General features: G+C 38.7%; 2 protein-coding genes and 5 non-coding genes across 9 annotated transcripts; 1 reads left to right on the top strand and 6 right to left on the bottom strand.

The window, feature by feature from the left end:
- Positions 1-4,700: 4,700 nt before the first annotated feature.
- LOC111563872 (ATP-dependent 6-phosphofructokinase, platelet type-like) lies at positions 4,701-54,158 on the top strand. 3 transcript variants are annotated; one of them, XM_055014541.1, is made up of 23 exons: positions 4,701-4,920; positions 13,018-13,091; positions 15,122-15,199; positions 17,067-17,256; positions 17,340-17,505; positions 17,762-17,806; positions 18,074-18,182; positions 22,831-22,926; positions 25,163-25,255; positions 25,339-25,464; positions 27,120-27,184; positions 27,459-27,528; positions 29,828-29,974; positions 33,426-33,496; positions 33,680-33,767; positions 38,419-38,571; positions 42,367-42,519; positions 45,418-45,582; positions 47,865-47,926; positions 50,888-50,999; positions 51,327-51,426; positions 52,287-52,392; positions 53,126-54,158. In XM_055014541.1, the coding sequence occupies exons 1-23, from the start codon at positions 4,818-4,820 to the stop codon at positions 53,280-53,282; spliced, it is 2,529 nt and encodes an 842-aa protein (XP_054870516.1). In that variant the 5' UTR covers positions 4,701-4,817; the 3' UTR covers positions 53,283-54,158. The 3 variants fall into 3 exon arrangements, with proteins under 3 accessions (XP_054870516.1, XP_054870517.1, XP_054870518.1); XM_055014542.1 differs by lacking the exon at positions 22,831-22,926 and adding an exon at positions 23,871-23,966 and having other exon boundaries at positions 4,702-4,920; XM_055014543.1 differs by lacking the exons at positions 22,831-22,926; positions 42,367-42,519 and adding an exon at positions 23,871-23,966 and having other exon boundaries at positions 4,703-4,920.
- On the bottom strand, positions 18,656-18,747 carry trnar-ucu (transfer RNA arginine (anticodon UCU)). The gene is given in 2 exon segments: positions 18,656-18,691; positions 18,711-18,747. It is a non-coding gene; the product is annotated as a tRNA-Arg (tRNA).
- Positions 19,315-19,406, bottom strand: trnar-ucu (transfer RNA arginine (anticodon UCU)). The gene is given in 2 exon segments: positions 19,315-19,350; positions 19,370-19,406. It is a non-coding gene; the product is annotated as a tRNA-Arg (tRNA).
- On the bottom strand, positions 19,928-20,019 carry trnar-ucu (transfer RNA arginine (anticodon UCU)). The gene is given in 2 exon segments: positions 19,928-19,963; positions 19,983-20,019. It is a non-coding gene; the product is annotated as a tRNA-Arg (tRNA).
- Positions 20,566-20,657, bottom strand: trnar-ucu (transfer RNA arginine (anticodon UCU)). Its single transcript is given in 2 exon segments — positions 20,566-20,601; positions 20,621-20,657. It is a non-coding gene; the product is annotated as a tRNA-Arg (tRNA).
- Positions 22,558-22,649, bottom strand: trnar-ucu (transfer RNA arginine (anticodon UCU)). Its single transcript is given in 2 exon segments — positions 22,558-22,593; positions 22,613-22,649. It is a non-coding gene; the product is annotated as a tRNA-Arg (tRNA).
- A 488-nt stretch (positions 54,159-54,646) lies between the features above and the next one.
- pitrm1 (pitrilysin metallopeptidase 1) lies at positions 54,647-74,191 on the bottom strand. The gene is made up of 27 exons (XM_023263165.3): positions 74,001-74,191; positions 72,315-72,420; positions 71,489-71,595; positions 71,238-71,389; positions 70,386-70,500; positions 70,027-70,123; positions 69,334-69,494; positions 68,422-68,548; positions 68,132-68,220; positions 67,774-67,902; positions 67,531-67,644; positions 66,280-66,376; positions 65,670-65,804; positions 65,167-65,305; positions 62,856-62,972; positions 62,644-62,773; positions 61,418-61,538; positions 61,029-61,105; positions 60,755-60,920; positions 59,294-59,394; positions 58,968-59,088; positions 58,837-58,887; positions 58,430-58,542; positions 58,001-58,126; positions 56,544-56,689; positions 55,186-55,288; positions 54,647-54,997 (listed from the first exon to the last, which is right to left on the bottom strand). Exons 1-27 carry the CDS (start codon positions 74,045-74,047, stop codon positions 54,904-54,906), a joined length of 3,081 nt encoding a protein of 1,026 aa, XP_023118933.2. The 5' UTR covers positions 74,048-74,191; the 3' UTR covers positions 54,647-54,903.
- Positions 74,192-121,896: the final 47,705 nt, after the last annotated feature.

The following is a 121,896-nucleotide window of genomic DNA, read 5'->3' as shown; positions in this document are numbered from 1 at the left end:
ACTTGGAGACCTCATCTCCTCAAACACCATCCTTGAACACTCGCACCCTCCACAAAGGTTGTGTTCTCAGTCCACTCTAATACTCACTATTCACACATGATTGCACTGCCACTCATAACTCAAACTACATATACCAGTTTGCAGATGACACAGCCGTGGTGGGGTTGATAACCAACAGGGAGAAGATCCAGGTCCTCACATCCTGGTGTCAGAACAATGGCTTGCTCATCAACACCAATAAGACAAAGGAGCTCGTCATTGACTTGAGAAAACACATGAAAGTCTGGTGATCACTGGAGAAGAGGTGGAACAGGTGGGGAGTTTCAGGTGCCTAGGTGTTCATCTCTCAGGGGATCGGACCAAAAGTCGTAAAAACAGCTTCTTCCCCAGGGATATATAGGCACTTGACACTCTGCATTGTTTTGCACTGTTTTATATGCTTCTATCTATCTATCTATCTATCTATCTATCTATCTATCTATCTATCTATCTATCTATCTATCTATCTATCTATCTATCTATCTATCTATCTATCTATCTATCTATCTATCTATCTATCTATCTATCTATCTATCTATCTATCTATCTAGCCACATCAAATATATCAGGGCAACATTTATAAAAACTAGAAAAGCGCTCAGAGAGCGCAGTACTCCACCAAGGCTGCTCAGTTGACGTATCATTTCCGATGGACGAAATTTCAATAAAAAATAACCTCGTGCTGAGAACAGGCATGTGTTATGCATGTGCATGTTATGTATGAATACGGAATTGCATGTAAATGACTCTTATAAAGGTCTGTTGATCAGTTCATCACTTTCGGCAAGCCTTTGTTTGCTAGTGGTAAGACAGCCGTTCCCTCCATGCTTTTATTTTGAAGGCATATTTTTAATGTTATGGGCTTTTATTTTGTCACCATTCCAGCGGCACAGGAAGTGTTTATCTAAGACATGATTTCTTGACATGACGAAGACGCTGCCGAAAAGTCAGAAAATTCACATAAAGATGAAAGAAAACGGTCCCATGCTGTTGCTGTCTAATAAAGGATGTGTCTAAACTTAGAAGCAGCTGCAATGGAGATAAGATCTGACGGTGCTTCCTGAAGAAAGGAGTGAAGGACAGAAAGGTGAATTTGTCTTCAAAATAAAGCTGATGGCTGAATGAAAATAAAGGCTTTGTGAAACATCAGGAATTTCACCATTGTCTGGCTGGGATTTGCTGCATGTGTGATGTAAATATGTAGCAGGCAGCAGGAATTGATGGGACTCAGAAACAGCCCACAGTTTAATCATTTGTCCCTTGTATGATTTCCAACTGATAAATCATGGTCATTTTGTAGTAGGATCGCAATCATGTGATCGTCAGCAGGTAACTGACACAGTGTTCATGTCATGGCTACAGCGACGCCGTGCCGGCAGCTATATCTAGCAATGGGAAATCCTCAACATAAGCCGCATCACTGCCAAAATATAATCACTTGGTCCTTGTGTCATTTCTGACCTTCCCTGAAAATTTCATCCAAATCTGTTAGTCTATTTTTGAGTAATGTTTCACCCAGACAGACAGACAGATTTACAAACAAACGTACACCAATCATCACGTAACTCCACCGTTCCTTGGCGGAGTAATCAAACATAAAACATAAAAACTTTGGTTTGTTTAAAAAAAAATTCTTGCAAGGTTAACTTGGATGTTTTAATGTTGTTATATCTTAAATCAGTCAAATTACTGCTGTTCCAAGTATTAAAGCATAAACTACAGGCCATATATAAAAGATGGACGTAGCTTCCAGGTTTGAAAAATGAAGCCAGGAAGTGCTGGTACTTTACATCCCTGAGTCCAGAAAAACATATGGTCATGAAGGTCTGCAAGAGTAGAGCTGAAAGTCTTCATCCTGGTTTGGCCAAAGGAGGTGACTGAATCTGGGCCCAAATATAGTCTCAGGAAACGGAACCGACTGTGAGCTTCAGCAGCATGAGGGGGAAACAGTGTTTCTTTGTGTTAGTTACTGTCTGTGTTGTTTTCTCATTAGTGCTTGTAACAGTCTGATCAAATGCTTTCCACGTATCTCCTTTAGTTGTGTTCATTATTTCAGTAAAGTAAGTGGCCATTATTTTACTACGAATCGGTACCTAACGACCTGTAAAAGAGTTGTATGTATGGAACCACACAGAACAGCCCTTAAAGCAGCCTTAAGACATTATTAAACCTGCATTCTTGAAGAAACTTTGCATATAAATCACCAGAACAGATGCTTTTCATTAGTTTTTTCCAATATCTTGCTGGTTTTTCATCCTTTTCTTTGATATTTTTGATGTCTCTCATGTAAAATAAGTTATTTGTCTCTGTGACGCTTCATGACACACCCTGTTGAGTTTAGTTCCTTATTCCGAAGCCCTGAAATCCCTGAAATTTGAAGAAGTAAAAAAAGAAAAGTCACAAGACCACACAGGCCACACCTTTTTGCTGAGTTTCTTGTGTATCCAGCAGAAACTTGAAACCATCCGATGCCCTCTGCGTGGCCTTTCCAATCTAATCACCCAGCAGCACCACTGTCGTATGAAAACTGCTCCAGATAAAGCTTTTTGTCGTGAATCTAATATTAGGAAACACAGCAGCTGTTTGAGTTGTCGTTTGGCACTGCACCAGATACAGAGGCGGAGATTAAAAAAAAAAAAAAAAAACATGCTCAAGGTCATGGACTTCATCAAAGGTCATTGTTTTCCGTCTCACTGGGAATTAAAGTATAACTGCAGTATTCTTAAGCTTATATATAAATATCTAAACCTCCTAATCTGACAGAAAATACACAAAAAACAGCACCGATTGTTTAAGTTCCTATAAAATAAGCAGATATCTGACATTTTTGTGTTTCTGCTCACTTCTTTGGCAACACAAGTTCACAGTTTTATTGAAAAATCTGCTGAATGCTAATCTAATCTCATGCTCTTGCATTAAGTCAACTCTCCGTGCTGTTGCAACGATCACTTTCTGCTGTTTATATTGCAGACAAACTTCTGAATTGTTGCTCAGTGACTTATTTCTTGACAGAAACACCAGAGGCTCGGCTGTGATTGGCTGGAATCTTCCACTGTACGTGATCTGTGCGCTCATTGGCGGGTTCGGCTGTCAATCAGAGGGACGCCTCCGTCATTGGCTCTCCAGCTCTGCTTCGGTTTCCAGACTCAGGTCGTGACAACCAAAGATGGGTGTAAAACACGAAGACATCTCACTCCAGAGTCCATTTCCAGAGCGCAAAGTGGGAGGTGGATGTAAAACGCGTCAAATATGGCCCAATATTACTGATATTTTCATCATTAAATCAGCTTTTTATAATCAGAATTACAATAATATGTTTGTTAAAATTTACAGCTGGTATTCAAATGACACACTGGTGACAATTTATTCCAGTAAAATGTATTTATTCATTTATTTTTATGGTTTTATGGGGGAAAAGGAAATACAGTTTGCTGTATTTAGTGGTTTTCCTTGTTTGTTTTCCTTTTTCTTTTTGTACACATAAAACCATTAAAAAGGAAATGCAGTTGACTGTATTTATTTTTTAATGTTTTTTCATATATATATATATATATATATATATATATATATATATATATATATATATATATATATATATATATATATATATATATATATATATAAAAGGAAAATACAAAATACAGTTTGTAGAATTTTCCTTATTAAATCTGTTTTTCCCTGTGATTTACTGGTGACCTGTCCAGGTGTCTCCTGCCTTCACCTTAGTCAGCTGGGACAGATTCCAGCCCCCACCACCCTGATGAGGATTCAGAGGTGTATAAATAATGGATGGATGGATGGATGGATGGAAATATGTTTTTATATATGAAACTAAAAAAAAAGCAAATACAGTTTGCTGTATTTACTTTTTGTATGTTTTTTATGAAAAAACATAAAGAAATGAAAATACATTCTGCTGTATTTTCATTTAATTTTTTTCATTAAACCATAAAAAAAAGAAATGTAGTTTGCTGTATTTTGCCTTACAAATAACTAGCTTTTATTGGAGTAAAATACGACTATTCTCCTCTAAATTTATTATCAGCAAGTCAATTAATAACACATTTAAACCTTTTGATTCCTCTAACACACTGATTTTCTAACAAAATGACTGAAATCAGCATCTCATCTTAACAATATTCAACAGACAAAATGGGACACCAAAATTTTTTAAAATTGATTTTCATGATTTTGATATATAACTGCGTCTCATTACTGAATAAAACAGAACCAAGCTGTGGATGTTTGTGTTTAGATTTCTAAAGTTTATCAGAACGTTCTTATTTCAGGTGTGATTCTGGCATCAAATTCCCTTTTTGATGCCACTTTTACAGCATTTAAACAATGTGAGTTTTTATTTTTTTCATCAAATTACTTTTCAGCAACATGTACGTTTCAGTTTTGGGATGTTTTTCATGTGTTCATTGAAATCAGACTCACTGTACAGGTTTGTAATTTGATTTTTCAGTGATATTTCAGCCTCCCTGCGTTGGGATGCTGCATGTTTTGTAACATGTACATGCAGAAGTGTGCGCTCCATCTGTATGTGGTGCAGTGAGTCCTCTGTCAGCTGCAGGATCTCTGCTGGAGGAGGTGTGTTCGTGCTGGAGGTGTGTTCGTGCTGGAGGTGTGTTCGTGCAGCAGGAGGGCGGAGACTCTGCGGTCCTCCTCCTGAGTCTCAGCCTCAAACATCCTCACAGTCTCCGGCTGGATCCACTGCGCCTTTCGCTTCTGTCTTTCTTTAATCTGTCATCTCGGCAGACGGCAGGTGGACAGACATGGCCGGAGCACCGAAGCGGCAGGACACCCGCAAATTCTTCGAGAATCTGTCCGGAGCTGGGAAATGCATCGCGGTGCTGACCAGCGGAGGAGATGCCCAAGGTAAGGCGGGGCGCTTCCATTATCGGACAGAGGTTTTCTGCACATTTAAAACCTCAACATGCTGCAAAAAACAACTGAAAAATCAACTTCAACTGTCGAACCTCCTCTCTAACATCTCTCAGCTTCACCCAGACTGCAGTAATTGTATTCATTTTTCCAATGGTACAGATGCTCCAATGCAAGTTCACATCATATTGTTGGCTTTCTGTTGCTTTGACAGTTTTGCCGTTTAGAAAACATCATTTCTCACATTTGGTGAAGATTTTTCCATCATTAGCTGCAGAAATTAAACAGTAACAGAACAGATATAGATGCGTCCGATAATGGACGCATGGCAGCAAGCTGGTGTGAAGCTCCTGTTGAGCTCCATCAAGTTCAAACTGATTTATTCCCATCACATTTACATAAATAAATCTCTTTTCCGTGTAGTTTTTTCATGGCAGCTCATTCCTGGTATTTATTTCTGGATGCTGCAGTGTTCTGGGGTGAAGTTATAGAGACACCTGTTCAGCTGCTCCTCTTAAAATCTGCACCAACATCAACAGGTGCTCCTTTACGTAACACTTATTTACTCTTTTCACGCATTTTTTCATCACCTGGCACCTTGAGGTGTGGCGCAGGTTCAGTGCGCGTCCCTGTGCGCATCCCCGGGCCATGTGATCTAATCATTAACCCTCATTGATCAGTGAGGACTGGAGGCTGGAGGCCTCAGGACTGGATCTAAATGCACCGAGAACTGTTTGTTCCCATCATGTAGATGTGTTTTATTTTCTCCTCGTTTTATAATAAAAATCCCAAATATTCTCATCAGATCTGTGAACATCTGTACGGGTTAAAGTTTCCTCCAAAGAGTCTGATCTGATTTATCTGCAGCTTTAATCAATTCGCTACTTTGCTCAGAGGAGAAATAAATAAATAAAGCCTCATACATGCCAGTGGATGCGTAAACACGTGTCCTGCATCACGGAGGATGAGTCGTGAGAGGACCAGCGTCAAGTCACCGCCTTAAAACAACCCACTTCCGTTTTCTCCCGTCGCAATAAAAGCGCGTTTGCGCCAGTTTGCTTTGCGGTGCTTTTATTTTGAATGAGATGTGTAACGACTTCCTGTGTAATCTCTCGGACGCTTTATGTCGCCTACGTGAGGAGCGGCGAGTAAGCAGGGATGTGTGATGTGTTAAAGGGAAGGAAAAGGGGAATTAATGTGGATTTACTCTCATTTTATTCTTTAAATGAGTTGATATGTTATAAATAAATACTCACCAAGTGTCTCCAGTGAGAATAAAATGTGAATTTGGTGTTTTTATCACTAAAACCATCCCTTTAGTGTGCACATTAAACCTCATTGGTAGTGTGTATTTGCAGCAACCCTCCCTGGTTTATCAGCATTGTGACATTTACTGCTGTTACATAAGCTGCTGAGTCTATAGGCTGATATGAGGGATGCACCAGAGCCTGAGCTTTGTGGTAACACCGTGTTCCAGCATAGCTTCCAGCAGCTGACGGTTATTTATAACTGCACCTTGAAACGTGCAAATGATTCACAGAGTCATGAGGTGAGAGGACTTTTCTGATGTGGAATCAAACTGAACGAGCAGAAAATGAAGACATTTCTGCGTTTGAAGCCACTGACTGTCTGGAGGAGATCTCAGCTGTAAATGTGTAAAATATGCAGCAGATGAGATGAAACTGAACCATATTGGGAAAGAAATGTAATATTTTCTGCCATTTTTTGTTGCGATATGCAATAATGGAGTAACTCTCTCTATTTGGAAAGATTTGCCTTGAAAATTAACCCTTAGATGCACGACTGATTGGACTCTACACTTTTCCATAAGTGGATCCAAAGTGAGAATCAATGTGTTTTTATAGCATTTTTTGTCGTTTTGGTTGAGAATAATAATTTGTATTATTGTTTGTATTATATTTTTGCCGACACAAGAATGATTTCATGTTTGAAATATGTTTGTTTTTCACTTTATAACAGATATTGAACATTTTGATAATTCATAAAGGAGAATATTACACAGAACAGCAATAGAAGAATGCCAACATCCATTTTGCTGACATTTTTCTGCTCTTTTGCAAGTTTGTGCATCACCTCTTGTATGATATAATCAGTGATAAAGAGCTTGGGGTTGTAACACTAATATCACAATGTCTTTAAAAGTATAAAAGGTAACTTAAAAAATTAAATGCATTGATATCAAAAACATGTTTTTGAGCAAAGCCTGGAATATGAAATGATAAAAACTTTTCATAACAAAGATATTGTCAGAAAACGTTCTCGCCGCCTCATTTTTGACTCATTTATGCATCTAAGGGTTAAAAAAGGTACATAAAAAAACTTTTAAAAATGACCTTTCTAATACAATGTAACGCTAACAAAGGAACCTGAACTAGATTTTTGCTTTGTATTACATTTAAATGTGACTCATCATATAGAGCTGTGATTTAAATTGTCAAACTCTTAAACTGTGTAGCATATTTTTGGTCGACTTCTTCGTTTCTGTAGCCGAAATGTTTCCACGCAACTGACTTTTCTTTATTTTTGCAACCAAATCTTCCTTTTCAGGATTTCTTTCTTGTTCTTTGCTCGTTTCGTTGTGTACCTTAGAAGGCTGCAAACTCAGTTTCTTGTGAATAAAGTTTAAAAACCACTCAGTTTATCCAGGAACCCTTTAATAACCTTATGTTCTACCAAACTTCTCTAATATTTTAGTTACTAAAATTATAATGGTGCAGATTTTCAGAGTAAATGTTGTGCACATCAGTGTCGATGCAGAAATGATCTCTCTCTCTATATATATATTTATCCATCTATCTATCTATATATTTATATAGATAGATAGATAGATAGATAGATAGATAGATAGATAGATAGATAGATAGATAGATAGATAGATAGATAGATAGATAGATAGATAGATAGATGTAACTGTAACAGACAATAATTTTCCCTTTTACTTTATGAAACCTGCCAATTACAACATATAAAACTTTCTTCGTGCTTAAGTATTCATTTATAATATTTATAGACATGAAACAAACTGAACAAGCTTAAGAAAACCATTTATACACACATCCTGCCTTGCACTAATTCTGATTACTAATGCAGATTATGTTGAATATTCAGACGTTATAATAAAACATCAACAATAAATACAAAGTCAGTTGAATGAAACTCAGCAAAGATGCAGAATATGTTCAATTTGTCGCCATCATCAGGATTTAAATTAAAATATCGGAACAAAACGGGAACATTTACAGTCAGACGTCTCCTGTCAGGCTTAAATTTTATTGTTTTGCATCCAAATGTTGCATCAAAGTAAAAGTAGGATGCATTATACATGAGAGAAAGTAGTTTTCTTATTTTGTAGAGTGAATATGCACATTTAAAAAACCATCAAATGTCTGTAAACACACAATATTGTGCATCAGTAAATGATTTTCCTGTTGTAATTAAAAGCCTGCTGCACTGTTAAAATAATGTATTTTTGAATCCTTATCGATCATTAATAAATGTTCCTGATATCTTAAAGTTTCTTGCGTGTAAAAATCACTTTTATTTGATTTTCTCAACTAGTCCAGTTTGACTTTTTGTGAGAAACTTCACTTTTACAACCTTCTTTTCTGAGACAAACTTTACAGGATTTTCTGCACCAGATGAAAAATGATTCCTGAGTTTATCTGCACACACTGAACCCATCGTGTTCATTCGCTGCGGGAGGCTGGAGGGAAAAACTCCTGATTTGTGACGAAACCTCGGAGCTCATCTGGATAAAAACACGAATAAACACATGAGGCAGCTGTAGGATGATAAATAAGATGTGTATGTTTGGTTTAACTCCATCATCTCACATCTTCTTCTCCATTTATCACATTTATTTTATGTAAAAATCCAATTAAATCCATTTTCAGGTGTTTGGGCAGATCCCCTCCAACCAATCAGCACTGCTCTGGTCTCCTAGCAACACTAACTCGTCCCGTTAGCATTCGGCTAACTGCCGAAAGCCACATCCAGGCGTCGTAGCTGTGAGGGAAACGCCGACCTCGATACATCTGTCCAGAGTTTAATGTCACAGCAGCTGCCTCGAGGTCGGCTGGAGAAACTATAAATATCACCAGAAACATTCACATAGAAAAATATCAGTTAAAATGAGGTTGAATCCTGAAAATGTCAGGTGTTATTAAGGTTAAATCTCCACTCGCAGAACTGAAACTATGAACCGCTTCATTAATTGGTTGACTCAATGAAAACTAATACTCAACTTTTTTACATATTTTTGTTTATTTTAGCTTCTTATTGAGCAGGTTTCTAGTTTTCGGACTACTTGGTTCTCATGAAACCCCTTTAGAACCCTCAGAGAACACCAATGTTGCCTGCCTGATCTCTTACACATTGAGGTTTTTAGATTATATAACATATTTTTATACATGAATCCAAAAAAAGGGAGATTTTTGACTTTTTGATGCACCTTGAACGACTCATCTGTGATGTCGGAAAATGTTAAAATAAATTAAATGTTCACAAGATTCTTCCAAATGATTCTGTTCTATGTATCTTATTTTGAAAATCTGCCAAAAGTTAAATGTTCTCGCAAGGTTCTTTAAAAATAGGAAATTCTTGTTTTTGACCAACAATCATCTGACAAACATTCGGCTGAACTGCAGGCAGTGTTTGCATAAAGTAGTGAGGAGGCAACACATAAACATGTAAATAACATGTAGAGCCACTGTGTTTTTTTGAAAATGGTGAAAAACATTACTGGAAAAATGTAGCACATGTTGATTCCATAAAAGTTTTGTTAAAAAATAAGCAAAACAATCGAATATTTTCTTATAATTTATGGCAAAATACCTCTGTTTCATACAGATTTCTAGCTTTCTTACCACTTAGTTCTCATGAAACCCCTTTAGAACCCTCAGCAAACACCATTACTGCTTACTTGCCTAAGATTACATAATATAGTTTTACACATGAATATACAAAAAAAGTGCAATTTCTGGCTTTTCAACTATTCATCTGTGATGTCAGACAACTTAAACTACATTGAAGCGTAAAAATCACAATATATTTCATCAAAATAATTGTATTCTGCATCTTATTTAAAAATTTGCCAAAAGTAAAATATTCACTTGAAATTCTTCAAAAATAAGTTGTAGAGCTTCCATTTTTTTTGGAAAATTTTGAAAAAAAAAAAGTACTGGAAAGTTGAAAAATGTTGCACATGTTGATTAGATTTCACTTCTTTTTAATTTTTTGGTAAAATAAGCAGAACAATTGATTCTTTTCTTACACTTTAGCTGCTTAGTTTTCACGAAACCATTTCAAAACCCTCAGAGAACCATTACAGCTGACTAGCCTGAGATTATATAATCTGTATTATTTTAAATGTGGGATTTTTGACTTTTTCATGCACCTTGAGCTGCCATTTTTTTTTAAAAAATGGTGAAAAAGTAATACTGGAATGTAGAAAAATGTTGCACATGTTTCCATTTCATTTCTTTTTGAATTTTCTTGTAAAATAAGCAAAACAATTCAATCTTTTCTTATAATTAAAGACAAAATACCTCTATTTCATAGTCCAGTTTTTTGACTGCTTAGTTTTCACAGAACCTTTTCAGAACCTTCAGAAAACACCGTTTCTGCTGCCTTGCCTCAGATTATATATTTCCACACGTGAACAGTTGCTGCTGATGTATGAAGCCTCGTGCTGCTGTTTAAAGAAGGTAAACAGCAGGAATACGTTGCTGAAATCACACAATGATCTAGAAGGAACGTGCACGTATTTGATTGATTGCGGTGGATCACCAGAACATGTCGCCACGGTTCAGTTCAGGTTCAAAAAAGCCAGATAACACTTCGTTTCTTGTCTTTTTTCGTTGTTTCTGTGGCCCATCTGCTCTGCCACGCTCAGTGAAATGAGCTCCTGAATGTCGCAATCCAAGAAGTAGCCACATCCACATTCAGCCAGTGAATAGGACGTGTCGTTAGCAGCTTCTGGCGTGGGAGGAAAGTTCTGGCCACAGACTGGATCTGGCTGTGACGAGCAGCTTGACCCTGCTGAGCTCCGAGCTTCAGAAAGATGCAACAAACCACCGTCCTTCATAATCAGGGACATAATTCATAGTGAGCTGCTCTTTCTAACTCTCTGGGGGCTTTTATACACGCTAAAGGTTGATTCAAAGACAAAACTATAATAATTTGAGGTTTTGTGATTCAAAAATTTCATGTATCATCTGATTCCGGCTCCTTTCAGCTTAATTTAATGAAAACTGAACCTGTAACCGTCGTTTTTGTTCAGTTCATTGAAAAAAAAGTCAAGAAACCTCGTATTTTTTTGCTGGTTTGCCTTCTAAATCCAAAGTTTCCAAATAGATCAGTAAGGTTTATCACAATTGGTGGGTTTTAAAGGCATTTTATTTAGAAAAAAACTGCTAAATCATTTATCACAGCTGGAAACTGTAAAAACAGAAAGAACTATTTGTACTTTCCGACGCTGCTTGAACTACTCATCTGTGATGTAGGAAACCAAACGGAAGCATAAAAATCACAACATATTTCATCAAAATTGTCTCATTCTACATATCTTGCTTAAAGATTTGCCAAAAAATAAAATGTTCACACCAGATTCTTTAAAAACTGAAAAGTTCTGCGACTGTTCGGCTGAACTGCAGGCCGTGTTTAAATAACAAGTTTAACATGTAAAGTATCTGGAGTGTGTAGAGTCAGTGGCATTTGTGGCTCAGTTTGCAAATGTTGATTCCAAATTTTTTCTGTTTTTGTAAAATAAAGAAATTCATCTTTATTTTTTTGCTTTTTTAGGATTTATGGATTAAAACTCTGTCATACTACACAAACGACAGGAGCAAAAACAGGCCCACAAACTGCTGTTTAAAGTCAGGTTTAATCTTTAAACAGAAGCAGAACATCACCGAGACGTCCCCGCTTTCTTTTAATTAAAATCATAAAGCTGTCGAGTCGCTGTGATCTCAGTCTCGGTCTGAGATTTATTGTTTTCCTGTTTCTAATTTTGCTCCGGCCGACACTTGTGTGTTTTGGCAGCAGATCCTCAGGGATTCTCCGTCTGCTGTGACCTTGTTGTCTCCTGCTCTCTCTGTTTTTAGTGGTTAGAATATCTCTCTTTACAGGTAATTCAAGTGTGATATCACTTATTTCCTCGGTATAATTGCCAGCATCATTTTTTCCTGTTGTGTTCTAGTCTTGTTTTATTTTGTTTCAGTAATGTATCGTACATACATCTTGTTGCTTTTCTACCTTTTAAGCTTTGCAGTTCTTATGTTGCCATTTTGTTTATTTCTGAGCAATATGGGGTGCTGAAATTTCCTTTGGGATTAATAAAGTCTTAGCTTAGCTTAGCTTATGTTATCTTAGCTTTAGCTTATCTTAGCTTATTTTAACGTATCTTATCTAATGTTAGCTTAGCTGAGCTTATCTTATGTTATCTTTGCTTATTTTATCTTATGTAAACTTATCTTGGCTTAGTGTAGCTTTAGCTTATATTATATTAGCTTAGCTTATCTTATGCTATCTTAGCTTAGCTTAACTTAGCTGATCTTATGTTATCTTGGTTTAGCTTAGCTTTAGCTTATCTTAGCTTATATAATTTTATGTTATCTTAGCTTATCTTATGTTATCGTAGTTTATCTTATTCTAGCTTAGTTTAGCTTATCCTGTGTTAGCTTATTTTAGCTTAGCTTAGTTTATCATATCTTATGTTATCTTATCCTAGCTTATCTTATGCTGTCTTACCTTAGTTTAGCTTAGCTTATCTTATTTTATTCTGTATCAAATAATGTTAGAATAAGAGGAAATTGAACAAACATCTGGATCACAGTTTTGCTCAACACGTCACTTGGTTTCGTGTCTGAACAGAAACAGTTTCTGCATTATTTGACACCAGAATTCTTCCTCAAAACCGTCTTGAAGGTCACAAACCTTCCTGTGTGTCCTCAGAAGAAATCAGCCTTCGCAGGTCATTTTTGGGAAAACAAACATAGATTCCCTCGGTTCATTTCCCCAACCTGTTAAATCTGAAACAGCAGCAACTGATCCTTTCATCTTTGTTTCCAGGTATGAATGCAGCCGTCCGGGCCGTCGTCCGGATGGGAATCTACGTCGGAGCGAAGGTCTACTTCATCCATGAGGTGAGACGAGGCTTCAGGAGAGTAAATTAATACTGACGAATCATGTTTGCTGATATTAACCTGCTGTCTGTAACTGATTGACCTTAAAAAATCAGGCAGATTAATTTCATTTTAAAGTCTTGAAATGTGAAATCCAAAAAAATATTCCACATTATTTGAAATGAAAGTAGCATTTGCTCATTTGATTATTGCTCCACTCAATAGAGTAGTTATGTTTTCTTAGTGGGCTGAATTTATAAGATTTTATTCTACCTCATCCATTCCTCTGACATATAGAATATCTACAGGGTTATATAGATAGAAACTGGGTGTAAATCCACCATTTACACACTATATTTTGCATTAACAAGAAAGCAGGAAAAATAAGCAGCAAGAGGGTCTGAAAACAAAACACCATGTCCAAAGTGGTCCAAAGAAGAACCAGAGAACAACACCAGGATGTTTTTCTGGTCTGATCCCAGAGAAGAGCTTCAAACCTTGACGCTGATGACAACAGAAAGGTGTCAAAACACAGGAAGTGCTGAGTTTGATGCTGACGGAGCTGAAAGAAGCGGCTACAGTGGACAAGTTAGTGTCAGAACTAGACTGTGGATCAGTGGAAGAAACAAGCCTGGTCTGAGGAACCATGTTTGATTCACAATCAGCTGGAAGCTTGATGGAAAGAACATGAATAATAAGAAGAAATGTGATGCTGTTGGACAGTTGCTGCTGGGAAATCTGCATTTATGTGGATTTTACTTTGACATGTACCTGAACATAGCTGCAGAGCATTTCATGCTACACAACAAACATTGTCCAAGAATGTTTTGGTTCAAGGTGTCGACTCCAAATTCTCCAGATCTTCAGGACAACCTCCACTTTATTATCCAGGCGGATTTAGCGTTGTGTATCTGAAAGGTTTCTCTCCTGTAGCTCAAACTGTCCGCAAGATCTACCGTTTATTGTCATTTTTTCATTGTAAAGCACATTATAGTGCATTTTCACAACCAAATATCTCCCCTAAACTGCAGTGAAGGACCCATTTTAACCCTTTTATTCAGGAGAGAAAATTGACCTGCTTATAGGCTCTGGCTGTATTTTTAGATTGTAAACAACAAAATAAAAGTTAAATATTGGAATTCACACAAGCATTGCATGTATAATCAATTTGTTTGATAGTTTGTATAGTCATGTGACACACAGATGACAATACCATAAATGAAATAATTCCTATTTCAGAAGAAAAACATCTTGTATTTTAGCCTTTTGTTAATTTGATCAGGCCCGAATTAAATCCATCAAGTATTGGGTCTTTCTTCCTTTGGCAATTTCTGGAGAACAAATAAATCGCTAGGAGAATCTGAGCATGTACAGATATGAAAATCCACTATTTTTTCATGCAACTCACACCAGGTTTCTTCGGCTTTTCCATCGTGCATCACACATGACTCTGCTTGCTTCTTAAATGCAACAAATGGACAGAAACTAAACGTTAAACTGCAGCACAAATTAAATATCTGAGACGTGAAGCAACAAAAAATCCCTCCTTCGTCTGGGAGTCGATCGATATTCCGAGGATGTATGATCAGTTTTGAATGTCGCGGTAGCAGACAGACGTGATGTGGTCTCTTGTGGATGTAATCAGATTACCAGGTGCAGACTTTCATCAACCATCTGCCCCGAATAACCAGCTGAGTAATGGCAGCAGATGCTTTTATTTTGGCGGGGGCCTCACAGTGCAGCATTAAAGTCATAACTTGTGGCAAAAACTCTTATTCAGCTTTGGTTATGAGGCTATTAAACATATTCAGGGCTGCGTTTGTTTGTCAGTTAACCGTTTTATTAATCAAAATGTAAATTAACTGACCACCATCTTGATGATTATGTGAATATTTTAGTCATTTCCAAGGAAAATGCCAAACTTGTGTGGATTTCAGCTTCTTTAATGTGATGATTTGATGCTTTCTTCTTGCTATGAGTCGTTCTAAACTGACTTTAGGTGGACGTATGATAAGAAATCCTGAGGATATTTGCTTTGTGTCCTCTCTCAGGGCTACCAGGGGATGGTGGACGGTGGAGACAACATCAAGGAGGCGACGTGGGAAAGCGTCTCCAGCATGCTGCAAGTGGTGAGCAGAGCTTCCTGCTGCTGTTTCAGATGCTGAAATAAATCCAGTTTGCACTAATGAAGCTGATGTAGTGAGCGCTGCTGATATTCTAGCAGCACGAAATGCTTTGTAAAAGAGGACCTCAGCAGTGTTTATGCCAACGCAGTGAAATGTCTGCCGTGTTGATGGTCACTGAAAGCGACACAAAGCTTTCAGCTTCGAGCCAAGTGAGTCTGTGAGTGAATTAAACCTTTTCACTGTTATTGTAATCAGACTTTCATCTAAAGTGGATCGTGTCCAGAGCGGCAGAGAAAAAACAATCTGGTGGATTAAATAACCAGCAGTGGAAGCTAGATGATCTAAATGTATGACAAGGGTTTAAATGATTTTCAGTTCAATTCAGGTTTATTACTCCACATTTGTTGAAGTCACAAAACACTCACCAGTTTTCGTGAAGGAGTCGCTCTCATGTGTCGTCGCTCTCTGTCCAATCAGTGGCCTGCACTCTGTAGATGTCACATTATCGGCTCGGCTCAGCTCGCTTGGACCCCCAGCCGAGTAGGTCCTAAAATAATACCTGGTACCAGGTGCTACGTCCTAATGGAAAACCTCACAAACCGAGCTGAGTCGAGCCCAGTAGGTGCAAGTAGAAAAGCGCCATATGACAACAAATGAACACTACATCAGCTGCCTGATGACGATCACATGATTGAGATCCTACTACAAATCCACCACTGCGGACTTATCGGGACTTATCCACTGGAAATGATACAAGGAACAACTGATTAAATTGTAGGGGTGTTTCCGAGTCCCATCAATTCCCGCCACCCACTAGATATTTAGGTCACATGATTCGGTATCCTTACATAACGTACACATGCATAACACATGCCTGTGTTCAGGGCAAGGTCATTTTGTTCATGGGTACATCTAGATTAAATGGCCACATTCTATGTTGTGGTGATTTCCGATCATCAATAACTAATAAAGAAATTATGCATTTCTACAAAAAAATGCTACATTTATGACAATGCCATATGGAGGAATGAACAGCCTTAGCAGGGTGCTGCGACAACAGCGGGAAGGAACAAAAAAAAACATTTGGCCAGGAGGAGAAAAAAAGCCTTTGACAGAACCAGGCTCTGGGAAGCCTGAGCTTCCCACTCTCACCCCAACTGGTCGACTGGTTGGGGTGAGAGTGGGAATGATGGGGGAGGGGTAGCAGGATAGCAGATGGAGAACAAACAAACAATACAAAGAGAACAATGAACATTTTGGAGGTCGGTGAGGCCTGAAACTGCAGATCTGAGATGTGTAGCTCCAGATCCAGAGAACAAACACAGGACTTCAGGGGAAACAGAAAGTTAGCGATGTGAAATGGTGGTTTATAACTCAAGTGATCTTGAGCAGCTCTAACTATAAGCTTTATAAAGAGTAAAGTTTTAAGACCAATCTTAAAAGTAGAGAGTAGAGAATCAGCTCCCTAAATTGGAAGCTGATTCCACAACAGAGGAGCTGTTAATTGAAAGTTGTGCCTCCCATTCTGCTTCTGGAAAGTCAGGGAATCACTAGTAAACCTGCAGTCTGAGAGTAAATGGCTCTGTTAGGATGATATCATACAATAAAGTCTTTAAGATATAGTGGAGTTTGGTCATTAAGGGTTTTATATGTTAGAAGCAGGATTTTAAAGTCTATCCTGGATTTTACAAGGAGCCAATTAAGACAAACTAATATGATCTCTGTTAATGGTTCCTGTCAATCAGCTGGAGGTCTTTCAGGGAGTTATTGGAACATTCTGATAATAAGAAGTTATAAATCCATTCACTAGTTTTTCATCGTCACCCTGAGACAGGATATTTCCGATTTTGATGATTCCTGTTTCCCTCAGGGAGGTACAGTCATCGGCAGCGCTCGCTGTAAAGAGTTTCGGACCCATGAAGGCCGCCTGAAGGCTGCTCACAACCTGGTGCAGCGCAGCATCACCAACCTGTGTGTGATCGGTGGAGACGGCAGCCTGACCGGAGCCAACCTGTTCAGGGAGGAGTGGAGCGGCCTGTTGACGGAGCTGCAGCAGCAAGGTGACTGCTTCCTGCACGACTGTCCAGTAACTCCACGTACCGTAGAACTCCTGACTTCACAGTAATAAAATGCGTTCCTTCAGGTTTGATCGACGAGGAAGCCGCCCAGAAGAACTCTGCGCTCCACATCGTCGGGATGGTCGGCTCCATCGACAACGACTTCTGCGGCACCGACATGACCATCGGCACCGACTCGGCTCTGCATCGGATCATTGAGGTGGTGGACGCCATCATGACAACTGCTCAGAGGTGAACCAATCCTGAGAGAACTCTGTTTTTGAACCTCACATGAAAGTAAAAAGACAATAACTTATTCTGGGTTGGTAACTAGTAGAGAAAAAGAACAGCACATCACTTGACATTAGGGCTGGACCCGAATATCCGAATATTCGGTCGTTACGGTGGTATCCGAATATTTATTTTGAGACCTCCATCCCCGCCCGCAGAACAACCTGCTGAGAGCTTTTTCTTGTGTTTGACATTCTTTGTTTTGTGTTTTTTCCAGCCACCAGAGGACGTTTGTGCTGGAGGTCATGGGCAGACACTGCGGGTACGCACTGTTCTTTATGTAAAAACACAATAGCACCACACACTGCAGGACACATACTGTATATCATATATGCTACTGCATGCAATACATACTACACACAAGATGTGTATTCATTTGAGGTATCTGAACGTATATTTTCTGCTTTGAATACATCAATTCTCTGTAAAGATGCAAAATGTAAAAATATTTTCCCATGCATGTGTCCAGGATTAAATGTCAGAAAACATTAAAGAGCCAAGCAGTTAAATTACGAGTGTGTTTGTGCAGATATCTGGCCCTGGTGAGTGCCCTGGCATGTGGAGCCGACTGGGTTTTCATCCCAGAAATGCCTCCTGAAGATGGCTGGGAGGACAGCATGTGTCAGAAACTGTCTGAGGTAACACAAACAAACACACACTTTGCTTTTTAACTTGCTCTGAATCATTGCATTAATGTAAAATCCCAATAGACAAGTTACCACAGCTGCCCTTTTAATAGTTTCTGTTACAAATATGGTGAATAATATAGTATTTTCTGCTCGTAACATAAAAAAACTGAAATGAGTTGTTAATAAATATTAATACACAGAAAGTAGAACATCAACTCAAACACAAAACTGCTGAAATCGAAGTGAACAGCAGCAGCTAATAGTAGGTTTGTAATGCGGAGTTGTTTCCCTAAACGTTCATGATCACATCAGAGAAAACATAGATCAAATTTCTGAGAGGAAACTGAACTGAGCACCAGCTACTAAAAGAGAACAGCAAGAATTTTGTCATAAAGCTGAACTGTGGTAGTGCTTGAATCCATGAGAGGTTTACATTATGAGAATACATGAGCAGGAGGATTAATTTCCACTTATGACAAGTGCGACTCTGGTGGGACTCGAACCCACAACCTTTGAATCACCTCTCAAGTGCTTGATTAGAAGTCCAGTGCGCTATCCATTGCGCCACAGAGCCATTTTTGTAGTTTCCCACTGCTCCTGAAAGAGCTAGCCTCGTCATTTAGCTTGTTTGGGTCAACATTTCAGATGTGCAGTGACCCCTTCATTGTCTCTCTACACACCTTCCATTAGCAGCCATAAGCTAGTCTTCTTCTTTAACTTGCATAACTCCCCCCGCCCCCCCCTTCTGGCAGAGACAGTAATTAATTAAACAAATGCTGTTGAGTTGTATTTGTGATGTCTGCCTTGTTGTTGATTGCTTTCTTTTTATAGACTGAAATTCTTCTTTTAACACCGTGTTTCTTTGTTATCAGAAGCTTTTCTAGGTTTTTACACTGTGGGCTTCAACGTACTCGTAGTTGCTGAAGGTTTCTCCGTCCTCGTTGTTACAGCTACTATTGAAACTAGACTTTAAACTCCAGTATACTGTGAAATATAGACAGATTTACCAGAACCTGTTAGGCTTAATCAGCAATGTGTGACCTAGCTTAAATGGCCTTATAATTATATAAACTTCCCCAACTCCTGTTTTAAGATTCAGTCCAACAGAATCATCTTCAACAGTGATTGTCTTGTAAAACTACGACTCTGGTGGGACTCGAACCCACAACCTTTGAATCACATCTCAGGTGCTTGACTAGAAGTCCAACGCGCTATCCGTTGCGCCACAGAGCCCTTTGCTGTAGGATGCAACTTGTTTAAATGAACAATTCAAATCTCCAATGTGACCCCTTCATTGTTTACCTACACACCTTCCATTAACAACAACAACAACAAAAACACTCACATGACGTGTAATTAACTTGTAATTAACTTTTGGCTCACTATTCTGGCAGTGACAGTAATTACACAAATGCTGTTGAGTCGTATTTATGACGTCTGCCTTGCGGTTAATTGCTTTCGTTTTTTTAGACTGAAATCCTTTTAAAACTGTGTTTCTTTATTAAGTGGAGCATCAGAAACTTTTCCTGGTTTTTACAATGCAGGGTTAGACTGCAGGTTGCCCTGTCTTCATTGCTACTGGTGTCATTTTAGAAACCAAATTGAAACTCCAGTATACTGTGAACTGCATAGAAATGTGCCAGAGCCTTTTAGGATGTGTGAACTTCTTTGGCTTAAATGTCCTTCTTTATGTGTAAATGCTCGAAACTCAGTCCCACAGAATTGTCTTCAGCAGTGATTGTCTTGTAAAACTACGACTCTGGTGGGACTCGAACCCACAACCTTTGAATCACATCTCAGGTGTTTGACTAGAAGTCCAACGCGCTATCCGTTGCGCCACAGAGCCGTTTTCTGTGGTTTCCTACTGGTCCTGAAAGAATTAGCCACGTGATTAGCTTGTTTGGATGAACAATTCAAACCTACAATGTGACCCCTTCATTGTTTCCCTGCACACCTTCCATTAGCAGCCATTAACAATCAAACCACTCAGATGACCTTGGCTATAATAGTTGTTTCATAATTAACTTTTGTCTCCCCCTTCTGGAAGTGACAGTAATCACACAAACACTATTGGCCTTGTAGTTGATCATTTTCTTTTTTTTGTCTAAAATTCTTCCATTTAATGCCGAGTTTCTGTTTTATCTGGAGCATCAGAAGCTTTTCTAGGTTTGTACACAATAGGCTTCAGTGTACTAGTAATTGCTGCAGGTCACTCTATCTTCAAAGAAACTAGACTTTAAACTTCAGTATACTGTGAACTACAGTGGGATTTACCAGGATGCCTGATGGGCCTAATCAGCATTGCATGAACTTGTTTGATGATGACTTGAATGTGCTCTTGCATATGTAAATGTAATCCTGCTACCCAAGCTTTGCCCAGCTTGGAAAACTGCGACTCTGGTGGGACTCGAACCCACAACCTTTGAATCACTTCTCAAGTGCTTGACTAGAAGTCCAATGCGCTATCCGTTGCGCCACAGAGCCTGCTGACAGCTTGCTCTCTCATTAAAAAAAAAACAAAAAATCAGTAGTTGTTCATCTTAACTTTTGTTAGTGCTGGTTTATGATCAGGATTCATTCATTGGGGAATCAGGAAAAATCCCAATGATCCCACTAGAATTCAGTATTAATCCTGTAAGTGCTTGTTTGTAATAAAGAATTCTGCAAAATCAGAGTTTTTACTAGGTTTTACCTGTAAAACAACAACACTGTTGGGATTTAACCCCCCAGCATTTAAATTACAAATCAAGTGTTCAAATAAAAGGCTTTTCCACAATAGAACCGATGGCTTTTACTCACAAATCCTGACTTTAGCACCTTCAATAAAACTTCTACGGAACAACTTGTAAATGCTACATCAGTACTCAGCTTTTCTTGCAAATATGATCTGATTATAAACCCCTAACTTCCAGAAACGTTAACAACCACTTCAAGGAAACAATAATCAAGTTGCTACGACTTTCAAATGAATATAAATTCACAAAACACCATTTACCACAGCTTTCCTTTTAGTAGTTTCTATTGCAAATGTGGTGAATAACTTAGTATTTTCTGCTTGGTACATAAAAATAATAGAAGCAACGTTGCTACTAGAATTTTTTAAAAATAAATAATAATGTTATGTCTCAGTTGTTACACTAGAAGTCAACTGTACTGCACAACTGTCAGCATGAACCTCAGTAGAAGCTACTACTGATCCAAAATGAAGCAGGAAAATGTAGTAAACAGCAGGAGCTAATGGTGTAGGTCAGGAATGTCAAACTCATCTTAGATCAGGGGCCACATTCAGCCCAATTTGATGTGAAATGGGTCGGATCAGTAAAATCACAGCAGAACCTAAAAACAGCCACAACTCCCCATTTTACCTTTGTTTTAGTGCAAAAAGCATAACATTTAAGGAATTATCTTTTTACAAAACACGATGAACAACCTGAAATGTCTTAAGAAAAACAAATTTCAACAACATTATACGTCAGTTTTTCTTTTACACATTAGAACCTACACATCACAGTTTATCTACAAAAAGGCACAAAAGTTTTAGTCACAGGTATCTGGAACTGAATGATATAGTATTTTACTTTATGATCAAAACAACAAAAGTCAGACAAAAAACAACAAGAACAAGACAAGATATTACAAAAATGAGACACAAGATGACAAAAATTAGATACAAAATGACAAATATGAGGAACAAAATGACCAAAAAATGAGACATGAACCAAAACAAAAAAGAGACAAAAAATTGATAAAAAGTAATAAAGCAACAAAAAAAAATATAGACAAAAACAGGACAAAAAATTACACAAACGAGACAAAAAAATGACAAAAAAGGAAAGAATAAGACAAAAAATAGCCAAACAACACAAGTGACACCAAAAAAACACAAAACGAAAAAAACAACGCACAAAACAACCAATAAAGCGAAACACAAAATGCCAAAAATAAGACAAGAAACACAAGCAAGACAAAAAGGAAACACAAACAACAGAAAGTCTGACATAAAAAGACAAAAAGCAACAAAAACAAGACAAAATGAGTTACAAAATGACAAAAGAACAATGAGCAATATAGCATTTGTCTTTATGATCAAAACAACTTGTCTAGAAATTATTTTACATTTCTCATTTTAAAATTTACAACCTGCAGTGTCCTCTGTAAATTTTATACTTTACAAAGTCGTGCTGCGGGCTGGATTGGACCCTCTGGAGGGCCGGTTTTGGCCCGCGGGCCTCATGTTTGACACCCCTGGTGTAGGTGGAGGAAACAAAGGACAAAAGTAGGAATTTTCTTATAAAACACAACTTTAGTTGTGCTTAAAGCCACAGGAGACTCATTATGAAGATTCATGTGTATGAGGATTGATTTATGTCTTCATGAAAAGCTGCGACTCTGGTGGGACTCGAACCCACAACCTTTGAATCACCTCTCAAGTGCTTGACTAGAAGTCCAATGCGCTATCCATTGCGCCACAGAGCCACCTGCTGCTGGCTGTTCACACTGCCTCAACACATTCCTCATGTTGTTTTTACACTCTGACTCCCATCACTAATCATTTGGACATTTCTACCTTCAGATACTAACATGAAACATCTGCAGTACGCTGTGTGATTGTTCTCCAGTAGATTTAACGTGCTTCAGTGTGTTTGCTGTTGTCCAGAGTCGGTCTCGGGGTTCCAGGTTGAACATTATCATAGTTGCTGAAGGAGCCATTGACAGACAAGGACAGCCCATTACATCTGATTTTGTGAAGGATGTGAGTAGAGCTCAGCTTCAGGCTGAACCAGAGGAGAAGCAGAAGCTGGACCAGCTGCTGGATGCGTCCGAGTCGCAGCGGAGTCGAAACACTTTCCACATTCTCAGAGAAGTTTCATATTTCTGCAGAAATAACCTCAAGTTTGGCACCACTGCTGCCATTTTCAACCATCGTATTGGTAGAAATGCACTGCAGCTGAATTTGAGAAAGCTACACAACAAAAACATCACATAACTCTTTTGACTATCCAGATGCATTCTGGGAATTGTAGGAAATCGGCAACTAATTGAAATCACAAGTACTGTCAGCGTGGATTATTACTTTAACATTATCCTGAGAAGTTTGTTGCATCAAGCAAGAGATCCTGTTTGATTCTGGACTGATTCTGACCGCAGTGGACAGAAATTTAAACATTTAGTGCCTCATATTGATAAGTCAGAACTGAAAGCTGTAAATATGAAACCTCCTGATCCACACTTTAAACTAGCGATAATGCTCCAATTTGCACCAATAAACCTCAAAAAGGAAGAATTTGTTTCACCCAGTGTGATTTACAGCCTCCCAGTTGGTGGCAGTAACGAATATTTTAGCAATATTCTGGGAAAAAAGCGAAGATGAAGATTTGTAATGTTTGAAACAGGAAATACCTTTAACAGATTTATGAGCAACTGGTGAGAAACACTCAACAGTTTATTTAAAATCAAACACAGGATTCACACAGTTTCATTCGTTTTAGGGGGTTTTATTGTTGTGCATCATGCTACAGATTCTTTATATGAAACTTCTCCTAGAATGTGTTGAGTGTCTGCTTCCAAACACCAAACAGTCCTGTTGTTCTGAGATGTTCTGAGATGTTCCTCCATCACTGGATCCAGCTTTTGTCAATGCAAAACTGTTTACTCTGTCATGTTTTCAAATGTGTGTGCTTCTCTATGTCCCTCTAGAACCGCGCCGATAAGAAAAGGCTGAACATTATTATTGTAGCCGAGGGCGCCATAGATTCCCACAACAAGGCAATAACTCCTGATTATATCAAGGATGTAAGTAAAGGAGGAGAAACCTGCTGGAAGCGTCCAGTTCTCCTCCAAATCCATTCATTTTTTATCCATATTTCTTTAATTCCTGCTGTTTTTCCATTCATTCTTCCACCGTTTTGGATTCTTGTATCCGTTTTTCACTCCACATTTTTTTGCACCCTTGTTTTCAGTTTTGCATGTTTTCCACCGTTTGGCACATGACAGAAACCGTTTTGCATGATTTCTCCTTCTGTGTTTATTGTATGTTTGGCATTTCCTTTTATTTTTGTGTTTTCTTCAGATAGTTTCAGAGTGTTTGTTAGATATTTTTAAGTGCAATCCTTTAAATCTTTTTTTTTTTAAATCAGAGGATTATTCCATCTCAAATGTTCTACTCGACCATCTCTGATTTACTTGATACTTTTTTATCATAAAGTAGGGATATTTAAAATATAATCTGTGACATTTTTATTTTGAAAAAATACCCGTTGACCCACTTTCAGCACATTTTTTCTGCACATTGAAATTGCAGGCTAATTTTTTGTGACAGCATCTCAGGAACTATTAAAAATAAAAAGCAGAAATTTGCGATTTACTCATAATCTTTATGAAACTTCTTGAAATATTTAATATTATTTCTTATTTTGCCATTGGTTTAGAATGTGGACCAATCTGATTATGGGTGAGTTTAGAAATCAAGAAGAAATAACAGAAATAAGAAATAACATTAAATATTTCAAACAGCCTCTGATTACAGGTGAATTCCAAATACATTTTATTTACACTGGATGTGTAATAAATCTAGAATATATCACATTTTCCATTCCTTTTTCCATAATATTCTCATAGACAAATGAGGCTTTTATTTTTATTACTTCCTGAGATTTTGTTATTCAACCACCTCAGATTTCTATGTCTATAAAAATAGGGTGAAATTTGTTCGACAGGCAAACAAATATCTCAGAAAGTGTTTGATTTATGAAGCTTAAATTTCACAAATATCTGCATAAATGTCTGTAATATATGCGCTAAAAATTTCAGTCAAATCAGAGATGGTTGAGCAGGAATTGTTGTAAAAAATGCAACAATGTGAGATAGAATATGATAATATAGTTAAATATGTTTACATGTGATAGTTACTAGGTCTGTAAGTCATTGTTGTGTAGATTTTCTTTCTGTTCCTGCTGTTAATAAACGCTCTCTCCCTCTACGACCTGAAGCTGGTGGTGCGCTGCCTCGGCTTCGACACCAGGGTCACCATCCTCGGCCACGTGCAGAGAGGCGGGACGCCCTCGGCCTTCGACAGGATCCTGGTAGGTCAAAACCAATCCTAGCGTTTAAATTTCCACCTGAGACTCTGCAGTAATGAGCCCTGAATGACCTGTGACCTCTGCAGGCCAGTCGGATGGGCGTGGAGGCGGTGCTAGCGCTGCTGGAGGCGTCGGCCAACACCCCGGCCTGCGTCGTGTCGCTGGTCGGCAACCAGGCCGTCCGGCTGCCGCTGATGGAGTGTGTTCAGATGGTGAGTGTCGCATCGGTTATTATTTAAAATATGTGGTTTTAAAGCACACTAACTCTACCTCAATCCTCAGCATTTTCCAAAGTAAGTACCTCTGGTAAATGAGACAGATAAATGAAAAATGTCATCAAGTCTTAGAGTGAAAACCAAAAGAAAACATCTCCATATATTGTAATGTTGTTTTTTTGACAATAATAGGTATTAAAAGCTTCCAAATTGGCCACTTTGCATTGAAGGCCATTTGAAACTAATGTCAGAAACAGATAAAAGATGCATCCCAATACCCCCAAAACTATCATATGATATAGTATCCCAGATAAAGATTTAGTACATCCCAATATACAGGCTGTGTTTCAAATCACTTTTAACTCTAAGAAAATGCTCCAGTTGCCGTTACAAACTATGTTTCATATGCATACAACTGGGACATAATACATCGGCTTAATATTGGTGTGAAATGAGATTTGGTCCCTTAAGCTTTTTATACTCGACACTACGTAACCGTGCAGAGGATTGTGGGTCAGAAAAGCCAGAAGAACATGCTCCCTTGTAAACTGGAAAATCCCACCAGATGTAATAGAAAAATAGGATATTTTTAGCGTACTGAATGCAATACTGCATTGTTACACACTAAAGCTTTTCCTCCGATACTACACAGTGTGACAGGAAACGGTCACACCGATATTTGGCAATTTACCATTTATCGGTATTGATAAATTGTTGACCAATTATTGATAAATTCAATACTTCCGGTGTGATGCGGCCTCCTCTTTCTGTCTGTCGTCACTCTGTGGTCTCAGAAACATCTCTCAAGCAGCTAAAAAACTGAACACAAACCAGGAAATTAGCTTCTCTTACAGTGGCTCATCCTACGCTAACAGCTAGCGGCTAAGTTAGAAGGCAGCTAAAGATTAACCTGAAACAAAATATGGTTAACAATAATTAATAAAGTTTTAAGATCTGGACCTTAGTAGACAATAAGAATGGTAGAACAGTGAAATATTAATAAAATAGAGAAGAACAACAGGAGAAAAACTGATCAAACAGAGGAAATAATTTAATCACTATTTCTATTTTACATATTTGGTTATATTAACCCTTATTAATGCAGAGTCTACTTATTAATGACAGGTTCTTTGCCATCACATGCAGTTAAAACATTACATTTAATGTATTTTAGTTCCAAATTTTGGTTATCGGCCTTTCTTAAATAGCAATTATCGGCATCAGTATCGGCCCTGGAAAGCTGCTATCAGTCGATCCACAGCAGGATGACACCTTTAGTGTGTCAAATGCAGTTTTCCAGAAATACCATGATGTAAAACTACATACATCCTGTCACAGTGTCCCAGTCGAGCAACAAGTTTCAGCCCCAGAGAGCACAAGGAGGTGATTTTACTCTGCAGACTACAACGAATTAATGAGCAACATGGTCAGAAGCTAAAGGTTCAATAACATGAAGAAGTATTATGTCCCACTTAAATGCATGCCACGTTAAACAGTACTTTATGTGGCATGCTGTGATTGGGATCATTGGACCCAGTTTACCAAAACTTTACCCACAACAGAAATACACAAACAGAAATTAATTAAAAAATGGAACAAATGGTAAAAAACTGACGTTTGTTAAAGAAGCTGTTTTGTTGTTTTGTCGTCAGACCCAAGAAGTCCAGAAGGCCATGGACGAGAAGAAGTTTGAGGAGGCGGTCAGACTGCGTGGCAGGTATTTGTGAAAATCCACTACTTTAATGCGATTAAGCAGCTCTGGGATCTGTATATAAGTTTAAAATGAATGCATTAAATGGTGCAGGCAGGACTGGGTTATTTCTGTCTCCCACTGATGGGACTTTTTCCTTTGGTTGTTTGGCTCCGTTTCCACTTTAACTGTGTTTGCATTGATTTTTTTCGTTGGACTCTAAATGCTTTCTTCTGCAGCAGACCAGACATGGGTTCACTGAGGATTTCCTGCACTAATGAATTCTGCTTTTCATGTGCAGGAGCTTTGAAAACAACCTGAGCACCTACAGACTGCTGTCCTACCGCAAAGCCGACTCTGAGCTTCCAAATGTAAGTGTCAAGACAAAAAACAAAAACCATTTAAAGAAAAAAAAAACCACAAAAATAAACTCAAACCAGTGACGTGATCATCATCTTAATTCTTCTAATGTGTCTTTCCACCAGCTGCTCTGAGATTTGTACGTTAGCCTAAGGTACTTCCTGGTCAGCTGGTGCATTGTGGGTGCTGCGGTCTTTTTGTGACACTAACAGTCTGTTTTTCTGGTTGTTTTTTTTGTTCTGTTTCTGTGTGTCCTGAGGGAGAGGAGGAGGCTGGGGATGGAGAGCAGCTTAATGTATGTGATGAGTAATGAGGCGGCTGTAGTTCCCATGACGACCCTTTTAGAAATTAGACATTTTCTTCTTCTCCCTTCAGCTTCTAAATCCCTCCATGCTGAGATAAATACAAAAATATGCATAGATTTTAGTTTCCTGCTTTAAATCACGTCAAATTATTTCATTTTCTAGGAAGATTTTATTGGTTTTAAGAGACTAAACTTGTTTATTTAGATGCTCAGTGCCACAAAATGACAACACCAGTGCCCATCACCCGCCGCTCTGTCTGTCTTTGCTTTAATTCTTCATGGCTCTGCTCAGAAGTAGAAGTGTAGACCTGCAAAGAGGTGTGTTAGTGCATTAATGTCGGCGTCACATGAAGTAGCTTCTTTACACTTTAACATCCAGACCTGCGGCTGAAAGTGTCTTTGCTCGATCAGAACTCAAACTGGACAGACTTCATGCTCTAGTAGCCAAAAAGTTGAAGCTTTCACGTAGGGAGGTTTTAAGTTGCATTCGCTCTTATTTCATATTTATTGTGAATGTGCCACATGTTGCAGATGTTGGAAAAACTGCAGATTCCCTCTGTGGGAACCACTAAAGAATTAGATGTTGATCCCTTTTTTAAAAATCCATAGGAACTGGATGAAACTGGCACATTTTTAATGACTATAAAGCTCGTTTTTATCTCTATAGCGAAATATTTTGTGAAATGTGAACAAGTTTTCCTGCAATAGTGTGTGCTCAGAAAGATTTGGAAGAATTTGATTCAAGAGGTGAACAAAATTTAACCTCATATAGGACGTTGAAAGTCAACTTTTCTTTTAAGTTTGCACGATTAAATAAATATTAGTCATGACTATGATTTTGGCTTCTCACAATTAAAAGAACTTGACCAACTGAAACATTTACATTTAAAATGCTTCCTGCATAAAGAACAGCCCGTGTAGATTGAATTGTGGTTAAATCTGACATTTGAACGCTTTATTTTACTCTTCTCAGAGGAATTTTTGATCTCACGTCTGAGTTGCTGTTCTGCAGTAACTGAGTGGAGACTAGAAGCTTCTCTGTGCACAGCCGACTAGCTAGCATTTACTGTAGTGTGGAAATGAGGTGTTCAGGGAACATCTGTAAATTGTAGCTTGTATCAAGAAGTAGATGTTCAGCAAGCTATGGTATCCTCCCACAATTAAATCAACTTTGATCAAACTGCAATATTGATTTCTAAAATTAAAATGTCTTATTTTACTCTTTTTAAAGAAGTATTTGGTCTCAAACTTTAGTGTCTGAATTGCTGCTCTGCAATTAACTGATGGGAGACTGGAAGCTTCTGTGTGCACATTGGCTAGCTTGCAGATGAGGCGTGTAGGGAACATCTGTAAATCGTTCATAATCACTGGAGAGTTGGATGGCTGTCCTGTTTGAGCTTCTTGTTTGTAAGCAGAGACGAACTTCAACGCTCGATCCATCACTGGTGGACAGCACGTTTCTGACTCTGCTAGTAAAATCCCTGATGTTGGTTGTAAGCGTCTTGCATTCAAAGACGCAAATGCATTATTCGCCTTATGTCTTTCTCCGGAGTTGGAGGTTAAAACCTGTTCACCAGTTGTGCATCGACTGAATGATTCTGCTGATAAAAAAATCCAGAAAATAACTGAAAAATATTCACTTGCCGGTTGATATTTTGGGCGGCTGTGGTTTAGAAATCAGCTGCTGCTTCTCCTCCAGCAGCATGTGGCTTCTTTGCATGTCCGGCTGTCCTGCTGTGAGGCGGCGTCTGGCCTGTGGCAGTAAATGAGGCCTGGATGGTGTTTTGAGGCAGTGACAGCCTCGTGTCTTCACTGTCTCTAATAGTTACTGATGCACCATCTTCCTCAAAAGCATCACACACTGCTGCGTTTGTCCTCATGAAGATGTTATAAAATGTGAGAAAGCTCGGGGCTGTTGGAACACTTGGCTGGGCTGTATATGTCTTAGGTTTTTCTGTATATTTAGACTGTTTCTAAGCGTCTCTGCTGCCCTCCGTCATCCACAGAGCTCCTTTAACGTGGCCGTGCTGAACGTCGGCGCCCCGGCGGCAGGGATGAACGCTGCCGTTCGCTCTGCCGTCAGAGTGGGAATCACAGAGGGCCACAAAATGTTTGCTGTCAACGACGGCTTCGAGGGATTCTACAAGGGACAGGTGAGCCGAGTACAAATCTGTTCAAGTTTTAAACATTCAGTTGCAGATCTGAGTGGATTCTTTTGTAGTTTTTTTGTTCAGGTGCCTCTGAGAAAATTAGAATACTGTGGAAAAGAAAGGGGGAAGAAAACATGTAGGGACTGGATGAAACTGTTTTTGTGCAGTTTATTATCATTCTAATAAAATGAGTCATTTTGTGGAATGTAACTGAGAGTTTCAGCCTAAACTCAAGCTGTGGTTTAGTTGAAGGATTATTTAAACAAAGAAGAAGTAAACATATATGAGGCATTCAAAGGACAGGTGAGCTAAATACAAATTCTCTAAAATTTTTTCAACATTTTTGCAATTTTGAACATTTAGTCAGAGATGTTATTGACTGGATCATGTATTTTAGAGCAGTTTAAACATATGCATCTCAAAAAATGGGAATATTGTGGGGAACAAAGGGAAAACCTAATAGATTCTGAACTTAATGCATTTAAAGTGAAAAGTTTTAAGCATATTTATCTTTTAAGTTTGATAATACGCCTACATCTCAAAAAATACCACCAGAAACACGCGAATTTTGAGTTTAAGTAAATTCAAACAGTATAAATACTCTCAGTCTATATATATGCGTTTATATATATATATTTATATATATATATATATATATATATATATATATATATATATATATATATATATATATATATATATATTTTTATATATATATATATATATATATATATATATATATATATATATATATATAAATATATATATATATATATATATATATATATATATATATATATATATATTTATATATTTATATATATATATATATATATATATATACAGTATATTATATAAGTATAAGTATATTATAGTAAAAAGAATGGAAAATGTGACATATTCTAGACTTAATACACATACAGTGAAGTGTTTTGGTCTTTTAAGTTTGAGAATTACGTTCTATAGCTAAAAAAAATCTAAAAAAAACCCCCCATAACAACAGCTTAATTTTAAGTTTGATTAAATTTAAACGGTACAGACACTCTCGGTTTACTATATATACCCTGAAATTGGAAACATGCCGTGTGCTGCGTCTTTGTCATGTCCTCTAAAAGCTGTTTTGGCACCATGTAGCTATTTCTTATAGGGATTCTTTCCAACCTGTTGCATTTATTCATTTATCAAGGGAAAAAACACTCATAAATATGAGAGCTTGTTAATTTTCTGCAGGTAAATTCAAATATTTTGCTAAATTTGCAACGAAAACCCAATATAATGATATTTGTACAATTCAATTCAATTCAAAAAACTTTATTTGTCCCCAAGGGGCAATAAAAAAGGGCATACAAGCAGCTTAAAAAGGACAAGCAAGACACACAATTACACACAAAAAGACAAACAACATTGAAAAGAGCATTGTAATTTTAAAGTGCTTTTTTATTCCTCAGGTATGGGACAATAAAGTGCTCTTAAATACTATGTTAAAAGAATGTGTGTGTTAAAATAAATAAAAAGTCTACTCTTAAATACTATATTATGGTACTATCCTGATTTTGTTTCTGTTCAAATTTTGTCAGAATTTAGGTGCAAAAGAGGGTCATTCAGCTGAAATAAACATAATCATACATAATACGATGCATCTCTGTAATAGTAAAGTATCCAACTGCATTTTAGCTTCACAATCTTTACATTTTTTACACTTTTTAACACTTTTTTCTAGTGTTTTTAAAGACGGTTGTTGCTCAGACTCTTAAATCTCATGTCGATTTGATTTCTTCACCCTTTCTGTCATGAATGGTGTTTATTGGACGTCAGTGTTCAGGATGTGGATGCAGTTATTAGCTAAACCTCTGAGCTGAATAGTAAACACAGACTGGAAGCATTCCTCAGCGGTCACAGCGACTCCACCGATAAGACTAAGTGTGTCCAGATAAACGCTGCTGCTTACTGTAAGCCAATTACTCCACTCCCACAGCTGCTACTACATCCAGTATATCCATATATTCCCCTCCTGGTCGTACATCTCCTGATCTCGTGTCCTCGGAAACTCTTCTCAGAGGCAGATGAAACTCTGAGGCGAGTCGTCGTGTTCGAGGATTAGACGTTCATTGAAAAGTGAAGCTGTGATCCCGACTAAGTAGGACACTGATCACAATGAAGAGCTGCTGGATAAATGGAGGCACAGTGGAAGTACAGCAGCACAACAATGGAAAGAAGATGAATTTATTCTCTACAACATATCGGTGGATCTGTGTTGCTGTAGTGGTTTGATTCACTTAAAGTACAAACCTGTTTTCTGACTCATTCCTTAAGTTTTTCCACCATTTTTTGCGATTGTTTCCATTGTGCAGAGAGACAGTAAAACTTGGAGGAGAGATCAGAGGACTGACAGATTTTTTCAAATATCTTGATGTCTCTGCCTCCATCCTGATATAAAACAAACAAGTTATATTATATTTGTGGTGCCCAAGCTTTTAAAAACAGAAACAGTATCTCCTTGTCCTGATAATTCACTGAACACCTTCTAAATGACTATTTATCCAATGAAAATTATTCTTTATTCTTCCTTTTGTATTTATAATTTCATCACAGAGTGGTTTTAGCCAAATGGCAGGAAAGTCTGAATAATTACAACACTTTTCTTTCTGTTGTTTTTCTGAAACTACAATCTTGTTGTCTGACCGATTCCTTGAGTTTTTCAACCATTTTACGATCATTTTTTGGACCTTTTTTGCAATTATTTCCATTATGCAGAGTAGAGAGACGGTAATTTTTGGGAGGACAGAGCAGAGGAATGATAGATTTTTCCAAATATTCTGAGATTTCTGCCTCCACCTTAATACAAAAGAGACTAATGAAATTATATTTGTGGTGTCCAAAGCTTTAAGACAGAAACAGTATCTTAGTTCTGATAATTCACTGAGCGCCGTCTAAATGACTATTTATCCAATGAAAATTATTCTTTGTTATTGCTTTTGTAATTATAATTTCGCTTTAAAGTTAAAGCAATTTTCACCAACTTTGCAAATAACTACGAAACCTTTCTTTCTCTTGTTTCACTTAAACTACAAATGTGTTTTCTGACTGATTCCTTGAGTCTTTCCACCATTTTAAGATACATTTTTTGGCTTTTTTTGTTGTTATTCTCATTATGCAGAGTAGAGAGATGGTCAATGTTGTAGGAGAGAACAGAGGACCGACAGATTTTTCCAAATATTTTGAGATTTCTGCCTCCATCTTGATATAAAACAGAAAAATTAAATTATATTTGTGGTGCCCAAAGCTTTTAAAACAGAAACAATGTCTCTTAGTCCTGATAATTTTGTTTATCCAGTGAAAATTATTCCAAGTGAATCTCTTCTTCTACTTATCATTTTTGCTTAAAAGTTAAAGTGGTTTCAGCCAAATTTCAGGAAATTCTGAATAATTCTGAAACATTTTTCTCTATGTTCAGATTAAGGAGATCAAATGGGGAGACGTTGGTGGTTGGACCGGTCAGGGAGGATCTCTGCTCGGGACAAAAAGGTCGCTAGATGTGAAATAAATAGACATTAATTGATCTGTAGATGTTCTAACATGATCTCTTTTTGCTTTAGCATCACAATTTCTGTCTCTAAAAACTATTTAAACAATAAATTCCGTCACTTAGAAATGAGGCAGATGTCCAATAAAATAAAACAAGTGTAATATTTTACTGGTATTTTCTAGAACTCTTCCAGGAAAACATCTGGATAAGATCGCTGAGCAGATCAGGATCCATAACATCAATGCTCTGCTCGTGATCGGAGGATTTGAGGTATATATATATATATATATTATAGTAAAAAGAATGGAAAATGTGACATATTCTACACTTAATACACATACAGTGAAGTGTTTTGGTCTTTTAAGTTTGAGAATTACGTTCTATAGCTAAAAATAATCTAAAAACCCCCCCAAAACAACAGCTTAATTTTAAGTTTGATTAAATTCAAACGGTACAGACACTCTCAGTTTACTATATATACCCTGAAATTGGAAACATGCCGTGTGCTGCGTCTTTGTCATGTCCTCTAAAAGCTGTTTTGGCACCATGTAGCTATTTCTTATAGGGATTCTTTCCAACCTGTTGCATTTATTCGTTTATCAAGGGAAAAAAACACTCAGAAATATGAGAGCTTGTTAATTTTCTGCAGGTAAATTCAAATATTTTGCTAAATTTGCAACGAAAACCCAATATAATGATATCTGTACAATTCAATTCAATTCAATTCAAAAAACTTTATTTGTCCCCAAGGGGCAATTAAAAAGGGCATACAAGCAGCTTAAAAAGGACAAGCAAGACACACAATTACACACAAAAAGACAAACAACATTGAAAAGAGCATTGTAATTTTAAAGTGCTTTTTTTGTTCCTCACGTATGGGACAATAAAGTGCTCTTAAATACTATGTTAAAAGAATGTGTGTGTTAAAATAAATAAAAAGTCTACTCTTAAATACTATGTTATGGTACTATCCTGATTTTGTTTCTGTTCAAATTTTGTCAGAATTTAGCTGCAAAAGAGGGTCATTCAGCTGAAATAAACATAATCATACATAATATGATGCCTCTCTGTAATAATAAAGTATCTAACTGCATTTTAGCTTCACAATCTTTACATTTTCTACATTTTTTAACACTTTTTTCTAGTGTTTTTAAAGACGGTTGTTGCTCAGACTCTTAAATCTCATGTCGATTTGATTTCTTCACCCTTTCTGTCATGAATGGTGTTTATTGGACGTCAGTGTTCAGGACGTGGATGCAGTTATTAGCTAAACCTCCGAGCTGAATAGTAAACACAGACTGGAAGCATTCCTCAGCGGTCACAGCGACTCCACCGATAAGACTAAGTGTGTCCAGATAAACGCTGCTGCTTACTGTAAGCCAATTACTCCACTCCCACAGCTGCTACTACATCCAGTATATCCATATATTCCCCTCCTGGTCGTACATCTACTGATCTCGTGTCCTCGGAGACTCTTCTCAGAGGCAGATGAAACTCTGAGGCGAGTCGTCGTGTTCGAGGATTAGACGTTGATTGAAAAGTGAAGCTGTGATCCCGACTAAGTAGGACACTGATCACAATGAAGAGCTGCTGGATAAATGGAGGCACAGTGGAAGTACAGCAGCACAACAATGGAAAGAAGATGAATTTATTCTCTACAACATATCGGTGGATCTGTGTTGCTGTAGTGGTTTGATTCACTTAAAGTACAAACCTGTTTTCTGACTCATTCCTTGAGTTTTTCCACCATTTTTTGCGATTGTTTCCATTATGCAGAGAGAGAGTAAAACTTGGAGGAGAGATCAGAGGACTGACAGATTTTTCCAAATATCTTGATGTCTCTGCCTCCATCCTGATATAAAACAAACAAGTTATATTATATTTGTGGTGCCCAAGCTTTTAAAAACAGAAACAGTATCTCCTTGTCCTGATAATTCACTGAGCGCCGTCTAAATGACTATTTATCCAATGAAAATTATTCTTTGTTATTGCTTTTGTAATTATAATTTCGCTTTAAAGTTAAAGCAATTTTCACCAACTTTGCAAATAACTACGAAACCTTTCTTTCTCTTGTTTCACTTAAACTACAAATGTGTTTTCTGACTGATTCCTTGAGTCTTTCCACCATTTTAAGATACATTTTTTGGCTTTTTTTGTTGTTATTCTCATTATGCAGAGTAGAGAGATGGTCAATGTTGTAGGAGAGAACAGAGGACCGACAGATTTTTCCAAATATTTTGAGATTTCTGCCTCCATCTTGATATAAAACAGAAAAATTAAATTATATTTGTGGTGCCCAAAGCTTTTAAAACAGAAACAATGTCTCTTAGTCCTGATAATTTTGTTTATCCAGTGAAAATTATTCCAAGTGAATCTCTTCTTCTACTTATCATTTTTGCTTAAAAGTTAAAGTGGTTTCAGCCAAATTTCAGGAAATTCTGAATAATTCTGAAACATTTTTCTCTATGTTCAGATTAAGGAGATCAAATGGGGAGACGTTGGTGGTTGGACCGGTCAGGGAGGATCTCTGCTCGGGACAAAAAGGTCGCTAGATGTGAAATAAATAGACATTAATTGATCTGTAGATGTTCTAACATGATCTCTTTTTGCTTTAGCATCACAATTTCTGTCTCTAAAAACTATTTAAACAATAAATTCCGTCACTTAGAAATGAGGCAGATGTCCAATAAAATAAAACAAGTGTAATATTTTACTGGTATTTTCTAGAACTCTTCCAGGAAAACATCTGGATAAGATCGCTGAGCAGATCAGGATCCATAACATCAATGCTCTGCTCGTGATCGGAGGATTTGAGGTACGTAATTTAACCAGTTTCTTGGAAATAGTGTCAGTTTTCTATTTTAATTCATGAACATGCTTTATCAGTTTTATTGAAAAGTCGTAAACTTGCTCACCCTTATTCTGACAGAACAGCTACTGATAGCTGTAAAAAAAAAAAAAAAAAAGCAGAATTCTTGAGTAATCTGAGTAGATAAATGTGAATTATTTTCACTGTTTAGCCGTTATTGTACCTTTTATAAGAATAATCTTCCTCCATCTCTTTCACCATGTATTATACTGTTCATATCCACGTTGTTCAGTGTTTGTTTTTCACCTATTTTCCCTTTTGGACATTTCAACTTGCAGAACCTGTCTTAACATCTTTATTACTACATTTTTTTTTTTACAATTGAAAAACACACATTTAAATGTTTAGGCTCACTCCCTTTACTTACTGACCAAGCTGCAGAGCCAAATAATGCAAAAAATTGGATTATAATCAGAAAAATGACCTTAAAATTCAGCTTTAGAGGGAGATAATGTTAAAGATGGCATCATGTTTGCAAGCTCACAGGCAAATTTAGTTAAAAAATGTGACTTTTTCCATTCTATATGTCAGATAAAACTGGAAAATGCAATTCTAACCATGATTAAGAGCTTTAAAATTATAGATAACTAAAATAAATGTCATTTTTTGGCTTTGGCAGCTTGGTTAAATGAGAACACTGTCTCCATCTTGTTGTGTGCGAAGCTACGACATCGACTTTGTGTCTCATGTCCGTCCTGATTGGCCTGGCTCTCTCCCTTGGCTTCTCCCAGCAGAACAATCCTCCCAGTCCTTTGCTCCTCACATTTCTGCCTCTGATTTTCCCCCTCGCATTAACCTGAAGTCTCGTCTCCCATCGACGGGTCCAACTTTACCCTTAAAGCCTCTTCCCTATATCTTCCCAGCTCACCTGCTGTTCACATTTCAGGCTACATGCGTCAGAGTTCAGAGGGGATTTACAGTTTTCAGTCTGTTTAAACAACAACGACAAAATAAAAAACAACTCAGAGTTACTCGATCATTATTTTTAATTAGCAAATGCATTTCAAAGCTTAGCAGGTCTCTAAACAGTGGTGCACATCTTGCACAATGTTAAAAGATGCACTAATGCACTAACTACTATATGCAATTGTATGGAATAAAATGGATAAAATAACATAATATGAGGTGAAACTGCATCCTCATAGTGACAAAGCAAGAAAGAAAAGCCTCTTTTAGCTCAAGTTTTCACTCTTTACCAAACTTCTGTAGCTTATAAGATCGAGTTTCATTTGTAGTTAAACTATTCTAATTCCAGTTCTGCTTATCGAGTCCATGTCCTATCGATTATCAATTCCAAGTTATTTTGTTAGTTATTTTGTTAGGGTTCAGTAACGGAAGTTGAGTTTTATGGGGATTTAGCTTTTCTTCTAAAAGCTGCACCCCCAAAAAAACAACTTTAACAGTATTAATTTATTGTATATAAAGGGTAAAATAGCTTAAATTAGCTTGATGCAACATAGCAGATAATATCTACTAGTATGTGGTTTGGAATTTTGGACACAGCTTTGTTACCCCCCTACAAGTTCCAACTTCCTCCCACCACGATTTTTCTCCTTAAAGCTGCCCCAAAAAATAAAAAACTACTTAAACAGCATTAATTTCTTGTGTATCACATGCAAAACATCTTAAATTGATGTGGTGCAACATAGCAGATAATTGCTACTAGTATGTAGTTTGGAATTTTGGACACAGCTTAGCTACCCTCGAAAAACTTCAAGTTCCTGCCACCACAACTTTTCTCCTTAAAACTGCCCCAAAAAATAAAAATCTACTTTAACAGCATTAATTTCTTTTATATCAAGTGCAAAATAGCCTAAATTAGTTTGGTGCAACATAGCAGATAATCTCTACCAGTATGTAGTTTGGAATTTTGGACACAACTTTGTTACCCCTGAAAAGTTCCAAGTTCTTCCCACCACGATTTTCTTCCAAAAGCTGCCCTTTGTCCTCCTGCCCACTGTCTCTGTTAAGACCTCAGCCTCTTCACTTCTGTCCCATTTGTGTTGACCTGCTCGGTAACCACCAATAAGACACTGGCTCTCACTGCTGCAGGCCTACGTGGGATTACTGGAACTTTCGGCAGCACGGGACAAATATACTGAGCTGTGTGTGCCCATGGTTATGGTCCCCGCCACCGTCTCCAATAACATACCCGGCTCAGACCTCAGCATTGGCTCAGACACGGCTCTGAACGCCATTACTGATGTAAGTGTGGCTGGGTTCGACTGCATGTGTGTGTGTTTGTGGAGTTCAAACACACACCAGCCCAGTCTGTCAGAGTTTGGGGCTTCGCTGATCGACGGCTCGCACCCTCACTTTAACAAGCAGGAAGTGCAATTATTTGGCACGTTACGACTTTCAAGGAACTGTGGATGAATAGTTGTAGACGCGTTGTTTGGAAAATATAGTGTAAGATTCTCCTCTTAGGGACAGTTAGAGTGTGTGTACATACTTAAATGAACCATCTTACTTATTTAATTTATTCAGACATAAAAGTCATGACATATTTGACAGGGAAGGTAAAGCAGGTGGTGGAGAGGCAAACATGTCAGTCACATCCAAAAGTAGAACTTGCTCCCTGGTTATGTCAGTGTATTTTAGAGTAGACAGCAAAAGTTTACATACACTTGTACAGATCATGTATACTATGGCAGTCTTGAGCTTCCTGTGACTCCCATAACTTTTCATTTTCAATGATGGAACAATTAAAACGCATGTCTTTGTCACAAAAACAATCAAGCATTTTAGCTGGTTTTCCTGAGGAATGTGAAGGTAATTATCCTCCTTCTTTATTCCATTTACTTTGCTCCAGTTCCACAGAGCATAATACTGCCACCACCATGCTTGATGGTAGATTTGGTGTTCTTGGGGTTAAAGGCCTCACCTTTTCTCCTCCAAACATACATATTTCTGCTCAGTTTTTGTTCCATCTGACCACAGGACTTTCCTCCAGAAGGTCTTTTCTTTGTCCATGTGATCAGCAGCAAACTTCAGTGGAGCTTTTAGGTTCTGCTTCTAGAGGAAGAACTTCCTTCTTCATGGAGCCTCTCAGCTTATGTTGATGTAAAACACTGTGGACACTGACAGCTGTGTTCCAGCAGCTTATCAGTCATTGCAGATCTGCTTTTTGGTGATGTTTGGTTAACTCTTGATCATCGTGACCAGTTGTCTCTCAGCAGCAGGTGACAGTTTGAGTTTTCCTCCTGATCATGGCAGTGACACAACTGTACCATGAACTTTATACTTAGAAACATTTGTTTGTACAGATGATTTTTTTTTATCTGTAGCTGCTTTCAAACGGCAGCAAGTGACTTTCTTGACTTGTTCAAGTCATTTATTTGCTTTTACAGATCTTTGCTGAGCTCCTCAGACATTATAGTTGCAGTGTTTGAATCTAATGAGTGGATGTATTTGAACTGGCTCCGAGGAGTCACCAGCTGTAGTCAATCGTAATCACTCACAAGATGTTAAGAGGCCATGCCACTAAGAAAATTTGATTAACGCAGCTTTCTACATCACCAAAACAGATAATTCAAGTTGCTGTATGTATGTTTTTGACCCAACACGTTTTCCTCATACTTCCATAAGACCTGCAATAAATCTAACCAAAATGCATGATGGTTATTTGTGACCAAGAAGCATGTGTTTCAGAAATTTCATCATAGAAAATAAAGAGTTGTAGGAGTCATTAGAAACTCAAGACTGCCATCTTATACATGGTCTTTACAGGTGTAGGTCAGTTTTTGTTCACAGCTGTAAAAGCCATTATTTTATGTTGTCAAGTTTTTAACTTCTGAACAAATCATGATAAAAAATCCTTGTTTCAGTGCATGAAACTTTGTTCATTTGATTATTAGTCCTCGTAGTTTTGTTAACAGTTGTTAAACTAAACAGAGAGACTGAGGAAACACTGCTGTAAAGTGTTCCAGGGCTGTAATATTTTGTATAAACACAGGTAGCCAAACCTTTAGTTGGATTTCCATAGATCAAATGACATGTAATGACCTCCTGTTTTCATATAAACAAAACTACTTTGCACTGGTAGTAAATGATAGTGGTACAGATATGAAAACGAACAGTTCAGACTTCCCAAGCCAAAAAACTTTGCTTAGTTTAAGTAGTTATTGAGTTTCCTGAGCTATTGTTGCAGCCACAGGTGCAGAAACTAATAACGTTAGCTCATACAGTAGGAAGCCCTTGCTGCTGGTTGTTGTCGGAGGCGAGCTGTTCAGCAGAGGCCCCAGGTAAGTGTTGGGGCATGCAGTGACGTGTTGTGGCATGTTTTCTGGCCTTGGCGTGTCCGTGTGTTTGTTTGGTAAACAGCAGACCAGCCGACAGGAGGCCTGGTTCAGTCCTTCTCCAAACGGCACAGAGCCGGTGTGTTTGGAGAGTAAGTTTGCATGCTGCTAGGCACATACAAGTCCAGCTTCACTGCATGCCTTCTGCATTTCTAGACGTGTTGTTTGGAGCCCCGGCTCAGCTTTCCTTTGTCCTACTGCCTGATTAGAAGAAGACAAATCAGCTTTGCTTCTTGGACATAAAAGGAGACGTCGCTCCGGGCCTCTGGAGTCCCACCTCTATCGTTATCTTGTCGCGTCAACACCGTTACATGCCAGCCAAGGTGAACCCCCCCACGTCTCCCCTTCCCATCTCCTGTCAGCCAATGAGAAGCCAAAGACCCCCACCTCCTGGAGAGAGCCAGCCAGCAGCACAGCACACTGTAGGCCATAAAACACATGCAGAGCTGCAGGTTCATGGTCGCAGCAGCTTCCTTTTCCTGTGTCCTTCACTCTTCAGTGTCAATTTGTGAAGTGGTAGAGTATACTTGGATATCATACAGAAAGAAATTACAGCTATTTAGTGTTTCATACCAACTAATTTGTCTTGTCAGCGACAGAAAAACCTTCTAAAACCTGGATCATGTTGTCTATCAAATCCATACAATTAAGAATTACTGTGTACACCATAACTAGTGTGTTTCAACCCAAAAAAGCAGCAGTATTCAAATATTTAAAGATCCCCTCGGTAACATATCCATGAAGTGCTTAAGTTTCTACATAACCAGCCTAAAAATTGCAGGTTAGATATTTTCCCGCCTTTAATCATATTTTTCAGCACATTTTAAAGACCCCTTCTGGTGAAAATCTAAGTTTCTACTTCAATAACATGTACATGTGGTGTTTTTTTAAATGCTAGAGGATATATAATGAGCTAAATGAGTATTCAACAGCATGGATGAGTATTTCCATTTAGATATAACCGCATATGGAAGTCTCAGAAACACAGATTGGGGTTTTCAGGGTTTCAAACTTAGCAAACTTAAAGAACCAGTTCCGTCAACATGCAGGGTGAGACGTCTTGTTTAATTAGAGTTTCCAGGTCAGATATTTACAGCTGAATTATTTAATTATTACATTTTACCATTGTGTAGCGTAGAGTAGTTTTACAGTGTTTTAGCAGAGTTGAAGGTGAGCCGGTGTGCTCAAGCTGCACATTCTAAAGGAAAAAACCTGTGTAAAATTACCTGTAAAAATCAATTTTAAGGCATGAAGGGATTATTTTCATGGGAAAAAACTTCTGAATATGTAACTTTGATACACCAAGGTGAGTTTTTAGGAGTTAAATCAAAGACTAGAGAAGGACTTTAAGTAAATAATTTGTTCTCATTTGACATGTTTGTTAAAATTACTCATTAATTTTGATGAAACAGCTCCAGAAACACCCCAGAAACCAAAAAATATGTGTTTAGAGAAGGTATTTTAGCCTCTCATTTGCTTCAAAGTGCTTTTATGCTAACAGTTTGTAGTGAACAGTACAGTATCTACGTATCGAAAACAGCATTGTTTTAAGATGCAGCTTCAGTTTCAAAGGATACACGCTAAGGGAGCCGCTGGGCACCATGAGGCAGCCTTCAACAGTATGATAATGTGCCACACGAGGACACACTGACAGGGTCTCAGACTTGCTGCTCTAACCTCATATTACGGCCACCACCATCAGGCCCTTGAGTCGCTGCTGCAGCTGTACGAGGCCCGAGCCAACTACGAGGAGCTTTGCATCCCGGTGTGCATGCTGCCCGCCACCATTAGTAACAATGTGCCCGGCACCGACCTCAGTATCGGAGCCGACACGTCCCTCAACGCCATCGTGGAGGTAAGGGCCCGGCCGGAGACAGACGCACTGTCAGGCAGATGTTAACAGCTGCAGGTACTCCATGTTGTTTTTAGGATGATGACTGTCAATGAAAGGAGGCTGCTGATGGATCTCAAACTGCCTCTGGACTGATGAAGTGATGAGCAGGAGGGTTAATTTGGTGTTTCTCAGGCCCAAGGAGCTGACATATGTGTTTAGATTTCAAAATTTAGGCAAAGATTAAGCCAGTTCATGTCTTGATCATTTGTTCAGAACTACTGAACTGACAAATCTGTTACCAAAAGGAAATTGTTTTGCCAGATGTCACGCAGAAAACCAAATGAAATAACATGAAAATCACAGAACGTAGTAGAAAAACAATAAGATATAAGTACAATAAGTAAACTGAAGTAAAACTAGAGTAGAGAAAGTAGTAAATATTACCAGCAATGATTCTGAGGTAGTAAAGTATCACTCATAGTGAAGAAATACTACAAATGAAATTGAAATTTTTCACATGATGTTGAAATATTGCACTGTAAATTTAAATACTACACATGAAATTCATTGATGAAATCTCTTACTGTGTTTTCATTTAAAGCTTTTTTTTCCGGAGAAACGGTGACCATTTGTCTTTTCAAAGTACAGTTACAGATGCAAGACATATAAAATTAATAAATGAGATATAAGCTGAAGGAAAAATAAAAAAAGGAAAATGAAAAATGCAACAATTTTATAAATATCTTCTTACGTTTTCAGCTACAAAGTAAAATACAGTAAAATTCTGTTTATTTTGCAAATTACACAACTAAAATGATGATATATTGATATTAAAGCAAAGTTTACACTGGATGCCAGAAGATTTGATACCAAAGTTCACATATAACTTACAAAAAACTTGAAATGAGTATTGTACGGTATTTTAACTTTTCATGATTAGAAACTTGGGTGAAATGAAGCAGAGAAAACCTCCATTAACCTGCTGAGATGCCACTGATTCAGTCCTTCACAGTGTTGAACTGTGATCCCAGTTCATCCAGTGAAACTTAGAGATGAATGAGAAATCAGGAGTGAAACCACAGTGAGTACATGTTAACACCTTAATGCATGTCAGTGACTGTGCTGGTGTTGATTACTGAAGATGCATTTCTGTGTGTTTCTGTGTGTAAAAGTTTGAGTGATGTTGTTTGTGTGCATCACTGTGACTGTTTCTGAGTGATTTTTGTTTCACTTGTTGTTTGTTTGACACCAGATGAGTGAAATCTGCAGCAAAGAACAAAGCAGTGAGTCCCAGAACCTCATAAAACCAGAGAATAGAACAGTTTTTAATGAGATAAATGAGACTTTACACTGTAGTGTTCTGATCTTTGGAGACTCCACTCATCTGTTCAAAGCAAAGAGATGCACAGATCAACTCTGATGGTAGCTGAATCTTTATGTTTTTGTTCTGTTATTCTTTCTAGTGTCCTTCCTTCTTATTGAGTTGTATTTGGAGTTTGCGCAAAACCATTATGTAATAGTGAAGCAACTGTCAGATATCTCTCTGTTAATCTGACGTCATCTAATCGAACACCTCGGTCACTTTTCTGTAAGAGTCACGATGGTCGTCTTACTAAATTGGACCTAGCATCATTTTTAAGCGAATTTGGGAAGATATTTTTTCACATTTGAGCACTAATTATGGATCCAAAAGCATCTCAGAGAGCAAAAGAAACAGCTGGTTTGCCAAAATCATATCTATTACAAACTGAAATGTCCATAAAAACAGGTACAAAAATGTAATCTAGGTTTTAACAAAATATTGCTAGGAGCCGAAGTTCGGTTTGTTGCTTCCAGCTGTTTAGGATGATTTCCTCTGAGTTTATTAAACACCTGCAGCATCAGACATCAACAGGATCCAAATGAATGTCTGCAAAGAGAGAGACTTGTGTGCATTTATACTGATTTATGCACAATGAATGACAGCAGTGACTTCATTAATGGCTTACAATTCTACATTTTTCCTAACAGGGATCAGTCAGAAGCTAAACCACACTGTGTACTTTTCAATCACAGTTTATCAGCTACAGTCAAACCATTTGTCACTAAGCAGATTTAGATTTAGTCTTTTGTTTATTAGTATTTCATTTATATGTCTTATGTTACTTGATGTACAAAAGTGTGCCCAGTTTATGTCTGAATAAAGACACGAGGAACGTTTAAAGTGACTTCTGTCTGACTGATAGAATGCCGTCGCTTTAACAGCCTGAAAAGGGCTTCAGTGAGCTTCTACATGTGCAAATGTCGTGAAAGAAAATACATTTTCCAAAGATAAGGAAAGAATAGGAAAGATTATCTGAGCAACTGAGATCAGGATCAGTTTTTTCAGAGGAAGTTGTTCACATGAAGGAGACGTTAAAGCCAAAAAAAAAAAACAGTAGAAAACAGCAATTATTAAATAATACATTGGGTTGTTTTAGCTGTCAAGAAAATGTGCTTAAAACGACAACTTTTTGCTTTATTGACGTTCCAAATGCACACTAATGAACCACAAACGCATTTTAGATTTAACTGTACATTAGACCGTGTTTAGATTTCATTATAAGTGAAAATTTTATATTCTGACAGCTACTGATGAGTCAACTTGTGCATCTCTGCCTAGAACATCCTACAGGTGTTTTATAGGCTTTAAAGTAGAGCTGATGCAGATTTTTTTCATTCATTCATTTCTTAGTTGCCTTCTCTAATTGTTTAGCCTGTAAAAATATTAATTTACATCATAATATTGACTGATTTCGACCCTGTATCAGAAAACCCAAAGTACATGACAGATGGTAACCTTTAATCAGTTTCCTGTTCGATTGCCTCAGCTCTGCTTGCCTGGTCTCCACGGTGACCGTTTTTCTTGTTTAATGACTGTACGTGATGTGTGTGAATCAGACGTGTGATCGCATCAAGCAGTCGGCCAGCGGCACCAAGCGGCGGGTCTTCATCATCGAGACCATGGGGGGCTACTGCGGCTACTTGGCCACGGTGGGCGGTCTGGCTGCCGGCGCCGACACCGTCTACATCTACGAGGAGGCGTTCGACATCCGTGACCTCCAGGTGAGAAGGAAATGTCTGGTTTAGGGATCGATGCCGATTGTAGTTCCTCGACAAAGTCCGATAACTGATATTTGGAACCGATATACAATAAATGTAAAGTCTCATCCAACCGGTCGAGGCAGATGGCCGCCTTCCCTGAGCCTGACTCTGTTGGAAGCTTTTTCTCCCCCCTCCCAATTCTAGTTTTTTTTGTTCCTTTCCACCATTACTGAAAGGGAATCCAACTTTGGATTGTTGGGTTTTCTCTGTTCTCTATTTATAATTCGTAAGGTTAATTACCTTAATATGCTAACTGCTTTGATGATGTGAGTTTTTGCCATATAAATAAAATTGAATTGAATTTTATTGAATATTGAATATATAAGAGCAGGAACCTGTCACTCCTAACTAGACTTCTCCATTAATAAGGTTGACTATAACTGAATATGTAAAATACAAACAGGAGTGATTAAAATAGGATGTTCTCGACTGAGATTCTTCTCGATTTTCTTAATCTTTCACAGTTTTATCACTTTTATTGCCCACTAAGGTCCACATGTTAAAGTCCACCAAGGAAAGCAGCGTAGTTATGTGACGATTGGTGTTGATTTGTCTGTCTGTCTGTCTGTTCGCAACATTACTCAAAAACAGAATAATGGACTTGGATGAAATTTTCAGGGAACGTCAGAAATGACACAAGGACCACCTCATTAGATTTTGGCAGTGATGCAGCTTATAGTCTGGATCCATGGATTTGTTAAAGATTTATGTTTCATTGTGAGATAGCGGCACTGTAACCATGACAACAAGTGAACACTACGTCAGCTGCCTGCTGACGATCACATGATTGTGATCCTACTACAAATCCACCCCTGCATACTTATCAGGACTTATCCATCAGAAATGATACAAGGAACAAGTGATTAAATTGTGGGGGTGTTTCTGAGTCCCATCAGTTCCTGCGGCCCACTACATATTTAGGTCACGTGATCGGTATCTGTACATAACGTACACATGCATAACACGTTTGTGCTCAGTGCTAGGTCATTTTTTATTAAAGATTTTATCTGTCAGAAATGATACAGCTGAGCAGCCTTGGCTGAGTACTGGGCTCTCTGAGTGTTTTTCTTGTTAATTAATGTTTTCCAGACTCTTGTTTTTTTTGTCTGTTGTTTTATAGACAGCTTTCTAGACTGAGCTGCTAGCCATTAGCATAGCCTTAGCCATTATGAAAGAAGCTAATTTCCTGGTTCATGGCAACGACTTTTGCAGTTTCTGCTTAAGAGACTTTTTTGGGACAACAGCATGACGGCAGACAGAAAGGGGAGGCTTCATCAGACTGCTTTTAATTCTTCAATAATCCACCAACAATTTACTGATATTGATTATTGGAAAAATGCTGAATATTGACCACGATAATCAGATGATAATCGGTCTATCCGTGTATAGTGACAGCAAAAATACCTGCATTTATGACCTTTACACCCTCTTCTCATCATCATAAAACACCAAAACCTCCCAGTTCACCTTTTATCTAGCTGAGAGCTTAATCAGTTCTTCTTTCTCTTTGTTTTCATTTTTGTTTCATAACTTTGCTTGAACTACTTTATACCTTCACGAAGCTCCACTGATCACATTTAGCTGCAGCAGTTTCCGTCCGTCAGTCACGCCTCTGTCTGGATGTTTCAGGAGCATGCAGGTGACCCGGATTATAGTGATGCATGTGAGGCAGTTTATTAATAACCTCTGAGCTGCAGCACTCGTTCCATGACAGACAGATCCCATCAGCTGATCACAGACGTCAGTCTTTATGTTGCTCATGTCGGGTAAACTTAAACTGAAGTCGTTTAATCTTGTTTTAATCAGCTTTACATTCATTTCTTTATGTCCTGTATGGTTTTCAGCTCGATTTCTTGACAAAACTGGTTATTTTTGAAAATAATAATCAGTATTATTACATGGTAACGCAAGAAAAACATTCATACATTTAGCTATATTTGCCACATCGGGTTTAGATCATAAAACATGAAGAAAATGCATCATATTCAAGAAATTTAAAGCAATTTCCTCATAATTTGATGGTATAAATTGCAGAGTTGACCAGATTCAGAAGGAAATGTTGCACTAGCACACCTGGCTGCCACAGAGGTGTACTGCGGCGCCCCCCAGTGGTGCAAACGTTACCCTGCGCCTCTGAATCTGAGTGATGAGACTTGAGGTGTGAGATTTTCGCGGCTGCTCGTGCAGGTTGCAGGCCGCCACCGTCGCTCTGGTTTAATGCGAGCCTCCATTTGTGTTTTCAGGCCAACGTGGAGCATCTGACGCAGAAGATGAAGACCAGCATCCAGAGGGGTTTGGTGCTCAGGTGAGGCTTCGTTCCACGTTTTCTTTTTAGTGCAACATTTCAAATGTGCTGCATTATCTTGCTGTGTAGCCTGTGGGGTATTTGCACTGAGAAAACTACAAGGAGAACACAACTGGGAGTAAAAATTTTTCCATATTCGATCTCTTTATTATGCTTAAATAACTGCTGTTGTTGTAAATAAGTATTCGTCTCAATTCAGTTGATAAAAGCAGTTGGTCTTACATGTGTTTACATCACATCGACCTTAAAGACTTTCATGATAGAGGTCTTTTCATGTCCTCTGTTGTGGTTATTTTAGTCCACTGCACCACCACGCTGGTTCAATTCCTCCCAGCAGGACGGAGGTCTCTGGAAATAGGACAAATGTAATATTTTGGACTTAGTGTAGGTGACATTGTGGGTTGCGTCTACATTTCTTCATTACTACTAGACTCAAACACAGTCCTGCATCGCAAGCGTCTAAACATTGTGGGTGTAGAGAACCAGCAGCCTGAGGGCAGTGCTAGTTAATATCACCCAGATGACTCATGTACTCACTTCTCCTTCGGTGATGTGCAGCTCAAAGTTTCACTTGTGATCGCACAAAACTGGGGCAAAAAAATCTCCAATGTTACAGTGGCTAATTGGGGTTACCTGAGTGTTCTATTTTATGCTCTTTCAAACACCAGAGACCAGAACTGTGACCTCTGGGTCTGAAAAGTGCTTTAAACCTGCATTCTTTCTAACAACCAGCAGGGGGCGACTAAAAAAATAGAAATCTATGAGAAAATGATCCAATTTCTCACTTGATCTGTGACTTCTATAAACATCTATCTAATGAGTTTATAGTCTTTATGCTACTTTCTAATCTAAGTTAAAACAGCTAGATGTTTATTTTGTCAACTGGATTCCCATTTAGATGACAAGGAGGTTAAAAATAGAAACGCTATTTGTTGTGCAGTAAAAAGCTTTCAGTGACCATATAGATTATGTTTTTGCCACTTGTTGCAAACTTTTTGTAACATTCCACTGAGTAAAAACAGCATCCTGACAGTTTCTACGCCATGTTTTACACTATTTTACACTTTGACAAATAAGGTACGGTCCATCTGACTCTTGAAGGTATTTATGCTTATAGAAACCATCTAAACCCTCTCCTTTAGAGTCGATGTAAGAGATATAGATTTTCAATGAAAGAATTTGAGTCTTCTTTGCTTTAGTGTTTTTCCACCGCAAGTAATTTTAAAGCCATTTTATCGTACTGTAGGCATTTGTATAGCATTAAGGTCCTAAAATGGAGACTAATTAACCACAATAGCCTCGTATGAATTCTTAGAATTCTGTTTTTATTACTTAAATGTTGTATTTTACGTTCCTTAAAACACCAGAGACCAGTAGCAGGATATCTTTCCATTATCTGGATTCACTAAGTCTAACATCTGCAGTCACACTAACTGGTCACACTATAGACTGTAGAACAAGATGGACAATCCTCTGGATCTGAAAAGTGCTTTAAACATTCATTCTTGCTAACAGCCAGCAGGGGGCGACTCAGGAAAGAAGTACAAAATAAAAGTTATTGAGAAAAGGATCCAACTTCAGACTTGGTTTATCTCATGAATTTATGGTCTCAGTCACTAAATGCAAGCTTCTTTTGAGAGAGCTAGATGTTAATTTAGTAAATTATGGTCCCATTCAGAGGGAAATAGACAATAAAGCAGTGGAAGTTTTAAGGCGGGGCTATGTTGTGTAACTACAGCATCATGGTGCTTATTGTCTTTGGGTTCTCCAGTCAGATCCTCACCTTTCTTGTTGCATTTAGTTTAAAAAAAATCAAGGTGGCAAGAGCTAAATTTAAAACTCAAGGCTTTAAACCTGTGGTCTACAAACTATGGACAACTTTTATATACAGTTTGTGGTTCACATAAAAGGAGCAGAGTCCAGATAACCAATCACAAATGCGTATAGGTCTTCAACCAACACAAGCAGTTTTTAAAATATAATAGAGTCTAGGAACAACACAGTACACAAGAACATCAATGTGTTCGCATTGTGTACAAAGAGCACCAGTTAAAGGCTTATCAGTGCCACAGCCCCATCATTACGGCCAGAGTAAATATAATTACAGTGGTGTATTCTATTAAATGTGCAGCCTGTTGTTATGGAGAGCAAGACAATTTCAGCCTCTTTCTTTCATCTGCAACCCTGGTGGTACTTGAGGATCTTGAAAGCACGTAAAGAATGAATACAAAAGCAGAATTCCAACCAGCAAGTAACCTTATTGCAGATCTTAGGTCATCAAACACAAAGCTGTCACTTTTTAGACTGTTTTACTTCATAAAGGCCTCTAGTACAAATAAAACTAGAGCTAGGAAGACTGGAGTTCTTCCACTGAGAATCTACATCTCTGACATCCACACTCAGAACACAGAAAAGGGTTTAGATGGTCTCTGTGAACTTACATACATTCATGAGTCAAAAGGAACGTAAATTATAAGTAAAACAGGTAAAATAGTGTTTAATGTGGTGTACAAACAGTCAGAATGCTGCTTTTACTTCCTGGAGTGTTAAAAACTGTGTAAAAAGTGCTGCTTTGGTTGCCAGAAGGGGCAAAATTATAATCTATATGGTCATTAAATGCTTTTTACAGCATAAAAAGTGGCATTACATTAAAATCACCTTCTAACAGGCAACTTATGGCACTTTTGACTTTGCATACTCACTGTCCACACACCAAACTCCACAGGATCTTCTAGAAAACATGATGCAGTGTAGATCTTGAACATAACCTGCTCTGGAGCTACTTAGGTGATGGTGATGTACCTGGTCAGAAGCGAATCACCGTTTAACCCTGAAAACAGAGTTAGACCTGAAGTTATCCTCATAACCCTAAATCCAGAGCTCAGGTTACAGCAGGGTCTGTTGTGCAACTTTTTATTTATTCATTTTTTTGACCCTTGCTGTCATTGTGGATTGTTTTAGAAATGAGAACTGCAACGAGAACTTCACCACTGACTTCATCTACCAGCTGTACTCTGAGGAGGGACGAGGAACCTTTGACTGCAGGAAGAACATCCTCGGTCATATGCAGCAGGTTGGACACACAAAAACACACTTTGATTTGCTTTATTGTCATTAGCTTGAGCAAGTAAATACAAAGAACCCTTGTAGTCCTCAAACTGCAACTTGAGGGAGCCTATAAAACATTTACTTATCCCTTCTATGGCTCATCCATCCTTTATATGAGGCTGGATTTAATTGTCTAAAGGATTTTTTCCAATTTAATGCATATTAACAGGACACAGTAAATTGCATTAAACACCATTCTACAAGCATTAGACAAATATCCTTATGTATTCTGAGAAATCTTGGATGTTTCACAGCATTATTTTAAATAGAACGTGTTCTTTTCTTTCCACAGGGAGGAGCTCCGTCTCCATTTGATAGAAACTTTGGTACCAAAGTCGCCGCTAAAGCGATGCAGTGGATCACACGGACGCTCAAGGACTCTTACAAAGGAGGTGAGACAAAACGTTGGGCCTTTAAATTTAATGAAGGCATTATATTCAAACCTGAGAACACTGTTTACCTCAGTTATGTGCCATAGTTGCAGAACCTTTTATCTTTCATTTTACCGACCCGTTAACAGGGTACAGCTTGCATGAAGCGTAATTTAAGCCTCGCTGCAGTAGTGCGCCATCTAGAGTTTTGATGTGGATTACATTTTTGACAAGTTGATGGTTTCAGTCATAATAGTTACTGAAAATATGTGTTGAAAGCCTTATTGACAAACCAGCAACATTACGTAACTGGCCGTTTATCGATTTCAAATCAAAATTTGAAGCAATGCAATTATCCAGTGTTTTGTATATTTTAATGCTTTCAGATGCACTTTGTTAGTCCAATTTTGCAAGGTGCTAAAAAAAAGAAAGTTTATATTATAGCAAATTGCAAAGCAACTCTGACATCTAAACTATCATGTCATTGGTTTTAAAATGAATGGTATCTCTCAGTAAAACTCTATTATTAAAAGATCTATTATACAGTGGAGAAATATTGCACCTCAAGTCATAAAATCTGGCAAAAAAAAAAATAAATCACAAATTTAGTTTAACTGGCTATTGTCACTGGCAAAATCAATGTATGGATGCTTCTGCTGTACAGGTGTTTCCCTTTGAGTTTATGATTTTACCCTCTACTTTTCTTTTACTCCACTTGTTCTATCCCTTGATGAATGCAGCATTTTGTTATTTAATCTGGTACTGTTGTACACATTTGAGTATATTTTACCATGTCTAGACTCTGTTCTTTCTTTCTGAGTATCTTTCTATATTACTAAAATTATTATTATTATTATTTTAACGTCTTTTCTTGAACACAGGGAGGGTGTTTGCTAACTCGGAGGACACTGCCTGTCTGTTGGGGATGCGTCGCAGAGCTCTGGTCTTTCAACCTGTTTCACAGCTCCGGGATGAGACGGACTTTGTGTAAGGAGATTTATTTTTTATTATTCCATGTTAGGTACAACTAAACTGTAAAGTGCCCTAGAAGACGATGCTTTCAGGTGTATGAATACATAGATGTTTTTGTAGACTAAAACTGATGAATTTAGTTTTAATTTGGGAACTAAAACCTCAAACTACTGTGGTTAAATACAATACCGTTCAAAAAGCTTGGGGTCAAAAAATATATTTTTTTCAATGAAGGTAACATTAAAGGAATCAGAAATCCAGTGTAGACATTGTTAATGTGGTAAATGACTATTGTAGCTGGAAACAGCTGATTTTTAATGGAATATCTCCATAGAGGTACAGAGGAACATTTCCAGCAACCATCACTTCTGTGTTCTAATGCTACATTGTGTTAGTTAATGGTGTTGAAAGGATCATTGATGATTAGAAAACCCTTGTGCAGTTATGTTAGCACATGAATGAAAGTGTGAGTTTTCATGGAAAACATGAATTGTCTGTTGTTGTGCAGCAGCTAAAGAGATTTAAAGGGAGATAAAGAGAATTCTGCAGTCTGAGCATCTCCTCCTCCTCATATTTAACATCTGAACCCAACAAATGGCTGCAAGAGGCGACTACTTCAATCCAGCAGACTTGCCAAACACTAATAACGCTTCAACTCTGCTGGTGTGGTTTTACTTTGACTTTATTTTTGATGTCCCCAGTGAATATCTTCTAAAAAAAAAAACCTCCTCATCTTTCGCCCTTTCAGCCACAGGATCCCGAAGGAGCAGTGGTGGCTGAAGCTCCGTCCCCTGATGAAAATCTTGGCCAAGTACAAGACGAGCTACGACGTGTCCGACTCCGGCCAGCTGGAACATGTGACCCGGTTCCGGGCCAAAGAGAGCAACACCACGGCGACCATCTGAACCTCTGCTGCAGCCGCCGGCAGAGCTTCACTCCAAACAGGAAAGCAGCTTCACAGAACGGTGACTGCTACTCACAATGACTGAACGACCGCTGATTGATTGACCGCAAACACAATGAGATTTAAGATTTTAAAAGATAGTAGGTAATTTTAAAAAGATTAAAAAAGAAGTTCTATTGTACGGTTTTAGTCACGGCACTTTCTCAGAAGGGATTTTAGATGATAAATATGATGGTGGTGATTTGGAATATAACTAGTTTAAACAAGCTAGCAGCACTGACATTGTATTTTCAAATCCCCTAAAGTTATAATACACCTTATATAAATATAAATATATAACAGCACTCCTTATTATGTACTGTATAAGTGTTTTAGTCCCAAAAATGTAGCCATATCTATTTTTCTTTTTAAAGACACCTAGCTGAGCGAACGTCTAGGTGATTTATTTAAAATCTAGCTTTGGTCACTTTTATTTTCTACCGCACTTTGAGCCCCATAACTACTGTAAACCTGTGAAGCTGCTTATAAAGAGGGAATATATACCAGGAAGATCACTTGCTTTGTTCACACCTTGAAAAACGTCTACCATCTTGATTGTACGACGCCGAACACTTGAAAGGAGTTTAGTGAGGCTTTATAGGACGATGCCGTTTGTGCGTCCCGTCACCTGCTAACTGTGCGTAAGAGCGCGCGTGTGTGTGTGTGTTGTTGCCTTCGCTGTTTGTGTCCACCCTGGGCTTTTGTGTGTCACATCTTTATAGTGGTTGTTTGTGAGTAGGGTCCTGCCAGCTGTTGAAACTACGCAATAGTGACGTTATGTGCTGGCAGCGTGATGTGAGCGTCCTGTCAGAGTAATAAAGCATTTACTGTGTGGAAACCGTTGTTTTGTGTTGCTTCTTCTTTGATTAATAACAGGGATCTTATGTTCTTCAGCAGAAGACAGCTGGACTTGTGTGCGGTTCTTAGTGACGAGTCGCTCCAGGTGTTCATATAGGGTCACCTGTGGGGTGTTACTCACCCAAAACTGGCATGAATCCAAGTATAAATGTTTGCAAACTGCTTCAAACATCTGTCTTCTCTGCCTAGAATGTGGACTTTACTGTTGTTAAAGTAGCATTTCATCCTCGATGGTCATAGATATATAGGTCTATTAACTCCTTGCAGCTTGTAACTGAACATGGGTCAATATATAATTGAGGGACTTTTGAAGTTCACAGGATATATCTTGTATACATTTTTATTAAAATTAAAAAACCTAATGTTTTTATGTTCATTATGATCATGTCTTTACAAATTCCATAATTATTTATTATGGAAACAATCACTTAGTTAAAAAAAAAAAAATGACTGGATATCACTAAAATGTCAACTGAATAAATGTTTAATATCAATATAAAAACACTGAAGCAAATTTTGTATTCCAATATAATGGGATATTTAATTTTCATATGTACACAGTGGAATATAAAGACAGTATTAATGTTAGTATTTCATGTGACAAACGTGATCAGTGCACTCTCCTCTTTGTTGTGCGCTTCAGCTTCTTCACCATAATTTAAAACAATCCTAATGTGACCTTTGCCTTTTGTGTTTTCAGGACATAAAAGTTTTTAAATTGTAAGTTAAAGTACAAGCCATGAAGGATCTCTCTTAAATGTGTCATTCTCTGGGCCCAGGATTGTGACGCCAAACATCTTCTGACCAACAGTGAAGTACCTGCAGGGACAACAAAGTTTTACTCAAAAAATGCAAAAAAAGTCCATAGATTTTTGAACTTGCAGAAGCTTCCATCTTTCTTTTTCCCCTTGATCAGTACAGCTACTGCAAAGAAATATTTCAAAACATGCATGTCATAATTATGACTTTAATGAAGAATGACAGCTTCCAGGATGTGACAGTTTTACCTTTCAGCCACTTCCACCAGGTGTTTATGACTGACGGCGAAGAGTCTTTCTCTGTGACTCTGCTTCATCTCGTCTGTGATCCCGCTCAGGAAACGGCCCATTCCTGCAAATCAAAGCCCATCAGTTACAGTTTAAGCTAAGAGATTCATTTACTTTAGTAATCAAACTGCATTATGACTTGATTACTCTAAAATGGGAAGAAAATAAAATGTAAAAATGGTTCAACAGAAAAAGAAAAAAAATCTGAGAAACTTGAAATTCAACAGAAAACCCAAGAAAATGTCATTTTAAGTGAAAGATTCTCTGGAAAAAAATAGGCTGATTAAGTTTGACTTTAAGAAATCTAAAAATCTGCACTCATATTTAACATTTTGGAAGTGCAATTATTTGGAATATGTATAAAATGAACGATTTTTTAACCTATTTTCCAGACATTTAACAGTTAAAGCTGACAGTAATTAATTGAAATATACAATTTTTAACTCTGAACTGAAGCTTTTGTTCCCGTTACATTTTTCCTCACTTTGAGCTCATTTTTCTCTACAGTCTAAAGTGCTGGACCTCCATGGAAACAGAACAACCATGACGAGATGCATAGAGAACTCAAATGTCTTTTGTAGTATGATGCAAATACGTCAGATTATTAAAAGAAAACAAAGAAAATATCTGAAGACAGAATTTTATAAAAATTACACAAATATGAATTTAATTAATTAAAAAAAAAAAAATTCCAACAGTGAACACATTGATGGCTGGTTAAAAAAAAATTTACACTGAAATCTCTACAAATTAGGTATTTTCTTACACTACATTAACTGGAGAAAAATATTTCACCATGCTGAATGCATCTTCCAACTTGCTCCTCTGAATACCATTTTTGAGTAAAGCTGTATTCTTTTTAATGCACAAATATGTTGCATTTTCCTCTCACTCTTCAATTTATTCCCATACTTGTCTCCTACCTGTTCTGTGTAAACAGCCTGGAGTTCAGCTGAATACTTCTTGAATTTTTGTCATGAGTCAGTCTAGTTGTGCAGAAGAGCACAGATTTTTTTTTTAAATTTTTTCTATTTTTTTTAACAAGATCTGATGCAGTTAATTTTTGTCCAATATCTTTTAAATTAGACATGTAAAATAAAGACATTTTAATGAATATCCTGATTTAACACTTTATTTTCTAACTCCCAGAAAGTTAATAATCTGATGGATCTTCCTGATCTTACCGTCTCTGGTAAATGGTGTAATACTGACAATTTATTTTGCCTTTCAAACTTGCCTGCAAGTTTCAGGGTTTAATAAGTCAAAGGATTTTCTATAAATCCACTAAAGCAGCTGCTGTCATGGTTGTAACGTCTCACCTTTATCAGCAGGAGCCACAGGAGAGTCCACAGCTGAGAAAACTGACAGTTTGGCTTCGTCTATGTCTTGTTGGGTGAACCGTCCAGACTTTGCCCAGTCGACGCCTTTATGGAACGCAGATAACGTCTGGAGCGAGTTCGGATCCCTTTGACACAGAACAGACATAAACTGAAGTCAACACACACAGAAAATATAACAGTCTGAAACTTCACTTTACATATTCCTTGAAAGGCTGCAGTTGAGTATTATCTTTGTTTCTGACTGATTTGTTGGCTCAATAAAATTTCAGAAAATACTAATATAACATTTTCTCCAAGGTGACGTCTTCAAATGACTTGTTTTCACTGATAAAGAGTCCAAAAGTCATTCAGCTTATAGACATGCAGGAGTAAGAAGCAGAGATGTTCACATTTAAGCTACAATAAGATAATTTATTTATTTATATTTATATATATATATATATATATATATATATATATATATATATATATATATATATATATATATATAAAAAATATAAATAAATAAAACTAATGATCAAAATAGTATCAATTACTTTTCTAGCAAATAATCAGTCAAGTAACATTTCTGCATAACAAACAAATTCACACTTAAAATGCTGTTTCAGTCTGAGTTGGAGCTTTTTTTTGGGTTATCTTTTACCTTTTTTTCCAGCAGCTTGTGTAGGAATACAGCAGTGATAGATAAACCATGAAGAGCGTTTTAAAGTAAATGCAACCATTTGCAGTAACTGAGTACATTTATTCAAACTGCACCCGAGTACAGTTTTAAATATTTCTAAATTCCATCTTATGCTGCTTTACACTTTCACTCCACAACATGTCACAGTCAACTACTGTACTTTCTGTTCTACTGCATTCGTCTGACGGCTTGAGTCACTTTTAACTTCAAGATTTTATACCATTGAAAAATTACAAGCTCTTAAAATGCAAGACAGTGTTGAAGATTAAGCTTATGGCTTGGCTGTAGTCGGGCTCACAATCCACATGTCTGTGATTTGTTAATAGTGATTTTTCCCTCTTCATCATTAAATCGTTTCAGTAAATGTTCATGATAGAATAGAAAAAATAGAAAACTAGATTTAAAGTAGTTCAAACACGCTGCTGACACACTGATGCTTCATTATTAATAATCTAATCACATAGTAAATAAAAACCTGTCAGTCAGAGGGAGCAAACCTGTACTTTAACATCATTTAGCTGCTTTTAGAAACACATGCAGGACTTTTTATTGTAATAGAGTATTTTTAGATTGCCGTAACCCTTCTGACTATTCTGTACAACTTATACACTGGAGAATGACAAGACATTTTTTAAGAAGACAAGGATCCCTGGTTTGGTACAAAATGCTAAAAGTAGACATGGAATCCTCCAGCATTCATTTTCCATTAAAATGCTGTACAAAAGTGTGACTTCTGTGGTGAATTTCTGCTCACCTATAAGAGTAGAAGGAGAACAGTCCCCCTCCTCCCATCCTGGCTCCGCCTCCGTAAGCTCCACCTTTCTCCCGGATCTCGCCGTGGAGAAACTTTGCCGTCATCATCCTCGCCAAGATGCACAAACTGACGGAAAATAAAGACACACGGTTTCTCAGAGTTAAGAGGCAGACTGAATGTTTTGGACAAATACCATAAAACAGAGCAAAATTAAGACAAAATGCAATGAAAAAGCAAATATTCTGTAAAATCTGACTGAAGAGCAGAAGCACACTAAAGTCACGTTAAATAAAGTGTGTTCAGCATTCAGCGACATCCTGAAACACTGGTTTTGGAATTGTAAGCTATTATTAACATCAAAATGTATTCTCTCAGTGTCAGACATTAATCTTCATGCCACTGGCTTTTGTTGTGCATCGATGTCTTTACCTGGCATAATCCTGGTGGGAGAACGGCACCGTACGAATAGTCTCGCTGACAAAGTGGACAGGGAAGGGCATGTCGAAGTAAGTTTTCATCTGACATGGCTGGAAGTTCTGGACCTGCAGACAACAAGTAAAAACACAGTCATTCAGAAACAGCTTTACTCATCTCTAATCGAAACAAGACGAAAACTAATTCCACACCACCTAACTTAATAAAATGATCCAACAGGTGTCCACATAATGAGAAGTTTAAAGATTTAATGAGCTTTTTCACTCTTAATTATGTTTAAGAAAGTCCTGTCTAGTTTTTAGCATTTATGTTAAATGGTAAGTGATTTACACAAAGCAGGCAAGTTCAAAATGTCTGTCAGTGGATTAAGAAGTGAAAACGGTTGTAAACACTGAACTTACTGATACTAGTTTCCTACTTGCTCCACATGCATCCTGAGGGTCTAGTGGTTTCTGGAATAAAAGAATAAAAATACAGTTTGGTAAGGGATCAATGAGTTGCTATAAAACATAATCTGTCTGTTGAAACTTACTGAAATAATGTTTGCTCTGACACGTTTGTGATCCCTCCTGTTTGCAGCCACGTCCTTCATAAAACTCTCCAGCTGTGCTGCTGTGTCAGACATTTTCTGTGGAGTTGTGTTTACCGCACACCTGCAAGGACAAAACTTAAAGTGAGAAATGCCCGACATGCAGTCCGTGAATCGCATTTATAGTGAAATAATTTAGCAAAGTGCAACAATTAAAGCAATGTAAAGAGCAGAAAAACATTCTGTAAAGCAAAATTAGCTCAAAAAGTGTCACACAGCATTCACATTACTGGAGATAAAATCTGTTAGCAGGTGTAATATGAAGCCACCTCATGTTGGCCGGGTTCAGAAGGTGTTTTTTGATTCTGGGTAACGCTCGGATGACGTGGGTGAGGTCGGACATCTCGGCTGTCCTCTTCATGAACTTCACCTGGTGTTCAAACACCCACAACACAAACTACCATCACACCAGCAATACCTACAACAACAAAACTACTAAATCTTATTAGCAGAAATCAGGAAAATTACTGCAACGGTCTCCTATAGTAAAGAAAAACACCCGACTGTATCCCTACTGTGATGGGAACAAAGCGGAAGTAAAGTGTCGATCTACACTGATCTTGGTAATAAAGTTTTTATTTTAATGTTTTAGAAAAGGCTCAGTTTGTTTTGAGAATTCCACTCCCTTTTGTTGTGCACCTGCTTTGTGTTTCATTACAGTCACATTTGATCTCACAAATTCATGCAGGATCAAACAAAAATAAACTGATGTTCAGTGCAAAGAACTATGCATCATCTCAGACAAAACTGTTAATAAAAAAAAAAACAACTCAGCTGGAAATTGTAGCTAAAAACCTTCATAGCTGCAATTTGTTCAAATCATTCTTTTCAACCCATTTCAACAACACAAGATCATAAAATCACTTAAATTACTACTGAAATAAGCCTTAGATATTACTGATTACTATTTAACTACCCCAGCCATTTGTATGCAAAACACATCAGAAACAATAGATATATATTGAAGGAAAAATTACTCAGCTGCTAGCTGCCGTCATCCCAGATTATCTTCCGACAGGTGGAGGAAGATGCCAGGACTCTCTGCTCTGGTCAAGGTTAGACAGTGTATTCTGACCAAGCAGATGAGTTGTCTCCATATTGATCTGTAATCTAAATCTGACCCCTCTCCTAACTACAGTATATTCCTGAAGGTCAGGGAGAATCCTCAGAACTGATGCTGGCATTGCTTGTATGTACTGCTGCTCTGTCGGTGTCACTTCTCCTGATACATCAGTAAACATTACTCACAACTTCAGTTATCTTAGTCTCCAGTGTGTCTGTGCCTCCTCATCCTCTCTGAACTTCCACAGCATATATTATAAAAGATGTTGGCCTGAGAATTAAAATCTGAGCTTGATCTCTTCCTATTTACATACCTAAAGTTTATTTTACAATTTTTCCATTGAGTGCCTCATTTTTTACAATTACATATTTACTACTGCCAAAAACTTTTCATTCCCATTTATTGACTTGTTTATTTTCTGCCAATCATCAGGATTATGCAAAAAACACCAATGAGATTCCAATAAAACTTGGCAGAGGTGACACACGAGTGAAGTAGGAACCCATGAAATTATGGTGTAAATCCAAACTGGGTTGCGAATTGAAACATCATAGTTGTTGTAAGAAGTCTGTGCTAACTGAGAGCCTTTCTAGTTCATGGATTTGTTGCCCTGAATGCCTCGACACATGTAGCATAGAGTTTATTTTTAAGGTTCTAACAAACATACCTGTTCTATCCCACCAAAAGTCTCCTGAAGGTCTCCTGCTGGAGTCAGGTATCGGCTGGCCCGACTCATAGCGTACATGTGACCTGAGTAGGAAATACCATTGGCCAACTCCTGTGCTGACATCATCACCAGCACTCTGAGGCGCTCCTCGTCGTTAAAGTGAGGCCTAAACGACAAAATAAGACCAACATTAGCTGTTTTTCTAATTGTACAAACTATGTGGCATCAGCCGATTGCACTCGTTGCAGGAAATATGAACTGTTGGATGATGTACTTGTTGAAAATGTCGCTCCACAGCTCAAACATATGAGGAACGTTTCTTTCCAGGCAGGAGGAGAACAAGAGGATGCCCTGAAACAGACAGTTAGAGGCCACTATGTCAGCACAGACTCATCTTAAATCAGAGCAAAAACCTGCCAAGAGCTCACTCACTTACATAAAAGCTTTGTTCTAAATCTGCTATTCAGTCGTATCTTTATCAAATTATTCCTTTTCAGGAATGCAAAGGGCTTCAAGTTCTCATAATTGTACTAAACCATTTGCTCAAATAACTTTACAATCTTCTTCTTTGCATTGCAGCGAAAACATAAACTGCACACAAAGAAGAACCAAGAATAAGAAGTGGATTTCTTGGTTTCAAAGATGCATTTGTTTGTCACTGACCTGCTCAAACGTGTCCAGATGGTTGGAGTCAGGGATGACCTGAGTGGAAACAGACATGCCTCCTGTCCTCATCTCCATCTGCTGGGCCTGCTGCCTGTAGTCTAGATCTCCACAACCCATCCTAGTCAGACACAAAAACACCAAATGACCCGTTTCAATAAACACCTAGAGTGCTGCCAGATCTAAAACTTTTTTAATCTTCTACATAAACTCATGACAAATCTGTACATCATTTAAATTAACCAGGGAAAAAGCAGCCTTTTCTAGATTCTCTATTGTAATGAGATGCTCTGTGACAAAAGATTTTACAAAATTAAGTAAAAATAGTGAAAGCACTTTACGTCGTATTGAACTGAAATAATCGTTTTCATGTTTTCTAGTGAGGATCTTGGCAGCACGAAGAAAAGAGGAAAGCTTTGAAGTTCAACTACTGGATCAAACTAAAGGAGCAAACCGAGTCTGCACTAATATCAGTATTTTGTGGATAAAGCAGGCTGAAGGCAGATTGATGCTTTAGTTATGAAGATACATCTGAGAGCCAAACAACCACAGTCTTTATGTAACTTGGTTAACACTGGTGGCACTAACTGAGAAAAAGACCTAATCACAGTTATTCAACTTTAAACTCGTCATATTAGCTCATTTCCTGCAGCAGAGAGTTAATAGAGAGTGCTCTTGTTAAGCTCCTGGATGATAGTTACTTAAACACACTGCATTCACGAAACTCAACATATTACATATAACAGACTAAACAGGAAGGCGGCTACATCACTTCAGCCTTCTCACGCGTAAAATGCTTAAAACTCTACTGTTGATTTGTAAAGAACTCAGTGGTTTGTGGCCAGAACAACTCCTGATCTGTTGCACCAGTATGACTGGTCAGTGTTTACACTTTACAAAGCCTGAGTTCTAATCCAGCTCTCAAATTTGTGTGCTTTATTGAACTCAGCTATACGGTTTTTGGTGTATTTGATTAAAAAGACTTAATTTCTATTACACATTTTACTTACTTTTAGCCTGTAGAGCTTTGAATAGCCTCAGTTTATAATAAGGTGCTGTATAAATATACCTCCCTTTGAATTCCTTACATGTTTAATGTAAAGCACTGATTTGCTTTGCTATTGAAAGCTGCCTTTCCTACAACAGAAAAAGCTGCAAAAAACAACAACAATCCCCAGCGCCCTTCACATCTCATTCTGGGTTTGCAGACCGACTGGTTCACTCACTTGGTAATAACGCTGCAGAAAAGTGGCACATAAAGCTTGAGGTCGTCCGGCAGGGTGTTGAGACTACACATGGCTCTGAAGTACACTAAACCATTGGTGGGCTGCTCGCAGTACTGAACCGGAACACCTCCTATGAAAGACGGGGAAAATGCTCCATCAGACACAGTTTTAATCAAACGCTCCTGCTGAAACAGATGGTAAACCTGTAGTACCTGTAAAGCTCGTCTCAACAGGAGTGATGGGAATCGTTGGCTCGATGTCGGACACTTTGAGTGCAGGCAGACAGGAGGCGTCCTGGGTTTTACTCTGAGCAGCCAGCAGCTCCAGACCTGTCCAAGAGGGGAAACAACAGTAACATCTTGTGGTTGCTTCAGTCAGAATCACAAATAAGACATTACAGCTGAGGGTGAACAATTTCCATATTTCATAGCTAAACTTTATTTCTTTTTCTCATGGAGACTAGTATTTCTGTTTGCAAATCCAGAGAAGAGAAATAAAAAAGACCCACAGAACAACTAGGGGTGTAACGGTACACCTGTTTGTACTGGTGGAGGCTGAACACAGCCACTGCATGGGCAAAACATTTTAATGAGAGAAACTCTTTCTGAAACTACACGTTTCGCCCTGAAGGCTACTTTAACAACAGGACCATGTATTTTTAGTTCAGCCCATGAACACACAACAGCCTCGTAGTGATGGCAAACAGACCAACCAGAGCTTAACCCTCTGATGTATAACCTGGGTCAAAAGTGACCCAAATCCAATGGAAAATGGGTATCTCCTGATGTGGTCTACGCATCAAAGGGTTAAAGACTCATCTCTGTCATTTAAGTCTGCTGTTTGGGAACACTAGTTTCACAGTTAACTACAATGATGGTGGACAAAGACACAAGAAATGGATGGAAACGAAATACCGTCACTGTTCACCTGCAGTCTGGTATGTAGCTGGTTGCATGTTGAACTCATTGATCTGAGATGGCATCACAATGTGAACATAACACAGTTCCCCGTAGCATTAAAATGGCTTCTTCCTAACAATTCAGAACGGTCCAAAGCGACAAACACTAGAGGTGTTTTTAAAGCTGCGGATATGTAACAACCTTCTGGTTTTAAACAATGCTGGAAGCAAGTTAAATACATTAAGTTTGGTAAATGCTGCACCTTATTGTGTACTTTAATGATTTTGTATTTGAGAGGGTGTTCATTTTCCTTTACTTCTGCATTACTAGGTCAGTTGCAGCAGACTTTTTTTTTTTTTTTTTTTTTTTTTTTAAAGACGGACACAGCTATAGTCCGTTCAAGAAACCAATTAAACAAAAAAAAGAAAAAACATGCATTTTCATGTTTTGCTAAAAACTACAAACTTAAACTGACATTTAAATGAAACCATTAGTACCTTTCTCATAAATCTCCTTTCTGTCGCCTTCAGACAGAACCTCGATCTTTTTGTGCAGCTTCTCCTCTTCAGCTTTGGCCTGTTTCTCCAGGTAGTCATCTTCTGGGCTCATGGACAGGGTCAGTCGATGTGTGTTCTCCTGCAGGGGCAGATGGGGGAGTTAGGAGGCAAAACAGCATTAAACTTTAATACTCAAAGGAACTGATGTAAACTGACTTATGTCCTGCTATGAACTAGTTAAATGAAAATCAAGGTTGCTGCTGTTGATGGTGGTTGTTAGCATTTCCCTCACCTAAGGATGCAGGGGACACTGCGTAATTAATACAACTAGGCTAAAAAGTTTCCATCCATCCATCCATCCCTCCCTCCCTCCCTCCCTCCCTCTCTCTCTCCATCCATCCATCCATCCATCCATCCATCCCTCCCTCTCTCCATCCATCCATCCATCCCAGTATTGGTTTCATTCACCTTGAAGTAGTGTTTGACTTTGTCCTGGAGAAAACGTGGGTTTTCCTTCAGAGCCTGTCTGAACTTGGCAACACTTTCACCGATTCGCAGCAGCTCCACCGGGTCACCATCAGACTCATCTCTGTCATTTAAGTCTGCCGTTTGGGAACACTAGTTTCACAGTTAACTACAATGATGGTGGACAAACACACGAGGAATAGATGGAAACGAAATGCCGTCACTGTTCACCTGCAGTCTGGTATGTAGCTGGTTGCATGTTGAACCCATTGATCTGAGATGGCATCACAATGTGAACATAACACAGTTCCCCGTCGCATTAAAATGGCTTCTTCCTAACAATTCAGAAAGGTCCAAAGTGACAAATGCGGATATGTAACAACCTTCTGGTTTTAAGCAATGCTGGAAGCAAGTTAAATATATTAAGTTTGGTAAATGCTGCACCTTATTGTGTACTTTAATGATTTTGTATTTGAGAGGGTGTTCATTTTCCTTTACTTCTGCATTACTAGGTCAGTTGCAGCAGACTTTTTTTTTAAAGACAGACACAGCTATAGTCTGTTCAAGAAACCAATTTAACAAAAAAAAGGAAAAAACATGCATTTTCATGTTTTGCTAAAAACTACAAATTTAAACTGACATTTAAATGAAACCATTAGTACCTTTCTCATAAATCTCCTTTCTGTCGCCGTCAGACAGAACCTCGATCTTTTTGTGAAGCTTCTCCTCTTCAGCTTTGGCCTGTTTCTCCAGGTAGTCATCTTCTGGGCTCATGGACAGGGTCAGTCGATGTGTGTTCTCCTGCAGGGGCAGATGGGGGAGTTGGGAGGCAAAACAGCATTAAACTTTAATACTCAAAAGAACTGATGTAAACTGACTTATGTCCTGCTATGAACTAGTTAAATGAAAATCAAGGTTGCTGCTGTTGATGGTGGTTGTTAGCATTTCCCTCACCTAAGGATGCAGGGGCACTGCTTAATTAATACAACCAGGCAAAAAAGTTTCCATCCATCCATCCCTCCCTCCATCCATCCCTCCCTCCCTCCCTCCATCCATCCATCCCTCCCTCCCTCCCTCCATCCATCCATCCCTCCCTCCCTCCATCCATCCATCCATCCCTCCCTCCATCCATCCCTCCCTCCCTCCCAGTACTGGTTTCATTCACCTTGAAGTAGTGTTTGACTTTGTCCTGGAGAAAACGTGGGTTTTCCTTCAGAGCCTGTTTGAACTTGGCAACACTTTCACTGATTCGCAGCAGCTCCACCGGGTCACCATCATGGTTCCAGGACGACGCTATATACTGATAAAATACACAATGACAAGAATGAAGAAACCAACTTATTGATAAAAATGAAACAAGCAGCATGAAGTTTCAACACTTCAGCATGTAGGAAGAGGTTTCATTCCGTGATTTATAGCTTTTAACACAACGACAAGCAGTCTAGTAATTCTCAGATAGAGTTAATTTTAAATGATATATGCGTCGAACTGCATGTTTTCTGGACAAAGAGGACGAATTACAGCAACACGTGCAACAACAGGAGGAAATAAATAAACCATATGGTCCACAACAGCCTCCCAGGACAATAACCACGGACATGTTTACATTCTTGATTTGTACTGAAACAAACAGAAAAACAGGGAAAACAAACTGAAGTACAGGATTTTATAAACAGAGAACACAAACCAATGCAGCTCACAGAGGTGGAGGTTTATAAACATATGCTGGTATTTGTGAAAACAAAACGAAGGTCAGAGATAAACAGTGAACTCACCGAGGCCAGAGAGAGGCCAAAGTTTGTGGACTGATGCTTCATCTGGATCTCAATCTTATGGAGGAGAGCCTCAATCCTCTCCTCCTCAAAGCCGTTCCTGTGATAGACAGCAAGTATTAAGTTTAATATGAGAATGTTCTTCTGCTTCTTTGTGTTGGCTCACACAACTTTCAATCAAACACGTAGAAATGCTGAAGTCCTGCTGTAAAGGACGTACTGTGCTCCATCGATGACTGGAAGGGAGAAATAAAATCCCTGAGGTGTAAAGGTTACAGAATTATTGTGTGGTTTCGCCTCATGAAGTGACTTTAATCGATAAACAAAATCAGATATAGCTAGATACTTTCAATGAATGCAAGAAGCCAGGCAAAGTCATAGATACGTACATTATAACTTGGGATAAACTCTCTGCAAAGCACATTTTAAATTTGCGGTCTCCCACTGACAACCTTCAAAACTCAAAAAAGCTCAAAAGCATGTTTTGTTTGCTTTCTTTTTTTAAAACTGTAAAAAGCACACATTTTTAACTTTTCAGTCTAAACTAATCATGTGTGACTTAAGATTTTGTTACGAACAACCAAATCTAACAAAAAAAAAAAAAAAATCTAAATCATTTATTTAAAAAAAATAAATAAATTAATAAATAAATCAAGACCGTAGGGGAAAAAAAACAAAATCAAAACCAGTCATGTCACAAAAATTCAGGGACTTTTCAGCTGAACTGCAGGTTGTACTTAAACATTAAAAATTTTAAAAGGAGGCAGTAAAATTTCTCTAACACCTGTTGGCTCTTGGAAAAAAGTTACATGTTGGATGAAGTTTTATAATAAAAACATTCTTAATAACTTGGCATTCAGTTGGAATGATGAAAAAAATTCCACTTTCTTTTGGGAGAATTTATGAAATTACAGCCTTGTTATGCTACTTTTTTCTTTGCAGCATAAAACAAGCTTCAGTGAATATTAATGCGACAGGAGCAAATAAAACAGCACAAAACTGTTTCAGAAGATCCTCCGAAGGTTAAAGAATTCTGTGTTGGAATTAAACAATTAATCAGTCAGTGAGCTTGCCAACAAAAACATAAATGACAGTGATGACTTCTGTTGGACAAGTTTCTCAGTATACTCTAAGCGTTTTCTCTTGTTTTCCTTCTCTGGAGCACTTTGAAACCGCAGTTTTACATTTGACTCATATGTTCTACCAAGTTAAACTAAAAAAACTTGAATAATAGACAGTGAATATGAGACTCACTCTATAATGTCGTCGATGGTTTGGCTGATGATTTCTTTGACCCTCTCTGTGTCCTCTTCGGCCATCCCCTGAAGCCCGATGCTGAACGATGCCTCTTTGGTGCTGCCATCATACCTGCAGGAGGAAACACTTCAGTTGCTTCTCAGTAAATACATGCATGTCGTGGATGTCTAATTGTGCCTTTCGGGAAAATTAAATGTACAATACGGGTTCGCTGTTGTCATTTTAAAGCCATGTACACACCCGACAACACAGGAGAAGTCAGTTCCTATCTTGGGTTCGATGAGAGACTTGTAGAAGGGAGAGTTTGGTCCAGAGATCATCAGAGAGGACAGCAGGCTCAGAGTGAATCCTTCAAACGTATCAGTGATGCTGAGCAAAGAAACACGAAGAAGAAGTGAGACCAAAGCGGCAGAGCCTTTGATTTTAAAAAGAAAACTGTTTAGTTGTGAAAAAACTGGGACCAGATAAGACGCTGTAAATAAAGTTCAACAGCAGCAGAGGAAGTAGTATCTGGGTGTTTTTTTTTTAAATGCCTTCACAAAGACCTCAGACGTCTTTCTGTATAAAACACAGCAGGAAGTAGATGATATGATCTTACTCTCCCAGCAGGTAGCTCACACAGAGCGTGTTCTGCCTGGTGGGATCTGGAGCCAGAGCATCTGGGCTGCAGGTCACATGGTCCTCTCTCTGGGAAACACAATGAAAGTCACAGTGAGAACACACCCATTATTCAATACAGTCTCATTACTTAGGAAATCAAACCATGCTTGCCAATAATAATTCAAAACGTAGTTATATTAACCTGATTTAAGGAGAAATGTGCGCTGTGCATGTGTGATGGAAGTAGTTGTGTAATACTGAATGACACCCTGCAGTAACAGAACTTACAGGACTGGTCCAGTGAGGCTGTGAAGGGACTTCTGTGTTCGGCTCGATGCGTTCAAACCTGGACAGAGCTTCCTCTTGGATCTGCTTCAGGTGATTCTCTAAAGGCAGATCTCCGTAAGTGAAGAACCTGAATGTTTAGAACACAAAAACTGTTATTCAGTTATAAAACAAGACATTCTTAAGCTCTCAGTTCCTATTTACACTGATCATTATGAGCACCTGCCTAATATTTTGTTGGTCCCCTTTATGTGGTGAAAAACGCTCTGAACCATTGGGTCTGGACCAGAGGACCTCTTAGGGTGTCCTAAAGGGTCTGGGTCAGGACGGTGGCAGAGGATTCTTTGGGTTCTCAGGATTGTGCAGTGGTGAATAAAACTTGTTCCACTGCATCCTGTTGATGCTTGATCAGAATGAGGTCTAGGAAGTTTGGAGGTCAAATCAACATCATGGGTGATTGTCATGTTCCTCAAGATGTTCCTCATTGTTTTGATGTTTTTCTGAAGTGGTGGGGTGCATTTTCTTGAAGGGGTAGGCCAGTGACTTAGGATTTCCATTTATATGAAGGAGTTTGTTTGTTCTGGGTTTATTTTGGTGTCTAAGTCTCATTAACGTTGATGCCAAAACCCAAGGTTTTCCAGCAGAACACCCCATAGTACCAACGTGATCAGTGTCATTCACTTCACCTGTCAGTGGTCATAATGTTGTGGCTAGTCAGTGTACTAAATCAAGTTCATGTTTGGTCTTTTTCTGACGTTTCATAACATGTTTCTCAGCTAGTAGGGAACATTTCCACAACACTGACTTACTTTGCCTACAAGTTCTAATCGTTTTTAAAAGAAAATGTTTGTGGCTGATTGGTGTACACGCCACAAAACACATGTTTCTGCACTTCATGGTTGTGCGACTGTTCACCTGGCGTTGCTGGGATGGTAATGTGTGGCGTGGAACTGTTTGAGCTGCTCCCAGGTCAGGTCGGGGATGGCCAGAGGTTCTCCTCCTGACACCACAGAGTAGGTGTGGTCTGGATACAGTTTGTTCTGAAGGTGCTGGGCGTACAGACGCTCATTGTCCGACTGGAAAAAGTGACACACACACTTAAAAAATTACGCTTTTTACATCCTGGAACTTGATCAAACTTATTCCACAATGAATAAAGTCAGTCATTTCATTTTTGACAACATTGTGAAAAACTGAATATACTCGCGCATCTCAAAAAATGTAAACATCATGATAAAGTTTATTATTTTCCCATCAGTAAAGTTAAATTTTAATACTCATCGGGCACAATGTAAAATAGTTCCGAGCCATTTTTTGGTTTAATTTTGATGATTATGGCTTATAGTTCGTAACAATTATTTTTGCTTGATTACTAAACTTTGTTGCAGAAACATCCACCTGCACCAAGCAAGTATATTTCTGCACAAGATGTGTACTATGTCAGCATGTTGTTATTAATATGACAATATAAAGTATGAAAACTCCCAAAGGGGATGTCAGCTTTGCAATAAAACTGATGAAGAGTTTGTAGCACCAGATCCACCTGAATAGTTTGAGTGTCTGACAAACAAATGAGCGTATTTGTGAGAAAACATTGTGTCGACTTACAAAAGCTCCCTTCATTTCATTGAACACCACTCCTTTAAACACCAGAGGGGAGCTGGGATCTGTGGGGTTTTCATTCTCCAGCCTCCAACCTTCCTGCCTGGAAAAATAAACACAAACACTGTTCAACCATTTGTCAGTTTGACTTTTACTTTTCATTATCACTGCAGAACAACACTGAGCACCAGACTGACTCAGACTCACAACATCCATCTTGAATTCAGTCACTGTTCTGTGGATTTCTGCGTTTTCCGACTTTATTGCAGTAAATTAAGAGGAGGTAAAACTTTATTATTGTTCATTTCATTGAATATTTAACATATAAATACGCATGTGCAACTGTAGCAATGGTCAAGACTCACCAGAAATCCTGCTCTCGTAAACAAGGGAAGAAAACTGCGTCCAGATACACCGAGAGAAGATTCTGGAAGTCCTTCCCATTTTGGGTGGAGAACGGATACATGGTGTAGTCACTGGCTGTTAATGAGTAAACAAACAAACATCAATCATTTAAGAGGTAACAACCACCATTAAGAAATCATTTAATTATTCTAATAACACAAGGCAAAAGAACACATCAGATGAACTATATTCACATTCATGCAAATAGAAACACACTTGTCCCAGCTTTATGTTTGATATTTTCCATGAGTTATTTAAGTGACTTTTAAAAAAAAATAAATAAATAAATTCTAGACTCATTTCATGACTTTTTTGTTGTTTGAATCTTGATTATGGCTTAAAGCTCATGAAAACGAGAAATCCAGCATCTCAAATCTGTCATCTTCTGTACATGTGGTGTTCAAAGTCTACATTTTATAAATTATAGCTTTATTCTTAGACTCGTTGTACTTTCATATTTCTTGTATTGCTTCTGCCATGCCTCAACTAGCTGCTATACCATGTAAATAATGCTGATTGGTAAAATAATTCACTTAATTACCAAACATTCTGAACATGTGCTGTATTGGAGCATGTAAATACTCATTTCTGATACTTATCCCAATATAATCTATGTAAAAGTCTAAAAAAAAAAAAAAATCTGTGTTTTCTGGCTTGTCAAGTGGAGCAAGCACATCATAGCAACACAGGCATAACAAACATGTCAGGTGAAATCGATTTACATTAATGCAAACATAAACACACTTTTCCCAGCTTTTGGCTCACAGACTTGGTCATTAAGTACATTTAATGTCCAAAATATTCTCCTGTACCTGTGAAGGCATTCATAAATGTGGACAGGGATCTGTTGAGCATCTTGAAGAAAGGATCTCTGCAAGGATATTTCTCAGATCCACACAGCACAGTATGCTCCAGGATGTGTGGGACCCCTGTGCTGTCCATGGGGGTCGTCCTGAACTGGACACTAGACAACAGGAAACGCTGGTAAGATTAAGATTTTGTATTTTTTGGTACGTGGCTCTACTGCCCATGCAGGCAGTAGATGAAACACATTTTGACCAACCTGAAGAGGTTGTTGGAGTCATCTCTGGCTGCATGCAGGTACTGAGCTCCAGTTTTATCGTGGGTCAACTTCACTGCTGTGAGGAACAAGTCGGGGACGGCAACAACCTGTGGGCAGAATCAGCAGCTGGAATGACCATTTGTTTGACAGGAGACACCTCAAGGTTGAATCCACTGTGGCACAGCGAGGTCAGTGAAATAACGAGACATTCAAGGATAAACTAAAATTCACAGTATTGTTCAGTGGTGTGTTTGTTAGTAGGTAAGGTAGGTTCTGCTTTGTTTTCCCTCGTTTTTTCCCTGTTCACAGGTAACGCCTGGGGGGAGGGGCCAGGTGCACCTGTGGCTCCTCACAATCAGCAGTGATGGTTAAAAGCTGAGCCAACCTGATCATTTGTGGCCAGTGGGCCAGAGCCACAGCTTGGGTTCAGCATTTGTTGTCTTGCGTTCTGCTGAAAGCCGGGAGTGTGGCGCTTAATGGACTTGGTCATATTGGGACCAGCTTCATGTTTAAAGAAGCTCACCTTTTGTCTTTTTTTTTCCTTGTAAAATAATTAATTTTTTTGATACATAATCAGTTTCCCTGCCTCATTACATGGTCTTTTCTTCTTATTTGTTTCTCCCTTTATCCCCTAGCTCTCGGGGACGTAACACTATCTTTGAACTTTAACTAGAAACCTGTACAAAATTGTTCCATTCATGCACTAGATCTTAAAACTTCATCCACCGCTGCAGAGTTTTGTACAGCTGTCTTTTTTAAGCTTACCCGTTAAACTTAGACTGTACACACGCTGAACACTGAAATGAAAGCACAACATTGGACCTACCTCTCTGACTGTAAAGCCGTGTACTTTCTGCCCTGGCTGGTACTGAAGAGCTCTCTCTGTTGCTGAAGTGCTCTTCAGCCTCCATGTATGCTGCTGTCCGTTGAAACTTGAACAAAAAGAAGAGGGTGAAGTTGGGCTGAGAAGTTGAAACAGCACAACTTCCAGGTTCCTTATGTTTCACTCTGCTGTGCCTCAGTTCTGCCTCTAAATGCGCTTCCCTGCAGAGGAAGCTTTCCTGAATGTGCACAACGGGAACCAAACTACCAAGTATAAAACACGGTACTTGGTGTTTCTGACAAATATTGCAGTTTGATTTGCAGAATCATTCTTTAAAGACAAATTTCAGTTCAATATTATAATCGATTTCAAACATTTGATGGTAGATTACCATGTGAGATACCATCAAAAAAATTGTGACTATCAAGCAAAAAGAATGGCATGAAGTAATTTAAACTCAGAGTTAAATGTGCTGCATACAAATACTCTGAGTTGTGACATTTGCAATTTGGTGTATGCATTGTGTTAAATTCAGATTTCAATTTGATGTTAAATTAATTGGTAGCTCGGTGGGTAGCACTGCCGCCTTGCAGCTAGAAGATACCCGGTTTGCTTCCCGGTCTGGACCTGGGAGCTTTCTGCATGGAGTTTGCATGTCCTCCCTGTGCATGAGTGGGTTTTCTCCCACACTCCAGACACATGCTCAGGTTAATTGGTGATTCTAATTGCCCACAGGTGTGAATTGCCGCTTGTTAGTCTCTCTGTGGAGCCTTGTGATAGACTAGGTGTGTCCTGCCTTCACCTTAAGGCAGCTGGGATAGACTCCAGCCCCCCACGACTCTAATGAGGGTTAAGTGGTGTATAGATAATGGATGGATGGTCCACCCAAGGGCACAGTGGCAAAAAAGAGGTTTATTCATTCATCCCCCCTACTAACAAAAACATACTAATTCTTTTATCATGTATAATATCTACTATATCTATTGCAAACAGTAATTCTCAAACTACAGTAAAAACTCCAATTAGAAGTTTCCTCCTTTTTAAATCTATCAAAGTGCAGGCCACAAATCTACCCATGCTGAGATTTTAATATCAAAAATGTGAGAGATGGGGACGAGCAGTCCTTGGGTGGGTAATTTTTTTCCCATCTATCACCATAAAATATAACTTTTCAAAGTGTATGGTTCTTGAAATTTCAAGCAACGAGGCAAAAAAGTCTAATAATGAGCAGGTTAAGACGTGAAAACACAAATACTTAAAAAAAACAGTACATTTCTAGAGGTCACAGGATAACTGGTCACTTAACTTTGTGCATCACTGTGGGCCAACAAAAAGCTGCTATCCTCCATTTACCCCCATCAATTATGACTATATATATATATAACAAGCTACATGCGACTTAAGCCTCTGTGGCATTAAATAATAGCTAATATGATGCAAAATATTCATACAGTAACGGTAACTTGATCCATTCTCATCTATGGTTGCATCAGCCGTTACATCAGTTTAACTGCTGCCAAAATACCAACTAAACCGTAGAGAGAACATCATAATTTGTTACCACATCTCTTAATCAGCGTTGTCGAGACACTACAAAGCGAGCAGCACTCACGTGGCTAATTTAGCTCAACGGCAACATAACAGGTGTGTTAGCTTCACGCTGAGTTGCTCTACCGTTAGCTAACTTACCTTAAACACCGAAACTTCTGGAACACCGACCTCGTTTGCCGTAACATGGTTTGATCAGTTGCTAAACTAAACGACTCTCCTCCGTCTGTTCGGTTATTAAACCACACAGTTTTAACAGCCCCTGGTGATTACATCAACAATATCTCGACTCAGCATCCCAGCCAAGTGTCCTCTCATGCTGTATGAGCTACAGCTGAGACGTTTAAGAGGACTTGCAATTATAAAGTGGGCGCCACACCTGCGCAAGCGCAGATCTGACAACTACATTACGTCAACTTCCACCGATCCGGTCGCTATGTAGATCTACAATCACCGTTCCGAGCAAAGTTGGGCGCCCGCCAGCAATGCAGGCACCGTGAAGCGTCCCGGCTTGTGATTGGTCGAGGGCGGAAGAAGAGCAGATCTGATTGGCCAAGCGGTGTCACATCGCTAAGGTTACCAAATCATGACTGGAGATTTTGAAGGGCAGCAACGTGGGAACACACATCTAAAACAAGCTCATTTCAGACTTTAATATTATTAAATCTAAAATAAAACACTTATTGGTTAAGAATAAACTCCAGATTTCGTCTTGCCTTACTTTGTTTAAAATGAAATATAATCTTAAACATAATAAAATTACAAAACAATACCAGCAGATGTCGCTGTAAGATCGCATTTAATCAGATAAAAATGACTACTCACTTTACTGATAGTCAAACGTATTCCTGTAATGCAAAAGTACTTCTTTTGCAGTTAAAAAGTGTATACTCATTTATTTTAAACCGTATTTACAGATTTTATGTCAATGTTTCTGCAGATTTGTGTCACTTTAATGGAAAGCTTGAACAATAAATAGGTCTAAATATTCTAAATTTAAAAAAAAAAATTTTGCTTGTCTGTGTATTACTATCATTGGTGATATATTAGATGTTTTCATTGTTTGTGAATTATTTAGACTCTGCAGTGACTAACAGAGTAACATGAGAGTTTTTGCGCTTTAATGCAAGTATGAGCTGTGAGATAGTAGGATTATAAATATTTCATCTCCCTGCTTTGTTTTATAAGTTAGTTTGAATTTCACATGAATAAAAGGGATTCAAACTTACAAAAAAAATTGTAAAGTCACTCATGCACATTCCATATGGTGTAATGCTAGCATCTAATGTTGTGCTAAAATGTCCTCTTACTTCAGGTTTTTGGTAAGATAATGCGATTCAGTATAAACTCATTGAGGAATATGCACTTCGTAACCAAACTGCCAGCTGAAATAATGCAGGGACATGGAGACATACTGCAAAACAGACTCTCTAAATGAGGTAATTAAGACCTATCATGTTGATATTGTGCTTTAGCGGTTATCAGCGTACCACAAACCAGTCGCCACAGTAAAGTTAAGTTTATGGAGGGGCCCTGCAGATCTGGGATCCAGAGACAGTCTTTCTAGTTGCTAATCTGGGACCTGAACACCACAGCACAATTATTACAATATCTGTGGCTGCACCATTAGTTCAAATGGGGAAAAAACAAGAAATGCAGCTCTATTTAATATTCTAAAAGAATATTATAGAAAGGTTATAAAAGTATGATTCAGTACAAACTGTCCAAAGGAGCTTAATAGGAGCAGTGCAGTCTATTCTTATTATGGTATGGACTCTCCAGCACCTTGCTGCTTCTATGTAAAAATCTCTCTGCCTGTATTGACAGCAAGCGTCGACTGCCTTTTCTTTTTTTTTTGAATATCTTTTGAGGCACTCACGGTCATCCCTTGTGTTTCCACTGACAGCATGTGGGAGATTTTCCAGCAGCATGAATAGGAGGCCTTGGTGAGGAGGCAGGAGGCTTTTTGACAGAGCAGGAGCTTCTTCTAACATGGTAGCTGAGCTCCTGTCTGTCGGTGCAAGTTTATTATCTTTAAAAGTCTTGATCGCACAAAGAGGGGTGAAACAGGTACAATGACTGCAATGCAGTCAAAAATATTCACATTAAAAGCTTGATTACATGAGATACAAAATCTGGTCACGATGTGACATAATTTTGGTGAAATTTCACCTGTTTCAAGGGCTTGAAAAAGTAACATAACACTGCAGTTTCTTTCAAAAAATCAATTAAAGCTTTTTTATTGTGCAAATCACATATCTTCGATCTACAGGAGGAGAAAAGACATTTTGACAGCCCACATCTTGCCTTGTTAATTTGTTCTGCTGAAGGTTTTCAGGCCGCAACGGATCAATCAAAAGTACGAGAGGTTTGAAAAAACTTTTAAGGTCTTTTTGATAGAAAAACAACAAGAAAATAAAGCTGTGCACTTATTTTTTGCAGTGTATTCTTAGAAGGGATTATACTGTAGGGTGGAGAATTAGCAAACATGTTTACAAAGTCATTTTTCATTTCATGGTGACTTTAAGGTCAACTGAAGGATTACGTAGGCCTCTATTAGGCTGAGCAACTCTATCGTCCTCTAAAAGCTCCTATTTGAATAAAATCATAAATAAATGGTGGTCAAGCTATAAATAAGACAGTTATTTCAAATCTGAAAAAAGATAATTTTAGATTTGATAGTGGCACACAAACAGCATATCCTCAAATGTAACACGAATACATTTTCCAAAACATACTTGTGATCATGGAAGAGTCATATTGCTCTCCATGTACAGTAAATGTAATGTTGTCAGGGCTGTGAGTGACTGGTGCTATGTTCCAGTTGATGTGCTCTTTCCTCCCCGTAATCCACAGGATTTTCTAAACGTCTGGACCGTCCAGACGCTGGTTCATCCGGGCTTAAGCGATCCATCAGTGTCAAATGGAAAACAAAACCCCCGGCTTCTCACGCTCTTCCTCACTTCTGTCTTTTACAGCTTTGTTATCCAGCGACAGTTTGCTGAGCAGGGATGTTTCTTTCCCCGGCAACAACCCCTACATCTTCTCACAGCTCCATGCACCTCATGGTCAAAGAAGTCAAGATGGTGCAGTCCACAGTGGCCTGGGGCCGACTTTGAAGGCTCAGACTGGGACTGGTAGTCGAAATTAGACTCAGTTTTGGAAAGACCCCTTTTCTGTTACGTCATGAAGACATTCCTGTGCACAAAACCACTTCATAAAGAAACGTTTCTCCCAATTTGGTCTAGCGGAACTTTCCTATTCCATGCACAGAGCTCTGACCTCGACCTGATCCTGCACCTTTGGTATAAACTGGAACACCGACTGTGAGCCAGTTTCTGTCTCTCAACATCACTGCTGGACCAAACTCATGCCGCTGTGACTAAACAGGAAAAAATCCCTTCACAGCGAGGTTCATGATTTCATGGAAAACCTGAAACCAGAAGGGCGTGGGCTGTTACAGCAGCAGATTAATGCTCACGGTTTTGGAATATGATGTTCAGTCATCACATATGAGTGTAATGTTTGGGTTCCTGCATAGCTTTGGCCCTATAGTTTACTTATTTATACGCAGCCGGAGACAAAACACTAAACAGTAAAATGATGAACTGTGACTAATCCATCAAAACCAGCAAAAATGAATGTCTGCACATTCATAAAAGCCCACAAGTCTGCAGGTGCATGCAACAGGTGGCTGCAGATGATTTTTGGCAGCAGGCTACAGTAACATTTGCAGGTCTGAAAGGCTGTTCCTGGGAAACAGAGATGCTTTGAGCTAAAGGCTCTAACATGCTCATAGTAATAATGCTAACCTCTTATTTAGCATGCTAGAATATACTACCTGGCATTAAATACAATGTACATCTGAGATCTATGGAAATGTCTCTTGCTTTGTAGATAAACTAAAGTTCATCCATCCTTTCTTTCTTATCCAGAGTCAGGCCGACAAGATATCCCCAATCAATGGATTCCAGTTTCTCCTGAAGGGTCTGAAGCTGTTCCCAGGCCAGATGAGATATGTAATCCTCCCAGTGAGTTCTGGGTCTCCCCCCAGTCCAGAAAACCTCAAAAGAAAGGCGACTAGGAAGCATGCTAACCACCTTAGTTGGTTCTGACGCAAAAAAAGCAAAAATCTAGTCCAAGCTCCTTCATTGTCTCTAAGGATGAACCCATCCACCGGACTGAGGAAACTCATTTCAGCTGCTTGTACCTCCTTCTTTCAATCACTACTCAGAGCTCAGGGCCATAGATGAGGGTTGGGACGTAGATCAACTGGTCAATCGAAAGCTTTGCCTTCCAGTTCAGCTCCCTCTTCACCATAAATAAATAAATGTTCAACATCATGATGGTGCAAATGAAAACATCGGGGGAACGCTAAAATGATCACAATTCATACTGAGGAGCTCATGAATGTCTGTGTAGAAATTCATGGCAATCCATCTGAGAGTTGTTGAGATCAAACAAAGTAATTTGAATCGTTTAATAGTTGTCTAATTTGGCAATACGAGTTCTGCAGTAACCACATTTCATGCAACTACATCCGCTTGTGCTGTCATTTTGGTTTGCACTGGTCAGCTACCTGCCATATCAGTGCTAAGATTTATCACATAACACCCTCGCAGTGCCTTTATCACTCTCCTCATGAAGGGCAAATAAAGGTTGGGTATTCGATAAAATACATTATCACGGGCTGTTTGCTTTTAGCTTGGTCCATCTTGGGAAAGCAGCGTTTTCTCCCTCAATTCGGTCATATCACACCGAGTTGCACAAGCTGGTGTATGAAATAACCTACATTTTAGAGAATGGACTGATGTGCAATTCTCAGATATTGAACAACACAAAGTGACAGTTTTGTCTCCCAGAAACTGGACTGGTTTGAGAACATTTTGCTTCAATGAAGCCTGTTGCCTATAACAACGTGTATGAAAACATGAAGTCATTTGGTGCCAGGTAATCTGTGCATGTGCTGCTTTTGTAAAACACACTGAGGCAGGATACAGCAACAAAGATTTCCAATGCCCCCTCTACCCCTCTACCTCTATCCCTCTATCTGTATCCCTCTATCTCTACCTCTACCCCTCTATCTCTACCTCTCTACCTCTTCTGTCCCTCTCAACCCGCCCGGCCAGCAGGCAGATGGTTCCCCCACATTAGAGCCGGGTTCTGCTCGAGGTTTTTTTCCCTGTTAAAAGGGTGTTTTCCTTGCCACTGTCGCCTTTTGGCTTGTTCTGGGGGTCAGGCATATTGGTTCTGTAAAGCATCTTGAGACAATTTGACTGTAATTGGCGCTATATAAATAAAATTGAAAAAAAGAAGAAGAACCTGATGCCTGGTGCCTCTTAGCATTAGACATAATAAAGCTTTACAGACAGTCTGCTCCAGAGGTCAGATTTGGTGTCTTAGCTTATTGTGTGATAAAAGTCGTGAAAATCTGTTATTCAGAGTCCAATTAATACCTATATGATATGAAGTATTGGGCTGCTTTCAGTCTAACCAAGCTCTTTGCTTGGCCACTAGCCAATTTAACAAGGCAGTGCTTTGTTTTTGCGCCGAAATGTCAATTTCTCCCCAGACCTTTTCATTAGTATACATTTTAGATGGATAGTTGGCCCTGGGTCTACACTCCCATCCCATTCACTTTCCTCCTCACCTCTGGGGCCAATTAGGGTGCTGGAGCTGAAAATAAATGAAACGTGGTGGCAAAACAGCGTTTACTTCAAAACCTCGTGCTTAATTTGAAGATCTCTCTCTGATCTGAAGTTGAATTAGCGGGGTGATATTCCCTTTGATCTTGCAGGTTTTTGCATTTGTTGCCAACTTATTGAGTGGAGACTCCAGATGAACAGACAGGGTTTACTGCATTGATACTTGTGGTGCACGTACAAACACAGAAGGAAAGAGTGCATCTATAGTGGAGACAGTCCGACACATAAAACAAATAAAAGGCTATCTTCTTCACTACATTACCTTCACCACATAAAGCCTCTAATTCAGACGAGAGCCCTTAACTAAACCCTCACCCAGGATGAGGACAACTCCGGTTTCTTAAAACCATAGTTTCTTTCAGATATTAGTAACATTGTTCTCAGCCAGTTTGTTTCTGAGCTCTGGGAACAGAATCTAAAAGAATTCAGAGGTGGAGGGTTATATGAGTAATCAGACAGGTTGTAAAACAACCCCAGGTTAGCCAAACTCAAAATTCCTGCATTAACAAGCAACTCAATTAAAGAGTCTGTTTGAAAAGAGTGTTTGTTGTGCTTATTTTTTTACCTGTCTGATCATCTGTTCCATGTGCAAAGTGTTACAGAAGTTTTACTCGGTCCAACCCATTGGGATTGCAACTTTTAGAGGAAAGTGAGGAGGCCTGAGATCAACACATTAAATTGCCTTCGGATTAACAGAAAGAAGGATTAAACTCAGTTGTTCACAGCTTTTGTCCGTCATGAAGGAAACATTTTGGAGCTACTTTTAAAGGTGTCTTGTAGATGATACTCAAATGATGGATGTCTGGTGGACTAAGCACCTGTAAAACTAGTAGGTAACCCTCAAAAGCCCTAAAAAAAAAGTAAAGCCCAAATTAATCCTTAATAAGAAAGAAGTAGAAAAGCATAGATGTTCACAAACAGCAGCAATACTTCCATAGCTCAAAAAAACTGTAGATCTATGGTCAGTGTTTCTTCGGTTTGCACATACTTCCCAAACACACACATCAACCTGCATGCAAACACATACCAAACACAATGCAACCTGCAACATTATAGAAAAGTTTCAGGCACTTGAGGTGTTTAGATTCTTATCCAGTATGTGATGCAGCTGCTTGGTCCCATCAGTTCATTGTGTAGCATGACAAATAACATACAAACATACACCGTAAAACCACCTGCCTTATATTGAGTCCCACTCAGGCCACCAAACTGCTTAGAGTCCTGTGGTATCAGGCACTATGATGGTTGCAGATCCTTTAGATCCTGGAAGTTGTGAGGCAAAGCGTTCATGGATCTTGTTTTTCCTGCACATCCCACAGGAGGAAGTTAATTTGGAGGCCAAGTCAACTCCTTGAACTCATTGTCATGTTCCTCAAACCATTCCTGACCAGTGTTTGCAGTGTGGCAGGGGCATTATCCTGTTGAAATGTCTATGAAAACAAGACTTATCAGACCAGGTCTTTGGCTGCCAGGCTCATCTATCCATTGTAGGCATTTCTGACTCTACTTTCGAATGCTCTGAGTGTTCTGACACCTTTCTATCCCAACCAGCATTACGATTTTCAGCAATTTGTGGGATCCAACCACACAAGCCAGCCTTCACTCTTCACTTCTATACAAGAGTGTCAATGACTGTGTCGCCAGTTCACTAATTGTCCTTCCTTGGGACACTTTTGGTAGATGCTAACTACCACATCCAAAGAAAACCCAACAAGATCTGCTGTTTTAATCAATTCTGCCTTGTCGAAGTCACCCAGATTCTCAGATTTTCCATTTTTTTCCCGCCTCTACCACATCATCTTCAAGAACTGACTGTTCACTTGCTGCCTGATAAATCCATCCCGCTGAGAGGTGACTGTAACTAGATAATCAATGTTAATCTTTTCACTTCTCTGTTGTTTTAATGGTGTGACTGATTGGTGTACAGCCAGCCGAAAAAACTCATCTTCAGATACAAGAAGAACAAGGAGTCCTCCAACTGCTGGTCTGTCTCTCGCACAGTCCTGATCTCAACATCATGGATTCAGTCTGGAATTAAATGAAAAGACAGAAGACAATGAGAAGCTTCAATCCATTAGAGACCAACCAACCTGCCAAGTGAATTGAAAAGCTGCACACAAGTGTACCTTGGAGAATCTGTGTTGTTTCTAAGGTGAAGGATGGCCACACCAAATATCGATTTGATTCAAGTTTTTCCTCCTTACTGCACTTTGCATGCAGCCAAGTGATAAATAAAATCTATTCCTGGCATTGTTTTTTTTTTTGAAAGCACCCTACTTTCATCACCTAAAACTGGGGACTGCATATCTGCCGGTTAAATCTGGAGCGATGATCGAGTGTTTGATGCTAATCTGGTCGGATCGTGAGGATGGAAACTCATCTGCGTACCTCAGAGTCAGATGGCTCCTCTGACAAACAGCCCGAGGCTCTGTTGTTTTTATTTGTATCGTGGTAACATTTAAAAGTATAGCATCACACAAACACACACACACACAGACACACAATGTCGCCATTGTGAACCACTCATTGTGTCTACATGGAAAGGGAAATCAATAACATGTGAGGCCACTGGGTTCAAAACATTATTGGCTGTGAATTCTCTTGTTCAGGTGTTGTGGGTTCAGTATTGAGCTGTTTGCTGGCTCCTAATAGCCCCTCAGTGGGTGTGTGTGCCACCGTGCTGGTTTTAAATGGGCCTGATTCCCATTTCCATGCCACAGCATCTACAAAATAACACACAAAATAGTGGCAAAGGATCTCAACATTTTTTATTTTTTAGTCTTACAATTAGTACTAATTAGAGAGCTAAACTCTACATGGAATATATGGATTCTACTGCAGTTTTATCTTGTCTCATGTGAGTCAGAGTCACAGATTGTACATAAAAGATGGATGCAGCAAACATGACATCACCCACTTGTTTATGGACTTCTGTTCTTGCCATCTTTTGAAACCAGACATAACAAGCGTGGAGTGAATCTGACTGAGAACTAGGACACTGCACATGCAATACAGTAATAGACCGTCAGCCTGCCAACCATTTCAAAGGAAATTCTGCTATTTTATTCAAAATACAGCCATCATTTACAAAAAAATAACATTATGCTATATTCAAAAAGACTTGAAGCTAGAAATTGAGGCCATAAATTCATTAGAAACATGTGTACTGAGGGAACAAATCAAGTGAGAAGTTGGGTCATTTTCTCATAGACTTCTATACAATCAGGCCACCCATAGGGCTTGACCCCTGCTGGCTATTAGAAGTACTGCAGGCTTAAAGTACTTAAACTTTGACTTCAGATTTGGAGGCGGTGCCTAAGTTTTATATACAGTCTGTGTTGTTTTACAAATGTACACTTAAAAAATGTTAAGCACTCTGCCACAATACATAAAATTCTACTTGTAAAGTTGGATGAATATGAGTTTATGTAGTTCATGTCCAGTCATATTACTGTGTACGACAAAGTCTGCACTGTCACTGAAAAGCCAAAATAAAACCTGAGGCAGCCTGGAAGGGAAATAAATACAATTTTCACTTTACTTCCCTTCACTTAAAATAAAATTAAACTGTTGTATATATCTCACTGAAGCCATTAGGTCATGAAATGTTTTATTTTAGCTTCCTTGTCGTGACCAAGAATGAATAAACTAAAGTCATAAAATGGACTGCACCAATTTTCTCCAGGAATCTTTCACTTTTCTACAACGAAAAATAATTTAAAAAAAATACTATATGAACAATAAACTGAGCTGATTTGACCTTCTGCAGTCTGTTCTTACAGGTAGAACCATTGCAGAAGTCGTTTTTGTCTGCAAACAAAAGCAAACAAAAGCATTTTAGTGAATAATTTAAAATAAAATAATATGAACAGAGGCTAAATTTTATATAGTTCTATGAAATGTGCAGAAATCCACAAATAGTCACATGAAATGAGTCTATTCCTAGAATGAAATGTGTGTTTTTTCATACTAACTGCAATACGTGACATTGACGAGTGTGTATTTTATTAGAGCTTTGGTTTTATTTTCACAGATCCTGCTCTCCATTTATCCATCCTTCTATCCATCTATCTATCTGGCTAAAGAACATTTCCTCTAAGGTCTGGGGAATAAGCAAAGGCTCATATTGTGCTCTGCGAGTTCAGCTATGTGGGAGTTTTTCCTGTTTGACGAGCTTTCCCAGCAGCCTTGGCTGTGACCTCTGGAGAGGACGGATAATAACTTCACTGCGATGAATGTTCAAAGTTAGTTTGCCCTCCACCCACAGCTATATCTCCAATTTCTGCATTCACTTTCAAGCTCGCGCTCTCGCAGTCCCTCAGAATATCTCTCTCACACACAAACACCGTCTGAATCTCTACATCTCGGTGTGTGTGTGCATCCAGTCTGTCTCATTGTCCACATCTGTGTAGAAGAGATTCAGATTCTGGCTGTACCTACAGCAGCGTACGCATGTCTTTCCACTGCATCTGCTGTTAGTACAAAGAAAGAAAGAATGGAAGGCAGTTTATCTTATAATGTTACATTATCTCAGTAATTCAACTAAATATGTGTGTATTTGTGCCAATACACATGTTGAAGAGAAGAAGAAGAAGGTTGATTAATGAATGTATATGGGAAAGGAGTTTTTATGGTGCTGTTTTTTAGCAGTTATTCAGCACCTCTGCAGCTTTTTTTTGTCTCTTTTAGCTCATTGCTTTGGATTTTTGACACATTTGCTGTATGAGGTAGCTGTCCAGCACCAAATATCACAGAGGGGTGATGTTAGCAACTAGCAGACGAACACAGCAGAGGATTCATGAGATAAAGGTTCATATATTTTTCCCAGGAATTGGCAGAGTCCGCCTTTGTTTGTTTTTCATTTAAGTAATGTGTATATAGGCTACAACTCATTTTAACAGTGTGTTTTCAAATGTAATATTGGCTTGATCACCTTTTTTCATGAACATATTAAACTAGTGGTGGCTATTAAAAAAATGTATCTAATTAATTACAGGCTTTGTAATTAATCAGACCATCATCGCGGCTCATTGTATGAAAGAAGAAGCGAAGTGTCGGACCTCCGCTTCCTGCATCAAATTTGCATAAAGTAGAAGTCAAACTACTTTATGCAAATGAGCTCAGGGGCAACATGCTGCAACGACAGCTCAAAACACTCCACAACACGTCCAGGAACTGCCTGCAGCTTATTAGTACAAAGAAGTTTCATTTCTACTTTATGCAAATTCGGTGCAACAAGTGGAGGTCCGATGCCTCGCGAAACTTTCATTAAAAGTCTAAACCAGCTGCTGTTAAACTAGAATGAGGACAGATTCAGCAGTTTATATTTTAACTCAAATGCTTTCAGAAATACTTTTCACTGAACTGTTTTCCTAATAAAAGAGAAAGTTTGTGACCGAGCCGACATGTTGGGCGTGCACCAGTGGGCCACTAGGTGGTCACATGACAGACTTTCAGACCTCCAGTCTGGTAGAGTCGTTGGACCAACATGTTTTATGAAAGTTTCGCAATGTGTCGAACCTCTGCACCGAATTTGCATAAAGTAGAAGTCAAACTACAACAAATGAGCTCCAGGGCGACTTGCTGCAACATAGCTTGCAGGTGTGTTTCACATAGAAAATAAATGAGATGTGAGAAAGTAACGGATCCTGTGGACACGTACCTTCAGAATAAGTGAAGACGGAACAATTAGTTTTCCTTCAAAATGCATGAGGTGAAACTATCCGAGTTGTCATCTTGGGCAGATGAAATACATTCTGTTAAACTCAGCGAAGGAGACAAGATCTTTTATGATTTGACACAATTTCAATGTTTTCCAATTTTCTTTTCTTTTGGCGTCTGCATGTTTACAGATTAATGTTAGGTTCTCTCTGTCTTTACATTCACATCGCTCTTTCTTCTTTACATTTTATATTTATATTTCCCCCTCTTTGTTCTTGTGGAGTTTTTAGACAGGCTAAACGCCAACTTTGAATTCACGTTTGATTATTTCATTTGTCTTCTGTTGCTGTCAGACTCCACATACACACAACACAGTTTGTGGCTTGAACCTGTAAATTGTTTTTCTGTTTGTTAAAATGTAACCTACATTCTTCTCTTGGCAGAATAGTTTCTGAACAACTGTCATGCCGATAAAGCCATTGAGTCAAATTAAAGAGTGTGAAACAAGCGCGGATTGACAGGTGTTTGCCAGCACAACAGTGTGCTTCCACCTGCTGCAGCCTCGCTGTAACCTTGCTGAATATTTCATATCTGCCAATATGTTTCTGTGTCACGCTTTTGAAGTTGAATTTCACAAGGGTGAATTTTTTTTTTTTTTTGGGAGGATTGTTTCTTTCTTTTATTGTTTGCTTTGCTTTTTTCCCAACACAGCAATGTCAATTTAGCATGCAGCGCTCATCAAAAGCAACCTTGCTGCCAGCTGCTGAACTGAAACCTTCTCTTTCACAGCCCCGTTGTCATATGTTTAAATTATGCATCTGAATTTTAATAGACAGGAATATGATTATATAGTTTGACAATGAAGGGGAGGGGGCAGGAGAAAAAGGGGGGAAAAATCCTCCAAAATTCATTTCAAACATTCATGCATATTTAATATGCTGGGCGCCAAGACTTCACACAGCAGTATAATCCCAATATGCGGCGAGTTGTTATCGCTGTCATAGGCAATATGCAGTAATTCTGCCACAGTGCACCTCTTTGGAAGACCAAACAGTGTGGTGCTGGTGTTCAACAACCAAAATGGTTTCCAAAGTCACAGCCTCCTGAATCCACACACACACACACACACACACACACACACACACACACACACACACACACGCGCACACACACACACACACACACACACACACGCCTCTCAGGTTTTTTTTTTTTTTTATTCCTTCACCGCCTGACTTTGTACTCAGCAGCACTCCAGTCCTCTCTGCTGCCTTCTCTTTCTATGTGACGGGTGTAAATGGGTGATGTGTGGGTGAGGCGTCCCATCCGGTCTCTAAACTCCAGTTCGTTTTCACTCCTCCCGACAGCCTCGCCACAACCCCGGAGGTGACAAACAAAGTAGAAATAGGGCTCTTAAAGGGAAATATTCATCAAATGGCAAAAAAAGAGGCAGAAACATTTCCTTCTTTTTTGTGCGTCGTTGCCTTTTGGAAATTTTTAATTGCGGGTTCTAAAGTGATCAGAAAATATGTCAGACGAAGCCGTTAAAACACATGAATGGCGACGGAGGTATGATGTAAACCCTGGTGGGCTTTTCTCAACGGGACAGAAAGAAAAAAAACTCACAGGAGCTGCATTTTGCATTTGCACATTAAAGAGGAGGCTTTGTTAGCGTGAACGAGAGGAGTTCATGTATGGTGTGATACGTGCTCATCGTGGTCTAATTGCCTCTGAGCTCGTAGATCAGTCGTTAGCATAGGTCTGCTTCAGGTAACACGCAGGTTACGGGGCGTTCAGGGAGTCTGCATCATACATGTGGAAGTGATAATAAACAGCACAACAATGAAAACTCTGTTAAATTAATCCCACGATGACTCAACATTATACCTTTTTGTTGCACACACTGACGCCCACTCCACCACTCTCACAGATGCTCTGTGGGAAGTGTCAGGCAACAAACAATGAAAAAACAAACTCCATTTTTAGTTGTTTTTTAAAGAGGGGAAAAGTCACTGATATGGATTACAGCCCATAACATTTGCTTTGTGTTTTAATGTAATTATCAAGTGATTTCGAAGCAGATTTTTGAAATGTCAAATAAAATTTAAATCCAAATTTGACTGGCTTAGACTAAATAAAGTAGGTCATTTGGCGAAAGTACACTTTGTGGGAAACACATAGGATATATTACATTGAAGACGGGGTCATTTATGACATGCAGTGGGACTTTTCATCCACGGTAACTGCACAAGAAGCTTCAAACAAGCAGTGAAAAGGTTGTATTTTGACCCAAACTATGATATTTTCTTAAACCCAACCATGTAGTTTTGGTGCCTGAATTTAACTAAGCTTTTAAGTTAAGTGAAGATAAAATAAGGTAAGTCTTTATTAATCAATCAATCAATCAATCAATCAATAAAATAAAATTTAAAAAAAAAATCCCAAAGCAGGGAAAATTACACAAGTAGTGTCAACAAAAAACTGAAAATGAAACTTAAATCTTCTTGCTCTCAATATTTTGTGACAGATTATGTTTGTTTTTTCTGTACCACAAAACATATCTTTGCTATTTATTTTATTGTGTTGCTGTTGTTCCTTAACCAATCATGTATTAGATGGGGTGTGACTCTTCATCATGGTGACCCATAAACTGCACAAGAAGCTTCGAACATGGAGTGAACACATAGTATTTTAGCCAAACAATTATGTTTTCTTGAATTTAACCACACAGTTGTTTTGCCTAAACCTAAACAAGTTTCCAACATTTAGTTACTTTGAACGTGGTGGAGTGATGTGATCATCGGCGTAGGTTTGTCTGTCTGTTCGCAACATTCCTCAAAAATGGACTAATGGATTTGGATGAAATCTTCAGGGAAGGTCAGAAATGAAACAAGGACTAAGTGATTAGATTTTGGCAGTGATGCAGCTTATAGTCTGGATCCATGGACTTTGTTCAAGATTTCTGTATCATTGCCAGATAGCGGCACGGCATCACTGTAGCCTATGACAACAAGTCAACACTATATCAGCTGTCTCCTAACGATCACATGACTGTGATCCTACTACAAATCCACCACTGCAGACTTACCAGGACTTCTCCATCAGAAATGATAAAAGAAACAATTGACTAAATTGTAGGGTTGTTTCCAAGTCCCATCAATTCTCGCCGCCCGCTACATATTTAGGTAACGCTATTCGGTATCCATACATAACGTACACATGTATAACACATGTTTTTGTTTGTGGGTACATCTGTATTAAATGGCCAAATTCTATAGTGCCATGATTTCTGATCATCAGTAACTAATAAATAAACAAATGCTGCATTTTTAAAATAAATGCTGCATTTCTGACAATGCTATATGGGGAATGAACAGCCTCGACAGAGTACTGTTCTCTCTGAATGCTTGTCTTATTTTTATTGTGTTGCTGTCATTCCTTATCATCCAAATAATCATATACAAAATGTTGTGTTCACCCTGGTAATCCAGAAATTGCAGGAGAACCTTCAAACATGTGGCGATAAAGTGATACTTTAACCCAAACTATGATATTTCCCTCAACCTAACCATGGAGTTTTGGTGCTAAATCTTAATCAAGCTTCTAACAAGTAGTTATTAACATCACATTTCCCTAAACCCAACCAAAGAATGAATGAAAATCAAATGCTACCAGTGAGACGAACTCATCATGGGTAGAAATCCTTCTGGCTTTTTGTTTTAGAGTCCAGACACACAGTAGACATTATAATTTAACTGTCCAGCAAATCTGAAGCAAACTTTCAAAATGTCACTTTTTTAAAAAATGCAAATTAGGTTTGATTGCATTAACTTCCGGAGCGAATAAAGGAGGTAGTGTAGTTGTGTCAGAAGGTGGCGTCAAGGTTACAATACACACGGTTATACGTTAATATGAGTCAGAAAAATTGTAGATGAAACCAGTTCTTTGCTAAAGCAGAAGAAGAAACAAGAGGAATATGGAGGAGCCTCCAGGAGTTGATTTTAATCAAGAATATTGTAATTATTCTTTTATGTCAGCTTGTGTCGTGATACTGTCCAGGGACGAAGACAACAAAGATGCTAAAATAGAATGTTAAATGTGTCAGTAAAGATTTTTCCATCTCCCATTATGCACACAAATCATTAAAAAAAAAACAAACTACCAAAAACCACCTCTCAGCTTTTGCACAATTGGATACGTTTCCATTCACTTTTCTACTGTAATCCTTTAAAATGCGTAATGGAAGCACAGCTATGGTTTATTAAACGGCTTACAAGAGCATCGCCTCGTGTCTCCCTTTAAAAGCTGCTATTAAAAGCAGTAGTAAATTATCGTTTGGCCACTCACAGTTAAAAGAATATAATAGGAAACACATCCGCCACTTATTTGGAGTTGTGTTTGTGGACACTCACATCTCAGCTGATCTCCACCAACTTCTTAGAGGAAAAGCTGTTCTCTGGTTCCTGTTTCTTTCTTCAGCAGCTGGTTTCTAACTTCGTCTGTCTGCTGTTTGGTGCTGAACTGCACTTCGGCTTTATCGGAGCTGAAAACAGCTGCCTGCTGGCGCTGAAATAAAGCTGATAAGACAATCGAGACTGGACCAAAACAGTTAGAAATCCAAAACAACAATCTGAGCTACGATTTTAAAATAATTGATAACATAAAATACATTGTTTACAGCTGATTTAACACTCCACAGATGCTCTTGGTCAAACATTTGAAGCTTCTGTGTCCGAATGAGTGGAAATAATTAACAAGCAGTGCATGTTTTTACGCCTGGAAAAAGAAATTGGGCTTTTATTAAGCAGTTGTGGCTCAACAAACTCCAGTCAACAGGTGTGACTCTTTGTTTGTGTTGCCTTTCAGACACAAATTGACTATTATCCTCGCCGACACGTTACCTTTAGCATCACTTCTGAGGAATATATCTCAAGCTTGAGCTGCAGGCTACAGTGCAGACTTCTGTACTACGATGAGAAATTGCAGTTTGACTCCCATTAACATTCACATTTACAGCTCTGACATATCTGACTTTCCCTCCATTTACACATTCAATGGGTCAGGCTCAGCTAGGAACAGATCACAGCCCACTTTTTAAATAACAAGGCAGAAAATTACCCTTTTCATACTCCACTGCACAAAGTAATGGTGAAATGACAAGCGGTTACCGGCCAAAGTGGCTCACTCAGAGGAAATACTGTACCAGCTGTGGTTGTAATATGGGAAAACTTCAGATTCATCCTTCACAAAGTCCAAAAACCCAGGAACAGTTTGATGTTTAGTTTTTTTTTGCCCTCCACAAGGTGACATTTGAGAAAGTGCCCTTCTAATTTGGAGATGAAACTCCCGGTCGCTGTGTCTGACCATTTCAAAACGCTGTCGAGCCATGAACAAGCCCCCTGTCACCCGTTGGAGAGCCGCTGTCCGGCAGCCACCTGCTACCCATGAGCCTCTGGTGGGCTGTTGGCCTCCATTCAGAAACGTCGGAAAAATTACACATGTCGGCTGTGACCTGGATGGTCGTGTAATGGGCAGCACGCATAATTAACCCGGAGAACGTTTATTAGCCCCGACGGCGCTGTGTGCACGGTGTGGAGGGGAAATATACGTGCACGTGTGTGTGCTGATGCATGTGAAGGGAGAGATTTGAAGTACAGAGGATGAAATAAAGCAAAAAGGCGTGTGTGTGTGTGTGTGTGTGTGCTGGTGAAGGTTTCTTACTAAGGATGGATCTGAATGCTACACCTGGAAAGTCAGGACATATTTCATCCATCCTTCACCCTCCTGTTATGTTGCGGCTCAAACTGATCCATTTTAAGGTGAAAAAATAAATTAAAAAATGGTTTAAATTGTTTTTTTAGTATGAAACTTCTTCTGCTTGGCTGAATGAAAATGGATCATTTCACATATTTGCAAACTCAACTCTGAACAGAAGAGCTGTCTTGTGTTAATTTATCAATTCAATGAAAAGACAAACATTTAAAATGTAAAATAAATTTAAAAAAAAAACAATGTCATGTCATGAACGCCATTCCAATGTAAAAAAAAAATAGCATTTTTAAAATGAAAAATGAGTGAAATATCCTCATTGGACCATGATCTGTGAGAGGTAAAGAACACCACTGGTTTAAATATTGATTGAAATGGTCAGTAATGAAGTTAATAATGAGATACAAACACTGGTTATTGGGACTTTTTCGTTTGTTTTTTGGTTTAAAAAAAGAAGTATGTTTTCAGTATGAAACTTCTGCTTCTTGGGTTAGTAAGTATAATCCACATATAAAATGAAAATGGACCATTTCACATATTTGCAAACCCACATTGAACAGAAGAGTGTGTTAATTTATCAACATCACTCCATAAAAAGAAAATCATTGTATTGTATTTGTGGGTCATTCCAATGTACATTAAAAAAATTAACGTGCATTTTTTTTTTTGAAACACGAGTGAATTGGCCTCATTGAACCATGATCTGCAAGAAGTAAAGAACACCACTGCTCTAAATATTGATTGAAAAGGAGTTAATAATGAAACATAAACAATGTTTATTGGGATTTTTTTGGTTTCTGACATTTTTGGATAATTAAACATGCGTCGGGTCAAACTGACATTATTGTTGTTCCTGAGAAATGAATCAAACAAGAGGCTTAATTCAGCAGAATATTTAAGATTTAAGACTTTGTGTTGGACATGGGGTTAAGTTGTTGGCTTAGATTCAAGTTGGGGTGCAAAATACGACAAGCAATATACTGATTTCCTCTCATTCACCTGATCTGAATGTTATTAACCCAATAAATGGCTGTTATTAGTGCACATCATTCCTTCATACATTAGGACATTTGGACCTTATTCCACCTTCTAGTTGGCTCAGCTGGATCATTATCAACCATTCTGACTACTGATAATCGGACCATAACCCAGATATTGTTGGCGCCCTCTTGTGGTCTTTTGAAAAAAGTGCACGTAAAATCTGGACACCTTGAAAATGTACAAAATGAAGTTTTGTATTTCAGAAACCTAGCTAAGTAATACAGGTGCCTAAACCTACTAGTTAGTTTTGGTGCATAAACGTAACCAAACACTAGTGAAAATGAGACTTTAATGCAAAAACAAAACCCAAATTTTAAATTTGTGGCTGGAAGTCCACTGACTTACCAATCCCTCCTGCCTCCAAATGTAGACTTTTCTTCCTCTTTATAGGTACAAAATGGCAGCTCCATCAACATTCAGTGTGAGGATGATGGAGCAACGTTAAATTGGGTCATAACAGACTATTAAAAGCTGATTCATGCTGCATCTCAACCACTACCAATACACCGACTGCACATGTAAAAGGAAAACTTGAACGAATGTTTGGTACAAAGAGATACTGTACCAGGAGATTCCCCTTTAGAATCCATTGTTAACTGAGTTGTAGTTCAGGTAGTTGCTGCTGGACTCTTGATGAGCTTTGTTTCCATTGATGGAACCTAAAAACACACGATAGGATGCCCTAAATTCTCCAGAGACCCTGTACTATGTTCACACAGTGTGCCTCAAGAATAGGAACTGATGTGATGCTACAACCCAATCTCTGACCAGCTGATGTTTCCTTGTGTGTTTTCTTATTCACCTGTGAACACGGATGCTGAAAGCATGAATTGGCCATAAGTCTATTAGAAGTTGGACGGAGGTTTCTCTTCATCCATCTGTATGGGAATAGTGTGACTTACCAGATGTAGACTGCGGGTATAAACCTGTCATTGGCTGCTCTTTACCTTCTACTATCTGCAAATTGCCATTTTCTTCAGAAACAGGTCCAACAACCTCCAAGCAGCAACCTACCACACTGAAAATTTCAAATTATGCTGAGGATTTGATCGTGCAGCAAGTATCGCTAGTTTTTTGGGCAAATTATTCTTTTTAGTCACAGTTCTCGCCTGTCTACATGCAAATGTCCCACCAAAACGACTCCTCGGTTTACGACATCCTCGACCGAAGGTGTTTCATTGTTAGGTTGGATCTGGTTATGTGGAAGTAATTGGTGAGCGGAGCAGACGAATATGATGTCACGCGGTACTATAAGATGGAATTGTTTACATTTGTCGGTTGTACGCCACCTTGGATTGTGCTACATTTGTTAACTTTTTGCCCTTCATTTTGGCTCCCAAGCATGATCAGGTAGATCAAGTTGTAAAAACAGTGCAACATATTCTGTTATTTTCTTGTAAAATGACTCATACATGCATGAAAGTCATTGATAATCATGAATTTCTGAAAAACTAATCGATGCTGTGATGCACGTAATGGTTTTGTTTACACCTTGAGTTCCGACTTACAGCAAAAATCGACTTACGTCAGGCCGTAGAAACGGACCTCCGACGTAAGTCAAGGACCCCCTGTATTTTGAGAGGACACCGGATTGTATCTTTTGTTTAGCGCCACCTATGATGACTGTGATTGTTTTAAAGACACACAAACAAGTCAGAGAACTCCCCCCCCCATACTTAACCATTGTATTCTACAGAATGGTCTGGCAAAGTGAGATCAGTATGGGATTGATGTGTGCCGATAACGGTCATAATGGGCTGATTATACTGGAAACTGATGTCTAACTAGAAATTCTGCAACAGAATATCTGCAAAATAAAACCACTCAGGCTGAAAACTGTTACTGTTTGTTTGTAATCATCAAAAGACAGATTTATTTTTCATTTATCTGTAAATTCCCTGCATTCAAATCATACTCCAAGCCATAGGTGGCTGTTTGTTTTGCCTCATTTACCAACCTTGATCTGCTGAAGGTCTGTTTTCTCCTGAAGCTTTAGAAAAATCTCAATATTTATCACAGTTTTTATGCCCCCGCTTCAGCAGCGAGGATGAGGGGATACCAGAGTGTTTGCTCGACAAGCACTTACAAACTCGGTACAAATGGCGATTAATGCTGAATTTCAACCTTTCCAGTCGACAGCGAGACCTCTCATTCAAATCCGCCGTCACTCACCACTTAGTTCCATCAATCATCTGTTTGTTTGCCTCTGCTCTGACAACAAAATGAATCTCGATTGGAAGCGAAACAATTACACCGGCTCTGTCACGGATACGTCTTCGGGTTCCCGTGAAAGTATGCCAAGTTTCTGATGCGTCTCCCGCTCTCCCTTCCCCCCATCCGTCTCACCCGTCTCACCGAGATGTTGGCCGACTATCGCTGCTGGCCAGTCGTCCCGCTGTTTGAGATGTGCTCCTTGTGCTTCAGTCTGCAGGGAAACCGTGACAGGCTTATCTCCCCCTGACGCTCACTCACCTGGAAAAAAGGGAAGAAGAAGAAAACACTAGGCTGAAGGGTTTCACAGCTTCCCTCCGGAGCTGAAACCCACACAGGAGGGGAAAAAAATTAATTTCAAGAGCTTGTTTCTTTGGGAATTAAGTCGTTACAGTAAGAGGTGTGAGAGGAGACGAACTAGAGATACAGCATGTGAGGACAGAGTTATTACTCATATCTGCTTGGTTTTGAAAAAAACCCAGCAACTCTAAATGGTAGAGAAAATGTTTTATAGGGATAGAGCTGCTGGGATGCAACATTTCAGCACTCCAGTTCAAAACACATAAGATGACTTTGAAATATGCAAATTAGCCTTGTGCGAAATCCGGTTTATTTATGGCAACCTTGTGTAAACTTTATGAGATTGTTTGTTCATTAATAGGCACTGTCCTGTCGAAATAGATAAATGAAAATGAAATAAATATCAATAATGTCTTGTTATGTTTCTGATACCCTTCTTTTAAAAGTTACATTGCTTGAAGTTTACACCATTATGTTTTTAGTCTTCCATATATATCATTTTCTAAAAAGCACGCATCTTCACACCAAAGTTACAGGTTATACTTTGTGATCTTCCAGCTGTGTGTGTGTGTGTGTGTGTGTGTGTGTGTGTGTGTCCTCCACAGACACACACCATACCATCAAAACATCAGTCATTACTAGAATATTCATCATTATGTATTTTATGCATGTGCTTTAACTAATAGCATATGCCATAATTATTTCAACTTTTGTTTCTAGCACATCATACCCAAAAAATATTACACTGCATGTACAGTTTGGTATACGGTATTTTGCACACCCATAACTGTACCATATTCACCTCCTGCAGCTTCATCAGTAACATTATTTCCAATCATGTTTCTCCAAAACGACATTCCTACGCAACTAACCTGCATCCTTAGTTTCATTTTGAAGGAAACACATTTTCTGCATGCTTGTTTTTGTTTTATTCATTTTTTTGCTTGTGACATATCACAAATCAACACAACTCAGTCACTTATTTTATTGCTTTACTTTTGCTATCACCCTGGTAACCCAGAAAATGGAGGACAAGTTTAGAACATGCAGTGAAAGGGTCCTATTTTAACTCAAACTGAGTTGTTTTCCTAAACCTAACCATGTAGCTCTGGTACCTATACTGAACCAAATATCCATCCATTATCTATACACCGCTTAATCCTCAGTAGGGTTGCTGTGGGGCCTGGAGTCTATCCCAGCTGACTTAGTGTGAAGGCAGGGACACTCTGGACAGGTCACCAGTCTATCACAGGACTACACATAGAGACAAACAATCACACTCACATTCACACCTGCAGGGAATTTAGAGTTACCCATTAACCTGAGCATGGTTTTGGACTATGGGAGGAAGCCAGAGAACACAGAGAAAACCCACATATGCACAGGGAGAACATGGAGACTCCATGCAGAAAGATCCCAGGAAGGCCCAGACCAGGTGTAACCAGATTTGTTCACGTTTTCTGCGTAGCACAAAGACACGGCAGGTGGAATCAACTTTAAACTCATCAGATTTCCACTGGCCTAATGTCCATTCCTTCTGTTTCTTGGCCCAAATAAATCTCTTCTGCTCGTTGCTTTTCCTTATTAATGGTTTCTTTGCAGGTATTTGACCATAAAGGCCTGATTGGTTCAGTCTCCTCTGAACAGTTGATGTAGAGATGTGTCTGCTGCTAGAACTCTGTGTGGCATTTATCTGGACTCTAATCTGAGCTGCTGTTAACTTTCCATTTCTGAGGCTGGTGACTCGGATGAACTTATCCTCAGCAGCAGAGGAGACTCTTGGTCTTCCTATCCTGGGTTGGTCCTCGTGTGAGCCAGTTTCATCATAGCACTTGATGGTTTTTGTGACTGCACTTGGGGATACATTCAAAGTTTTTGTAATTTTCTGGACTGACTGACCTTCAGTTCCTAAAGTAATGATGGACTGTCGTTTCTCTTTACGTAGCTGATTGGTTCTTGGTGGTTTGAGAGAGGCGTGAAAGAAGCCATCCATGTCAAAGTGGAGAAGCCATCTCTGAACGGGGGGGGGTGGTCTGCCACATCATCTTTCGCCATTTTACAATCAGGTCCTTTCAAAACTCCCCAAAAGAACTACTCAGCAGAATGACTCAGGTGAGGTGGCTCATGCTAACAACCACCATTAGCATACGAGGGCTCAGTGAAACTCGCATTTCAACGACCCCCTTTGTCACTCCCTGGCTCCCAACGACCATCGTTGAGGAGCCAGGTGGGTCTTGGCAATGGTCGTCGGAATGTGAATAACACTGACCACACCTCACAGAGGTTATAAGCTGAGGCAACATCAACCACCACCAGAACTGAAGAAACCTCTTGGATGAGAGGTGAAACGTCTTCAAGGAACCTTCTTAAAGTCCAGTTGGATTGATTTAAACAACTTTGGATAACCATGACCTGGATGAATGAGAAACTACACGGACATCATGTAACTAGTGTTGTTTTTGGCGGCCTGTTTTGATTTTAGTTTTAGTCTAGTCTTTGTGTCAAGCTGACATCCATCCATCCATTATCTATACACCACTTAATCCTCACTAGGGTCATGGGGGGTGCTGGAGTCTATCCCAGCTGACTCAGGTGAAGGCAGGGGACACCCTAGACAGGTCACCAGTCTGTTGCAGAGCTACATACAGAGACAAACAATCACTCTCACATTCACACCTACGGGCAATTTAGAATAATCAATTAACCTCAGCATATATTTGGACTGTGGGAAGAAGCCGGAGTACCCGGAGAAAACCCACGCATGCACAGGGAGAACATGCAAACTCCATGCAGAAAGATCCCGGGAAAGCCGGGACGTGAACCAGGGATCTTCTTGCTGCAAGGCAAAAGTACTAACCACTACATGTCGTAAATTACCTCGATTTCACCATGGAAGCTCTTGAGATGCCTTTTTAAGTTTGTCGTGTTTTTCCCCGTTATTTTGTGGCCGCATTTCTCCCCATCTTTTTCCACGACACATTCCGTTTTGTTTTCCACTTGTATGTAAACAAAGTATGTCCATATGTCGCTTCTTCGTTTTCTCCCCAGCTGCCTGAAAGCTGGGGAACAGTGTCCTGCCATGATCCCACCACAGATGCATCTAAATAATGCCGTGAGTGGAGATAGAGGAAGGGACGTTGCCTGCGTCGGCGCAGTGCGACGTCACTTCCTGGGGAACAGAAATACTGCAAAATAATAAACGCGACTAAACATTTAAATGTTATTTCGTCTCGTGTTTTCGTTTTTATTTTGTAAACTGAATTTCGTCTCGTTTTTATTCGTCAACAATATTATATATTTTATTATAGTTATCGTCACATAACCACCATTTACGTTTCGTCTCGTCTCATTTTCGTCAAGTGATAAAGGTTCGTTGACGACGATGTTTCGTCATAATTTTTGTTGAAGAAAGCAACACTAAACGTAACTCCAACAGAGCAACTCAAGTTCTGCCTGGAGGAAAAAAAACAAAACATCATCTTACATTGAGTTTTTTCAACATTATCAAACATAAATCAACATTTTAAACTCATTATGACTGGTCACTTCTCACAGAGGGGCTTCCATTCAACAAAGGTCACCCAGACTTACATTAAGTCAGCTGCCAATTCACTGCGATACTTGTTTGCTTGTTATTGATTCTCCAGGAGTCACTCCTCGTGCACCAATACTTCAGTTTTCTCTCCATCATTTATCTCCTACACATGAATTCAGCTGGTCAACTTTAAATTCCGTCAATTTGTGCTCGCCGTGCTGCTGTGGACGCAGGTACAGGTGAATATTTTGGTAACACAATCACAAAGTCTTTCATTAGCACCTTGCCCCTCAGGTTTCCATGGAAACAAGCTTGGCGGCTGCACACACGTGAATGTGTTGGAGAGAGGAAGGTCTGTCTTCTCACTCCGGAGTGTGTGTGTGTGTGTGTGTGTGTGTGTGTGTGTGTGTGTGTGTGTGTGTGTGTGTGTGTGTGTGTGTGTGTGTGTGTGTGTGTGTGAGAGATAGATAGCATATGGCAGCGGCAGCACGAGTGTGTCACAGAGTAAATATATCGTCTACTCTCTGCATGTGGGCTGCATGCGTGTTTTCACCGTCACGCGTGCATGTGTTCATTTGCCGTATATAATGTGTGTGACAGCGTACGTGTGACTGCCCGTGCATTTGCATGCGTGCATGTATTTGCATATTAAATGATGTTTATGCAAGTAAGCAAATGTGCAAACTGCAGCAGCGTGTTTGTCTTCATGTGTTTACTTAAGCATGCGGCTGTTTGCTGGTGTGAAGGTGTGTGAGGAGGGAGTCGGCCTGAGCGAGCGTTTTCATATTAGAAAGTGTAGAAATGTGTGTGTGTTTCGTCATAAGTGTGTGTTGATGTGCATGAGCAGTGAGAACATGTGAAGGAGAGAAGCAAAGCAGTTTCTGGTGAAGATGAACAAACACGATCTTCTTCTGAACAGCCACTGATCACCTTCCTCATCACACACACACACACACACACACACACACACACACACACACACACACACACACACACACACACACACATTTGTGTCCTTTCCCGTTGCCGTGACTCGTCAGCAGCTGGCAGCAGGACGCTCTGCTATCTCCCCCAGAAGACACAAATTACTCTCCTGTGACATTTCAACGCTTAAAAACAGAAATTTCATTCGACCAATTTGACTCACACAAACACACACACACATACATGCAAACACTATTAAGTGGAGTTGAGCCCCGCCTTGAGGGTGAAAGAAAACAAAAAAAACACTAAAACCAGAGGCTAATAGGAACCTGAGGTGAGTCTGAGGACTTTTACATACATGCTCATTTGTGCCGGCTTTGATCTCACTTGTATTATTTATTCATGTCCACGTTTGCTAAATCTTTTTTTTTTGGACTTTTTCTGTTTTTCACTTGGTTTCTGGCAGCTTTAACTTTGCTATTTGCACCACAGATCACCTTAAAACCACCATCTAAACCAGCTGGACTCATCTTCCACAACAATCCATCCAGTAGTTGTTGACAAATACCATTTGCAGACCGGCTGACCCATCACCAGCGACGACCCTACAGCCATGCTAGCGGCAAAAACATCAATTACAAGCCTGTCAGCAAGTACAAATTAAGAAAAAACAGAGAGATTGTTGGTTCATCACGCACAAGAAGCACCATCTCAAGCTAAAATTCTGTTCCATGCACCACAAACTGAGAGCCGAAAGCTTAAAATTACACTGAAGACAAACACAAACAAATTAAAGCAGTCTGAGTCACTTCACATTCTGATTCTGGGTCAGTTCTGGATTACAGCTGCTGTTTGTCTCATCGCTACGGCATCGTATTTTGAATTTTTAATAGTACTTGGTATCATCTGATTGGCCTCCTCTCCATAGAAATGTCAGCTTTAGTTATTTTCTATAACAGAATATGAAAGAAAATAAAAATGTTCTCAGAAATTAAGTTAAAATAAAGGAGAATGATTGTCGTAGCAGATATTTGATGTTAAACTGACAACAGTGATGAAAAGTATTTGAATGGGTATATTTTACCCCAAACCACTTTTCCGAAGTGAAACTAAACAGTTTTATGCCTAAGCTTAACAAAGTAGCTCTGTAGTGTGAACAAAAGCAACAAAACAGTGACTGTAAATGAAAGTTAACAGTGACTAAAAATTACACACAGATGGATTTTAATTCAAACCCTAATCTTTTCCGAAGCAAAACCAAGTAGTGTTTGTGCACAAACGTAACAAAGACTTTCTTTAGTATAGAGACTGAAAAACAATGGATAACAGTGATTGAAAATGAAAATAAACAGTGATTGAAAAGAGTCTACACAGATATATTTGAGTCTAAACCATGACCTTTTCCTAAACACGACCTAGTAGTTTCTGTGCCTAAACTTAAAGTACGTCTGTAACACAAACAAAAGCAACAGGGAATGAAAAATTACTGAAAACAGTGATTGAAAATGAAGCAAACAGCGACTGAAAAGCATTTGCACGGATGTATTTTAATCCAAACCCTGATCTTTTCTTCAGCAGCTTTTGTGCTTAAAATGAACAAAGTCTTTCTTTAGCAAAACCAAAAACAAGTGACTGAAAACAGTGAATGAAAATGAAAGCAAACACAGACAGAAAAGCATTTGCACAGGTATATTTTAACCCAAATAAAGACCTTCTCCTATGTGTAGCCAAGCAGCTTTGGTGTCTAAATTTAACAAAGTAGGCCTGTTAATTTTCATAGAATTTTTATTTATTATTACTTTTGTCAGATTAAAATTATTTCTGTGACCATTGTGGGTTTTTCTTTCATTAACTGAGGGGTACCAACAATTTTGTCAGGTGTGTAGTTCTGTAGCATAAACCCAAGCAACAGTGACTGAAAAACAACTGAAAACAGTGATTGAAAACAAAATTAAACATTGACTGAAAAGAGTCTGCACACATCTATTTTAGCCTCATACCATGATATTTTCTTAAGTGCCTAAATTTTTTAAAAAAGTACTGTAAAAAAAAAAGCAACAGTGACTGAAAACAGTGATTGAAAATGAAAGTAAACAGAGACTGCAAGAGTCTGCACAGATTTATTTTAGCCTAAACCATGATCATTGGTGCCTAAACTTAACCAGGCAGTTCTGTGGTGTAAACAAAAGCAGCGATGACTGAAAACAATTGAAAACAGTGAGTGAAAACACCACAAAACAGTGATTTGACATAAGTCTCCTGGGAGGAAGTCCTGCGATTCATGTCTCCACCAAACCTTTAATCTCCTTATGTGGGTTTTTATTTTATTATAAAGTAGAAACAAGTAACACAACATAAAACATGAGTCAAATGACGATGACATCAGCCAATAGAAAAGAAGAAACAAAAAAAGATCTATTAGTGTAAAACTATCAGGTTTTATGTTGTAGATCAAACATTCCATATATATTAATACACATTTTGATTGTTTTCAGTCTTCTGGCCTAATAAAAGTGCTACATAAACTAAATCTAATTGCTTGTTAGAACTGAAACGAAGCTCTAAAAAAGGAATTTTCTCCTCCTCGTCTTCCTGTGTTTTAAGGTTCACTATATCGTCCTGACATGAAGTCATTTCCATTCTCTCTTCATTTCTTCCTCTTGCCTCTACTTCCTCCAACTGTTCTGGAGTCAGTCTCCCTGATTGCTTTTTCTCGTTATTCTCGCACCGTCCTTGTGTCACTTTTTCTCCACCGGACTCCTTTTTTTTTCAACTTTTTCTTCTCTCCCCCTCTTTATCTCTGTGACTCAGTCTTTCCTTTTGTCTCACTTTCCACGTCTGACTCACTCCCTCTCTATTTTAATCTCCGTCTACGTTTTCTTTTTCTGTCTCGGCCTCCAAATCTCTGTTTGTCTGCGTCCTTCATTCTCTATTTTACCTCTTCCCCCATCTGTCTGACTCTCTCTGTGTTTGGAGGTTTTTTCCTTTATAAGTCTCTCTTTCTGAGCCTCTTTCATTCTCAACATCTCACTCTCTGCTGGCCCTTTTCGCCTTCTCAAACATCTCCCTTGTCAATATCTCTCGCTCTCCGTCTGCACTCAGTCACACCAAACATGGCTGTAAATCCTCTCCAGCCTTTTCTGTCCATCATCCCTCTCTCTGATTGACTTAGACCCTGCCTCCACACACACACATACACACACACACACACACACAAACACACACACTCCTCCGAAAGCGCTCGCTCCACGCATATGTATCCGAATTAGCCTCGGATGCCTGCGGCGACTTCCATCTTAATAAGTGCGTTGTTTATGGGCCTATAAGCAAAATGTTGCCTGCACAGCTCATTACTGCTGAGTGGGGAGGGAAACTCCCAGGAGGCAACACACACACACACATAAATAGACACACACACACACACACATACAAACATGCAAACCTCCATCAGAGACTCCACACACTCCATGCAGCCGACTGGTTTCACTACTGTACCCTTCATGCTCACTCCTTCCTGGAAATATTATACCAGTTTGATGTTTTGTTGCCACTTTGTAATAATTCTCATCTAATTAATAGCTTTATTACGGTATAGTAAATCACTATAAATGCTTAAGAGGCATTAATAAGCTTATATATATATATATATATATATTATATATATATATATATATATATATATATATATATATATTTGTTTTTGTTGTAGGCTTCAGCACAGAGGATGTACAGAATCCAGGCCCATGCAAGGAAACGAGTGGGAGTGACCCTGGAACTGGCCCCAGCATAGAAGATGCATAGATTCAAGCCCCAAGCAAGGAATATTCCCCCAAAACCAGTGGGAGTGACCCTGGAACTGATGTAGAGACAATTCTAGCTCATGAGGACCATACTTACACAAAAACTGGTGAATGTAACTGTCAATCAAACTGTAACTGTGATTGTATTGCTAGGCTTAGTAATAAAATAATTCAACTGGAAAATACACTGAAAATGTTAGCGATAAAATCAGACAAAAGTTCTTGTAGTGGTATCAGTCTAGCAGATATGATGGACAATACAATTTGTGCTAATGCTGACAACAAAAAGGACTTCACAGACAGATTTCTTTCAGATGACAGGTCAGTGAAACTAAACACCAGTCTTCCAAACAAAGGAACTTTCAACAAGCTGCTTCGGGTCCTGACTCCAAGAGCAGCAAAAATGAGTTGTGTGGAACACTGTTGAGTCTCTGTGATGGTGTGCAGTCACATTTCAAGTAGCATATCTGGGAATCTTTAGAAACTTCATGGTAGAAAACCTCTTTCAGCCAAGCATTTTGTGGAGCAAAATAGCTAAATGCTTTGCCTGGAAAAGAAAAATAATATGTTTGTTATGCAGATTTCATAAAATGAAAGATAGCAAGTTCAAGAAATATGTATTTTTATCTTGTAAAATCTGTAGGCCTATAATAATTATTAACGTGATAATAAACTAAAAAATGAAAATCTTTAATGTCACATGTTAATGTGATATTAAGGACATGTTAAAAAATAAATGCAAATCAAAAATAATACACAAATGTCGAAATCATTTCACTTACTTTTTAGGGTCTAGGGGTCTACATTACTGCTTGCAGAGGACTGGTTTGCATATAATCATTATATACAGTAAACCCTAAATAATAAAGAGGCCGACAAAACAACTACAATACCACGCTATTCCATATTTATGCCATAGTTGCATGTCAATAAAATAACGTTAGACCCTGACGCCTGTAATATAGACTAGAGTTTAGAAGCTGTTTACATGTCATGTTGACTGACAAATTATTACCTTCTTTGTAGTCGTTAGCAAGCCTCGTTAGCAAGTTTTGCTCGTCCTTGCTAATCAGATAATTATTGATATCTATGTACATGCAGGGTGGCCATTTATTTGCTGCTGTCGACTCATTCTCCCAACCTTCTCTGAGCTCTAAAGGATCTGGAATTCTCAGGTGACACCCGTCAACATCGATCTCGAGCAGGGATTTATAATCAAGGTTGACAGCCTCCCTTTCCTGCTGTTTTGTTAAAACTATTGGGGCCTTTTGAAATGACAATGCCCAAGCAAGGGACACGAGTTCTTTCTTTCGCTTCCCGATAACACTGTATCCTCGTTTCTTACAAAATTCCTTTAAAGCATCGACTTTACAACGCTCAAAGTAATCAATATCTGCGTCGCACGGCCATGTTTATGATCTGGGGTATCCCCACCTTTCACCCGGACCAGCATACGTTGCACGCGGCGAGATTCCAAATTGGCTTATTGCTTTTGAGATTACAGGCATTGCTTATGTCAGGTCGCTCTAATTGGAAATCATGGTGCTGATCATTTGGACCAAAATGTACATTTCTAACTTCTTGTTCCAACTCTTCTGAACATTTGTCACCACTAATGACTTGTTGAGTTTGCTGATGGCTTTTTAGCAAGTTACAGATCTATGAGCTTTTATTAGTGGCGTGGTGTCATTTATAACTTGCAGACTTAATGGATTCGTAGGAAGTGAAAAGAACCCTAAAACTTGACTTTATGGAAGCCTTAACACATCTTTTTATATTCACTTCCTTGTGCATGAGGCGGCCCAAATATTAGGTTTCTGACAAAAGAATTATGAACACTAAATGGCAACTGAAAGGCTGAAAAGGTTCATTATGTTGCTGTTCCTGTAAATGTCGCTACCACCTAAGACCTGATCTGAGTTCCTGCAGTGGAAAACCGCCTGAAGACGGCACACAATAATAGTATTCAGTTCTGTTAGACCAGCTACTGATCGTTGAATACTGCTGTCATCAATACCTTCAAAATGCCTGCAGAAACTTTGTAAAACTGGTTCGACAAAGCTGATACGCCTGTTTTTTTTTTTAGAATTTATGTTACTTTAGTTTGAGCAAATCGGTGGTGCGTCTTTGCCATTCAGCTGCACTGATAGTATTTAAAAGCTTTACAATCCAGCAGCTAAATCTAGAGGAAAAAGAAGAATTTGAGTAAAAACTTCCCACAAAGTCAACCTTTATTGTCATTTGAAAAGGAAACAGAGGACAGTTGAGTCTAAATTAGCTAAACATGAACTCAGTATGACTATGGCTGGAGACCTGCAACCCAAAAAGTAGTAAATGAAGAGTAAATGGCGAAGAATATCTGCAAAGTAGCAGTAGAAGTTGCAATTTCACAATTGGAGCTTACCAAGGACAGTTTTTTAAGTATCCTTTAAATAACAGTCAAGACAGTAAGAACACTGTCAAACATCCAAACTGCGCTTAGAATACAAACAGAACTAAAACTTTTAGAGCTCCTTGTGAATGCAAATACACAGAAGGTTGTTAAAAACATCATTTCCAACATTTGTCATCCATTTCCAATTCCAAGCGACTGACTTCTAAGTGTTTTTTGGGGGAAAACAACAGCACCACTGTTGGAGTTAAACTGCAACATTACTGATTTATGATAAGTGCACAATAATATCAGAGTTAATCTTTAATGTAATCTCACCAAGATGCCTCATTACAACAAATGTCATTGATAAATTGCTCAGAAATGCTGCATAGAGTGTCTGCTTTTGGAAAACAAACATCAGTGAGCTGAGACTTTGGGAACAGATGTTCCATTTTTACAGATATCTCCCATCCAGAGCTCATTGTCACATCTTCCTCTCTGCTTCCACAGAGCAGGGAGCTGGAAGACTTTGCGACTCCAGGAGCGACATTATGCGACACTTGAACACATGTCGACGCTGGGAGAGAGTTGGAGGAACAGATGGCTGTGCAGTGCAGCAGGAAGGAGTTAATGCCCAAACTGTATGTGACAGAAGCGATTCTCCATGTCGCCCAAGAGTGAGATCAGGCGTGCGGAGACGAACATACAAATTAATACATGTAGAAACAAGCAAACACATATTTAAACAGATGCAGTGTGACAGCTGCAACATCACCCCGGTTATTATCGCGTTGGGTCCCTCTGGAGCAGCACTGATGGAGCTGAGTTACCGAGAGATGAACGGGTCAAATGAGTCAAAGAGCTACAGTGCAGGAAACATTAAGATCATGTTGAGCCTTTTTCAAGTGGCGATAACTTTCAAACAGAAGCCACTGCTTGAAAGTTTGGTTTCACTTCACAGGAGGATGTCAGAAATAACAAAATAATATGTCCAGTATATGCTGGACCTCAAAACATTTTGTCTAATCAGCTTCATATATTGACTATTGTTCAACTACTTTTCAAAATCTTTCTTACTTTTTCACAATATTCATATATGATTCAATGTCCACATTTTTGCTGCCTTGTACAAGTATTAAGACACAGTATGTTACTCAGCTACCTGAGTCACTAAAGGAATGCTTCTTGCACCTTGTGAAATCAGTTGGCAGTTTTTAAAGCAGCATTGTTGTTTTCACCAGTAGGGGGCAGATTAACAACTTAAAAAAAACCCACCTCTGACAGTTAATAGCTTATAATTTAACCAAAATATTAGCATATCTGCAGTCCAGCAATGACTAACCAACACAATGATTCATGCCCACCTGGTGAATGTAAGTGCAATATTTAGCTCCGGTTTGGTCTCCACAATAAACTATATACAAAAGATAGATGGAGCCACCAGATAATTGTTTTGAAGCCCTGAATTTGGAATTTGACTGTCGCCATGTTGCTCTTTTGAAAGCAGACCGATATGACTGAGAACTTGGGGACAGCGTCAATCATAAACTAACCTCGCCCTAAAGCTAATCCTGCTTTATGGTCTATTTAACTCCAAATGGGACCATAATTTACAAAATTACCACCATGCTCTATTGAAGGAGACTTGAAACTTGCAACCAATACCAGACACTCATTAGGGAAATGTTCACTGAGGTAACAAATCAAAAGTGAAGTAGAATCATTTTCCCATAGACTACTATAAAATCTAGCATCTTTTTGCAACAGAGGAGTCGCCTCTGCTGGCCATTTGAGAGACTGCAGGTTAAAAGCACTTCTGTTTTCTATTCAGTCTGTTTTTTTTTTTTTTAATTTTTATATGTCTGTTAGTGTCAGTAATGTATAGGTGGTTTATACATTATTGCTCCGCCAAGGAACGCAGCATGATCAGCGTACGTTTGTCCGTCTGTCCGTTTGTCCGTCTGTCCGTCTGTCCGTCTGTCTGTGAGCAACATTACTCAAAAACGGACTAACGGATTTGGGTGAAATTTTCAGTGAAGGTCAGAAATGACACAAGGGCCACCTCATTAGATTTTGGATTTGTTAAGAAAACTGTATCCTTGTGAGATAGTGGCGTGGCATCACTGTAACTATGACAACAAGTGAACACTACATCAGCTGCCTGCTGACAATCACATGATTGCGATCCTACTACAAATCGATTGCGAACTTATCGGGACTTATCCACTGGAAATCATACAATGACTGCGCAGCCTTGGTAGAGTACTGCACTCTCTGAGTGCTTTTCCTGTTTTGACAATCTATTGAATTAATGTACTGCTGCTGACTGAGTGGCTATTTGCACCAAATTACACCTGCCCAAATGACCTAGCATGCTGCTAATGCTCCTGTCTATTCTATGTTTTGTATGAGTTTTATTATTTTTGTTATTTGTTTATTGTGAACACTTATTGTGAACACTGATGCATAACAAACTGTCCTTCAAAGGACAAATAATAAAGTTGAAGCTGAAGTCTAAACCAATTCCTGGGGGAAAATAAAAGCAGTCTTTAGCTGGTAGATTCGTCACTGTCTTCACCAGTTTCACCAACACAAATTATTAGTCTAGGTGGAAGGTGGAATTTTTGGCTTGTCAGTAGAAATAACCACTTTTTTTTTACACATGGTGCCAATAAATGAGCTGTACCTGTTGTCAAATGGTAATGTACAATTATACAGTATAATAGGGAAAGCTGGTGGCTTACATCTTTGGCTCTCGTTGTCAACTCTAAAGTTATAACGCACATGTATCAAATGTAAAAAACTGTGATTACATGACAGGCACAAACCGGGGCTGGTATAATCCACTGCCAACAATGTTTTCAACCCCGTTTCCTACATCTCCTTCCAGCCTCAGGAGACACAAACACACAGACCGACACACAGCAGCAGCAACAGTGTTAGAAGGATGCTGAGGATTGTTCTTTGTCTAAACTCCCGAGAGACCAGAATAATTACTTTTCCGTGAAATACACACATTGTGAATTTTGTTTTCCTCTATAATTTTGTAGATAATTGAATGCAATACCCCTGAGGTGTTACATTGCCTCAAAAAAAGAGAAAAAAAACTAAGCCAACAGAGCAAAAACACACAGGGAGAAATCTAAAAATTTGTCTCATTGTTCACTTATTATATCTGTGCCATTAGACGACTTATCTGAATGCAATCTGTGTCAGTCTGGATAATGCCGGATTGACTGACGCTGCCAAAAACCAAAATAATTGCCTTAAAAATAACTCGAGCAATCACAGTGGATCTGTGCAGCCACACTTAGACAGACTGGCAGATACACAAGCATGTATATACAGACAAACATTCAAACACATATACTCCTGCAGGCGAGGGACTACAAAGCACTTGGCAGTTCTGTATTTGCTTGTTGAGCTTTCATTAAGTGTGATGGAGGTGCGAAGGTTTTGTTTGATCACCGTCTCATCCACATCCCAATTATTCCAGTTAGCTGCCAACAGGAGTGGATGGGGAAGCTCAGCTCGGAGCCTTCAAGTCCATCTACCCTCCCCCTCTAACTTTACTCACTTCAAATGAGGGGCTTCTTTACACTTTCTGTAATGGAGGTTTTAGCTCAACATACACTTAGCTTTGGTTTGGTGAAGCAGGGCATCAATCGCCTCTTTGCCGAGCTTCAGATGAAAGGAAACGTGGCATCTTTACTGGTCTTATCTTGTGTCAGATTTGGTTTTACTTCAGTCAGCTGATGTAAATACACGTGACGCTTTGTGTTTTGGTGTCAGTGATGCTAAAATGAACTTAGAGAAAGTTCAAACTCAAGCGAGAGCATCTCACTTCCTGGAGCAACAGGAAATACTGTTTACAGCAAGTACAATCTTGACATAAAACTCTTCGTTTCATGTGTTAAATGGAGGATTGCGGTTCTTTGTAGGTGGAGCAACATTTTTTTGGCACCAAAACCTCCACTTGAACTGGGTTATTTGTTTCATTCACACTCTTCTATGGTTAGAAAAGCCCTTCTGGCTTGTTTGTATTTTGTTAAACCAGTCGCAGTCGTCCTGGGTGGTGCTGAGCCCAGGATGCAGCAACAGTGCCCCTTCAAAGCAGACACATGGAAACTTGTTTTGTTGGAAGATTTGCATGGTTTTAGAAGAGCCCTGCTATTGATGTGGCTAATTCACCAATAGAACCAAGCAGACCTACCTTATTGATCCAAATCTTCATCAGAATCTCTATTTTCAGCGTGTTGGTTGCCACTTAAAGGTGAAAAGGGAACGTAAAATCGAAAACACATGGATAGCAGTAGGGAAGGATCAAGCTCCAAGAAATGCATAACGAAAACAGCAAACTTATACCCTCAATCTACATTCAGGGAGTCAGACTAGTGCATACAAAACCAACTCGATGTAGCTTTTTGCTTTTTCTTCATTCAACTATCAGTTTAATCGTTACTTACATTGTGCTCCACCTTTGTAAAATCAAGACAAAAATTTTGTTAGTCATCAAAATGTCTGAAATGCACATTAAAAAGACTGTATAATTGTAAGATGCCTATGTAGTTTTGGTCTATTTGTTTCTATTCCCCTTTGTTCACACTATGTGGCTCAAGTTTCTTTCACTTTACACCTAAAAAAAGAAGCAAAAACATCTACTAAAGGAGGCTGGAGAAGATGTTTACCAAAGAAATTAGGGTTGAAATCCTTTTCACTCCTTGTTATTTCAGTCTCACACCTAAATGTGTAAAGACTATGTTGGTCCAAAGCACAAAATGTATTAAATCCACAAAAAAGCTGTAAAATTGTAAGATGCTTTACGTAGTTTGGGTCTTTTTGTTTCCATTTCCTTTCGTCCATGTTATGTGACTCACTGTACTTTCATTTACATTTTATGCATAAAAAAAGAGAAACAAAGTCTTCTTAAGGATAATGAAGAAGATATAAACCATAATATTCAGGAGATTAACGTCGAAGTTCTTTCTATTCTCTGTTTTTGGTCATTTTCAGTCACTATTTGCTTTTGTTTATGCAGCAAAACTACAGAAATTACTTGGCTAGTTTTAGGTAAAGATCATAGACAAACAAACCCCAAAAAACAAGATGAACATCTCAGAAATTTACCGCCTTTATTCTGGTTATAAAATGTTTTCTCTGTGCACCAATGTAGCTAATGTGTGTTTATTTGTGAAACTTGGCTGTAATGTGATGCCCCAAGGCAAATATGTGATTGTTTTCGAAGCCCTCCTACAATTATGTTCTGTTTCAGGACGCATCAGTGCATTATTCTGCTTGTATAGAGAGAAAAATCGAGGCTTCTGTGCTTAACAAGCATGTTTTGCTGATTTGAATCAGTTTGTAGGAAGTTGAACATATAGTTTGATCTGTTCCTCCACTGCAAGTTAACTGATAAGATGGCATGGTGCAACATACATTTGTTGTTGCCATGGTAACCAGCTTTCCGTAACTTGCCGGCACCCAGATGAAAATGGTCTTTTTTTTGGTACCTGCAGCATCTGTGAGCGTTTCTGGACGCATACAGGCGTTTTGCTTTCAAATCAAATCGTTTCTGGCGACTTTGCGGACGCGCAGCCGAAATCGCAACGATTAATCAAGCGGGAAAATATAAGCGTCCGGCTTTGCGGACACGCAAAAGAAAATCTATAACGCATGTCCCCGGTGCGGTGAGTGGTGTAATAACTAGAGTCAGTCATTTCACATCATATAGCCGCACAAGACACCATGATATTGTGTTGGGGCTCAGCTGCAGGGAGGTCAGGTGTGCACTGCTATTGACCTCATTCACTATTCTAATCACACACACACACACACACACACACACACACACACAGTCGGAAGCCTCCAGCCCGAGGCCGTGAGCACGTAAAGAGACAAGTGTTGGGATGTGAAGTGACACGGGGGCGAACACCGGGAGGAACAGTCCTCTGTCTGTCTCCAACGCTTCGCAATTTCAACTTAATAATGCCTCATCCGCGCATATATACCATGATGCATTGCTGCAAGGCCCTCGCATACATCTGCCGTCACCTCGGGCACCACTTATACTGAATATGTGTAATGCACAACTGCTGAATCATAACTAAAGCATTATGAAAAAATGACTTGTTTCCCTTTTTTCCCCTCTAAACTACAGGTTATTAAAATGAGGTTTTGAGGGGAGTGTGAAGTAATTCACTGAAAAATGACGGAAAACCAATCAAACTGTGCCACAAAGATTAGACACCACTTATTTTTCACTGCGGGAAACAAGTCTATCAGAACACTCTGTCCTCCGACCATTTATTTTACTCTTTTCTGTCTCATATTGTCCTGCATTTCTTTTAGACTTATCTTAACCGTGAAGCGTTTTTAAATAGAAAGCTGTTGATATACGAGTAAACTCTCTCGGATGATGAAAAGTTGCTCTCTGTGCATCGCAGGTTTTCTCCAGGAGTAAACGTTTGAAGAGGCTCTCTGTGGTGAAATGAGTCAGCTTCCACTGCTCGCAAACGACAGAAGAAAGGTTCAGAGAAACGTCCTTGATTATCTCCCCGCACCACTCTGCATTGATGCAAAGAACAAAAAAGAAGAAAAAAATCTCTCGTCACGACAAAATGAGCTCATAAACAGAGACTGCTGTTCGGTTTCACAGAGGAGACACTTTCTACATTGCAAATGCGACTCTTTGAGGATTTTAAGTCTCGTGACGTCGCGTGAAACCAATAAAATCTGAAATGTTTCGTGGAGTTTCTGTGTCTACAGAAGCTTCTTCTTATTTCATTATGTTCAGAATCAATAAAAAAGAAAACCATGCAGTTAAGTGTTTCCTGCCTTTTGTTCGAAGACTCTTCCTCTCCATCTGCAGCTCTGTGACACACTGCTACTGTATATACTCACTACATCCATCATTAACTCGGCCAGATAAGAAAATCTTCAAGTAAAGTGCTCTTAAACCAGCTTTTTCTTGTGTGTTTCATCAGTAGACTGAAAAAAACTCTAAAACTGACATTTATTTCAAAGATCCAGACACTGAGCAGTCATTGGTTCTCAATAGCTTTTCATCAGAGCCTCTGGAAGCAGAAAAAAAACCAATTACTGAGCACAAATAGCACAAACGAGCAAGAACTGGATGTAAAAATAATGCTATCATTGAAGATAATATGGAGTTTTGTGACTAATTGTCTTCATCATGTTCCTGCATCTTAATCAAATCAAATGTAGAACCTGTATGAGTCTAAATGCAACACAGATTGGCTGAATTTAATATCTGGTTGGTTTAAGGCTTATAGTTGGGGGAATGCTGTCATTGTAGTTTGTAGAAACAGATGTTTCTGTCATTAGTCTCCACTGCAAACTCTCTAAAGCTTGTGTTTTCCTCAGTTTTACCAGATCTCAGCCTCACCAAACTCACAACGGAATGCCTTTAAAACTATTCAGGTTTTACTTTACATCCAGAGTTGAATTTTCTTCTATTGGATGCAAAATTTCATCATTCAATCCAATCAGGAATTTGTGGAAAATTAATAATTACGCATGGATTCTTAAATTCAGGACAGAAATTGTGTTTTTAACCCTTAGTTCATCCTCAAATTCAAGTGAATGTCTGTTTGCGTCAACTCTAATTAAATTCAGGGTTGTTTTTACAAAAACGCCACAATGATTTTTATCCACCTTCATCGAATTATTTCATTCTCAAGCCCAAGTGAAGCTTTGTGTCAAATTTAAAGAAACTTTCTCCAGGCATTCAGGACGTATCACGCTCAGAAGATGAGCAGGAATCCCCAAAATAAAATACATTTTAAAAAGGCATGTATTTATACCCATAGAGGTGTGACATGTCCTCGGATTCAAGGTCATTTTTTCACATCATATCAAGTTAGTTCAAGTTAGTTTCCTGAAGACTTTTCTCCATTTTTTTCTCATAGATGATCAAAGTTTAGTTTGTTTTTTCTCCTTTTTTTTTTAGCAGTTTGTAAACAATTGGTTTTATTTCTGTCTATTTCCACTCAGTTTAAAGATAGACATGTGGCCTACAGCGCCACCCTCTGGTGACACTTTGCAGGCTACTTTATTCACTGGAAACAACTTTAATTCTTTTTAAATATGTCTTTTGGTGACATTTCAAAAGTTTGCCTCAAATTTCCTTGAACTTAAAAGGAAACACAGCTTCTATCTCTAATATTTCTGGCTCCTCTTTCCTGCATCGCTGTCATTTCTTTTCTTTTTTTCATAATCGTTTACTTCCACAGAGATGAAATGAATTGGTGCAGAGTGAGTAACCACGTCACCCCCCAGCACTTCCACTTCTCTGACTGTATGCCGAGTGGCTCCTGGTGGTAGAGGGACTTTTTGATGTCGGCAACAGTGACGGATCAAAGTCAAACACAAAAGCTCAGCGTGGGAGGGGTGAGGAGGGGTGATGGGGGTGAGGAAGGGGTGAGGAGGGGTGAGGAGGGGTGATGGGGGTGAGGAAGGGGTGAGGAGGGGTGAGGAAGGAGTGATGGGGGTGAGGAGGGGTGAGGAGGGGTGATGGGGGTGAGGAAGGGGTGAGGAGGGGTGAGGAGGGGTGAGGAGGAGTGATGGGGTGAGGAGGGGTGAGGAGGGGTGATGGGGTGAGGAAGGGGTGAGGAGGGGTGATGGGGGTGAGGAGGCGTGAGGAGGGGTGGGGAGGGGTGAGGAAGGGGTGATGGGGGTGAGAAAGGGGGGACCAAAGCGAGGGCAACCCACCCTCCTCCTCCTCCTCCTTCACCTCCTCCTCCTCCTTTAAGGCCTGACCTCCCCCGTCTCCTCCCCCACAGGACTCCCCCATCAGTCTGACACACAAACACCCCCCACGTCTCCACGGAGACACAACGATGAGATCATCCCCGATGAGATCATCATGTCGCTCTCTTCCCATCTCACCCTGTGTCTCTTTGTCTCTCTCACTCTTTATCTTTTTTAATATAATAATAATAATAATAATAATAATAATAAAAAGAAAATCTTTAGATTTGATAAATGAACACTTTGCTGTATCCTTTTCACATTTCAGAAATATCGCATTCTGCAAATATTATACCACAGTTATAAGCCGTGAAACTAAACACGTATGATTAAATAAAAACAGAAATTAAATATAGATAAAATGACACATTCATCCTCACTGTCTTTCTCTGTGTTGCTGCACTTCAAATAACTCTAGTGACATTTAAAGATTTAAGAACAGTGTTACAGTACTCTGATGTCAGATACACAACAAACAAACAAACACACAAACACAGCATGATAAAGCCACCAACTAAAGGATCAGTCTTAAGATTTTTACATTTAAATTCTATTTCAACTCATTATTCTTCCTTTTTAAAGTTGATTTTTATTTTTTAATGCAACTTTTATGCGTAAAACAAACATTACTTAACAGATTTTAGTGCTGAAACATCAGAAAAGAGCTTTAAATGATATTTAGTGTTGGCCTTTCATTTTATAACAGATTCCAGTCTTGGTTTAGTTTTAGATAGAATTTAGACCTTTTTTCAGCCTCTTATAGTTTGTAGCCTGCTTTTCTATCAGCTGATTCTCTTCCATTAGTGTTTTTTTGTAGTTTATTCACATCTTCTTTACTTTCTCCATCTTTACGGACTCTGTTGTCCCGACTTTCTTCTCTGCTCCTCATCCGTTTAGTCGCTCTCTGAAACGTCAGAAGCCGGAGCAGCGAGCGCTACACAAACTTGTGTTAATTACAATCGTTAATGTTGTGGTAATGCGGTTTATGAGCCATGGAGTTAGCTACTTTCAAGCTAATTTAAATGACAAAGCAGCAACAAACTGACAAAGTGGATGGTTAACTAAAAACTTTAGGCTCATTTGGGAGCCAATGTGGAGCCATTTACTTCTTTTGTTTTTTTTTTTTTCAGATTATTAATCGATGCACACTCCATTAGACGTGGTGTGTTTACTCTCTCATGTGGTGCTGATGAGAAGGTTCAGCAGAAGACAGAAGTCTCCCAGTTTGAACATTTGACTGTCTATGAAGACGGATGAAAAGTCACATTTTTAATCAATGATCCCCCTGACTTTAACCCCAACAATAACCATTCTGCATGTTATTCATTGCCAGAAAATGACATGCAGAGACATGATATGTGAAAAACACCTGCAGGAATGTGCTGTTTATGGGTTTTTCCATCTCAGATCATCAGGGACTTCCTGCTCCTCCACCTCTGATTTGTGTGAAACTTTTTTTTTATTATCTTAATCTATGGATATTGGACTGTTGACCCACTTACAGCATGTTTTTTCGCACATTAAAATTTAAGGATTTGTTTAAATGACAATATCTCAGAAGCTATTAGAGATAAAAACCTAAAATTTTCACTGTTATTTCTCATCATGTCATTGATTCAAAGGTTCAAGTTTATTGTCATATGCACAGTAAAGAAACATGTTTCCCTGTACTATGTAATTCTTTTTTTGCTGACCACAACAAATGCCAAACAATATAAATCAAGTACAAAAATAGATAAAATAAATAGATAAATAGAAATAAAATAAAAAAATAGAATAAAATAAAATAAGCAGATACATAAAGACAATGGACCGAACAAACTAAGGAATAGAAAGGTTCCACATTTGCAGAATTCATTCAGAATCTGCAATATACAAGTAGATCAAATACTCTTATACTAATCAAAAATAACTTATTTTTTTATTTTGTGACCAAGTATTTTACATTAAAAGTATTTTATATGCTTTGTTTTGTAATAATGTGACACGAAACTACATGTGCTTCAGAAAATATCACTATTTGACTTGTGCATTATCAGTTTTTCGTTAATGTGAGCTGAAACTTTGCACGTTTCTAACGACAGCTTCAATTTTTTTTTCATTTTTCAACTCACCAATTATCAGAGATTATTTGATCTACTTGTCCAACATTGCAGATTGTTAATCAGTGACATAATGAGAAATAACTGTGAAAGTTTCAGATTTTTATCTTTAATAGTTTTTTGAGATATTATTGTTCAAGCAGCCTTAAAGTTCAGAATAACTGCTCCAAGTGGCAGAATTTTTGACATATCAGGCCAAATATTTCACAAATATCTTTAAAAATATCCACATTTTATGCTATAAATAATTCAGGTCAATGACTCATGATGTTCTGACTCATATATATATAATCGTGTGATATCAGTTAAGCCCTGAAATGAAGCCAAAATATTTTACAAATGAGTGCCGCCATCTTTCACTGGTGATGTCATTGGCAACCAGAGTCTGTATGGAGGTACAGATTTGGCATTAAGGTCCCACTGTTTGGTTAAAGTAAGTAAACCTGTGTTAGGAGATGGAATATGAGCCAAATTCAAACAAAAACTGAACTCAAAACTCAACTAATGTGGTTTCTGTAATAATAAATGCTTCTTATCATGTTGATGTTTGCTCAGGTGTCGACATCTTTCTCACAAGTTTTTTGTTTTGATGAGTTTTCTGATGTTCTAAAAACAGTTCATGTCGTGATGTTTGACAGCTGTGACTGACAGCTGCTCTGAATAAAACAGTCAGAGTCACCTGCAAACCTTCAGGTGCAAATGACATAACTGGTGCAAGATGGCGGCGACAATATTTCAGCTTCACTGTTGCAAAATCGAGAGAAATTTTGACGCATTGTCCATCTAGACACGTTGTTTCTGGTTCAAGTGGACAAAACTGAGCCATTTTTTGAAGTTTGCATGAATTCAAGGATGACTGCAAACAGCATTTCTGCATACAAACGTTACATTTTCTCTACAACCCTGCACAAAATGATATTGTTCCTCTTTTTTAAAGCTGCACACATATATTTAAGGGTTACAAAAATGAGACACAAAATGACAAAAAATGTGACAAACAACACGAGACAAAACAAAAAAGAGACCAAAAATTTGACAAAAAAGTTACAAACCAACAAAAAAATGAACTAATGGCAAAAAATTACATAAATGACACACATGAGACAAAAAAAGGCAAAAGCGAAAAACAAAAAAACAAAAAAAATGGACAAAACACAAGCGAGACCAAAAAAAACACAAAATGACAAAAACGATACACAAAACAACAAATAAAGCACAACACAAAATGACAAAAATAAGACAAAAAGCATAAACGAAAAGAAAATACAGAACAACAGAATGAGAAACAAAATGACAAAAACACAAGACAAATGACAAAAGTCTGACAAAAAAAGACAAATAAAACAATAAAAATGAGACAAAATATTACAAAAATGAGACACAAAATGACAAAAATGAGACACAAAATGACAACAGAACAATGAAAAAAATCTAGCATTTTACTATATGATCAAACAACTTGTCATGGTCTAGAAATTATTTTAACTTTTTTTTTTTACAAATTTAAAATTTGTAATTAATGTCCTCTCTGTAATTTGTACACTTTACAAAGTCATCCTGCGAGCTGGATTAGAACCTCTGGCGGGCCGGTTTTGGGCCCGTGAGCCACATGTTTGACACCCATAGCTTAAACCTTTGGCTTTACTCCACATGGTTCATTGTCAGCAGCCTCCTCAACCACCTGCAAGCCTTCAGGGGTGAATCACATAATTGGTACAAGATAGTCACATTTCAACAATATTTCAGCTTCACTGTTGCACAAACAGAAACTTTGACACATTGTACATCTTAATGCGAGTGCTCAAAAGTGAGTCACTTTGTGAAGTTTGCATGAATTCAAGGACGACTGCAAGCAGCATTTCTGAATACAGACATTAAATTTTTCCTACAACCCTGCATGAAATGATATTTTTTCCCTTTTTTAAAGCTGCACATGAATATTCCAGGGTTCCTTTATGAACTTTTCACTTGTGAAATGACTATTGCTGGGACTTTAATGGGTTAATTAATTGCAGAAAAAATGACGACTGGTTGTGTGCAAATTGTGCAACAAAGAGTTTTCTTCCGCAGCACTTCAAACCGACAGTATTACCTGAATGTAAAACATGCTGCTGTTAGCGCCAGAGCTAACGTTAGCTACGACAGTCCTGGTACCGGCAAACGGTGTAGCCATCCCATAATAGACCACTTTTCAAGACACTGAAAGTGCTTGAGTTTACAAAAAGTCTTAAAATGTTGAATATAATCACAGTAATAGGAGTTTGAGTTAGCAGTAATCTGTGAATGTAGCAGACAGATGAAAAATGCAGATACATATAAATGAAACACAAAAAAACAAATATTTTTGTTGTTTAAGTTCATGCATATGTCTATTCATCCATTCAGTCATCGACCAAATTGTATTTAAATTGAAAACATTTGTTTATTGTGTGGGCTGCACAGTGGTGTAGTGGTTAGCACTTTCGCCTTGCAGCGAGAAGATCCCTGGTTCGCGTCCCGGCTTTCCCGGGATCTTTCTGCATGGAGTTTGCATGTTCTCCCTGTGCATGCGTGGGTTTTCTCCGGGTACTCCAGATTCCTCCCACAGTCCAAAAATATGCTGAGGTTAATTGATTATTCTAAATTGCCCGTAGGTGTGAATGTGAGAGTGATTGTTTGTCTCTGTATGTAGCCCTGTGACAGACTGGTGACCTGTCTAGGGTGTCCCCTGCCTTCACCTGAGTCAGCTGGGATAGACTCCAGCCCTCCCATGACCCTAGTGAGGATTAAGCGGTGTATAGATAATGGATGGATGGATGGATGTTTATTGTGTCAAATATTGCTATTTCACAAAAAAGTGATTAATTGCAATTAATTACAAAGCCTGTAATTTATTAGATCCATTTTTTAAATTGTGTCCTACCACTAGAAATGACTATAAATGGGAGATTTATCACCAAACTCAGCTCTTTTAGCTTGAACCTTTGGTTTTCCTCCACATGGTTCATCCTCAGCAGCCTCCTCAACCTGTTTTCCAGCAGCTGTAGACAGATTATTACAGCGAACAAGCTGTGAAATCCGTTGTACGCTACAGTACCTTCTCAGTGCCAGACAACTCTTGCTGCAAGATAGTTAAAAAAATAAAAAAAATCCTGGTGGCTAAAGAGCAAATATTTTTCTCAGAGTGTAGCTGTGACCAGACTAGACCTAAAAGAAGACTGAATACACAACTTAATGTCATGTTTGCAGCTTTTTTTTTTTGGTCTACAGCAGCAAACATTTAAGTCTTTTTTCTCTATTGTCTTCTTCCTAATTGGCTTTGCTGTATTGGCATCACCACTCATGAGAAACTACATTTCCAGAGCAGCACTTTTTCTTCCTCCATCTGCCATTTCCCTCCTCAAAAAAGCACCCAAGACCATCATGAATACACTCAACCCGCCAACACACACTGTTACGGGGGGTTCGACTCTCCTGCTCCCGGGGCGACCCCAACACGGTAACATGCCTCCGAGGCCACTCAACTTTCTTAATTAAAGGCATAAATTTCCTCTCCTGCCTTTTTTTCCCTCTTTTCCTACGACAGAACTACGGGGCATTTGTTTGCCTCAGCTGAGCCTGTGTGAAGACAACGGGGCGACGGAGGAAAGAAATAAATAAGCGGCAAACCCTCAGCGACTCAGCTGTGCTACTGTAGCGAGTCCTCAAGGATCCTGAGAGCGCCGTCATTTACATATTGCTTTGATGAAAGAATGCATTTATTTGGTTTTTATTTGCATCAGTGGGAAAAAAGAGAGTCTTTATTCTTCTGCTTCCTACCCAAGAACTGAACCGAGGGAGGAAAATAAAAAGAGAATCTAAATATTGTCATTTTCAGGTCACATTGAAATGCTAGGGTTAATTTCGAGGCGTGTTTGAGGATTTCTCCAGGATTTTTCCTCCGTACAAGAGATTGAGATCAGTCTGATGCTATTTTTATATCAGAGCTCAGTGGCAATTTTAGGACAACCTCAGCTGAATTTGTCACTTCATTGTTCTTTGTTTTCACTCTCAGTTATATTTCTGTCGGTGTGATCACACCGTGGTCGACACGCTTCAGGCTGCCAGCTGAACTGAAAGAGCAGCTTCATATGCTGGGAAGAAGGATCACTCATTTGAAAGGTTTTTTTTTTTTGTGCAATGTTCCCAAATTTTTAGGTAGATTTTGAAAACTTTCCTCTGATGGCTTCTTTCAGCCACATTATAGAGATCTTTAGTGGAAAATATTATTAAAATATGTAGAAAATATACTGCAGAAGTTTTAAATCTGGTTCCCTCCAAGATATTTTATTTTTGAGATCTTTGGTGTCTTTGTGCGACGCAGAAAAGGTGAACGGATGATCTCTACATGCATGGTTCTCACTGGGAAGCATGGAGGAGGAGGTGTGATGGTGTGGCGGTGCTTTGCTGAAGACACTGTTGGGGATTTATTCAAAATCAAACGCACACTGAAGCATCATACAGTGACAGGCCATCCCATTCGCTTTGGGTTTAGTTGGACCATCATTTATTTTTCAACAAGACAGTGACCCCAAACACACCTCCAGGCTGTGGAAGGACTATCTGACCAAGAAGGAGATGATGGAGTGTTGCTTAGATCAGATGACCTGGTCTCCACAGTCACCTGATCTGAACCCAATCCACATGGTTTGGGATGAGATGGACCTCAGAGTGAAGGCAAAAGGACCAACAAGTGATCAGCATCTCTGGGAACTCCTTCAAGACTGTTGGAAAATCATTTCAGGTTCTACCTCATGAAGCTCATCCAGAGAATGGCAACAGTGTCCAAAAAGCAGTGATCAAAGCAAAGGGTGACTATTTTGAAGAGTGTAAAATAGAAAACATGTTTTGACTTATTTCACACTTTTTTGTTTATTACATAATTCTGTATATGTTCATTCACAGCTTTGATGCCTTCAGTGGGAATCTACAATGTAAACAGTCATAAGAAAGGTGTGTCCAAAGTTTTGACTGGTAGTGTAACTGAATAAACATTTACAGGTTGTGCATTGAGCTGCTTGTCACTGATTTAAGTTGTATAATAATCAGCTCCACAGCTGGAGTGGAAATTACTTTGTGTTGGTTCCCAGTGACCCAGGTTCCCTATTTTCTGTTCCAGTCATTGTTATTTACTATCAAATCTCTTAAAGTCATTATTTTCTTTATTATAACTTAGCCTGAATGCTCTCCTGCCCTGATTTTAATTAATCAAGCTCACAAGGGAATGAAACAATCTCCGTCTTTATCAGCCGCCTCTCACACACAGGCTACTTTAAAAGAGTCCGTCTTTGTCCTTTTGCCTTTCAACTGTGTAAACAGAAATTGGTCATAAAACGGCGTCTGTACGGGAAGCTTTCGCCTTGAGACCAAAACTTTCATTGTCGCCTCTTTTACGCGGCGTTTCGGCGACCTTCACTGGGAGGCAACTTTGTCACTGTCAAACATGAACTATGGTCGGCTCGGTAAATGGTCTGAATCACTTCGCCGGCTGCGCTCTGACAACCTGCTCATTTGAAATTTAATAAAAGCGAACACTGTGTCCTCAGCGGTTTGTGCATCAAAGTTATTTTACTTCATTAAAACATCTGGTTTTGTGCTTCAGTCCTCTGAATATTGGAATTTCGAAGAGGCCGTGAGAAGCAAGGTTAATTATACAACCCTTCACCACTGTTTCTTGTCATAATCAAAGCCCTCCTTGTTGAAATAAAGAGTTTGGTGACTAGAATTAAAGATCCCCTTGAGGAATGTTGGAAGATAATGTACACAAACAGTGTATTTTGCATAATAATTTCTATTTCTGTCATAAAAATGGTCACTTGAAAATTTTA

Source organism: Amphiprion ocellaris, chromosome 10 (assembly GCF_022539595.1).
Source record: "Amphiprion ocellaris isolate individual 3 ecotype Okinawa chromosome 10, ASM2253959v1, whole genome shotgun sequence".
Classification (NCBI taxonomy): domain Eukaryota; kingdom Metazoa; phylum Chordata; class Actinopteri; family Pomacentridae; genus Amphiprion; species Amphiprion ocellaris.
Note: the sequence above shows the minus strand (reverse complement) of the source record. Positions and strands in the feature narration are given on the sequence as shown.

Bases quoted from the DNA above. Each gene is read 5' to 3' on its own strand.
- LOC111563872 (XM_055014541.1), top strand. From the start codon at position 4,818: ATGGCCGGAGCACCGAAGCGGCAGGACACCCGCAAATTCTTCGAGAAT. The intron at 17,257-17,339 runs GTGACTGCTTCC...GCGTTCCTTCAG, and splicing joins GACGGAGCTGCAGCAGCAAG to GTTTGATCGACGAGGAAGCC. The intron at 47,927-50,887 runs GTGAGGCTTCGT...GGATTGTTTTAG, and splicing joins CAGAGGGGTTTGGTGCTCAG to AAATGAGAACTGCAACGAGA.
- pitrm1 (XM_023263165.3), bottom strand. From the start codon at position 74,047: ATGTTACGGCAAACGAGGTCGGTGTTCCAGAAGTTTCGGTGTTTAAG. The intron at 70,124-70,385 runs GTGAGTCTTGAC...TTATTTTTCCAG, and splicing joins TTACGAGAGCAGGATTTCTG to GCAGGAAGGTTGGAGGCTGG. The intron at 55,289-56,543 runs GTGAGACGTTAC...TTTGATTTGCAG, and splicing joins TGTGGCTCCTGCTGATAAAG to GAATGGGCCGTTTCCTGAGC.